Source organism: Stylophora pistillata, chromosome 2 (genome assembly GCF_964205215.1).
Source record: "Stylophora pistillata chromosome 2, jaStyPist1.2, whole genome shotgun sequence".
NCBI lineage: Eukaryota > Metazoa > Cnidaria > Anthozoa > Scleractinia > Pocilloporidae > Stylophora > Stylophora pistillata.
The window spans coordinates 16,852,702-16,973,214 of record NC_142520.1 but is presented as its reverse complement, the minus strand read 5'-3'; the positions used below and the strand labels follow the sequence as shown (position 1 = coordinate 16,973,214).

Here is a 120,513-nt window from a genome sequence, read left to right as displayed (position 1 = left end):
TAAAATTAACTGAGAAGAATATGCTTCCTTTCTTTAACATCAAGAAATGGTTAGATATTCTAGTCTTCTCGGATAGGGACGAATAAATGGAGGTCCCGTCTCCTGCAGGGTTAGGGGCAGGAGACGTTAATTTCCCACGCACGAGATTACTGTGTGATGGATGTCCTCCCCTGGGGTGGGTTGGGTGGGTAACAGCGCTTTGGACAATTAGTGGATTTTAGCGCTATATAAATAAAATTATTATTATTTATTATTATTCAAGAATTTCTTTACCAACCTTCTTTTCCAGTTTAGGGACAATTTCATAATATTGTGACAACATAAATCGTTTTCATTCAGTTCTCAAATGTGCTAAAATATAGTTCAGAGAAGTCCCCGTTAAAGCTTCAGTTCTGCACAGCAGTGTCTTCAAAAATTTATATAATACTTGACGATTATGATATGGCTACATTTTATCATTTTTAACTTCTTTGTGAGGAAGACAGACGCGGCATCTAAGACCTGTCGTGTATTACGAGATTCCACAAACATACAGTGCGCTTCACCTGGATAAAAATGCATTATCCATCACTTTACTTTGTTATCCAAATGTTCTTCGTGAGTACAAATGACACGCGAGACAAGTACAAATATCACGCGATATTTCTACTCCAGAAATACCCACGAAATTCGCTCGCACTGAAATGACAATTCGGCGTGTTGGATAGTAAATCTCTTATCAAACGTTTTGTTGTGTAGTATCGCGGAGTATTTTTACTCGCTGTTTGTATTTTGACTCGCCCTACAGCCTCGTTAAAATACGGCACAACTCGTTAAAATACTCAGCGATACCACACAACAAAACGTCTGATAAGATGTATTTATTATCCAAATGTACTTCATAGAGTACAAATAATGCGCGAGACGAGTACAAATATCACGCGATATTTGTACTCCAGAAATATCCGCGAAATTCGCCCGCACTGAAGTAATAATTTGGCGTGTTGGATAATAAATCTCTCGCCCTACGGGCTCGTCAAAACACGGCACAATTCCTAAAAACACTCAGCAATACTACACAACAAAACTTCTAATAAGATATATTTATTTGAGTATATTCTGAAACTCTACTCAATCTTCAAACTTCCCCTCAGCCCATCCGAAGAAAACAGAAAGATGGCGTCCAAAAGGACATTCTGGGCTTTCATTATTGCTTTCTGTAAGCACTGTTCTCTTTATCTAATGGAGTATCAAGTTAAGAGACTAAATGTGTTATTTAAACCTGTTCAATAGGATTGGAATTAGTTAATTTTTTAGACACTCAGTTTTTGTTCTCACGAAAATAGCCCGCATGTTAATTCCTTTAATATCCAGGCCTGCATTAAATAAGTCGCGAGAAAGTAAGTGACATACGCACGGGAGACACACTGTGGATAACCCCGGCTGGAGAGCATTAAGAAAATAGAGTTACTGCTCCTTGGGAAATTACGAGAAAACACAGCACTCAAGTTGATTTCTGCTTCTCTCTAGAGTCTGATTGGTTACATTAGCAGCAGATCACGACCATGTTTGTGTCGTAATTTATGCGGCGGCTGAAGTCAACAAAAAAAAATGCATTACTGGTTTTTTTTATTTCAATTTTTGCCTACATTATACTGAAAACGATCATTTCCAAAATTGTACAAAAAAGAAAAAGGGCCCCATTCACTGCGCTCAGAATCTTTAACTTTTCACTTTTGTTGTTTGGCATCAAACGCGCGCTCGCGTAGTCATGTCATTTACATTTTATACGAGAACAGTCTGCCCAAAAGGCGCTTAATTAAAAATTCCATTCATCAAATTTTGATAGCAACCTGAAACAACAGAAGAAAAAGAGTGTGTATCTTACAAATTGAATTATCGTAATAAAAATAGACAAGAGCTTCGGATGCCGGCTACGATGTCTTCTCGCTTTTAATTTAATTTAATTTTTTTTTGCACTCAGAAAGAATCTGCAATATGTTTTGGGTGCTTAATTTCAAAATCAGGTGGTTAAAGACATCTAGATTTATCTGAATATTTACCAGTTAGGTTTCAGTGAGTAATCCGTCTGAGTTACGTCGGCCGATTTCTCAATCGTTTAATGTAATGGTCTCCGAATGGCTGGTGATTATTTCCTTTATTCTCGTGACCTCCATGTTTGATTCAGGGGGGTGACAGTGTAGGGGGGAAAATTAGGGCTCATCAAACGTCATATTGAGCGTTCCCTGAAACGACTTTGAAAAGAGCTTCTAGTCGAGATGCTATTTTTTCATAGCTTTGGCGACATTGACATATTTCACGATCTCAGTTAGGAACCTTACTGACTGTCCTATCTTTTTCTCTTGATTTCATAAGCAGCTGGGCTAATGGCGGAAGTATGCCTTCACAGAGTTGTGCCACAGTTTCCCTTAAGCCAACTTTTACAAGCTCCAAAAGGACATTATGTGGAGCTGAATTTCACCTTGAAGATTTCAGATAGAAAGCCCTGCAGTGATGACATGTACCCTTGAGTTTCGTGATGGATACGTGTCGGCCAATCTCCTTGGCAGATTTTGTGGAAGAAACATTTCTGGTATCGTGCGATCTAGTGGACATAAAAGTAATCCTAAAAAATTCTTTACAACTTTAAGTTTTCATATTCACAACATTCTTGTAGTTTTCAGAGTGACTCTTCCTCATAAAAAGACCAGTCCTTGCTTATCCTGTGTGTCAAACTGACATGCTCTTTTTAATGTGTAAAGAACCTTAGAGACTACACTTATCATGAAACTATCTCTAAAGCTCTCCCTCCCATTGCCAATGTTCAAACAATTTCTTGCAATCAAAATACAACAGTACTACAGTTTACATCGCTAACTCTATGTATTCATTAATCAATTTTCAGCTCCCATTGACTACTGGCCATAACTTCCAGTTCCTGACTAGATCCTCAGAAATTGGTCCACTTCAAGTTCCAACAGTCCACTCCAGTCCTCTCCTCTGCTTCCCAGCTAACACATAACAAGTCAAGGTTGACTCATTCCAGATTGATTCTGAAGGAGAAAATACTGAAGATGTGGGGAATTGGACTGTTTGGGAAGATGAGACCACAAATCGAGTTTCTCTTCACTTCTTTCCAATGTCTGCTACATCTTGTTACATGCATTTACTCTGATGATCATCTGGGAATGAGTCAGTAAGAAGACACTGATGGAAGACAAACACAACAGGTCAGAGAATTCCTTGTGGGTTGGACGAGAGGGACAATAATATAAAGCACTGGTTGAACCTCATTTTAAATTTCAGACAGAAGTCTGGGGACTTCTCATTCGGCTTAATTTAATGTAGTTAGCTGAGTTAGTTGGGTCCCCTGGGGTTGGCTGGGCCTCCCTTTTTTCTTCACTTAATTTTAATAGGGTTCCTTTTCAGGTACTTTCGGCTTAGGTTAGGTTTCGGCTTAAGATTCTTCTTTAGACAATTTCGGCCTTGATTCTACATCACGACTACATCAACTGTGCACATATCCTCCAGGACTACAATGGCTCTTCAACCATGGACTTCAACATCCACTCTTCCGCGCTGGAGCTCCCTGCTTAGTAGCGCCTCAAATACCAATTTTATAATGTTTCACCCGATAGCAGCAATTCCATAGACTGCAATCTAGTGAAGCATTTTCAACCAAATTATATTGTAAAAATTATTGCGGCAACCCATTTTGGCCAAAGGTTCAACCAGACATCGATTTAGTTACTATATATTTAACTGGATAAATTAGGCCATTCAACTGGGAAGTGTGCTCATTTGCCACTTCTATCATGTTTAGTGGTTTAACTCCAGTTGAAGCCGCTTGTCAAGGCTTCATTTAGTGGGAAATAGGGAACTGCACACACCAGCTTAGGTCACAGAGAAAATAAACTAGGCTAAGTGTATGCTGTATTTTGACAGCATAATAGCTGTCAGTCCAAATTGCGGGCCAATTAATGTCCAAAATACAACACATCAACCAACATCATGGAGCAGAGAAGGAATCACACTGGAGAGGAGACAACATAATATAGTTTTAAGAAACGGCCCAGTATTAATATCTGCTTTTCAATCATACATTAAGCCAATTGTTTGACGAGTCAGCTTACAGGCTGTCATCAAATTTTGCAAAATCAACTCCTCACTCAACATCCCAGCCTCATGTGCACAGCAACTAACCCACAGAAAGGTAGGGCAAGGTCTGCCAGATGTCACCAGGTGGGTGGGTTTTATTTTATTCCGAGTTCGGCTTTCAGTTTCAAATTCACTTCGGCTATCACTCCGGCCTTCGATTTCAACACCTATTGGCATCCAATTTACCGTATCTAGGCTTGGTAACGACCTTGAATCGTTAGCTAGCTACCATCTGGGATACCATTAATGTTCTAATCGGGATGTCAACATTTACTGACACAAGAACACTTGAGGTTTCCACAGATGCTAAATTTTTCATATAGGAAAGCGCATCCTACCCTAGACGATTAACTAATAAAACGATTCATGTAACATTTTCAAAAATAAAAAATCGCAAAACTGTGTGTTTTTGTGTCTTACTCTGAAATAAATTGGCTACAAAGTACAATCAACATAACATTGACTAATACCACATTTTTTTTCCAGAAAGAAGGTAAGTGCTACTAACATCTTTTATTTCAGGATTTCTGGGCCCATTCGGAGGCAAAATTGCACTCAATTTTTCTTCTAGGGCAGCATGAAGAAGCCCATTTTCGGGGGCAAATGTGCTTTTTGGCAGTTGAATGACCGTCGCTCTGTTTGAGAAACCACTTTAAGTACACTTTCAGACACTAGCTCATTTTCGGGAGCTAACATTTCCACTTCGATAAAAGATGATATTACTAACCGTTACTAATTCCAGGAAAGATGATGCTGTAGCTGATCTCATGGACCACTTAAGATAAATATGAAGAAGGGAACACTATTCATCTCAAGCTCTTTCTGGAGATGGTAAGTTGCAGTTGACTGTAGCTTTGTGTGTGTACATAACAGCGTGCATGCTTTGGTTTTTTCAGGTCGTCTTTTTAGTGAGATCATCAACACAAGGCTATGGACAGGTAAAAAATAACAAAAGCATAAAGATATTTGTAACCATTTTACCTGCTAATAGAAAATTCAGATTTCAAACAGTTGAACACCTTTAAGGGGTGAATTATGCCACACGTTCATTAACAAAGCATTTAAAGGTAGTTTTTCAGAATAAATTGACGGAGTATTGGTCTCATTTTAAAAAAATGATTCAAGCTTTTTAGGGGGGCATTAAGCCACTAGAGAAAATTCAGTGACTAAGTTATTAACAGTTAGCTTAGAAAAAAAACAAATTATCCAACTAGTCAATCACGTGCAAAAAGTTCAAGTACACTTGGCATGCTGTAGAAGGAAATCTCTTATTAATCCTTTGCATAGTTTTAATCTTACTAGGTCCTCTGCAACTAGAGAGAAAATGGTTAACTTGAAATACAACAATACAGCTGCTTGCTACCCAGAATAAACCAGCCTACAGCCCTTAAAACACCATGTCCCCTCTCTGGATCAACTGCAACTATACGAGGTCCATCAAGCACCACCTAGTCCTTCACTTCAACCCTTGTGGGAGGCAACAAAATTAAGCCCAAGAGGCAAGAACTAGTATAAGAAGTCCTTCGTCGACCCTTTAGAAGACCAACAAGACTTAAGACTAGGAGGGGAACTGGAACCTTTATCCCTCCTTACAGCTTCTATGGAAGACAAAAACACTTAAAGCTACAAGGGAAGAACTGCAAATGTTAGACCTCTACTTCAGCTCCAATGCAGAATAACAAGACTTGGACGCTAGACATGGAATCTTGAGTCTTTCGTTTCAGCTCCTTCCGAAGACATCAACAGTTAAAGCTTCCACACAAGAAATGGAATATTTTAGTCCTCTACTTCATTTTCACTGAAGACAACAAGACATCAAGCAAAGCAGCAAGAAATGAAATAGTTAGTCCTTCAATTAAGCTCTTAAAAAAAGACAACATTACTTCAGCTCCTATAGACCACAGCAACACTTGAAGCTATTACGCAAGAAATGGAATACTTCAACTTCTATATAAAAAAACAAGACTTGAAGCAAAGAGGCAAGAACTGGAATGTTCAGAACTTCACTTTAGATCTTATAGAAGAAGACTCTTGAAGTTACAAGAAAAGAGTGCCTTGTTTACTCCTTTACTTCACCTCATAAATGGGAGGGAACAGATTTGAAGCTAGGAGGCAAAGCCTGGAATATTCAGTCTTTTACTACAACTCCTTTGGTAGACAGACAAGACTTAAAGATAACAAGCAAGAACTGGATAATGTAGTCCTTAACTTCAGCTCCTTGAGAAGACGAGAAGACAAGACTTGAAGCTAAGAAGCAAAAGCTGGAATGTCCAGTGGTTTCAATTGGCTCCTACAAAAAAGAATGCTGCCAAAGTATTACAAGGAAAATCTATGGACCCTATTGTGTTTTACCTCTACTTGTTATATCCCTACCTGAAATTCTTTCTCTAACAAGGTTGCTAGGGTCTGTAGTTATCTTCCTTAATGACCGCTATCTTACTGAAATAGACTCTATCCTGTTGTTCTATAAATATTGATTTCATCTCTGTCATTTCTCTCTTTATTACAGCCAACTAAATCTTTGCCAGTATGGAATACTATCCCATTGTTTAAAAGCTTTCTTTTACATTCTCATATGTGCAGCTCGCTTTCAAGGGGGCAACTGCTGACAGAAATTATTGCAGACCGATAACACTCTCACTGCCAAGGTTTCGTGGAATAATACTCTTCACTGTCTGACAGTTTTTATGATGTTAGCTTGGAGAATTTGGTTTTGGATCAACTAATAATTCCCTGGTTGATATGTTTCTTTATTCCTCATCACCTGTCTGCTTGATTTTGTGTTGATAATGTAAGGAAAATTCTGTCCTGGTCACTCATCAGAATTAAAAAGAGATAAATTAGCTTCTAGATAAGTATAGTGAGCTGTAGAAAACTACCTTACACGATGTACATGTACATCCCCAGCACTTTCTTCAAAGTGCTTACATGTTTTATCGCTATGAGCTAAAGATCTGCAATTCAAATTTGCACACATAACAATGAAGATCTGCATCAGGTTTCGTAGTGAGTCATCAAAAAAGCTCCAACAAAGTTTTCGGCAATCATTAATAATAATAATATAGATCAATTTCTATAGCGCATTTCCATGTAAATGCTCTAATACGCTTTACAACACTGTGCGGGGGACTTTTCCAGACTGCCGGCGGCAGTTTACAATTAATAAAGGAGAAATTTTTACAGATGCCCCCTCCCCCCCTTCCCAGTAAACAGGCCAGACCACATCACAGTAATCTCGTGATGTGGGTTCTTTAACGTCCCTTGCCGAAATTAACTAATTGATAGGTGCAGGAGACGGGACCTCCGGCTTTACGTCCTATCCGAGAAGACGAAGCAATGTGAGTGAAGCGTCTTGCTTAAGGACACAACGTCAAGCCCCAGCCAGGACTTGAACCCGGGCCATCTGACCTAGAGTCCGGCGCACTGACCACTGGACTACTTAAACCAGCTACTACATATCCCAACGTAATTATTCTCTCTATAAGCGCTAATTACAAAGTACTGACATGTAGTTCCAAGCATAGCCATGCTGATTTTCACCATACGAATCAAGCCGTCTTTTCCAGGAAGCAGTCTTTCAACTCTTCCCATCGGCCACTTTCCTCTCGACACCTTGTCTTCAGAAATCAGCATTACATCTCCAATCTTGAGGGCTGGTTGTTCATTCACCCACTTCTTTCTGACGGATAACTGATGCAAGTACTCTCCCCGCCACCGTTGCCAGAAATGGTTAATAAGCTTCTGCTGGTACAGATATCGCTGCCTCGTTGTGCTTTTGTTTGCTGAAAGTTCGTCTACGAAGTCAGGTAAGCTAAACAGGGATCTTCCAATAGCAAGATGAGCTGGTGTTATAGGCGTTAGATCTCTTATGTCGTCACCTACTGTGGTGAGCGGTCTCGAGTTAATAACGGCTTCAATCCTGGCAAGGATGGTGGTCAACTCTTGATAGGACAACAGCGCTTTGCCCAAGATCTTGCGAAGAGGTTCCTTCACTGAAAGCACCAGCCTTTCCCACCAGCCACCATGCCAAGGAGAGCGCTCGACGATGAACTTCCACTTGATTCCCTTGGAGGTCAATTTGGTCTGGAGCTCTTCCTGATCTATCCTGTCCCACAATCCTTTATTGTCAGATGACCCTTGTGTGAACAACTGTTGGATCTCATGGTCAGCGCATTTGAACGTCTTCGCATTGTCAGACCAGATGGTTCTACAGAGCCCTCGTCTACTGATCATACAAAGAAATGCCAGAAAGAACTCTTAAGTGGACAAGTCACCCGTAAGCTCTAGATGGGTCATGCGGGAGGAGGCACAAGTAAAGATGCATATGTAAGCCTTTTCTGGGGAGGCACTCCCTCGCATGAACAATGGCCCTGCAAAGTCTACACCAACGTGAGTGAAGGCTGGAGACAATGACACCCTCTCTGATGGCAATGGCGCCATTTTCTGTGAACATGGACCAACTCGTTGACGTCGACAAACAATACACTTTTCCAGGATTCTTTTACTTCACGACGTCCCTTGGTGAGCCAGATCTCTTGTTGTAGAACCAAAAGATTGCCCTCAGGTCTAGCATGAAGTAACTCCTTGTGCACACTTTGTATGATTTTCTCAACTACTACATGCCTATGTGGTAAGATTATTGGATGTTTGGTACCCTCTGGCAAGTCTGAGTGCTGTAATCTACCTCCTACCCGCAGCAAGCGATCTCTCTTATCGTAATAAGGGTCCAATTTTAATATAGCACTGGTGTTTGGTAAAGGAAGGTCCTCCTCCAGCCTTTCAGACTCTGCTTGGTACACCTCTTGTTGTATCTCCCGGTACCACCTCAACTTGGCATCTTGCAGCTCCTCGGCTGACAGCTCTTTGGAACCTGCACTTATTCCTGACTTAAAAGCTCGAACACCTCGAAGAACAAATGCTGTTACCTGGATTAGCGTCAGCCATTGCTCATATCGAGTTGGATCAATTACTGGTTCCATAGTAAACAACGCGCATGTTCTTGTCACCCTTTGTTTTCTTTCTTTCTCCACAGACTCGGTCAATTCGTTTGGCGACTCTCGTTGTTCGGGCAGGCATTGAGAAGATAACCAGCACGGTCCACTCCATCAGAACTTGCTATCAGCTTAGACCTTTACGGGCACTCCACGTGTAAGACAGCAGGATTGTCCTCCCATGAACAATGTTTCCAATTGTGGGGGTCCCATGTAGACTGAATCTCAGCAACGCGGTTTGCTACAAATGTCTTCCAGTGGCTACTTGCACCTCTGATCTACTGAAGAGTTACCGTGCTGTCAGTCCAGCACACTACCTGCTCTACTTTGAGTGTTAACGTTAGGGATTCTACAACAAACTTCAGCAATCTTGCGTTAACAACAGCTGCAAGTAACTCTAACCTCGGTAACGATACAGCCTTTGCGGGAGCCACCCTTGATTTGGACATGACAAGATGTGTTGACGCATGGCCGGTTTCATCCAAGCACTTGATATAGACTGCCGCACCGTATGCCTTAGGTAAAGCATCACTGAAGCCATGGAGCTCTATTCTAGAACTTGATCCAATGTTTTCTATGAAATAGCGGGGAATGGTGATACAACTTAACTGTGAAAGTTCCGATTTCCACAACCTCCACTGCTTAGCAATATCCTCACCTAACTGGTCCTCCCACTGTAAACCCTTCTGCCATAGTTCTTGGAACAACATTTTCGCTCTGATTGTAAATGGTGTGATTAGTCCCATAGGGTCAAAAACCCTCGACGCAATGCTCAACAGACTTCTCTTCGTTTCAGGGTCACGAACGGCCAGCGTACTTGGTGGCACGTTAAAGAGGAAGCAGTCAGTTAGTGTACTCCAACATATTCCCAGTGCCTTCAGTGGTTCCCTTGCATTGAAATCAACAGCACTGGACTGTGCCTGATCTTGCTCTGCAATGTGGCTAAGGACCTTCTCCGAATTACTGGCCCACTTTGTCAGATTAAATCCACCTCGCTCCATCATCGCACTTAAGGACTGCTGTAACTTCACTGTATCTTCAACATCATCAGCACCACTAAGGCAGTCATCCATGTACACGTTCGACAGGACTTTCCTTGATGCATCAGGGAACTCTTCACTGCATTTCTTCGCATGGCTTTGAACTGTGGCAATGGCCAGGAATGGACTACAATTAACACCAAATGCCAACCTTTGCAGCTTGTACACTCCCGGTGGTTTATCACTTTGTAGACCCCTCCAAAGATATCGTAGAGCGTCCTGGTCTCGTTCGTCAACCTTGATCTGGAGGAACATCTTTTCAACATTAGCCATAAGTGCAATCCTACGTGCTCGGAATCGAAGTAATACTGATACCAGGTTAGGTTGAAGTGCTGGCCCTGACAGAATACAGTCATTGAGAGATACCTCATGCTCGTCATATGCTGAAGCATCAAAAACAACATGGCATTTTGTAGTTTTCTTGTCCTCTCAAAAGACTGCGTGATGAGGTAAATACCTGACCTTCTCGTTATCATCAACAGCTTCCTTTACTTCTACAGCAAATCCCTTATCTACGTATTGGTTGATGGTATCTCTGTAAGCATTGGCTTTCGCTGGGTTTCTTCTAAGCTGTCTTTCGACACTCTCAAGTCTCTTGGCTGCCTGGAGGTAGTTTGACTTGAATGGCAGAGCATCGCTTTTCCATAACAGCAGTACTTCATAACGCTCACCATCAAACTTCAGTCCCTAGTTGAACTGTCTAACAGACTCTTCTTCCTCTAAGGACATGGGTGTATTCCTTTTATCTACAATTCCAAAAGATTCCAGCTCCCAAAACTGCTTAAGAATGTCTGTAACTGGATCAGTGCACACGGTAGACAGCATGGATTGAGTGTTCTTGGAAGGAAGACCCTCAATGGGTCCTCCTAAATCCATCCAAGTGTTGACTCTACTGCAGTGGGAGCATGAGTGATTTCCCCTTTATTGCATTTACCACTCATAAATGGAAAGTAAAAGTCTGCCCCTATCAACATATCGACGTTAACTGGTCCACGAGGGTACGAGTCGGCAAGTATCAAGTTCCGCAGATGGAGATAATCCTCTAGCCTGATCTCCACTGGTTCTAGTGGTGTGCAGATCTTGTCAATGGTGAGGGCCTCCATGCTAACTGGCGTTGAAACGTTTTCTTGAACAGAGGCAGGTGAGAGCCTGACTTTCTTCATTCTTTTCGTTTGACTGGTTTCTCCCCCTAACATGGATACACTAAGGACTTCAGAAGGTCCATCAAGGGCAAATGATTCCACAGCGTTCTTGGTGATATAAGACCTCTGGCTTCCTGAGTAAAACAAAACCCTTACAGGTGCTCTCTGGAAATCGTCTGAAACCAGCATGGCTGTCCCAGTCTGTAATAAGGTTTGTTGCATCTTGGAGTTGTACGAAGCCACGAATCCACTTAACGTTGTATGTCCCTTTTCTTCCATGCTAGGATCCCAGTCACCATGAAGTATATTGTGATGACGCCCGCCACATTCTTCAACTTTGCACTTGGGTTGGCGGCAGACTAAAGAATAGTGGAAAGTATTTGCAGGCTTTAAACAGTTAAAACACAGCCGGCTCTCCCTTACTAACTGCCAACGTTTGTCAACTGACTTTCGCTCAAGCTCTGGACATTTAAAGATTTCATGTCCCTGCTCCTTACACACATGGCAAGCTGCATAACTTCTCCGATTTGTCTCACTTGCTAGTAGAGCGGCTGCTGAAAACACTTTCTCCCGGGTGTTCCTTGCCCCAGCTCCATCCTGTCTCGTCCCCCACTTCCTCTAGCTGTCCCAACATTCTCACCAATCATACTAGCATTCCTTTTTCCGGCCTCCGTGGAAATCACTTGTTTATTCAGGAACTTGAAGAAAAGTTCAAGATCAACACTTTCCTCCTTGGTGTCAGTTAGTTCTAATTCCCATTTCTCGGATAACTCAAGTGGAAGTTTGGTTTCTAATATTGGAAGGAGGATACAAGAATGGGTCATTGGCTTTTCGCCTAGGGCCTCCAGTGCTCTAATCCGATTCTTTAGAGTATCATGGAGATCTCGCAAAGACTCTACTCCTTCGTTTGACCTTGGTAGCTGGACAATTGACTTGACTAGAGATGAAATAATTATTCTTTTCCTACCAAAGCGATGTTTCAGAGCATCAACAGCATGCTGATAATTAGCACTAGTGACTTCAAATCCTTCGATTGTATGATAAGCAATCCCTTCAAGCACTGAACGCAGGTATAGGTGAACTTTTGAACAGCTGGCACATTGTCATTATCATGAATGGCAACCTCGATTTGGTCCCAAAAAATTTTAAAACATCTCCATCAAACTTGGGTAACTCAAGTTTTGGTAATTTTAAATGTGACTGTTTGTGCTCCGCTGAACCCGAAACAGTTTGTTCGTCTACCTTGGAAACTTCCTGAATAGATGTATACTCTTGATCTATGTCTAAAGAATTATCAATCACTCGATAGTCAATCCACCTTTGAGCTTCTTCAGCTACTTCATCATCAGAAATAAGAGCAATAATTTCCTCTCTTACCTCACTGCAACTCTCCATGTAACCATTCAACTTTTGAACACGATTTTCCATTCTTATGACGTTGTTGCTGGGACTTTTGCTTGTCTCAAGTATTACTTGTATCACAGCATTAATGTCCATCTTGAGGATCATTTCTTTCCTTCTTAACTACTGAAAATTACTTAACTGATGATTAGGAGACTGTGACGACAAAAGTTCACCAGTTGATGCTGCAGGCACGTTGTCAGCTAGCAAGGCCTGTTTAGAGCCTACATGAGTCGATCCCTTACTTTTGTTTTGCAAAGATGGAGGATTAGATTCTTGTTGTTTTATAGCAACGATAAGTCGGGCCATGAGAGCTGTTTTCTTTCCTTTTGCCGGTAAGCCTCTCCTTTGTACCTCGGCTTTGACTTGGGAAAGAGACATTTCACTCACAATTTCCTCCTCTGACGATGCACAGTTGTCTGCCATATTCAATCCTGTAATCGTTTATCTCGATGTTTACTTTTCTGCTTAGTGCTTTGCTTCCCCAAAGGTTTCTCAGATCCGGCTCCGAAGGACCATAATATTTTGTTCAGACTACTAAATAACTTCAACTTTTGACAACGGTTTAAATCACTCCTTTTAATCCAACGAAAAGACTGCTAACTTCAAGCGAAAAGCACATGTTCCTATATCCCATAATACTAACAAAACAAAAATGTCCTTAGTAGGGTGGTGTCATCACAAGTCCAGTCTCACTGGGGGGCGTGATATCCTCCCACTGAGGGTCCGGGCCCGAACAACCACCAAATAAAGAAATATAAAAGATTTCAAGGCCTGATTAACAGCTTTACAATAGATCATCCAATTTAATACAAGACATGCTTTGCTGTAACGACAAAGGAAAGACTTAAAATCAACAGAGGTGAGTATCACTCAAAACTTTAGTGGGATTCAAACCCATAACAGTTGCAACAATAAAAACAAAAACAAAAAAAAGTTAAAGATCTTTTGGTCTCAGTGGGATTCAAACCCATTCAAGTAAGTGCTGAAAGCCTTTAGGCAAGACTGTGCACTAGTGCAACTGTAACTATGTCAGAACTAAATTAATGCTGCTGATGAAGACAGTCAACAGGCCAGACACATGTGATGAAGGGATCAATCAGCACAACATCCCAAAGTCAGCCACAAGGAAACTACACTGGACAAGCACATTTAAGGTGGGTAGAAGACTATAGCATTGCAACAACCTCGTATTCGAACAAAGAGCCTCTCAGGACAAAGGTCCCTTGTGCATAACAAGGAGTTTTGAAGATCCCAGTCAAGTTTCCATTTGTGTCCCAATGAAAGTATTCCCAAGGAATTCCTTACAACTGTAAGTTTTCACATTCACAACATTCTTGAAGTTTTCAGAGTGACTTTTACTCCTAAAAAGACCATTCCTTGCTTATCCTGTGTGACAAATTGACATGCTCTATTTAGTGTGTAAAGAAAACCTTAGAAACTACCCTAATCATGAATTTCTCTCTAATGCTCTCCCTCCCATTGCCAATGTTCAAACAATTTCTTGCAATCAAAATATAACAGTACTACAGTTTATATCACTAACTCAATATATTCATTAATCAATTCTCAGCTCTCATTGACTACTGGCCATATCATGCGGTTCCTGACTCAATCCTCACAAACTGGTCCACTTCCAGTTCCAACTGTCCACTCCACTCCACTCCAGTCCACCCCCGTCCAGTCTGATCTAGTCCGTTCCAGTCTCCTTTCCTTTTCCCACTGCTTCCCAGCTAACACATAGCAAGTCAAGGCTGACTCCTTCCAGATTGATTCTGATGGAGAAAATACAAAGATGTGGGGAATTGGACTGTTTGGGAAGATGAGACCACAAATCGAGTTTCTCTTCACTTCTTTCCAATGTCTGCTACATCTTGTTACATGCATTCACTCTGATGATCATCTGGGAATGAGTCAGTAAGAAGACACTGATGGAAGACAAACACAACAGGTCAGAGAATTCCTTGTGGGTTGGACGAGAGGGACTATAATATAAAGCACTGGTTGAACCTCATTTTAAATTTCAGACAGAAGTCTAGAACCTTCTCATTCGGCTTAACTTAATGTAGTTAGCTAAGTTAGTTGGGTCCCCTGGGGTTGGCTGGGCCTCCCTCTTTTCTTCCCTTAATTTTAATAGGGTTCCTTTTCAGGTACTTTCGGCTTAGCTTAGGTTTCGGCTTAAGATTCTTCTTTAGACAATTTCGGCCTTGATTCTACATCACGACTGCATCAACTGTGCACATATCCTCCAGGACTACAATGGCTCTTCAACCATGGACTTCAACATCCACTCTTCCACGCTGGAGCTCCCTGCTTAGTAGCGCCTCAAATACCAATTTTATAATGTTTCACCCGATAGCAGCAATTCTATAGACTGCAATCTAGTGAAGCATTTTCAACCAAATTATATTGTAAAAATTATTGCGGCAATCCATTTTGGCCAAAGGTTCAACCAGACATCGATTTAGTTACTATATATTTAACTGGATAAATTAGGCCATTCAACTGGGAAATGTGCTCATTTGCCACTTCTATCATGTTTAGGGGTTTAACTCCAGTTGAAGCCGCTTGTCAAGGCTTCATTTAGTGGGAAATAGGGAACTGCACACACCAGCTTAGGTCACAGAGAAAATAAACTAGGCTAAGTGTATGCTGTATTTTGACAGCATAATAGCTGTCAGTCCAAATTGCGGGCCAATTAATGTCGAAAATACAACACATCAACCAACATCATGGAGCAGAAAAGGAATCACAGTGGAGAGGAGACAACATAATATAGTTTGAAGAAATGGCCCATTATTAATATTTGCTTTTGAATCATACATTGAGCCAATTGTTTGACAAGTCAGCTTACAGGCTGTCACCAAATTTTGCAAAATCAACTCCTCACTCAACATCCCAGCCTCATGTGCACAGCAACCAACCCACAGAAAGGTAGGGCAAGGTCTGCCAGATGTCACCAGGTGAGTGGGTTTTATTTATTCCGAGTTCGGCTTTCAGCTTCAAAATCACTTCGGCTATCACTCCAGCCTTCGATTTCAACACATATTGGCATCCAATTTACCGTATCTAGGCTTGGTAACGACCTTGAATCGTTAGCTAGCTACCATCTGGGACACCATTAATGTTCTAATCGGGATGTCAACATTTGCTGACACAAGAACACTTGAGGTTTCCACAGATGCTAAATTTTTCATATAGGAAAGCGCATCCTAGCTACCCTAGACGATTAAATAATAAAACGATTCATGTAACATTTTCAAAAATAAAAAAATCGCAAAACTCTGTGTTTTTGTGTCTTACTCTGAAATAAATTGGCTACAAAGTACAATTAACATAACATTAACTAATACCACATTTTTTTCCAGAAAGAAGGTAAGTGCTACTAACATCTTTTATTTCAGGATTTCTGGGCCCATTTGGAGGCAAAATTACACTCAACTTTTCTTCTAGGGCAGCATGAAGAAGCCCATTTTCGGGGGCAAATGTGCTTTTTGGCAGTTCAATGACCCTCGCTCTGTTTGAGAAACCACTTTAAGAGACTAGCTCATTTTCGGGAGCTAACATTTCCACTTCGATAAAAGATATTACTAACCGTTACTAATTCCAGAAAGATGACGCTGTAGCTGATCTCATGGACCAGTTAAGATAGATATGAAGAAGAGAACTCTATTCATCTCAAGCTCTTTCTGCAGATGGTAAGTTGCAGTTGACTGTAACTTTGTGTGTGTACATAACAGCATGCATGCTTTGGTATTTTCAGGTGATCTTTTTAGTGAGATCATCAACACAAGGCTACGGAAAATCAGGTAAAAAATAACAAAAGCATGAAGATATTTGTAACCGTTTTACCTGCTAATAGACAATTTAGATTTCAAACAGTTGAATACCTTTAAGGGGTAAATTACTATAGAAGTTAGTTAACAAAGCATTTAAAGGCAGTTTTTCAGAATAAATTGACAGAGTATTGGTCTCATTTTAAAAAAATAATTCAAGGTTTTTTTGGGGGGGGGCATTAAGCCACTAGAGAAATTTCAGTGACTAAGTTATCAACAGTTAGCTTTAAAAAAAAAAACAAATTATCCAACTAGTCAATCACGTGCAAAAAGTTAAAGTACACTTGGCATGCTGTAGAAGGAAATCTCTTATTAAACTTTTGCATAGTTTTAATCTTACTGGGCCCTTTGCAACTAGAGAGAAAATGGTTAACTTGAAATACAACATTACAGCTGCTTACTACCAAGAATAAACCAGCCTACAGCCCTTAAAACACCATGTCCCTTCTCTGGATCAACTGCAACTATACGAAGTCCATCAAACACCACCTAGTCCTTCACTTCAACCCCAGTGGAAGGCAACAAAATTAAGCCCAAGAGGCAAGAACTAGTATAATAAGTCCTTCCGTCTCCCCTTTAGAAGACCAACAAGACTTAAGACTAGGAGGGGAACTGCATTACCTTTATCCCTCCTTACAGCTTCTATGGAAGACTAAAACAGTTAAAGCTACGAGGCAAGAACTGCAAAATTTAGACCTCTACATCAGCTCCAATGCAGAATAACAAGACTTGGACACAAGACTTCATTTAGTGGGAAATAGGGAACTGCACACACCAGCTTAGGTGACAGACAATAAACTACTTGTATAATTGTTTGATAGCATAACAGCTGTCAGTTCAAATTCTGGGCAAAAATAGAACACATCAACTAACATTATGGAGCAGATGAGGAGTCACAATGGAGAGGAAACCTCATATTAGTCTTAAGAAATGGCCCAGTTAAAATATTTGCTTTTTGTTCATACATTAAAGCAATTGTCTTAAAAACTCAGCTTTCAAGCTGTCTTCGTAATGTTGGGGAATAGAATACTCTTCTCTTGACAAATTGGATCACAGAGGCCTGATGTGTGCAGCAACCAACCCTTACAAAGGTAGGGCAAGGTCTCCAAGTTGTCACCAGGTGGGTGTGTTTTATTCTATTCCGAGTTCGGCTTTCGGTTTGAAATTCACTATGGCTATCATTCTGTCTTTCGATTTCAACATCAATTGGCATCAAATTTACTGTCTAAAAGCTTGATAACGACCCTTACTCGTTAACTAGCCAACCTCTTAAACCTGATCTGGGACACCCTGAGTGTTCCAATCGGGGTGTTGACATTTAACTGACACAGGAACACTTGAGGTTTCTGCAGATGCTTAATTTTTCATTTAGGAAATTTAAAGTGCATCCCACCCTTAGCAAGAATTTAACGAGCAACTGGTTGTAATATTTTCAAAAAGTAGAGAAAAACAACCTGTGTGTCTGTCATTCTTCTTCAGAAACCTAACTTTAGACTTCAACTACAAGATTACTAATTTATTTACTTTTCAGGGATTTAATTCTAGCAGCTCCGAGCCCATGTTTTGGAGCAGACCTGAAGATTGATGGTTCCATAACATAACAAAAAATTAATGTGTCACCAAAATATACACATGCAAATTCTTTGAAAACTTAAGAACGATGTTCATAGAAAAAAAAAATAAAAAAAGACTGTCTCTCTGTGTGTCACTTTCTTAGAAAGTCATAGTTACTAACAACTAAATTTTTTCAGGAACAAGGTAAGTGCTATTATTTGGGGCTGACACTTAATTTATTGCATTTTTTTTTTCAGGACAAGATAAGTGTACTAGCCTATTTTGGTTGCACCATCATTCTCTTACAAATACATACATCATTTTACTTGTTATTTATCACCATGTCAACAAACATTTCTTCAAACAGCAAAAAGGTGAGTGCTACTAATGCCTCCTACATGTACATGCAGATATCAGTGGATAATCATCAAGTTATTAGTCAGTATGTTCTCAAACATTTTTTTTAATAGCATTAAAGGTGAGTATCAATAATTCTTCTTATATCAGTCTATAACCCATCATGTTCCTAATCAGTATGTTCTCAAACATTTTTTTAAACATCAAATAAGGTGAGTATCAATAAATATATCTTATTAACCAAGTGCGAGGGCCGTACTGGGAGAATATCAGCCTGAGATCTTGACAGTATGGACCGAGTGCAGCGAGGTCCGTACAAAAAAGCTTGTGGGCCGATATTCTTCCAGTACAGTCCTGAGCAAGCTTGGTTGATACGAGATTTATTATAAGACTGAAGTTCAAAGGGACACAAGTGCGGCATCATTCAGGACCATTCGGGACAGTGCCCGGTCCAATACTTAGAGAATATTGACTGGCAATAGAGCATTTTGATTGGTTGATTTTAGTTATTGGCCCTCTGACTGCCCGAGTCGTGTAATAATACTTCTTACATCAGTCTATAACCCACCATGTTCCTAATCAGTATGTTCTCAAACATTTTTTTAAACAGCAAAAATGGTGAGTATCAATAATACTTCTTATATCAGTCTTAATAACCCATCATGTTCCAAATCAGTATGTTCTCAAACATCTTATTAAACAGCAAATAAGGTGAGTATCAATAATACTTCTTATATCAGTCTATAACCCATCATGTTCCTAATCAGTATGTTCTCAAACATTTTTTTAAACAGCAAATAAGGTGAGTATCAATAATACTTCTTATATCAGTCTATAACCCATCATGTTCCTAATCAGTATGTTCTCAAACATTTTTTTAAACAGCAAAAATGGTGAGTATCAATAATACCTCTTATATCAGTCTCTAACCCATCATGTTCCTAATCAGTATGTTCTCAAACATCTTATTAAACAGCAAATGAGGTGAGTATCAATAATACTTCTTATATCAGTCTATAACCCATCATGTTCCTAATCAGTATGTTCTCAAACATTTTTTAAACAGCAAATAAGGTGAGTATCAATAATACTTCTTATATCAGTCTATAACCCATCATGTTCCTAATCAGTATGTTCTCAAATATTTTTTTAAACAGCAAATAAGGTGAGTATCAATAATACTTCTTGTATCAGTCTATAACCCATCATGTTCCTAATCAGTATGTTCTCAAACATTTTTTTTAACAGCAAAAAAGTTGAGTATCAATAATACCTCTTATATATTCTTTAACTCATCATATTACTAACCATGCAGTATGTTCTCAAACATTTTTTTAACAGTAAAAAAGGTGAGTGCTACTTATGCCTCTTATTTCTGTCTATTTCTCATCAAAACAAGGTTAGTCTTGGTAACATTTTTATATTGGGAGCTTGAAGTCTTATTTCCAGGGCAAACAACTAGATTAATAATAGGAAAAGGAATTCAGACTACAGACAAACAAACAAACAAATTCTTATTATTTTTCCAGCTCAGACACTCATTCTCAGCCAATTCAAAAGGTAAGTAAGCTTAACTGTCACAAATACAGTATGCAGAACAGCCTGAAGGCTTTAAATAGTTTCCAGGAAATCTGATCATTTGAAAGCACCAAAATCAACCAGAAGGAATTCATAGATCCTATCCAGGTCAGCATTGAACCTCAAGGAAATTATCAACATATAACTCTCCCAAATAATATCACTACAATATCCAGCAAACAGGTAATGAGAGTACCCAAACTTGTCAGATAGAAGTTGTTAGGCAAAGGAACTTAAAAGAAAACTTATCACACTCTTAAAATATATAGAGACTGCACAAATCCCAAAATGGCATATAATTCTTGTTCTGGTCATACCCATTTGACAGCCTATCAGACCAGTCATGAGCAAACAGTCCTTAGCAGCTAAAAAGCCTCATGCTGGAAAAAAAAACTTAAAGGTTGGTCCTTTCTCTTTGAATTTTTAGGATGTAAGTTGCACTACAAGAACAAGGAAGAGACAATCACTATTCATAAGACAAAATAATTTCAGAGAAAGTATCCAGCAATCATACAGATTCATTGCTTAGGACTTAAACTTTCAAATCTCTTGTAACATCCTTTAACAAAAATCTACGTCTTCAAACAAAACAAATCATATATTCCTTACACTGCTGCTACGTTATTTTTAACGAAAAAATTAGATAATGTGATTTTAACATTTAAAAGAGTTTTGGCACAGTACCTTGAGGTATTGTTATCATTGGCATACACTTCACAGAGTGTTAGGGTGTTCTTCCACTTTGAATTCAAAGAATCTGCAGATGCTCTCAATACAGTACATCAACCCAAGCAGCAAATGTACATTAAAAGATATAACTGTGTGTGAAAATTTTGATTGTTGGCAAAATTAACATTCCAATTAAATAATTCAAAATAGGTCACAAAAATTTAGCACTTAACTAACACTACTGTCTTTACAACATTATTAAAATTATCTGCTGTTTTATTTTTATCTTTTCAGCCTCTACAAATGTAACTACTGGTGACTAAGAAGAAGATAAGGCATTTTTATAAAGGACACTAACAAACAAAGGCTGTGTAATTACAGTAGTAAAACATTTTAGGGTAAAACACTGTTAAGCAACCTTCAAACCCCAAAGTTTTAATCACCATAGCACAGGTTTGGGGAACATGGTCCCCATTTCTTCCCCATGCGGGTTTTTTTTGGGTTTACATGTCCAGCCATGGTGCAATCCCCTCTTACACCTTAAGATTAGTGTGCATATTCTCCATACTTTTTTCTTGAAATTTCCAAAGGCACTGACCAGGAGAATTTGAATAAAAACCAAAAGCTTCCTTGCCAAAATTTTTTATCCAAAATTGATACTGCAAGAACTAATTAGATGCTCTCAATATGTTGTACAATGTAACACACATTTCACCTAGCTGAATGACAATCAACAACTATCAAAAACTTTAACTTGGTGTAAAATAATTTTTTGTGTCCAAGAAAACATGCTTAGACTTGAATTAAAATCAGGGGTGTTGGAAATTAAAACATGACATTTCCAAAATTTGGGCATTTTGCACTTGGAACATTCTGAGCTCTCCATAATATTCTTTAAAGCTTAAAATCTAACAACTAACCTTTTAATCCACTAATTACTTCTAAAGAGAAATCTGAGTGTTTCAGGTCAGGGGATAAAATCCAAAATTAACAAGGTTTTTTTTGGGGGGGGGGAAATGATTCAAGTCATAGCACATTACAATTTTCTTGAAGTACTTAGCTGGGGTTAAAGTTCAGATTTCTCAATCAACATGTTATATAGATTAATTCAACTCTAAAAACTGCTGAAAAGGTTTAATAAATGACTTCTGTAGCAATTCTGCATGTAGTTAGATCCAAAAAAGCATATATTAAGTAAAGAACTTTATATTTGAATATATCATATCATATTACACCAATTTAGAGGTTGTCAGACATTCAGGAGGAAATTTAGAATGTTGTTCCCATATAACAGACTGATGTCAAAGCAAAGTAGGTTTGAGATAACTCAAATGTTTTGGGTGGAAGGTATGGGTGGTGGAGTGGTGGTGATGGTAAGGACTAAGAAACAGATTGGGACGGAGGGAGAGCTAGTATTGTGGGCGGGGGTTTACAAATGCGGCTATAACTGAAAAGGATCATGGCAGGTTGGGAAGGTAAAATGTTGGGATGGGTTGGGATTAAATGGGTTTGGGTTAGAGACAGGGAGGGTTACAGGCTAGGGTGAGGGTTTTAACTTGGGTAAAGAGGAATAGGGTGGTTGTTATGGTGTTTGGAGATGGTGCGTAAGTGTTTGGCTGGAGTTTTGGTGGGCAGGCAGGCAGGCAGGCATTGATTTGAGGCTGAGTTAAGGTTCCTATTTAGGAAAAAGGTGGAACGTTTGAGTTGTCTCAAATTCACTTCTGTGTTTTTCATCAATTTGACACTTTTTGAGTCATTACTTGTAAATCTTTCAATACTGTTTCCAATTCTTTAAAGGTAATTAGCACCTAAGTTCTGTTTAAGTTAAAATTTCATTCTTGCTGAGTTAAAATGTTGTGGTGTGTGTTTCCCTTCAATTCAATTAATTACAAAAGATTCCTGTGTTTTAATAAAGTAAGAATATCACAGTTTGATCAAAAGGTGTCTTTTTTGTTGTTTTCCTCCTAATCCCAAACTTCCTATTCTTAGTAATTTTTAATCCATGGAAACCTTACCATGGTCATTTTGTGGAGACTCAAATGTGCTCAAAGAGCCAGACAAGGTTCTAGACAGTAAATCCAAAATAACAGTTTTGGACAGTTGCATAATAAAAGTATGAAGTGTTATCATCTGAATAACGGTGGCTCTGGGATAGACTGTTCTGGGTGATGGCAACCAACCCCTTAAAGATTTGGGTGAAAGGAAGAGCCAGTTGACTCTTATTTCAAATGTCCTAAGCCACTGACTGCTATTTCCTGGTTCAAACCATTCACTGTAAATTCAGGTCAATTGAACACGAGTAAAAAGGTGCAAACATTAAAAGTTTTTAAAGCCATGCCGTATATAAGATTAATTGGTGGTCGCCATGAATAGATGTCGCACCCTTGAATTTCTTGATTGGGTTACTATTGCTTCACACGAAGTTAACTTGCACTCTGAAAGTCCTAGCGAGTAAAGTTAAATCTCTCATCTTAAGTAACGTCTACTTAATCGTTTTAATCGCATGGGGCTTTCTTTCAAATGCAAAAGATAGAGGCACTAGAGCGCGTTCACAAAAGAAGTAACGCATTGATCGATCTTTGGCACCTTTTGCTGTGATGTCAAGAGACATATACCTTTAGAAAACAACACTTTACCATTGCTGCGTATGTTACTTGAAGTGTGGTTAAAATACATGTTAAGAGCCTTACTTGTGATCGTAAGCTGTCTGCTTCCCGCATCAACACAAGCTGAATTTTTCCTAACAAGCGAGCGAAGCGCCAAGTAACCCCTCGTGTACGCTTCACGTTCTTTTGGAAGGACTTCGTAGACACTATCCCACTCGCTGCTTTCGACGCAAAGCAGCTTCAAAAAGTGAAGTGTCAGAAGATACTTAAGGGCTGTAATAGCCGAGATTATCAGTGTCTGGCTGTCACAGCGCGTACGTTCATGATTAGGCGCCATTTTGACTGACGCGCAAACGATCCCATAAGCACTACCAGATTGCCTCCTTTGATGGCCGGAAAAACTTAAACGGTTTAGGTGTTACGGCATGGTTTATTTACTTGAATTTTGCCGATTTCTTTTATATCGTGATAATTTTTTTCCCAAAAATTCCCTCTTTTGACGGAATATTACAAGCGCACCTCTTCACTTAACGATCAGAATCAGGGCTACCGCGCTTGCTAAAGATGACAAGGAAATGTGCATGAACACGGAATACGGAGCAAAAATTCCTTGCAGCCACATGATTGCCACAGGAGAAACCTTGCGCGAGACTTCTGTATAGTGGATTCATGCTGACGTCATTGTCTACATTTTTGCTCATTTGCATACGGCTTTGTGTAAAGAAGGAAGCATGTTAGATATAAATTGACTTCAGGCAGCTAAAGAGCTAGAAAACCTTAATACATGGTGAAATTTTTAGCTCTTTGGGTGTAATATTCAAGGAGAAATAGTCCATCAAAAACTGCAAAATTTCTGGGTGGCAAAAGCGCTAATAAGCTCATACATTCTATGTAAAATTTTGAGTTTTTAAGCCCGTGTTGCACAAAAAATATTCAATGCATCAGGCTCGTATTCATTGGCCGAGTTAATCGTACTTTGACCTTTCGATATTCAGAACTGATTTATTTTTAGCTCCATCAGAAACTGAATTGCTTATGCTAATAAGGCAAATATTGTAAACAAGGATTCCCCTATACCCATGTGAGAGCCATGGGCACCAAGTCATGTCCTAACATTCTGGGTCTTTCCTCCACCCTACACCTCTTCGCAAACATCTCGCAATTAATCTTTAAAAATCAGATCATACCAATAAGGAAAGCAAAATATTATTTAAATAATTCGTGTACAGATCGTTTACTTTTTGGGAAGTTATCAAAAGAGATCAAGCGATAACTAGTTCATAGAGGGCCAAACTACATCCCTGCGTAATGGAGCTTTGAAAATCAAATGGAACAAAGCACATCAACATTTGATCAAACGAATTTATATACGGCTCGCACAAATACGGTTCGGACGGAGGGAATTCGTTGAAAAACAAATAAGACAGAATTCCAACAACACTAGAAGCATTTGGAAAACAATCAGGTCATGTATTCCAAAACAGCCCATGAATGTCAAGAGTCTTACTACAGATGATCAAACCGTAGCAAACGAATTTAACAGGTTCTTTAGCTCGGTTGTGAAATCTACGATAGAAAAAAATCAACTTCTCGCTGACAAATTTAATTACGCGCCCGCTCCGGACACCTTCATTCCGAGAAACTATCCAACTTCAGAACAGTTCTCTTTACCTCGGTGGAATGCTCTCAGGTTATAGACATTGTTAATTCAATACCTAACAACAAAGCTCCAGGAATTGACAAAGTACCATATCGTGTAATTAAGGAGAGTTTGCCGCAGACCATCGCTCCTTGTGTCACCTCCATCATTATTGCCTCTCTTGAAAGTGGTGTTTTTCCAGCTTCTTGGAAAATTTCCGAAGTTTAGCCAATTCTCAAGAATGGAGATCACGAAGAAGCTAACAACTATAGACCAATACCGCGGCTCCCAATACTCTCTAAGATATGCGAAAGAGCGGCATTAAAATTAATCAGCTGTCTTCATATTTAACAACTAATCAAAGAATATCAGCGAAACAAAGGGGCAACAAAAGATGGTATTCAACTGAAACAGCACTGATCTCTACTACTGATTTTATTCCTCGCGCTATCGACCAGAAAAAAATCACTGCAATTGTATATCTTGATATAAGTAAAGCCTTTGACACTATCAACCACGTGATTCTTCTAAAGAAACTAAAGGACATTGGTTTATCATCTTCTGCACTTCAATGGTCGAATGCTGTCTTTCTCAAAGAAGACAAGCAGTCCGCATCAACTCTGTATTATCTGAAAGATTACCAGTGGTCAGTGGTGTACCGCAAGGGAGTGTACTAGGAGCATTATCATTTATCATTAGCCAAACATCTGTCAGGATTGTTCAACTGAGTGCTATGTGGATGACACAAAGCTTCTATTATCCTTTAGTGCGAATGATTCTACTCAAGCTATAGAAAGAGTGAACTCTGATCTGCAACGGATACGCCATTGGTGTTTCGACAATTGCTTAATGCTTAATGCTGAGAGGACTAAACTGATGGTCCTTGGCAGTCGAAGAATATCTCAAAGTACCAGACTTTAAATTTTCCCTGCTTGGAAAGGAAATCATTCCAGCTCAAACAGTCAGAGACCTTGGTGTCAGTTTCGATCCCACACTATCCTTTGACAATCATATCTCTGCGACTGTCTCATCCTGTATGTCGAAAGTATCCCAACTAAGCCGTATTAGATTCGCTTTTAACAAAGATCTGCTTGAAACTATAATTAACGCAGTTGATATTAGTAAGATGTACTACTGTTCGTCAGTATGGTTGTCCACATCAGCTTGTAATGTTCATAAGCTACAATATCTTCAAAACTTTGCCGACCGCATCATTTGCAATGTAAAGAAGTATGATCATATTTCTTCCACATTAAGGAATCTACGCTGGCTACCGGTAAAAACAATCCTGTACTATCGTGATGCTACCTTATCATTTAAATGTATAACGGGCCAAGCGCCTGAATATTTGACATCCGAGCTGGTAAATAGAGGCAGCGTATCTGGGCGTATAACAAGGAACTTTCAACAACTTAACATTCCCCTTTTTAAAACTACAAGAGGTCAGAGGATCTTTTATTATAGAAGCGTAGCCATCTAGAATAAACTTGACCCAAGATTGAAAATATATGAAAACCCAGCTTCTTTTAAGAGAGCTTTGAAAAGGTATCTCCTGAATGACTCTTTATTTAAAGAAGCATTCTATTTTTAAGTTATAAGTAATTTATGTTGTATATAACGGGTTATTAGTTAGTTTTGTATGTATAGTACCAAGTATGTCAATTATGTAATTGTTCACTAAAAAGCCCCAGACGGAGATGTGTTCAATAAAATGTATGTATGTATGTAATTTCGTAAGTACATCATCTTAGACTTTCTCGTAGAAACTAAGGGAGGAAATGGCGCACTAGCTGGACAGGGTAACTAACTAACAACTGATTTGTAGACCGGTCAAACAGCGGGTTGACTATGTAGCCTGCTGAATGATCACTTGGTTGAAAAGCTGAGTAAATGACTTGCTTACTGACTGAAGGGCTGACTGACTTTAAGACTGACTGACTGGCTTACTCACTGACTGATTGATTGACCGACTGGTTGACTGACTGACGGACTGATTGACCGACTGACTGACTGACAAACTGGCTGACTGACTGATTGACTGACTGACTGACCGACTGGTTGACTGACTGACTGACTGACTATGTTACTGACTGACTCACCGACCGACTGAAAACGAGATTTTGTTTGACCGATCTGTTAACTGATTGAATGACTGACTAACTGCTATCAGATGGAGATTGACTGACTGACTGACTGACCGAGCCGAATGAGTGGTTGAATAATGTAACAGTTATTATACTAACTTTATTGCACGCTGGCTCTTTTTTTTCGCTCATCTTCTTTAACGTTCGTGTTATTAAAGAAACGCGGATATAATCGAGACTCCATTAAGACAAGATTTACGAATGAACCCAGTTCAAGCCTCCGAGTGACTGCACCATTCCTCAGCGTGGAAAAATATGATATGTTAAGTTACAGAAATACAGGCAAGCTTACCTTCGAAAAATGATCTTGGGAACCGTCTTTGCCAGAATGGCAGTAAACAGTGTGAAAAATCCAGGAAACTCCCAAACACAAGATTGCGCCGACAATGAAGCAGCTAAAGACAAGTTTCTCGTGCCAGTCTCCAGGGAATGGATTAGCGACAGTGACGGGTCGCACAAGCATGTACGATGTAATACACACAAACACAATAAAACCAATCAAATGAGTCCAAATATTTATTACCCGTTTCACTGTGAAGTTTAAAGATACTCTTAAAGCAGTATCTAAAACATGCATCGGTGGTTTGTGGAAACTGGATGAAAATTAACTTCCGCAAGGCCAGTCTGGTAGTTCAGAATGGGACAGAAGGTGTTTTCACTATGATATACCAACTCTGACTCCTGGCGAAATGATTTCTTCCTCTGCAACACCATTCCTAGTCTCTTGTGAATTTTCTTTTGCAGCGTTTTGCTTTCTTTCGTGTCTTTGAGGAGTACCAGTCATATCTTTTCAACAATATAAGCCTCCTTTGAGCTCGTAAATGAGTACGATCCAACAGAGAAAACCTAATTCTGCCCAGTAGGCATACATCAAATGAATACCTACAACGCCGGTTTAAGAAATCTAAACAGTACTGACTATAGGTCATCGTATTCACCAGCTTCTCGCTTGCATTTATGCAGAATACGATTCTATGTGCTATTCTTTTACCCAGTAATTCAAACCTGTCCTTAATTCTAAAACAATGATTTCTTGAGTTAGTTTAGCAAACGGAAACGCACAGTTGAAATCACGTTATCTCAACAATGCTAATGATTGACTCCATAAAAAATATTTTCTCTAATGACGCTATAAAATTAACTTCGGCTTAAGGATGTAAACTTTTTTCTCTTAATTTAATGTATCAGCATTTGGCATAAAAGTAAAGTCTCAAGAGAAAGTGTAAGGTTCGGTTATTCGAACGACTCAGAGATGTGTTGCAAAACAATTCGATTTATAAGATACAATGAAATATACGAAGTTCATATAGTCGGAACTGCGGTATTTGATACAGTTGAAATCACGTTATCTCAACAATGCTAATGATTGACTCCATAGAATATATTGTCTCTAATGACGCTATAAAATTAACTAATCTGATTTTCGCTATTGCTTAAATAGCGCTATCTACTGCGAGGATCGTGCATCATACGTAATTCGATTTATAATACCATTCTTTGTTATGATGAAGATTATCCTCAAGCTGTCACTTAATTGACCAAACCATCAACCCGGATATAAAAAATCTCCCTATTATCTTTCCGTGTGTAGTTGAATTACCTTTAGTTAGCAGTTTGTCGCCTCAGTTCACTGATGCTTGTCTGTACTGCGGTTCATATTTATAAGGATTATATCGCTCCTTACGCTTTCATTGGAGCAACTGAAGGATAAAGATATTTTCCGAGCATTTAAGACCTTAAGTTTATGTTGATTTCCTTACTTGGTTCCATCGCTTCTAACTGTTAACCGACAACAGAAAGAGAGCCCGATCTCGCCCGAGTCTTAATCCGTTTTCAGGACCATAGACAATGTTTAATAAATCATTCAAGCGCATTACTAAGCGGTACGGATATTTTCATTGTTATGGTTTTCAAAGCTTTGAAAACAAAACTTACGCTTCAAATCCGGACAAATCTTTCACGGACTCTAACAACTTCAGAAAGGTAATAACTTTGAACGCACAATAGTCACGTGCACTATCCATTGGGCTAACTGGGCTAACTGATCTAGACTCTTTCACAGAAATTCACGAAAGTTAGTGATAGGAATTACACGATCCTCGACATCTGAATTTTTTCTACTTATTATATAAACACTGACGAAAAAACCTGACCATTTCGCTTTGGCTGCAAAAGGTGCAATTTATTATGGAACCTTAGTAACGGTGATATTTTCACTTGTGAAGATAACGTGTTACTTTCACGGTGCGCGAAAGCTCGCCAAGTATTTCATTAGTGTTTATATACCAAAATGTAATACCACACACTACTTCATTGACGCCTCCCCATGAGGCTATAAGCGATATATGATAATGATAATGATGTTCAAAATCGTAACAACGAAAAAAACAACGCGGTTAATCAAGTGGGTTAATTGTCAATTGGTTCATGCTTTAGCGTGCTCTATCGAGTTATGGAGCACGCGGGAAGTCTGGAGAGCACGAAAGAAGCGTAAGAGTTGCCCGAGGCGATAGCCGAGGGTAACTCTAGCTTCTTGAGTACTCTCCAAACTTCCCGCCTGCTCCATAACTCGATAGAGCACGCTTAAGCATGAACCAATTGTTTTAGAACATAGCCGGTGGAATTTTGCATCAAATCTGACACGAAAAACGGACAACAATATCAGAATTGATTGTTCGCGGTAAGCCGAAATATTAAGCAAAATAGGGAATAGTTTTTATTTCAAGTTTTCTGTTTAAGGCTCGAGCTTTATTTTACTGCGTTTAAATACTTAATTCTTTATTTTTAAAAAGGAAATCAAGCTCAAGAATGAAACTTTTATTTAACAATTATTTCCTGATTAAATATAAAATTCTCCTAACGACAGAGAAGAAACTTTGCGGTTTAATTGGTTAATTTACAACACGCCACATTTTCTGTTTCTCTGAGAAAACGAACACTTCGCGCAAGAGAAGAGTTAACGTAAGTCAAAATGCTTCTAAAAGTATATCGATTGCCGAGAATAGACCATTGCAAAACGGTCTAAGTAAACGCTGAGAACAGTATAACAGTAAATGTCCACGAGTGTGGCTAAAATTTGATCCAAGAGTGATGTGGACATTTTGAACGGTGCAGTTGTTAAAGAAAGATCCGAAGCCGCTTGTGGTTTTCTCAGTTGTAGTGAACACAACGAGGCCGTTTTCCTGCACTTCTTTCTGTATGTTTATGGCGGTTACAGTGGCAAGAGACTCGGATCTGTCAGAGGTCAAGCCTTTCGAAAGGACTTCGCTGCAGGTACAGAGCTGTGATGTCGAGGGCTGCGTGTTGCAATGTAAAACACTCTGTTCGCTACGGTGACCAGAAATTGCCATTATGTGGCGGTTCTCTACACCAGCATTCGACCGTAAGGTGATTGCGGTGGCTCTGACGCTGTGGTTGGTGTACATTTTGGAGAGTTTTGCTTCGTCACTGATGCTTTTCATCATGTCGTCGAGTTTGTTGCCACCAATTGGTCGGGCGTCGAACCAGACTTTATCGTCATAGTTCCACTTAGAATTCTTTCTCGGATACTGAAAGAAAGCATCGCACTGAGGATTGAGTTAGGCCATGTAAAACTTCAAAGCTTTGTATCCGTCGTTCTCTTCAGGTGTTTCAAACATTCTTGACAATTTGTCGTTGCTGGATACATCAGTCACTCCTCCGGGATCGTTTTCTGTCGCTTTATCAGCGCCATTGTGACAAATCTTCCCGACGCATCAACTTCAAACTTGAAGCTCGTTTTCTTCAGCTGCCTCTGACCTTCTCTTCCTCTCCGGCAAAAGAATAAAATAACGTGAAACACTACATTGAGGAGGAGGGTGAGTGGATTACTCAGTGCAATGGCTGGCGATGCTCTCAACTTCATCAAGTCTTCGCTCTCTATGGCTGGCTTGTGGGTGACATTTTCCTTGCCCTGGCTCTTCAAACGGACTATCTGAGCGTTTATCATTTCATTTAATCGTTTAAATCGAGGATCTGAACTCAGTTTGAGCCCTCTGCTTAGGGGTGGTGCATTCAGGTATCTCTCAATAGAGTGCCTGAAACCAAAGAGAGAGGATTTGCTATAGGACTCCCCGGACTTGTTCCTCGCCTCGGCATAGAACCTACGCAGGTTTGTGTCCAGTTGTCCCACCGTCATGTTTTCCATTGAAGTTTGTTTTGTTTCTCGTTACACCAAGCTAAAATAAAAAAAAAGTTTTCTTAGACTTTAAAAAGAAACCATTTGAAAGTTATTTTCATGAAGGAAAACCAGACAGAAAGACTGTTATTGCTACATCTGTAATTTGATGTAATTAAATGTGTTAATCCTTTCGCAAACAATTTTTCCGTGAGTTTTACTATTCCCGAGAACAACTGTAAATATATATTTAACAATTTTAAAACGGAAAAATTTAAGCTTGCCTTTGAAGGTTGAAACAGACCAGTTTGTCATTTGTTTGGTTTTACCAGTGTCTTTCTGTCAAAATTTGTTGCATTTCACCCTCGAACAGTGAAGCGAATCGTGACGGCGCTGATGCCGAGTCTCCTTTTCCGTTGTTTTTCTTTTTTTCTGCCACATTTAAGAACTCTAACCCAAGGGAAAAGGTCGGAAAATTGTCTTCGTTTTGGGACTGGTGGGCCGAGTCTCTGTTTGTATACATTATTGCCGCAAAATATATTATTTTTCCCCGCGCTAACAATGGCCGCTCGCGCGAAAAAAAAAATATTCTGGCGAAGCGATTTGCTCACGCTATCAGCGTGCGCTATCGGGATTTTGACCACGCTTACGTGTAATGAATTGGATTGCGCGGCTCTGCTAACTATGTTCTAAAATTAACTAGGCACCGCTAGTTTACATCGGCTTTAGTGTGTCATCTCTTGCAAATCGATTTTATTATTTTCTGTTCATGTCATATTTTAGATATTTCATAATTTCCACCGTGAGCTTTTACTTATCAATTACGTGATTACGTATTTCATACATTGCTAATTTTGATGGCCTCACTGAAAACCGCTATGGCGAACTGGGCTCCCTCTTTAAATATTTTTTAATCATAACTATAATGATGTACACCCCGAGTATATACCGTCGTTAAACCATTATAACCGGCGGTCAGAACAATCAGTGCAAGTGTGGTGTGATCAAAATGTTTCTCGTCCCGGTGAAAGCAGGCTAGCGATGCTTTTAATGAAGTTTTGGACAACTTTGATGAGCAGTGAAACAGTTTGCTGAAGAACAAGGCACGAATAATTTCAAGAAGAACGTTTATATGAGGTGAGTAAACTTATACCAATGATCTTAGCCAGACCCGACGATAAACGTTTCTAAGCCCAAGCAATTATTTAAAATTATCTTTACTGTCAAATAGTGATACAGTGCGTCTCGTGTATTTCATTTATCGCGTAGATACATGGAGAAAAACAGCCTCGTAACCCTGTCACCGGATCAGTTCCGAGGCTTGTCCAAATTGAAAGACGAGCTCACTAAGTAAACCCAACAATTTTATTTGAACGAGATGGCGGATTGAAACTATATCTAACTGCACCAGTAAAAATTCTTGACCTTTCGCGAGATATCTGATCATCTGTAATTCGGCAATGTTCATTAGCGGCTGTTGTATTATTTGGTTAATTTAAATTTTCTGTTAGGGGATGTGGGATTGCGAAAAAAATAAAGAACACATACTTGAGGAATAAGTAATTCTAAATTATAAGTTAAATTGTATCTGTGGCGTGACACAAAAAGTGAGCAGACTTATTCCTTCACCCTTGTTCTACATACGGTTCCGTTGAATTACTCAAACTAGTGTGCCTTGGCTGGCTTAGATTCAGACACCTTAAGCTTGGAAGTTACCAGAGTCACGTATGACATTGCTCGAGTTTGAAGTTGCTATTACATCCAAGATAGCAACTGCCAACTCTGATCTCATTGGCATGATGTCACCTGACAGAAAAAAAAAGACAATTATTAAAAGGACGTAGCGATTCTTTCCCATATATAAATCAGCGCGTACTCATACTCGGATGAAGCGAGGCAACCGTTAACTGCCATTACCTAATTTTTTAAGTAGTCCCAAGCAGTGAGGTATTTTTTATCTCCTTTTTGGTGTCACATAATTTATAAAGATATTTTTTTGTAATAAGACACAGAAGAGTTGATAAAGCTATTAGAAGTTTTTTTTGCAATGGAAGTTTGCTTCTAGAGTTTTCTGTACTTTAAGTAATAATGATCCGTCTTCTTTGTCGTTCAAGGGCTGTTTATAAGAACAATATTCAGTACCTACAGCGTGGAGTTTTTAAAGACTTAACAAACATGCAGCTCATGCAGCTCTCTGTTTCTCATTAGCATTTTTAATCGACGCTAATGAAGCACTGCAAAACTGGGGTCTTGTGAGAGTGCAGTCGTCGGCATGTTCTGCATCTCCGTCATTTGAGTAGGTTGTGTCAAAAGTTACACACGAGTGACCACGATTGACAGCAAATGACCATGAGTGAACATTAACAACCAAGGGTGACCAAGAAGTGACATGTTTGGCTGACATCATAATCTCATTATCATCAGGTGACTTCATCCAAAAACTTCTGATTTCAACGTAGATAAACCACTCACGGAGACTGACATTTGCAAACAATGTAGCACTTCCTTCATTGAAAGCGTCAAAAACTGTTGCCCAATTAGTCCGTTTCCGTCCAGAATCCCGGCAGACAGAAGAAATTAAGTTAGGGAAATGAATGGGAAGAAAACGAGCGATAAATACAAAAAAAAAATACCTTAAAATAGAAAATAAAAGATAAAAACAAAACAAACGAAAAAAAAAGCAAAGGTGCAAAGTTCACAGAGAAGACTCTTCTCTTCGTCACGGTGACGAGTGATTGAAACCGGATAAAAGGTTCGTGTGGTGGGAAGCAGGAAGATGACACCACTCTTTCCTTCCTCTAGTTACTGCTTACTGGTTACTCTTGATCACACGAGTCACTAATGGCAAGTAGTGGTCATTCGTGGTCGCTCATAGTAACTCGGAGTTACTCGTGGTTACTCGTGGTCACTCATGGCGACTCGTGGTCACCACGGTCACTTGTGGTTACTCATGGTAACTAGTGGTCAATCATGATCGTTCGGGGTTCCCTCGTGGTCATTTGTGGTCACTCGTGCTCATTCGGTGTTACTCGCGCTCTCTCACAATCACTTATATTGGCTTTTTTTTTAAATGTAACTTTATGTTCTAATGTTCGTCATTAACGAGTTACCCTTTCATTCTATCGTCGTTTACAGAAGCTTTTACCTCAACAAAATCCGCAAAGTGAGCAACGAGCAATTTAAAGATATCGCGCCAAGTATTCGATTCCTGTGAGTATGAACAAACTACTATTATTCAAGGCGTACGTGTGATTAAGCTTCACCGTGAGTGAATTCCAAATTCAAAGGAGACAATGCCCATAACTCTCGGATTAGCGTCCCTTCCCCCATCTTTACAGACAAGTAATGCAGTCAGCCTAATCATGCAAGTTGAGAATTGCACTATTCGCGCTGCCCATAGATACCTTTAAGAGTATAAAACCATAGTGGTTAAACTTAGGATGGGCTTTGTATATTAATGCACCGTTATACCGTTATCACGCACAAGTTTTCAGTATAATCCTAAAACCAATCAGATCTGGCCACCGAGAGCTTTTAGGAAAACTAAATTAGGGCTTCCTTTCAATGAAAAGTCCCCTCTCAAGTAGATTACAGTTGTAATATGGCATGTATACACATTTCGAGATATTAGGCATGTTTTACGTACTCAGTAACGAATTATTCTTATTCAGATAAGTGTGGCTATGTTGGGAAGGGGGTCTTGGTTACTTACTCTCTCGTCTTCTAAAATGCCCTTTTTTCCCATTACTTAGGGTCCTAACTGAATTGTTAACAACGAAATTGAGGCAACTTTGTTCATTGACAATGGTATACTATTCCGTTCCTTCATGCCCTCTAAATCCACCTTTTAAGAGCTACAAGTCAAAGGGAATTTGTTCGATTGCTCTCAAATTTTGACAGTAGCTGGTTTTACATACAAGCAATAAAAAATGTCTCCGAATTTTTTATCTCTAGATACTTTTTTTTCAAGAGCGATTATTGTACGATCACTCCACATTTTTTTTAATCCTATTTCAAAAATGTTCTGTAACCTGTCACTGAAATTGAATTTGGCACATCGCAGACATGTCTTTTGTAGCGCTTTGGCCCCGGTAACGGAGGAACACATTAAATTAGGGAAAAACAAAATTCGCTTTGACTTATAACGTTCAAAAGGTGATTCGGGCGCTCGTATTTAGAAGTCGTGGAAAATTCGATAATTCAATTTTTTTCAAATTTTTTGCTATTCTCTGATAGCCAGTCCTATAAGCTCTAATTTGATATGTGGTTTAGATATCTACAGTTTGAACCGGACGCGCTACTTCGCTGGCACGCGAGACACCCCTGAAGGTGCTCGGTAACCTTAAGCCGAAACGGAGCTGCTAAATTTGCGAAGCGAGTAAGCTGCGAAATACGATACGCTAAGTTCTTCAAAAGACTGATGAAACGGAGGAACTGAGAAACGATAGAACTGTGGATCGGCGGAGCTGCGGAATATGTTGGGACGCGGAATGACCGAATACATTTTACGCATGAAAAAAAAGAGCCAAAAGAAATGGAATTGCAATAAAATAGGAAAATTATTCATAATTCACAAGCGAAGTAAAACAAGCATAGGCATGTTGGAGCCCAGGGGATTGGAAACCATGAGTCTTTCGAGCTAGCCCCTTTGTTATATTAACATTGCTAGCATTATTATTATTATTGTTAATACTATTATTTGTTACCATTTTATTACTGGTTGAATGTCAATTCAGAGAATGTTTAGAAATACATTTGATGATAAAAATTAACGGTAAAAAACTACGACGTTTCGAAGTCTGCATGACCTCATTATCAAGTAAAATGTTAAAACTGATGTAAAATTGTAGCTCAGAGATTATATACAAATAAAATGTGATAACTTCATTAGAATAATGAGCGTTCATTGTTATTGGTGTCAGATCGTGCAGTATATGTTTAAATAAATACTTTTGCACGTATTGAGTCAGACTGCGTGTTTAACTTTGGTTTTTGTTCGCGAATGAATAACATTTCGTGGATTAGGCAGTCCATTTTCCCGCGGCATTTCTTGAGAACGGAAAACATTTTCCCCAGGCCAGCGGACGCTGAATGTCAATTGGACAGTATATTCCTGAATCATCTTACTCTTGTGGAACAGGGTAGTCATCATTATGTGGGATGCGGCAGGTTTTCTGTTTAGCCTGTGAGACAAATATTCTCCAACTCTACGTGATAGCGTCTAGCTTTTTTTTAATGCTATTAAAATTTTGCTTCACCAGTGGCCACATACAGTCTTTGACTGTTTATTTTTGTTCTTGATGCCTTGCATCTTGGTACGACGTATTCTGAGTCTTAAATTCCAGCAATTCTTGGGCTATTTGATGGAAAAGTGTGGACGAAATCAAAACAATGAAGGTAAGTTTATTGAAAACCATGTTTTTGGGAAATAAGGATTATCATTTTGTCGTGCATTGAAGACGCGGTTTCTCAAAACAAACCTGTTCTACTGAAGTTTACGTCAAAATATACCTAACGTTGACATTAGATCAAGTAATGGTTTGTACAACCTCAGTCTTTCGAACAACCACAGGCATGAGAAATTCATTTCTCACTTTGAGGAATGCTTAGTTCTTATCAACCGAGCGGGAGGTCTGGGTGGGAGAATCTTGACCAAGGTCACCAGTACAGATCTAATGCGACCTAGCTCGATTACTGAAGATGTTTATCATATGGCTGTGTCTAGAAAGTAACGGAATATTATATTCTTTGTACCTTTTTTCTCTAGACCGGTCTAGATGCCGGTCTAGATGGGAAAATCTAGACCGCTTTCAATATTGATTTCAGTCAATCAAATTCGTGAATTCAGTAGTTCCCAATCCTTGTGAGACACAGCCATATAATAACGAGAGGTAATTTTAATTAGTTTGATTTTCCTCGGTTGAGGGTACGTTAAGACAACCTGAAGGAAAGTCATCATCAGAGTCTTGCTGAGCGGATTTGCATATTTAAGAGTGGCCCTCTGTGATGTCAGCTTTCATTGATTCAGCTTAGCATTTGTCGTGCTAGGTTGTTTCACTAAATCTCATTAGTTCTTGAAATCTGATTAAGTTTCATTACCACGCGATAACCTTCTGGTGATTGTACCTCTGCATGATTATCTTACATGATTAGCATGGCTTATCTTGCATGATTAGCATGCCTTATCTTGAATGATTATCATGCCTTATGAACCAACTAACCCTTGAAGTCGGAGGCCAGGATGGGCGAAGGAAAAAAACACTTAAAATGACCGGAAATTAATAAATGGATAATTACTGAGGCATATGGCATTATGAGAAATATTGCAGCCAGCTGAGGCCTACGGCCTCGATCAGCTAGCTGCAATATTTCTCATAATGCCATGTGTCGAAGTAGTTATCTATTATAATTATTGATCCCCATGAAGTCCTATTGTTCTGTGTCTGTGTTGGATCTTCGATTTTAGTCACACCTATGTGTGATGATTGTGATGCTCATTGCTATTGTTCTTTGTTGTGATGAATATATCTTAGATTTTAATTGTGCCAAGGGTTGTTATTGTAGCTCGTTGTTATAGTTGTTCAAAACAATTCTAATGATGGAATTAATTCGTGCAAGGCGTGTAAGACTACTAAGTTGCATACTTTATAAGCCTGAGAATTGAGTCATTGTACTTAGTGCGAACCTGGGTTTAGAAAGAGGATGGATTCGTCGGAAGACGAAGGATTATTTATAACACAGAGCTCTACGAAGGCAGATATTTCATAAGAAATCGAAGATAATGTAGTGTAACGCTTGGACATTTCTGTCAGTGCTTTAATTCTTTATCGACTTCTAAAGGCCGCGTTTCTATTTTCTTTTTTTAAACAGAGCAAAGATTTAGAGCGCCAATTACAGGGTCAGAATGCGAGAAATTTGACAAAAGTTGGGTTTCAGACGTGTGGGTTTTGAAAGCCTATGAGGAGTGGAAGAAGCAATATTTTTAATAATTGTAACCTGCACACTGCAATATTTTTTATATTGCAGCAAGCTTATTTAGCGCGTTTAATTATATTACCCCTGATGATTTCCCTGCTAACAAAAAGGACCTCCTCCGCTTTCCTCATACAGTTGTTTTGTCATCTTAAAGACTACAATCGTTGATTTGATGCAGAGAGAGAACAATAGAATTTCATGGGGATCAGTAATTATAACCCGTTAATAGCCGTCGGACGTCTCATTTAACCGACAGGGTTACCCGGTAAAGTTCAAAAGAAATACCGCTGATGTTTATGGGAGAAACTACCTTATGAACACTGCTACCTGCTATCATAGCTGTTGTTTTAATAAATACTGTCAAGAGAAAGTGCATAGGAAGCTGCACTTATTGTACAGAGCACTTTTTATTTTCTAACGTTTCACTTTTCAGTTCTAATCGATCGAGAGGCAGAGAGCGATGACAGTGATGACAGTGTTAACGAATCGAAAGATCAAAGTGAGCATGAGCAAAACGCAGAGCAGACCGATCGTGAAGAGCCTGGAGAGAGAGATGAGACTGAACAGGATGAAAAACCAGAGGAATACCACGAAGGCCAATCTGAGCAGAAAAACGAACCTAAAAGAACCAGAAAAAGAATCTGAAGAAAAACATGAGAATGAAATGGAAGACGAGCCTGACAAACAAGAAGAAGAATCGGAAAACGACTGCATAGAATCCAATGGATAAGATGAAGATGACATTGAAGATGAGCCTAACAAACAAGACGAAGAACTTAAAAAGGACTACGAAGAATCTGAAAAGCAAGACGAAGATGGCATGGACGATATAGCTGGGGAAGACGAACAATTAATCGCGAGTAAGGGTATGTATACTAACCCTAGCCCCTGCTTTCTTTGAAAAAAGAAAATAAGAATTCTGATGTATTGAGATCTTTTTCATCAATTTGGAGGACTAATACTGAATAACATCTCCTCGCTATTCCTCAACCAAATTGTTTGTTTCTACAATTTCGTCACCTTTGTTACCCTGCTGAACACTACATTCAGCGGTTTACTGGAATAGTGAAAGAACTTTAAGCTCATTGGGAAGGCTTGGAACTGTTTTTCTTTCCGCAAAGCGACACGGTAGCGTTCTCGGGAAGCGCTTTTGCGAGGTTTGCGTTGTTCTACGGTGCCCCACTTTATATAACAAGCTCGCTATGAATTAGTCTAAGCAGAGTGTAAGTATTTAACACAGGGCAAGTTACTGAATGTCTTCTTTTTGCCTTGTGTCATGCTATTATGCCATAGATAGACACCAAGCAGATGCTAATCTCCCAGCAGTCTTAGGGCGAGAGTCTCCAAGAGCACCGCTGGCCACGTTTGACGATGACAGTGATGTTGATCAGTTTTACGAAGCGCTGGATGATATAAAAGAAACGAGTGTGTAATCCATAACACTGTATTCACAGATGAGTGCATTCTTCGTGTAACAAATTTCATTTGAAATGGATTAAGTAGTTACCTGTATTAGTTTTCGTAAATAGTGTCAAAATACAGTTGCCATAAGGTTATCAACTCAAGACTGGCAGATACAGTGACCCATAACATTAATATCTAAGGGTTTTTTCTTGATAAGTAGTTAACCTTTGAGTTTATATCATTTATAAAATTATTTCAGATGCAGATTGAATTTCAGTTTAAATAGTGCTAAGTGTAGAAAAAGTAACAGCATATGGAGTTGTTTAATATATAGGGTCTGATTAGAACAGCAGGAAAACTTAATAGACTGATAGAGAAAAGACTATTGTCAATCCTTATTTACTTGTCATTTGTTAAAACTGGTGAGATTTTAAGTAGATGGCTGTGTTGTTTGGCAATGCTAAGTCATAAATCGTATTTATTAGATCTAACGCTTATGTCAATACCTTACTTATGAATTGTTCAATTCAACCTAAACATCTGAGACACTCAGTAGATGGCTGTGTCGTATTGTAATGCTAGGTCATGAATCATTGAATCATAATAATTTCATTTACTTATGATTTTTGAAATTCAATATTAACGTCTTATGATATATTTTGTAGATGGCTGTTGTGTAGCAATGCTAAGCCATACTTTGCCTTTATTCAATTTGAAGTTACCATCAATATCATACCTATTGTAAGCATGCAGTAGCAGGCTGAGCAATGATCATATTTATTCAACCTGAAGTTATCTTACTCATGATTTTGTCATAACAGTGGTAACATCTGATATGTTGAGTAGATGGCTGTGTTGTATTACAATGCTTAAAGCCATGAATCATATTTATTCGGTCTAAATTCACTAATGATGTCTTACTCAGGATTTATTTCATCACAATCGTAACTTCCGCTATGTTTAGTAGAAGTTTGTGTGGTTTAACAATGCTAGGCCTTGAGTCGTATTTATCCAATTTTAAGTGGCTATTGATATCTTACTCATGCTTTGCTAAAAAAAACAATGCAAGATCTTAAGTGACTAGTAGATGGCTTCATTTCTTAACAGTGTTATGCCATAAATTTTATTTACCCCACGGCACGCATGTACTAAGTGCTCAAGTCAGATGAGGTATGTGTATCTGGCTCACATATTTATTCATTTGGATTTTTTGCTCTCTCTACTCCTGAGAAAATTTTGCAGAAGCTCGTACAAATTGAAAGAAAAAAATGTTACTGACGTAATACAGAAAGACAGGAAGACGAACATCAACTGAGTGATATATATCAGTCAAATCTGTGTTGGTAAACTGTCAACTATCCAGTGAAGTCACTGTATATTGTCAAGCATGTCTGCCTAAATAAATAAAATTTTAAAAAAAATCGTGGTTTGTTCTAGATAACTATCCATTAACCCATAAACCCATTGACCCCTAAGAGTTACTAGCATCTAGTTTCTCCTTACCCCCTCCCCCATGTTCCTCAACTCTTTGACCCCTAAGAGTTACTAGCATCTAATTTCTCCTTACCCCCTCCCCCCATGTTCCTCAACTCTTTGACCCCTAAGAGTTCCTAGCATCTAATTTCTCCTTACCATATCACCCCTGTATCTAACAGTAAGGTCACCAGAATAAAGGAAATAATCGTCACATTCAGAAGCCCTCAATTGTTAAACAAATTCTTCTCAAGACAGTTTCGAGAATATGCATATTGATGTTAGATGTACCTCTATCAGCTTAGAGGCCATGAGGGAATTTTTTTTAATGAAAATTTCCAGTGCCTCAACAAACTGCCATAATAATCCTAAATTTTCCTATTTGCTCTAATCACCTGCCCCGAATTCAGGATATAAATGTAGTCACGACGAAGTAGTATTCTGGCGGATTGTACGGAGCTGATGGTGGATGTAGAAGTGTTACAGTCTGATAAAGTTCTATTCATCCGACAGTGAATTCACGTGTGGGAGGATATAAGGAAACGTTTGACTTGATTTGAAGCGGATCACCAAAACCCACATTCACAAGTTACTAATGAAAAGCGTCCTGAAATGCCACAATGAAGAGATTATAAACTCTTTTATAATCACTTGGCCATGATAACATGCATGCTGGCAAACACTAAGTCTCTGTTAAATTTCCTCGTTTGCTGCGCTCATTCGTGAGATATTGAGTTGAACACAAGGAGAGAAATTAACAGACCACATCTACAAACAACCATGTGTTATTTTGTTTATTACATAAACGCCATAGGCTTTTACTGACAAGGAAATACTGCGAATGACCTTTGATTGAGAATGGTGAATGCATTTCCTTTCGTTCATCATCCTGACAGAGTGGTGTGAAAGGCGAGTGACATGTCAGCAGCTAATTGGAGGTATCAAACACATGTAAAAATTGTCATAGTTTTAGGAATATTATAAGGGCTTGAAATCCTTGCAAAACAATGCACTTTTGATAATGAATAATGTTACCGTAAGATGAATTGGAAATAGGTTTTCTGACTGAAAGACCAAGCATCAAACTTATTATCGGAGTGTAACTAGCGTTAACCGGTTGCTATGTAATTGCTTTACCCTTTACGCCCTGACCTGACATCAGAATGCATGTTCTCCTTACTATTCTCTATACATTTCCTATGTTGCCGATAGGGAGAATTTGTGTAACAATCAAGAGCTTCTTGAGTTGGTGATCATTTCCTTAATTCTCCTGACCTTGAGGTGTGATTTAGGGGTGATATTGTAGGGAGAAATTAGATACTGGTCACTCTTAGAGTTTAAAGGGTTAATGTTTGCCGAAGAGTCTGCAAACATTCACACTGAAACAATGCTAATGCTGGATTGTAAAGGGTTCATTGACAGTGACACTTCTCATAGTAAGTAGAGGGGGACTGGTTAGGAGACCCAGCGAACTTCCGAGGCCGGCCTTTTGTTTAGATTTTGATGTTGAAAGTTCACGCCTCGCTGAATGTGCACAACAAACTTTTTAATATAGCGTACAATGACGAAGAAATATGCTTGTTTGGAGACGACTTTCTTGCAGTTTTAGTATAACTAGAAGACTTTCAAGACATTGGAGGAAGAATTTGCACCTAATAAAACTTATGTGAGTGATAAAATGTCACATTTGGCTTGTTTTTGTAGTTTATTTAGTAAGATGTGCCTGAATCTCGCGTTAATCGTATCGTTAATCAATCTTATCGTTGGTTTCCAGTTCTTTTTATTGACTGTTTTTGTATATACATTCATTCCTTTGGTTCTATTCTCGTTATAATTGTTTTTAATCTGATTTGGCCGACCACTTTGATAAAATTGAGTAGAAACAAAGGCTTTGAGTACGGCAAACAGTCCAAAAAGATAAAATTATCATTTCAAATAGAGTTCTTGTTCTCGTTGAAATATAGTAGAGAAAATGACGGAGGCTTTAAAGGAAAACAATTTTTATTCACCTAAGTGAATGTCGTGAAAAGTTTGCACGTGCTCATAATAATGTTTTCCTGTTTCGGTATAATTAGTAGTTGATTAAGTGAGTTATTATTTCTTGTCGCCAACATTGATTGGTGGAATGTCAAAGGAAGTATTAACCGGCGTCGTATAATCGAGCCTTCAAAGCCAAAGATGTATTTAATCAAATAGTCGCTAGTAAAACTACATGCATAGATTAACACTATGATTGTCGAGCAAGCCGATGTAACAGGAAATTAGTGGCCACGAATCCTTGAAGAATGTGTAAAACAAAACTGGAACTTTGTCAATTTAGATTAAATTATCTTACCACTCCGGACTTACGTATCTGGGTGTGCATATCCGTAGCTTATAAAACATAGCATTTTTGTAACTCAAGGAAGATGGGATTGAGATAGCTCGTAGAAAAGAACGTGTAATGTTGGATTGGGAAGAATAAAGTCAAGTTAACCGAAAAGATACAGTCCAAGTCTGTAGAACCAGCGTGTGCAGAGTTTCCTTCTAACGTAAGTGAGAATTTCTGCGAAAGTGAAAGACAAATATAAAATGATCTTTATAAGTTACACAAAACATATCAAAATTTGTGGAAATAGGTTTTATGAATTTTGATTAGATTATCAATATTATACTCAGAGTGCAAAGTAGTTGTGTGCTTCACTTGATTTGAGAAACACCATGTTATTTCAAACAACAAAAATGTGCAAACATTTAAATATATCATTGAGAAAACTATTTTTCAAATTGCATTTTCTTCAGTTTTAGAATCAACTTACAAGCCTATTGCTATTAGGTAGTCTAAACAAATTTTATTACAAACAAAAATTATTTTAAAATTTGATTTACTTGACAGCATATTAAAAAATTTGTCTTATCAAGAAATATTCATTACATGATACTGCTATACAATACTATATTTCTACACAGTCCTTCTTTTCTTTTGGCATGCTAATTTAGTATCTACAACCTCCACCCATGCTCGTTTCTTGTCCTTTCTACCCCTTGTGTTGCCACTCTGGCAAGAAACTGACCTCTGGATTCTGATTGTGTTGTTGTTGTACCCAAACATGCGGATGTCTGGGTTATCACTGCGTCGGCCAATTTTGCGTTGCTTGCCAAACTATTCCTCAACAGGGTCTTGGAAAAAACGCTCCGTAAGAACAAACTGCATCCCCTCTTGTTTCCAGCACACACACTGCTTCCCAGAACAGTGACATTAGTTGAACAGATGTGACACCAGAGGTAGCATAATATGAAAAACAAAACTTAAGTTCTGTGCGCATTCCTCTGATGAAGAAAGCTAGAACATGTAGCAATCATGTTGGGTTTCTTTAGTGTGGCAAAGTTCAGTTCAGGATCTCCAAGGTCTACAAACCCAATGAGTTCTCCAGTGGTGTTATCAAAAACAAGGTTTGCCGTCACCTTCATTCGTCAAAGAGGAGAACTATGTATCGTTGAAAATCAATGTAATTATTTGTTTCATCCTTCAGTTCCTCGATCACCTCCCTCTGGATGCCCCTTTTTGGCTTTATGGCATTGCGATAGCCCCTTTAGCGTCCTTGGCTAGGAAGAACCAATACTCTACTGTTTCTCAATTCTTCGTAGCAAGAAGGGGACTTGGCTGCTAATGAAAAGCAAAATTTTATCATCATCGGGTGATATCGTACTCCTGTTGGTGTCTTAGAAAACAGTTTCTGCTGTTCTTGCCAAAATAAGTTCATAAAAAAAAATAAAAGTTTTTTTTAATCGTTTTCGGGATTTTCCGTGGTTAAAATATCTTTAAAACCGACGTTTCGATCAATTTTACTGGTCTTCTTCAGGTTGTTTAATGTTGTCAATATGGCGGTTTGTTTAGCCTTTTAGCTTGGTGACCGCACATGATGTTCTCTAATAATTATACGACTTTTAAACGATGTGAAATTGCGCGGGAAATGTAATCTGAGGTCTATCAAGTACTTCTACTTTTGCGATAATTCACTCACTACCTATTACAGTCTTTTTTCATGATCAAAGAATGAATTTAGGACTGGTTTCCATGCTTTAACGTGGTCAAAATTGTTATAAGGACTCTCATTCCGTGATGTTTTCCTCGCATGTAGCGACTCAATTCCTTGTAGAACTTTCCTTTGCTTTAATCCCCTCTTTCTGGGTGATTGGACCTTCTCTTCACATTTATGTTTGTGTGAGTCTTCTTGTTATAGACGGAGTACATTATCTTCTTGATCACCCAGAAAGTATGAAAAGAGCCATTATAAAAGGTTTTTCTGACAGAGCGGGGGCTTTATGTGATGAAGAACACCGAGAAGACGAACTACACAACTTCGAAGACGTGTTTGTAGCCAGCGGATACCCCAGAGAAACAGTGAGAAGATTTATGGAACAAAAACTTCAACAGGTAGACAAAAGAGAAAAGGAAGAACAAGAAAATCGTGGAGTCGTGACCATAACATATTTAAAAGGGTTATCTGAGCAGTTCAGAAGAACTGCTTACCGACACTCTTTTCGAGTTGCTTTCAAGCCTGGAAGAAAAGTAAAAGAGTTTAAACGCACATGTCGAGAGCCGCTTGGTGAAAAGCAGAAATGCTTTGTATATAGGATCCCTTGCAGTAACCTTGAGAGGTTACCCTTGTGGAAAGCTCGACTGGTGTAACGTAAATAGAGTCGGAGCTGAATTCGAACGCACGTATAATGCCAAAGTCCAAGTTTAATCCAGCAGACGTAAATACAATCAACGTATGACTACTATGCCGATAGCTTGAAATTATGATGGTAAAGCTTTGTGACTGCGTGATTTGAACTGTAAACGAAATAGGACAACTACCGAAGTCTAATGAGCTACAAGAACGTAACGCTAGGAACAAAGAAACGACTATGTAGAAAACTAAAAGCCCAAAATAAAATGGACTGTGTGACGAAACTAAGATAAAACAAACCTAAAATAAATGTACAGGAACTTACTTTGGTCTAGCTCCTAGAGGAGACAACAGCGTGCACGATAGCAAGAAAACCTTTGGTAGATAGCCGTTAAGCTCGTAGCCGATCGCAAGAAAATCACTGAATACACTCGCGAATGAAAACCTCAAACCTCAAACCTAACACGTGTCGGAAAACGGAAAGAGTCCTTACGTAGCGAGCTAAATTATGTAATGTATTGACCAGCGAACGAAACGTCCTATAAAACTTTTAGCAGGTACCATTAACACTAACGTAAACGAAATATACAAAAACCCGTTTGAACCTAACACTTGCAACTGCCAGAATACTGTGTACGTAGAAAAAACATGGCGCCGTTTCCAAACAAGAAAGAAAGAAAGAACACATGAACAAAGTGAGACTAACAAATGAGGACCTTTATAAAGGAAACACTCTATCGGCCGAAAAATGGATGGGCAAAGAAGATGGAGGCCTAGCACGACACACCGTGGAGTGCCAAAGTGCGTGGTGTTGACTGGGGAAACGCAGAGATCGTAGCAACAGAGAGAGGATTACGGCAAAGAAAAGTTCTTAAAGGAATGGAGTCACTACAACAAAAACATCGCGGAATGAGAGTCTTTAACAATTTTGACCCCGTTGTTTCGACGAGAGGAAATTGTGTTTTAAACGAAAAAAAGCGAGTCCACAACGAGAGAAAAACTCATAAGTCCGACATCTGCGAGCGCTTAACAAAAAAATAAAAATGACCCTACTTCTATCACGACCTATCTGAATATATTAGTAAAATCAAAAAAATAAAAAGCGTGCGGCATTGTTCGGCCTTTCCAATGGACAGCGCCACGCCAATCAACAGGCGTTCTTCGGAACATCCGTTGAAGCATGGAAACCAGTCCTAAACTCATTCCTTGATCATGAAAAAAGACTGTACTAGGCAATGAATTATCGAAAGAGTAGAAATACTTGAGAGACCTCAGACTACATTTCCCGCGCAATTTGACATCGTTTAAACGTCGTATAATGATGAAGAAACATCATGTGCGGCCACCAAGCTAAAAGACTAAACAATCCGCTATAATGACAACCTTTGAAAGAACCTGAAGAAGACCCTTAAAACTGGTCGAAACGTTGGCTTTAAAGATATTTTAACCTCGGAAAATCCCGAAAACGATTCAAAAAAAATTTTAGTTTTTACAAAGATGAGAGGTGAAAGTTTCAGGAATACGATAAGTTCATAAAAGGTGTAATTTTGGCTCTTGAAGAATCCATGATTTTAATCAAGTCATCATTTAATTTGCCATCAACCTCAATGTTTGATTTCAGTAGTTCTGTCCTCATTTCTTTAAGCTCATTTTCAAGCTGCGCACATTTTAATCTCTGGTTTTGCAATGTCAATTTTACTCTTTCAGGGTCTGTTTTGGATACAGGTTCTTTGACATGTGCAGGTGTCGCCTATTGTGTTTGGCCTTTATGGAATTATTTGCTGAAGTCTGGTATTTTGAGCAAGCAGTACTAACAGAGTCATCTATGTCGCATATTAAAAACGAACATCCATGGGATCTCCAACTTCCCTTCTGTGGAAACTGCTGTCCTCCCTCATCTTCCTTTGAAGAATCTATAGGTATAAATGGTGGTACAGTTTGATCGTAATTTCAGAAGCATGAACACCTTTACAGAAAGTGCAGTCGTTTAACTCTTTGACCAGGACTGACAAAGTTACGTTTCGTACGGTGCGACGAAATCTGAGGTACAGTGGATGGTCTTCAACCAAGTAACATCCCAACACTTTCACGGTGAAAACAAGGCTATAGTCCACAATCACTTCGAACTCAGGCGGAAGATAGGGCTCAATTTTGTTCTTGAATACCGCTTTATCGGGAAACATCTTAGAGGTCCACTCATTTAAAGATTTCAGACACGTATCCCGCTTACAAAATTCGGAAAATGTTTCATAGTAACTTGTGTTGATGTGTGCGTCAAGGTCTCTCATGATCGTTCTTGCTGGTCGCGGTGTCGGTGTCAACAATTTGTGACTTCTTTGAGGCATATTAAGAACAGGCAATGCACCAAATCTAGGCTTCTTTCTTGTCACTTTCGCCGATTGAACTATAAAAGAAGCAAAGATTATTATCAAAGACTCGAACATGAACGAATAAGACGCAGGACGCACGCGATCGAGCTGAACTTTTCGAATGTAGACAAACATTACTTAATTCAGCTGTTACTAAGGTAGATAACGCTTATACTCACATACTTGCACATCCTCGGGTTTGAAATGCTTCTCGCATGTATAAATCCTGTCGTACTTTGATTGTGCTCTGAAGGCTCTGATCCATTTCTCTCGCTTTAGTTATTTCGTAAAGCCAGGCTTCCCGCCATTTTCTGGACTCTTCGTCCTTTGCTGTAGGCAACTTCCATATGCTGATTCCTCTCGATCGTCTGGATAAACCGCATCCAAACACCGCACAGTTATCCCCTGGCATCACATGAAGTAAGCTGTCCTCAAAAATGACTTTTACGCCTTAAAAACTATAGAAACTTGCAAAGTATTCTGCAATGCTTCGAGTTTTTCAGTGAACGCTCTGTAGATGTTTCGATTCTGTGCACGTTCATCAGAGCGCGTGACTCGAATAAACTCTAACAAAGACATGCCCCTTTGAAGTTCGCTGGGTCTTCTACCCAGTCCCCTCTAATAACTATGAGCTTCTTGAATAATCACTTCAGATTCATCCAGAGCCCTGGGGTCACTTGTAAAGTTTATGGTTTTGTAAGTGACAACAGTTTGTTTGGTTTCTTTTAATTTCGCATCGAGGTCATGTAAACTTAATTATATATCGATTTTTGGGCGGTGGTTTGTTTTCATACTGGTAAGGCTATATTATTTATTTAACTTGCCTTTTTGTTTTGTTTTGCTTGTTTTGTTTGTTTGTTTGTTGGTTTTTTTTTGTCAAAAAAAGCGCTCTTGTTATTGTTTTTTGTCCAAAAAAAGCGCTCGTGTTCTTTTTTCAAGTTATTGCTCGTGTTCGTTGACAATTAAGAAATTATGGAACATGACTTTAAAGGCGAACCGCCACTTTGCGAATCATAGTACACTCGCTACTCGCGAGTAAAAATTATTCCCTGCAAGCTAGTGTAATGCAGTGCTACAATTATTTACGATAACCTGATTACGCAGTTTATTTCATTTGAAACCGAAAACACTGTATCTTACAGTGTATCTTTCTTATCCCCTACAGTTGGACTCAATGCTTGTAGAATGGATGCAAGCTGTTGTGGATACTTAAAAACAGCTGAGACGGCTCTAGCCTGCGAACAGGCTCCCGGCTTGGAGGTGCACAACGGCGCGAAGCAGGGGAAGGGGAGCCTGCACGCGTCTTGCTAAATCGCGTTTGCCTCCTACAAGAACCCCGCAGAGAACTCATCTTGTTAACTGTCAAATGTCAACCAATCAGCGCGCGCCGGAAGTCAAAATCCAAAACAGAAAACAAACAAACGAACAGGCTCCCGGCGAGCGAGCGCCATGTCTCACGGAGGCATTTTTAACAGTAACTGTTTAATAATGACATTTTAAGTTTTTTCATGTGCAGTCGCCGTTATTGCAAGTATTGGCGTCCCTTAAAAAGATAAAACGAATAAATTAAACGTAATCAAAGTAAAGAATGACTTCAGCGCCTTGGTCAGGAAATCAATTAATGCAATCGAAAGACTCCAAAAATAAGTAAACAGGCACGGCAACACAGACTTGAGCTTTTCGGTGAATGACTATAGAACTTGACTCTCCTTGTTTACAAAAGGATCTGATCTGCGACAATTTCCCAAACGGCTCACGGAAAGCAACATTTGCACCGAGTTTTGCCTCAGACCTGTGAACGATCACTGAACAAGTGAGAAACAATTTAGTTAGAAGTATCCCCAATAGGATTTGTTAGAAACATAATACCTTTTTCCAGTCCACATCTCAACAGTATGGGACTCATCCACCACAACTGCGGCCAACTTTCTGTCAAGAGAAGAGCAGTTATCTTTCATAATGTCGAGGAATCGTTTGTCCATAACTGTCACAGCCGAACCGAAGATTAGCTGAAATTTTGCGGCACGCAACTCGTCTTCCGAGACATCCTCTGTGGAAGCCGCCGGGATACCCATACTCCCAGCCTCAGCAAGTTGGTCTTGTATGATGCTTTTCAAAGGACAAATAATCAACACATTTGCCGCTCTTCCCCTTCAATCGATGCAGCAACAGCAAAGACTTGGAAAATAAGACTTTTGCCGTATCCTGTCGGAAGAACCGCGAGCACATCTTCTTTCTTAAGTAAATAGTCCACAGTATTACGCTGTTCGGGCTTCAATTGCAGCGTAAACTTCAAATTATTTGATAAACGGTCACAAGCCTCGCGAAGAACAGCATCGCTTCTTTCCGCCATTTTAATTTTTGTCTCTACCGGAACTGAAAACTAAGACTTACGTCATGAAAAATTAAAATCAACCAATCAGTGCTTTGCGTCCAAATTTTGGACGCAGACATTCGATATTCGGAGACTTGCGTGCAGGCTCTCCTTCCTGTGTCCCCACGTCTGATTGAACGGGGAGCCTGTGCGCAGGCTAAGACGGCTCGTGTGAGGGTAACATGCCTCTATATGTCCATTGAAGGGAGAATTGACTGTAAAACTGATTCAAACCAACTTCCTAAACGTTCCAGATCTTTGCTTCTTGCAGAAGACACAGTTGTTAATTACTGACGTAGGAGTTTCACTTGCTCATTGATTTATGAAGAATAAATTCCTCTCATATTACAGGTGCACTAGAAAAGTACAGGGAAAATTTCTCTATGAGGCTAGTCTCAGAGTTTAGGAAGAGTTTACATTATCGTTTACGTACACGATGACAGAGGCTTGAAAACGAGAAAGACAGTCATCAGTTAATTTAATGTACAAAGTGTGATCACTTTTACTCCATCAAACTATGTTCTTTTAAATAGTTGCAATAATCAAAGAGGTTTACACCAGGCAATATACGATTCGAGACTTTGATAGAACTCGGCTCCTTCAAGGGGAGTACGGACAATATGTGAAAATAAGAATTAGCATCTATAAGTCCTTTTTTTCGCCTGGAGCACCTTGTGCTGATGAGGAGTATCTTGAGATCCGTGATGGTTATAATCAGTCTGCCAATCTACTGGGTGTATTTTGTGGAAGGGACACTCCTTATTTTACTCGGTGATCCAGTGGACATAACAAGTGGTTAAGATTTTCACCTCAGCATAGATACTGGTTTAAATGGGACTTAGATATCAGGAAAAAGTAAGGAATGAAACAGGTAAGAATTTTCAAGTTTAATCTTTTTCGTTTTCTTATTTGTATAATTAATTACAGGAGGAGTAGTTTATAATTTGTATATTTGTTGATACATATCCTGTATAAATGTTGTTGTTATTACATGTAAATCACTTTTTTCTGTGTTTTATATTTTCTATGTGGTAATAAATTTCGCGCGATTAAATTCTGCGAGGATTTTCTATTCGCAGGTTTTTAACTCCGCAAATTTGAAAACTTTAATCCAGCTTCTAGATAAAAAATGATGTTTGGGTGCTTCTTCTCCTTCGTACAGAATAAGATATGTTACCCTAGTAACGATTTTGCGAGATGTACTTAACTTTAGACACCGAGTCTTATACTCGATTTTCGTTGTAGGAAGATGAAGATATATAATTTTCGGTGTACAGATTTCGATGTCTCATTAGTTTTGTGTTTGTGCTTAGTTCCTACAAGCCTAAAAGAAGTCGCAAAGACTCAGTTTGTCCTGCTCAACCATTCTTCATCTTTATGGTGGCCAGCGAAAGGTGGACCAGCTCCTCGTATTGTCTGGAGAATGAATGGTACTGTTGTACAAAACAGCACTAGTGTGCGACTCCGAATCAAAGTTACTGAACAAAAAATAATACAAACTACAGTTGCGAGGTGAACGAACATGGTCAGTTGAAGAGGATTAACATCATTCATGTTGTCGAGAGTAAGTTTCATGTTAGATATTTACTTTAAGAGGAGCTCAGCTGTTGTTTATGCTTATGGCAACCTTACGATATGTCTTGCGACTATTTTGGGTCTAATTTTGTTTTTGAGTGAAATTGTCTATGATTCCATGTGAGGGTAATCTCATAAATGATATTCATGAAGTAAGTCAATTTTAATTGCAGCAAAGTTTAATATCTCGAAAAAAGAGTAACTTGCTAGAATATTTTTGATGATTTTGCGTTTAATTACTGCCCAGTTTACAGGTTGCACAGAGCGTCGTTTATTCGTATCATTAACGAAAGAGAAGTAAATGTAAAATAAAACTATGTCCATAAGAGGCTTAGTGTGAAAAATGTGAAAAATTGCATTCCCTGTCGGCGCCCCAAAAGCGCTACTTTGTACTTCCGGCGGATGTTTTTCGCTTATTTAATGAGTTCTTCCGCTTCCGGGGCCCAAGCGCTAAAAAAACGTGTCTGCAATTTGCCACATTTAATTTCAGTGAAAAGTTACGGAACATTTTTGAAATAGGATTTAAAAAATGTGGTGATCGTACAAAAATCGCTCTTGAAGAAAAAAGTATGTAGAAATAAAATATTCAGAGGCACGTTTTGTTGTTTGTATGTAAAACTAGCTCCTGTCAAAATTTGAGAGCAATGAAACAAATTCCCTTTGACTTGTAGCTCTTAAAAAGTGATTCGGGCGCTCGCATTTAGAAGTCGTGAAAAATTCGACAATTCATTTTTTTTCAAAATTTTTGGTACAGTCTGATAGCCAGTCCTATAAGCTTTAATTTAATGTGGGGTTTAGATACCTGCAGTTTAAACCGGACGCGCTACATGCATCGCTTGCACGAGAGACACCCCTGAAGGAGCACGGTAACCTCAAGTGAAAAAATTCATAGTTGAGGGGGTTGGAAGATAGACTTTTTCTGTTTGCTTTTCCAGAACATTCTGAAACTTGCAACTATTTCATTTCAGGGTGTTCTATCGTGTGCCGTATTTTTCAGTCCATCAGGAGTAAACTTCACTTAAGATAATCTTTCTGGCATTAAAGGAGGGGATACAGTGAGAGTAAATAATTATTTTTTCATTTATAGCAATTCACATTCTCTCCTGCCCCCCAGTAACGAAATGGTGTCAACAAGGAACTTTCAACTATTAACCTTGTAATGGTTTTATTTTACAGCTCATTGCTATTGATAAAACGACAGCAGATGCAATGAAGAATAGAACTTGGAAAGTGTACGCAGTTTTTGAAGAACCCAATGTTCAACGTCAGGCAAAATGTGTGGCGCAAAGCATTGATGAAGATCAATAACCGTGAGCTGCTTAAATTACTTCAAGATATCTGCAGTTTTCCCAAAGTTAATCCTTTTAATAACAAGACAATGAAAGTGTGTTCCTTGGATTTTATTAAGCAATTTTTCAATTGTTTCATCTAACAAGGAGTGGGAAAGGTTCCGTTCAAGATCCCTGACCTGCAAATCAAGCCTGTAGAAGCAAATCAAGTTTGTAGAACTGAGATGCAGCTGATTACTTCACCCATGAATGCCAAGAGGTAATGAACATGCAACTTCTTCTTGCCACATTACCTCCACTACTATCAGAAAACAGGTAAAGGGAATAACTTAACTAATGGATGAAAACACTTTACAAGAATATTTGAAGCAGCTGAAGGGGAGAAGTTAAATCAGTCTCTGGAGTTTCAAAGTTAACATAGCAAAGACATTGAAAGCGATTGAAAGCTATGTACAGCAACAAGTTACAAATCAGCAACTAAAGGATTCAAGGAGCAGCTTTTATTTGGAGCTGCAAACTGTTTAACACGCTTGGATGGCCTGAGTCTTTGCCTGAATGTTACTGTTTCTATGTCGTTAGCTGAAAAAACTTCTGAGGAAAGATCTCAGGAAGCAAACAGAAGCATAATTATCTAGTTTTACTTTCAAGTTAGAAAGAACCAAATGCAGATGATGGCATGATTTTCTGAGCAATAAGGTTTTTTACAAGTTCTTTCTTTCACAAGGTTTTCTTTTTACTGAGGTTGTCCACAGTTCATTTGAAGTTTTATCTGTTCTTCTGTAACCTCTCTACAATCCTTTCCATGACACGCTTGGCTTCACACACGGTCATAGTACTGGGGTGTAATTTTCACCAACCTGTACAAAAATCAAGCAGGAAGCTTTCTTAAAATGTCTTACAATAGTCATTCAAGAGGTTCAGAGGTTCTCCTGAGGTTTCCAAAAGGTCTCTTATGCATTCTAGGCTTAATTGATTCTATCCACTGTTCTAATGCACTCCTGTGTCAAGCCTACTGCAATAATGCTACATCTTGTTGTTCATGTAGTAAGCTGAACTATGATTGGTCTATTGGAGGGCAGACACATTCACTACAGCATAATTGAAAGTTTTTTACTTCATTACTATACAAAAGAGACAGAATCCATGTTGCAGTGTGACTTTTCAATCATAGATCACAGAAGATGTGAAATTGTGGTAAGAACATTCAGTTACACTCAGCAGTGCCAAGTGCTCCTCTCTTTGTTCGTACCACTATTTTGACTTCATCTGTCACCTATAACAGAACAGATGCATGGCGATATGGAATCTAATTGTTAAACAGACTGACACCAAAGCAGAAGGTCTTCTTCATGGTGCAATAAGTGAGCCACCATAAAAAAAAAGCTTGATGCGTGATTAATAAAGTCATCTTGCTTGATACTGTTGTAACACGTCTTGTACCTTATACAAAAATGACACCTGACCTAAAAAATGGGCAAAAAAGAAACTAGATCCTCCTAGTAGGTCTTGATGAAAACAAAGATAACATCATCAATTGCCGGAGATCACAGTTGACCAAGATTCAGTTGAATTTGTTTTTGTTGCACTCGTGACAACATTTCACAGATCAGTCACAAAGGGTTATTGTGTAAACACCCCAAAACAATACACTCAAGAAACCCTTGAGTACCACTAACCTTACTGGTCAACCTTTCTGTCTGTACAGGTCCGAATGTAGCTCTTGGTGGTCAAAACAAACTAATTGTACTACACTCACTCAAGCTTGTGATCCAAACAAGTTGATAGATGGAGTTGTACAACCTAATGGTTGATAAAATAATAATTATAGTGAAGTAAATTTCAATTGACCTGCGGATAAAAATCAAGCAAGGGTATAATCCTTGCAGTTGTATTGGAGTTTTAAGAATTGCTGAAAAGAAGCCTGGAAAAACCTCAGACTGATGGGATTTAATCCTATGGCTCCCAGGTACTATTTGGCCCTACTGACAACTGAGCTATGAAGCCACACATTTGGAGGGTTCCTTCCCATGGAGTTATCTGCTTTCAGTATGATGCTTCGGTGATCCTACACATGACAAGTTCTTTTTTTGCTGTCAGTGATGTCAGTAGTTTAGCTTGTTACCAGTCCTCTAGTTGCTTAGCTTCAGTACCCCCCCATCACAAAGAAAAATGGCATACCCAAGAATCTGGCAAAGACATCCATCAATCTCCTAATAATTATATTTGCAAAATCTGGGACAGTTGGGAAACAGTGAAATTGCTGATTGGCTTGGATTTTCCCAGCATAATTATGAAAACAGGGCTTAATCAACGTTGTGCTATTACTATATAACCTATAGATACGAAAATTTTGTGCTGTAAGTAGAGAATAGGTAGGTAATGTCTCACCTGGTTGTCTTTGACAGTCAGGTAGTGTCCAGACCTCTCCAAATGAGCCACCTACTCATCAGAACAGTAACATGGGAGGGATGGGTGGGTGGGTAGGTAGGATTTACAGATTTAATGGTCAGTGTCTGAAGTACTTCAAATTAGATCACTGCATTAGTTTGGGGAAAAAATGCCATTCTCACCACTCTTCATTTTGGTAGGACATTCTGTACTTAAAGTACTTGTACACGAGTTGGCAGCATCAAAAGAGAACCTGCTTGTGGCCAAACATAATTTTACACTGTCCAAATTGCTGATGTAATTTTCAAACACACATGAATCTATTGAAGTCAGTGCTACGTCGTGCAAAGTTGAACCTGTCCATGATCCTGGTAAGTTGCTGTCTCACATTATCAGCCGATTTGAGAGAACGATGTTGGATAAAATTATCATAACCCCACTGTGTATCTTCATGGTCTAAAAATAAGGATAAAAAAGTTTTGTTTGAAATAGCTTGGGACATCTTTGGGCTTTGACTGTGTCAAGCCAGCCCCCAGAATAGCAAAGTACCCTTCCCAAGGCTGGCAAATCTCACCACCAAAAATGAGCCCACTGGCCCTGTTTTATATTTAATACTATACAAAAATGAGTCCCCTTTCTTGGTCCTTGTAAACCCTGATTAGATCATCAGGAGGAAAAGAAGAGATTGTAGCTAAACTTGTCTAAGACTACCACAAAATCCCTGGAGACTGCAGAAAGAAAACTGCTCCAACTTCTGCACTAGAACTCAAACAAAGAGTTACCGGTACATTATACTGGTAAATGCAATGTTACTCATGAACCTGAATTGTCAGATTATCTGCAAATAAGTTTAATCCTTTGACTCCCACGAGTGACCAAGACAGAATTTCTCGACTTACAACTTCAATACAATACCAAGCAGACAAGTGATGAGAATAGAGAATCTAATGAGTTGATCCAATACCCAATTCTCCAAACTAACATTACAAGAATTGTGTGGCAGAAAAATTGTGTGGCAGACAAATTGTGTGGCAGAAATCTTCCCCAAGGAGAAATAAAACAAGGTTCCATAATGTTCAGAAAGGACTAAGAGGACAAGATTAGTAGGTGGTTTTTTTAGTTAACAATGCACACACAATAACATCAGAAAGCTTGGCATACAATATAAGTACAGGTTACAAGTCAAACTCACTTTGTTTGTATGCATGGTAAACATTGGGTAAGGTCAGGTGATCTCCATCAATGTGAGCAAACTTCATCTTAGCTTCATCAGCTGCCTTTTTAGCTTCATTTGGTCTCATAAACACCTGAGGAACTAACAGACAGAGGCAGGATCATTAATAAATTATAATGATAAAAATTTATCAAAAGGTATTTTTAAGTAAATCAACAGGTTGACTTGATATCTGTATACCTGATAACATGGCAGTAACGGAGAGAATTTCATTCGAGCAGTTATGGTCACAACTGGCATTATCACCATCTTCAGTTAGCAAGTTGAGGGTAGAGTGGAAACTCTGCCATCATGGAGCCCAGTGATGTGAGGTCTCCATTGTCATCAAGGGCACCAAGATGGTTCAGCAGTTCAAGTGCTCTCATCAAAGTTTCTGGTGCTATCAAACTGACAAAAAAAGAATGAAATCTTAGCTTTCTTTGTTTGGTTTGTACGCAACCTTTTACTTGTAAGACTTTGAGCCATTCCTTAGGAAATGACACTTCTGGGAATCACCACAAATCAAGGGCTAATACACATTTAACAGCTCCCTCACAAGCACTGAACCTACCAGGAGGATCCATGAAGTCAAAATGCACGAAGTCGTCGATGCCCAACTTTTTCAGCTGTAGCACCACAGTACCAAGGTTGGACCTCAGGATTTCAGGGTAGGTATTGTCTTGCATTTCAGTTTCAGTTGATAAGCTTTCTCTGCGTACAATCTGAAACACTTGGCAGGACGTGTACGACCAGCACGGCCAGCTCTCGGCTGTGAACTGGCTTTTGATATGGCAGAAACTAACAGTGACTCTACACGGAAATGGGGAATGTACACCTATTATAGACAAACCAAAGACAAAATGACTTTACACTCAGTCAACCTTGATAAGGAACAATATAATATATGCAGAATTAGAAAGATGTAGATTTTTGAGCTTTGTAAGAAAAAGCAGGTAAGTTTAAGTTTAAGGTCAGTTTAAGTGTAAGTTTAAGGTCATAACTTTTACCTACTTAATGATTAAGGATAAGGCTGATCATATTTGTAAGATCAATGCTTAGTTCTTCATTAGGGTTCTTGTCATTATTGTAGGCCATTGTTTTTCATGTTAATATTCTTATATACTCATATATTGCTGGTCACCGATTATTACCAGTCCATCAACCTTTGTTGACTGACTGACCGGTTTTTTTCTACCAGGATAAATAAAGTTGTTGTTGTTGTTATTATTATTATTATTAAATTATTATTATTATATATTTTTTGATCTTGTCACAAACATGGGACAGAGAAAAAGTTCTGAGACCCCATGAGGAACTGAACCTGCACACTGAATCCAATGGTCTGGGGTTGGATTCCTTAAGGAAACTCAGAAGGTTTACTTTGTCCCATGCTTGTTAAGAGACAAGAAAAATGGTAAAATACTTTGTGAAAAGTAGACAGTGATCAAATGCTGAAGTAAGACAGACCTTCTGCTTGGAAAATCCAGGATCTATAACAAACACCACACCATCAATGATAAGAGATGTTTCAGCAATGTTGGTGGACACCACGCGCTTGCGCCCAATGGCACCATTAGGGCGTTTTGCTGGAGGAGCATCAAAGATGCGCTGCTGCTGCTGCGGAGGAAGAGTTGAATACAGAGGGATGCAGCAGAGCTCGCCTACTTCAGGTCCCAGGTTATCAATTTCCTTCTTCAGTCTCTTACATGCTTCTTCAATTTCCTGAATGGAGAGAATAAAGTATAATGTTGAAAGGCTACTTTTAACTTAGTTTAACTTTGTTTAAAATATATACAAACTGCAAAAAATTAATACAATACTCGTATTTGTTGCAAAATGTCATTCAGGAATGAATGGTCCTTCGAAGCTAGGGTTAAATAGCACTTTAAGTTCTAGTTTAAAATAGTGGCAACTAAAAGTCATCTACTTGCACCACTTTTGCCAATTACACACCAAAAGCTGATAAAGGATTTTTTTTCTTTATTTCAGGCCTAATATTAATCAACTCTGCAGTCATTCTAATCAGAGAATTTTTGAAAGTAAATGCAATTTAGATGTTGAAATTTGAGCACCTTTAACCCACTACCTCCTTACAACAGCATTGTTTTTCTCTTATACATTTCCTAAGGTGATGACATGGAGAATTTTTTCTGAACAATCAAGAGCTTTCTAAGTTGTGGTCATTTTAAATATTCTCGTGATCTTAAATGTTTGATTCAGGGGTGACGCTGTTGGGAGAATTGGATGCTTATCACTCTTAGGAGTTTAATTAACTCTTTAACTCCCACGAGTGACCAAGACAGAATTTATCCTTACAATGACAAAACAATATCAAGAACACAAGTGATGAGAATAAAGAAAATATATCAATCAGGGGATTATTACCATAATTTCCTGACGCTTACCCGCGGGTAATCTGTTGATTTTTTCTTTAACACATGCCACTGCAGGTAATGAGGAGGTGCGGGTTATGTGATAATTTTGAAATCTACTAGCGGTTGAATTGAAGAAAATTCTCACCTACCTGCATTTCCACCTCTCAGGTGAATTTTATTGTATTAAAAGTGCCACAAAGCAGCATGAAAATATGATGCCCAATCAAGTTTATTTCACGCACAATTACATTAGTTGCGTGACGAACAAGTTACTATCTGCATGCGTGTAAACAAAACCTTGATGGTGACAAAAACAAACCAAGGATAACCGGCGCATCAGTGACAAATTTCCAGTCAACACTAGCTTGAGCTGAAGAGAATTTTCCTGCTTTAGGGACTTGTTAAGCCCAGTAGAACCAGAGATATCGATTTTTTTGAGAAATCAACAAATCAACATGGCGCTGAATGATTGTTCACACAAAATGTGTCCATGAATTTGCATTCTGTCAAGTAGTTTTGTACAAATTTCCTTAGCTTTTAAGGTGTAGGTTATTCACCAGTGCGGGTAATCTGTTGACTTTTGTTTTCATTGTATGCAATAATTGGCCATGCAGGTAAACGGCTGGAAATTACGGTAATTGATCAGATACCAAATTCTCCTAAATGACATCATAAGAATTGTATGACAGACAGTAGAGAGAGTTACCAATGATATCTTGGGAGTCAAAGGGTTTTTAAGGATTAAACAAAACATGCCAATTTAAACTCAACAGTGCATCAAGAACTTTGAACACACACCTCTTGCCCAGTAAGAAACAACAAAATGTCACCCTCCACTTCCTCACACATGTGAGTCTGTACCACTGTTCTAATGGTTGCCTCCTAGTAGTCTCGTTCAGGTTCAGGAGTGTAAAAGATCTCTACAGGATGTGTTCGTCCAGGGATTGTCATGAGTGGACATTCATCAAAATATTCCTGAAATTTCCCAGCATCCAAGGTGGCACTCATGATTATGATCTTCAGGTCATGTCTCTGTCGCACAACCTGTGGAAAACCAACGCATTTTATACAACTCCTGTAAGTTACAGGTGTAAAAGCGGACCAATGCACTGTCACCTGCACGTGTACAATCAGCATCATTATTACAAGGCACAACGGTCTGATTATTTAACCCATTAATGGCCGCAGCTTTTCTGGAAAACTGTGTTTTGAAGCTAGTCCAGCAGATTTCGGGTCACTGTTGGGGTTTTAAAAGCTCTAACTTACCAAAAACCACTTGAGAGCTCGTGCACTCGACGGCCTTTCGATCCAAATGCAAAATGGCGGCCTGAAAATCTCGGGCACGCGCAGAGAGCAAAATTTCGACATGGGTTGAAAAGTCATGCCCCACTTACGACTTCTACTTTTCTCTCTTTCTCCTGCCCTTTTTTTCCCCTCTCCTTGCCTAAAGTTTCTCCTCACTTGCTGGAAATTGAGTAGGCTTCATTTTGGTGTAGAGATTTTTCAGAAACTACTCATTATTTTCAAAGCACATGCTCGGAAAGGTAGGTGGGTAGTGAAACACGATCTTCGTGCAGATTTTCCAGTCAAAGTGACACGGTTTTTTGGCTATTTCTCCAATCTCCTCCCCTCAATTGCGCTCATTCTGGTATCGTCTGCAAGATATTTTCAACCCGTTTAAGTAGATGCTCGAATTCGTGCTCCAGGGTTAAAATTGATGACGTCACAGGGCGTAGAAAGGGTGTGGGTCCCCATGGGCGCATACGGGCGCATTGGACGTTAATGGGTTAAACAAATTTTAGCCATTGTTGAACAAAACTCCTTTCTACATTATCTTCAATTTAGCATCAAACCATTTATCTGAACAAAGGGGGTAAGTTTCTAAAGAAACTATGTTGCCGCATTGGTGTGGGTAATAAGGTAATTTGGTAATATCAACTAAGTTGAAATGTAAATTGGCCGCCGCAAAGAGTTAAAAAGTTGACATTTCAAGTGTTAGCCCTTTGTCAGAGTGAATGACAAAGGGCTAACCCTTGAAACATCAGTTTTCTAACTCTTTAGGGTGGCCAATTTACATTTCAACTTAGTTGATATTGCCAAAATTAATTACCTATTTGTCTGAACATGTATTTTTGTGAACAGTGTCAAGAGGGTCAAAAGCTGACAGTGGAAAGAACATTTACATGTATTTAGTTCACTTGATCCATTTGAAGGGAAACCTAAGGCCCACTTGATTGACTAAAACCATGTTTTTGGTAGGACCTTGTACAAATAACCGACCCTTTGTCTTTAAACAGTTCACTTATGTGTAAAGTAACACCACTATCTGTACCACACTGCAAATCACTGAAAGCACCCCTTCCCTAATTCAAAGTTGCCTACTTGGAGCAAAAATATCACTGACAATAGCAAGATCAGGGCTTGACACCAACTTTTCAATTTACTAGCCAAGTTGCTAGTGACATCTTTGATTTTATGTAAGGCCCACTGATTGACTAAAACCATGTTTTTGGTAGGACCTTGTACAAATAACCGACCCCTTGTGTTTAAACAGTTCTCTTATGTGTAAAGTAACACCACTATCTGTACCACACTGCAAATCACTGAAAGCACCCCTTCCCTAATTCAAAGTTGCCTATTTGTAGCAAAAATATCACTGACAATAGTAAGATCAGGGCTTGACACCAACTTTTCAACTTACTAGCCAAGTTGCTAGTGACATCTTTGATGTTACGACAACTTCAGCTTGCTTACCAGTTAAATTGGCAGGTGGAAATAAAAAAACCACTAGCCAAAACAGAATTTCTACTAGTCTGTGGCTGGTGGGCTACCATTAGTGTTGAGCCCTGATGATGAAAAATGATTTGGGGGAAAGCGATTACCACGTAACTTACAGTTAGGACAAAATAGATTGACAATGAAGTAACAGGCGGGTTCAATAGGTCAATGTGTCAACAGTTTTGTTGCCTGTAGTTCTTGTAAGAAGAATATGAAATCTCCAGATGCATGCACACACTGTACCTCTTTCAGTAGACCCATGAGCATATCAGTAGCAAGAGTTCTCTCGTGCGCCTCATCAAGAAGAATGACTGCATAACGATCTAGTAGAGGATCAGTCATAGCCTCACGCAACAACATACCATCTGTCATGTACCTGGAAACAAATTAAAATGAGCTTTAAATTACAGTCAGGAATGATTACCGGTATCTCATTTGTTCAGACATCTGAGACAGAGCTAAAGGCCAAACTTAAACCTTAAATTGCATTTTCTCACACCCTTTTCCTTCCTGTTTTTTAACGCTCTATCTCCCACTAGTGATTTTCATTTTGACCTAACCAAATTCTTCTAACTACTTAATTGCTGTATTTATTTGGTTATAATGAGGCTAAATGAAATTTAGGCAAGGTTAAAATCAAGGCATGATGGTCAGCGGAGGGCATGCTGCGGGGCGCCCCCTTTGCAATTGCAGGGTCACGAGGTTTTCAGTACGTTTTGAGATCGTCGCGGATCCTAACGTGAGCCGCCTCTTGTGCTGAAATATTTACCGTATTCTCCGCTTTCGCCCCGTTTGGAATAATGGAAGGGCGTCAGACTAGAAATAGCCTTTCCGCTGCCTGCTTTAGCGTCAATGACGGCCATCCAACATCGACTGTTGCGTCCACGGTAGTTCCGTCTTCGTCGGCATGTAACACGCCACCTCTCGTAAACTCGCCAAGCATGCCGTCGGATATGCTTGAAATGGTTAGGCTGGTGGCTTCTCAAGCAGCTTTAGCGGCAGTAAATTCATTACAGGGCTGTTCATTACCATCCAGCACGACGGCAACTACGACGACTGGGAATTCGCTCGCTACGGCAACTCCACCCTCGTCAGTGTTGAATCCATCGTTGGCCAACCACGTGGAAAGTTTCCTGGCGGCAGGTTCTAGCGTGGGATTCTCTGAAACGACTTCGCCCATCTCGGCTACAGGTACGTCTGTTTCTTATTCTGTACCGGAATTTTTGAGCACGTTCTCTATGCCTACGACAAATTCTACTTCGGTTAGAATGGCGACGCCAATGACGGTCAGTAGTCTCCCCTCGCTTTCATCGAGTTTGTTCGACCAGCACTTCGTTGTTGGCCCGGGGTTTTCTCCGATCCCTCCAAAGATCGTCAATCAAATTCTGGCGGGCAAATTTACCGACCTGAGCGAGCTGCTCACGCCAAATCTCCTCCAGGCGCAAACCGAGCCACAGTTGTTGTTTGATGGAAGAGTAGTTCTAACGTCGAGCGGCAAAAAGCCTCGCCGTCGGATCGAAGACGTCGTCAGTTGGGTCGAAGCGTTTACAATTTTCATGCTGGTCATTGCATCGTCATTCCCGCATCGGTGGCGTGACCTAACGGCATATAAGCTCTTAATCCTACGCACGTACCGTCAATTTGGTAGCCAAGTGTGGCTAAACTATGACCTAGCGTTTAGGCAGCATGCCGCCGCGACAAAACTGACTGACTGGTCAGCGATGAACGTGCAGTTATTTAATTTCCATGCGGCAGGGACAACTAACCACTCTTACCCTGGCCGTGTGATCGCCCAGGGGGAAGCGACTGGATCGCTTTGCTCTGACATCATTTGCAGATCCTGGAATCGTGGCCAGTGTTCATCTCCTTATAAGTCCTGCAAATTCGCTCACAAGTGTAGCTCCTGCAATGGAGATCATCGCGCCGCAGACTGCCAGAGCTCAGCCTCCAGACGAAGGTCACGCTCCCCAAGCTATTCTAGGGATAATGGGAGAAGCAAGAAACGCTAAGCACGGGCCTTGAAGGGCCCAATCGCCCATAGACATTGTTCTTGTTGTTAGTTCTAATTTGTAGCATTAGTTATTGTTCTTTAGCCTACCTCCTGTCACCAGGCTCTGTTACTCAAGAAGAAGGCGAATAAATAGCATGTGTTTTGGCTATCCCGTGACTAGCCCTACTGAATTTTTGTGTCTTTCACCCACAGTCAGCCTCCCCCCAGTCTCTGCAGTGTCTCCTCTGAAACCAGATCGGTTCGAACATGAGCTCAGGGGTCATCCAGATAGAGGGCAAGTCCGGTATGTCCTCGAAGGACTGCGTACTGGCTTCAGACTCGGCTTTACTCCTGTGGGCAATCTTAAATCGGCAAAACGAAATAAGCCTACAGCATATAAACACGGAGGAGTAATCGATTCCTACCTAGCTGATGAGGTCAGATTAGGGAGAGTAGCGGGCCCATTCCTATCCCCCCCGTTACCCAAGTTGCATATCAGCAGCTTCAGCGTGATTCCAAAAAAGGGTCAAACAGGCAAATGGCGCCTTATAGTAGACTTATCCTCCCCCAAGGGGCTTAGTGTTAACGATGGCATAGACCCGGAAGAATTCTCGATGCACTACATACGGCTGGATGAAATTATCAGGATGATAGCCGCACACGGGATAGGGGCCCTGATGGCAAAGTTTGATGTGGAATCAGCCTATCGTAACGTCCCTGTGCACCCAGAGGACCGTTACCTGCTTGGACATAAGTGGAGAGGCCAGTACTACGTTGACTTAGCACTCCCCTTTGGTTTGCGGTCCGCTCCCTATATTTTTAACTCACTTGCGAATATGGTTCAATGGATCCTGGTACACAACTATAAAATCTCAGACCTGGTTCATTACCTCGATGATTTCATATTAGTGGCCCCCCCTGGCTCCCAGGTGTGTCATCATAACTTAGCTACAGCCCTCACAGTCTGCCAACAATTAGGCCTCCCGTTGCATCCTAAGAAGTGTGTGGGCCCATCAACTGCTCTTACTATTCTCGGCATTCACCTAGATTCGGTTCGACAATCAGCAGAACTTCCGCAGGACAAGTTGGCAGCGCTTAGGGAGTTAATCGCAGCATGGACTGCGAAGCGCTGGTGCACCAAGAAAGAGCTGGAATCCCTGATAGGTCACCTTCACCATGCAGCCAAAGTCGTCTGGCCAGGTCGGGCCTTCATTCGGAGGATGATCGATCTCCTGAACTGCTTCCGCAGGCAGGATCACCCTATTCGGTTGAGCCAGGAATTTAGACTCGACCTCGCGTGGTGGCACCAGTTCCTGTCACATTGGCACGGTGTTGGTTTCTGGCTATTCCCGGGGTTGTCCCCTTCCCCAGACTTGGAAATTCTGACTGACGCATCAGGGGCTATAGGATTCGGGGCCATCTGGGGTTCAGCGTGGTTTAACGGTTCGTGGCTACATCAGCAAGTTGATAAGTCCATTGCCTATAAAGAGCTATTTCCCATTGCAATTGCCGCCGCAGTCTGGGGCCATAGGTGGCCAAGGTTGCACATAAGGTTTCGATCTGACAATGAGGCAGTGGTCGCCATCCTCAATTCGAGAACGTCAAAGGTGCCAGCCATCATGCACCTAGTGCGGCATCTTTTGCACTCAGCCGCAAAGTTCCAGTTTTCCTTCTCAGCACTGCATATCCCCGGACTCTGTAATTCAGTTGCTGACGCCCTTTCCCGTTTTCATTGGCAGGACTTCAGACGTCTGGCCCCAACGGCACTGGCAGCCCCCACCTCAATCCCCCCAGAGGTGATATGCGACTTGACGTCAGCTCTCTAGAATCCAAGTGCATGCATTTCTTCCAAGAAGGCCTAGCTCCATCCACACGACGTTCCTACGCTTCTAGTCAAAAAAGGTTCATAGAGTTCTGCCAGCAACTGGGTAAGCTCCAACCCTCTGGGTCTCCCTGCCCAGTTGACGAGTGGACCTTGTGTCTGTTTGTCTCCCACCTGGCCGGATCCATTCAGTACTCTTCAATCACCGTTTATTTGTCTGCTGTGCGTGCCCTTCAGATTGAGCAGGGCTTCAATGACCCTTTGTTAAATTGCCTGCGCCTACAGCGAGTTCTTCGGGGGATCAAGCGATCCCAGGGCATAGTCAAACGTGAACGTCTGCCAATCACAGACCAGCTCATGATGGTGATTGTCAAATCGTTGGACCTACACAATTTTGACCATTGCATGTTCTGGACGGCCTGTTCCTTGGCATACTTCGGTTTCCTAAGAGCCTCGGAATTCACAGTTCCCTCCTCGTCCAAGTTTTCCCCCTCGGTGCACCTACAGGTGAAGGATCTGGCCGTAGACGCATCCCTAGACCCAACATGCCTACAAGTCTTCATTAAAGCCTCAAAAACAGACCCTTTCAGAAATGGGGCAACCCTTCACATTGGCAAGGGATCTCCGCCCTTGTGCGCGTTACAGGCAGTGTTATCGTACTTGTCCCGTAGGGGAAACGCACCTGGCCCTCTGTTCAGGCTCCAATCGGGAGAACCATTGTCTCGACCCCTACTCAACAAGTGGTTGAGCACCATTATGGAGGCGGCGGGCATCCCCGGGAAGTTTTCGAGCCACAGCTTCAGGATTGGGGCAGCCACGGTGGCAGCTCGCAATGGGATTCCAGACCATCTGATTCAGACACTTGGTAGATGGTCGAGTAATGCATATCAGATGTCCATACGGACCCCGGCAGATGTCTTGGCTAGCTTGTCACAGCAGTTGTCGTGACTACCGGTATGTGCCATATCAGTGAATAAGCAAAGGTAGGGGGAATGGTGCTTGGTGGAGCCTTGGGTTGGAGGTACCATGGCTCAACCCCGGTCCCTCTTGTTTCAAGCACCATTGTGGGGGTGGACCGAGGTTGTGTCGCCATGGTAACCTCCCTGCTGTGGGTAGTCAGCGCGACTGCCACAGTGCTACGGCACCTTCCTCCAAGCTCATCAGTGCCGATGAGTTTAAATAAGGCTAAATGAAATTTAGGCAAGGTTAAAATCAAGGCATGATGGTCAGCGGAGGGCATGCTGCGGGGCGCCCCCTTTGCAATTGCAGGGTCACGAGGTTTTCAGTACGTTTTGAGATCGTCGCGGATCCTAACGTGAGCCGCCTCTTGTGCTCCCACCCTCCCTCCTCTATGGCGGGCCAAGAGCAGGTAAGTATAAAACAATTCCACTGACTTGTCAGTGTGACAGGTGTCAGGGGGGTGGACCGAGGTTGTGTCGCCATGGTAACCTCCCTGCTGTGGGTAGTCAGCGCGACTGCCACAGTGCTACGGCACCTTCCTCCAAGCTCATCAGTGCCGATGAGTTTAAAGATGCACTCGGTTATAAGACACACCCCAAACTTGGCAACTTAATCAAGCCAAGTTCCCAAATGTCAAAATTGTTTTTCTTTTCTCACTACAAACTGCACTTACAGTAATGCAAAACAATGCAACATACAAGACAATACACAGCCTAGGAATACTTAGTCTTGGGTGTATTATCTGCCTGTAATCGTGAGAAACAAGTTGATCCTAATGATTACCATTTCATAGTATTAAAATAAAGTGTCTGTTACACTGCCAAGGCAGGGCTGGACACTAATGGTAGCCCACTAGCCACAGACTAGTAGAAATTCAGTTTTGGGTGGTGGTTTTCGGTTTCCACTCGCCAGTTTGGCTAGTAAACGAACTGACATTGTCGTAACATCTAAGATGTCACCAGCCACTCGGCTAGTAAGTTGAAAAGTTGGTGTTGAGCCCTGCAAAGAGAGAGTGGAACTGTATAGAATAAAAAAAAAAAAAAAAAAAATTGCCTGAGAGGAAATGGTGATCGAGTGCTCTTCAATCCAAAAACCTGAACAGACTTACTATGTTTGCATGCATGGTAAACACTTAGTTTACACCAACAACAGTTGAGACCCTACTATATTTACAAGGAACAAGGAAAAAATATCTGTTAAAATGTACCTCACTTCCCTTAATTAGCTTCACACAGCAGCTCAGCTGGAATTTGTACCAACACTAACTAGTATCTACATGTAGTAGGCATCCCTTACGCCTAACTGAAGCCTGAATTCTTCCAAATATTTACAGTCTCTAATTCCTCAAATTTCCCCAACCACAGTTCATCTGATAAGGAGTACAATTTAACCCAACTTCTAATAAACTACTAAGATAATTTAGTGTTATTACATTGGTTGATAATGCAAAATGTTCACTGTAAAGGGTTTCAAGTGTTTGCCCTTTGTCAAAGCAAATAAATACTACATGTAACTATTACCTGGGTTGTTTTACCAGATCCAGTCTCGCCAACAAGAACAAAAGCTTGTTTTTCCTTCATGGTTTCCATGAATTTTTCTCCGTACTCCCATACTGGTAGCTCGATTCTCTTCTTGAGAATGTCAAAATATTTGTCTGAGAATAGCTTCCCATTGAAAGGATTGATCTTTCCACCAAGATTGCTTGGATTACTACCAACGGAAAAGAGACCAAAATGCATCAGGAGGTATAGTGTACATAAATTGTGACCGGGCACAGGATTTCGTACACAACGCTTTACCGTTTAACGAATCAATCCGTTTACTATCCGTTTACCATCCGTCTAAAACGGATCATTAAAGCGTTTAAACGCTTTCTTCATCCGTTTAAACGCTTTGCTCATCTGTTGAACGTTTTCGACAAAACGTTTAAACGGTTAACCTATCCGTTTAAAATGAAATACATCTGTTTAATGGTTACTTGCATCCGTTTAACAAGGAGAGCGAGATTTGTTTTCATGATTATGCAAATTTATTTCAATTGACGTGTAGGGCAAAATTTACAAAATCTGTGGCTATTGAGTTTCTCATCTGTTATTTCCATCGATTGAAAGGAAACAGAAATTGCTTTATAAAAGCTGTAATTACACATTACTTTACGAAATCGAATGCTAGATGAAACACGACCGAAAGAAAGTTGAGTTTTGTTACATGCGTATGCAAAATTGTTTCGATTAACCGACGGTGAAATCTACAAAATCAGCGGCATTTCTTAACGTTTTTCACTTGATGGTGCGTTTTCATTTCAGTCAATACCTAGAAGAAACAATGTAGGAACATGAAAAAAAAACGACTTTGCTTCTCAATTCTATGTTCTTTCTGTCGAGAATGTTCAGTCCACATGGTATGATTGACAGATTGCTTCCTCTGCTTATGCAAATTTTCAAACGCACTGCGAGCTCTCCAGGGCGAGACTCGCTCTCTGCTCGCTTCACTTGCCAGTGGATAGCTTAATTGCAGGCTAGTAATTTAATTTTACTTAGTTTTCTATTGTTGTCAGTCGAATATTATTAGCATGAAACGTCAGTGTTCCGCATGAACAATTCGTATCATTGTTCGCAACGCTTTCTGATCGATATGTGCATGGCTTCCCGCTGTTCTGTAGCCCTCCTCATCCGTTCAAGGTTTTTGTCCATCCATTTAATGTTTTGAGCTATCCATAAAATAATTATAGATGTTGTTCAACCGTTTAACGTTTTAAGCCATCCGTTTATTTTTTTTTTATCTCGGCCTTTTAACGGTTTACAGAATCCGTTTTTGGACTTTGCTCTACCGTTTAACGCTTTGGACTATTCGTTTAAATGGACATGCAAACCGTTTAAATGCTCTTACTACCCGTTTACTATCCGTTTACAAACTGTTTATTTTTACCCGTTTAACGGAAAAGCGTTAGTGTACGAAATCCTGTGCCCGGTCACAATTATACTTCTGACAATAGGTCAGAGAGAATTTTCTTTTGAATTATTTTAGATTTAAGGGGTGGGAAGGTTTATGGTATCGAAACATTTCTCCCTGGCAGGGCTTGCATTTTTGACACTAACTTTTCAACTTTCTGGCCAAGTGACTAGTGACATCTTAGATGTTTTTATAATTTCAGTTTGTTTACTGCCAAACTGGCATGTGGAAATCAAAAACCACTTTTCAAAACTGAATTTCTACTGTAGTCTGTGGCTAGTGGGCTACCATTAGTATCAAGCCCTGTCCTGGTACCAACTCGCCTGCACCAACCTTTGCACTTATAAATTCACTTCAATAAGCTCATTTTTAAGTTTAGGTTTGATGTTTTATGGAACGACAATGACATTATTAAAGATTCTACAATTTTTTGTTAGCCTTACACCATTGCAATACAATAACAAAATCACTAAGATGCTATGGACAGTTTACAACACCTTTTTGACACTTACATACACGTATTATGAGTCAGCAATGTGGATTTCTTTAGTAAGAAACTTTTATTTTGTGTATATAATTTATTATAGTTTCTTGTGTATTTTATATATTAAGCCAGAGAATCAAAGCAATTGTTCAGGGATTTGGATCTCAGCATCTAAGTGTTCCTATGTTTAACGCAGTATGCTGGTTGCCTAACACTTTGGTTTGTAAATAACTATGAATAAATGAAAATCATACATATGAACTAAGGAATAATTTAAGGATAAGAGAAGGAACTTCACAGTGATGAACACTACTTATAGGGCAATAGAAAAGTAAATTTAAGCAAACGTAATTCCAGGCTACCAGATGCAGCAAGTGACTGTGAAAACCAAATGAGTGACATCCACCTCTACAACATCCTACCAATAAAACAGCTGAAGACCAAGTAAATTGACACAAAACGATTGCCACAAGAAGAAAGGGAAGGGTAGCAGCAACTTACAAGTATGTGTTACACAAAGCCACAGAGACAATTACCCATCCAAGGCAAGTAAAAAGCTCCAACAGCACTTGCATAGGCATGTAATTTCTCCGTGTCTCACCTAACTATCGCCTGAATTACTGGAAGTTTCTTGTGACATTCTGACTGTAAAATAATTCCTTATCTACATGTGTTGATTTTTTTTTTTTTATAATTTTTGTTTTTGTCCTTATCATTATTTGTTTGTCTTAAAGCAAAGAATCTTATCCTGTTAATCCAGTGAAAGACGTTTAAATTTAATCGACCTAACGTGAGTTTTCAGACTAGAGTTAATAAAACCACGAGAGGGGAATTCGATGTCTTAGGTGTTCTCTATCGCGCGAATAGTAATCAATTCGGAAACAAATTTAGACAGCAATTCAAGAAAATCGTTTCCAATATTTCCTAGCCTTAAGTATATATAACACAAGGGAACCTTCTGCGAAATCAATTATGATTTCGAGATTTGGAAAATACCGTCTTGCATAATAATTTCACAGCCGTGCAGATTCGAGATACGGCCACAATTAAACCAGATAAGCTGTGATTCAAATATTTCCAGAGCACTGCCTTCCTGAGGAAGATTGTGATCGAAGAGATAGATTTATTTAAGTCTCTGTACCAAAACCAGCTGCAGATTAATTTAAGCTCGGCGATATTCAAACCTGAAAAGCTGTCCTTTACATATGTATCACAGCCTACCTCAACTCCTCCTTAATCCTTTTCGCGGTAGTTAACGAGTTGGATGAGTTCTTATCGACATCTAACCTCCTTTTCGACATCTTGCATGGACATCAAAGTCAAATATTCCAATAAACGTTCTCTAACTGTTATATTACTACAAGCGCCACTGAGATTTCCATCGAATTTTACCGGCTAAGGAAATACAAAAGACACGCGTTTTGATCTCTTTATCCCACAAGTCTCCGGGATCATAAAAGAGACTAAATATGGTAAAATTTCCCATAAATTCTGGCGAGCGGTATACCGCGCGAAATATTGAAAAACATGGCAGACGAGAGGCAGACGACAATTCAAGTTTGGTTCGCGTTTTCGTGTGGTAGATTGATAGTTTTAGCATCTATGAGTAGAAACACGATCGTGATGGATACATACTTATAAGATGGCAGAAAGTACAGTCACAACGAGGGCATTTTATGGGGACAATTCAAAGAGGTACCTGCACGTCACTTCATCAGCTGTTGTGTTGATTTTCATTTACAACTACTACTAGTTTGTTTAATTTTCTGGCTGTAGAACGAATGAAGCTTGGCAACAAAAGATGAGTAAATTGGAGAGATGTGCCAGGGAATTCGGAGATCACCCGATTTTACTTAAACGTCAAAGGTACGCCCAACTTTTTAGTATAATTATTTGACAGAAATCATTACCACGTTTGAAATTATGCAAATGTTATTCATCGGTAAGAATCAAACATCTTGGGGAATGAAAATTTTAACCCCCCCTTCAAATTTTGCATGCGTCTAGGCTCTCAGTGGGGATGCACAAAATGCCCTTGTTAAAGGTTACAGCACTCCTGTTGCCATGGTAACAATGGCTGCTTGTTCGAGGCCTGGAGCCTCATTTTCATATAAAAAATATCGCAAAAGAAGTGTAAAATGTTTATTTGTCTATCTCAAGCGACATGCAACTTTACAGATTGGTACTTCTACCATACATAGTGACATCATTCATTTTTACTTTAATGCATTCTATTTTCCCTTGGAGTGGATGTGAACACACCAATAGACTATTTATTTTGGTACAGTTTTGGTCACTTCTGCTGTAGGGTAAAAGAGGGAAAACGTTTGTCTAAATTTCTCCAAAAGTACATCAATTCTGGAACTGAAACTATGCAGGTAGTTCATGGTTATGATATTCTAATTTTAAAATGTGTAAAAATCTCTGCGGGCCAGCCTCTACTTTTCATAGTGGCAATTTGCAAACGAAGCTCAAAAATCAGATATTGCATAAAATTAACTGGCAATGTTTACATCTAATGTTCTCAACAACAAATGTTTCACACAAATAAAAAGTGCAAGACTTTAAAAGAATGTTATCTTCTGAGCAGTATCCTGAAGAGAGATCTTGCCTCTATTTTTAATATTTAAAAACAGTTGATCAACCCTCATGGAGGACTACCCGATGTAACGACAATCATGTGCGTATCATCCAGATTCCGAGTATTGTATCTTCTTTCATGGGAATTTGTGCAATCCAAAATCCTCTGATGATACACTGATATACTTGTCTGTCATTTGAAACATGTTAAAGTTGGTTGATCTACAGGAAACTATCTAAAGACCAATCATTTAACATAAACATGTACATTATCATGATGGCGTGATGCTGGATTTCTCCATAAAGTTTCCAGTTTCCATCAGGTCGCTCCAAGAAAGACAAGAAATGGACATTAATTGTTTCGATATTTCAGCAGATTTCCACGCATTCTGAAGTAAAAACAACCAAAAAAAAAAAAGAGAATAAAACCTTATTTAACGTTCGTAAATGCTGAGAGTGAGAGTATAAATCACAACTTGTCAGTGGTAGTAATGCATGTAAAATCAAAATCAACCACTCATGCCAAAACTATCACAAAGTGGAGATTTTGAAGTAAGTAAGTAAAACTTTATTTACACAGGGTAGCCCATTCAGCACAAGGCTGGTTTCCATAGGGGCCCTGTTTCTTAAAAATAAATTACATCAAAATTCTCAATTATTTATATATATGACAAGGATTTTAAAACTACATTAACAGCCTAAGACCACAAAGCCAAAACTCCGTTAGGACCTAAAATAGTCGATAAAATATCAAGTTAAGATAAAAAGAAATGTCTTGCTCGGCGGCAGAATGTTTAAATGTTTTCACACTGCACAATGTTTAAAGGAAGTTCATTAAAAATTTCTGTGCCAGTAAAAAGAAAGGTCCTTTTCCCAAAATTTTGTTTTACTTTTGGTAGGTATAGCCTCATTTTTTGCCTTGTGGAATAGTTGTGAATATTCGAAAATCTGGTGAAATATGATGAAAAGTAACTAGGAACTAATGAGTGAAGACAGAGAAAAACGAGTTTAGCCTTGTGGTAATAGCGTCTACTGGAAAGATTCGGCCATTGCAGCTGCTCTATTGCTTAAGATGAGCGAGAGCAATGTGTAATAATCCATGCAGATCTATTTTGTAAGCGCTGTAGTCGATCTATAATTATCTTGCTGTAGAAAGTTACTCCAGGCAATGTCACAGTAATCAAATAAGGGAAGAATTAAAGCATTATGAACAAGTGTTGCTGCCTCCTTTGTGACGAAACTTCTAATACGGCCCAGAATACTAACCCTTGATGCCACCTTTTTACACACATAGTCCACGTGAGCCTTGAACAACTCAGTATCGCCTTATTACAACAAATGGAACAGGGATTTCATCACAATAATTTTCTACAAATTTAGCTTTGCGTGTGGATAGTGAGTAGTTTGAAAGGTGGAATTATGACATGATTTCATTGAATCTTTCATTTTGAACTTTGTTTTGATTTTTTATTGATCAAGACATGGAAGGAAACATTGTCTGACTCAATTGCACTGCGGCGGTGACAAGTCTCTCGTTATCATATCTTGTGCAAATTTTCTGACAGTTTTCTAACAGTTTTCACATGATTCGAAATGTCTCAGATTCGAAACATCTCAGTTCCTGTCACCCGGAAATGACATCTGCTTGAACCTGCTGTTTGTAAAAAGAAGCAATATGTTGTAGAAATTGATATTGTGGCAACTGGGTTTTATGTGTAGTACTACCACTGACAAGTTGCAATTTACATGTATACTCTCACTCTCAGTGTTTATGAAAGTTCAATCAAGGTTTTCCTCCCTTTTCTTTTTTTGGTTGTTTTACTTCAGAATGCATGGCAATCTGCTGAAATATTAAAAAATGTCAATTTTTCTTCTTCTTTGGAGCGACCTGATATAAACTTCATGGAGAAAGTCATTTTCACGCCATTGTGATAATGTACATGTTTATGACAAATGACGGGTGTTACGATAGTTTCGTGTAGATCAGCCAGCTTCAACATGACTTTGTTTCAAATGACAGACAAGTATATTGATGTATCAGCAATGGATTTCGGATTGCTCAAATTCACATGAAAGAAGGTACGTTACTTAGAATCTGGATGATATGTACACAATTTAAGTTACATGATTGTAGTTACATTGGTTAGTCCTCCATGTAATATTTTTTTAAAATATTACAGCTAGAGGTGAGATTTCTCTTTGGGATATTGCTCAGAAGATAACATTCTTTCAAAGTTTTGCACTTTTCATTTGTGTGAAATGCTTATTGTTGACAACATTAGATGTAAACATTGCCAATTAAGGCAATATCTGATTTTTGAGCTTCGTTTGCGAAATGCTACTATGAAAAGTAGAGGCCGGCCCGCAGAGATTTTTACACATTTAAAAACTAGAATATTATAACCAACTAAGTGCAAAGTTACGTATGATGCAGAGCGCTATTTATGCAATAGCGAAAATCAGACCTGAAAAAAATCAGGCCTGTATGGGATTCGAACCACTGACCTCTGCGATACTAGTGCAGCGCTCTACCAATTGAGCTAACAAGCCAAGTGGGAGCAGGCCATTAAGTTCATTCTTAATAAACCCGTGATGATAAATCAGATACAAATATGAACTTTCATATATTCAAATATGAACTTTCATATATTCATTGTATCTAAGTGCATTGTTTCAGTTTCAGAATCAGTGTACTTTTGTTTAGCTTTAGTTATTTATTTTTTTGTCAAATGTTTCAACCACTTTTAGTATCTAATCGCTGAATAATTTTGACTGGATAATGACGTTACTGCCATGTCCAAACTGTCCCTGTCTAGCATGTCAAACGTATTCTAACGTTTTAATAAAAAATGTTTTATTGCAATTTTCTATTAGTTTAAAAACGTTTTCCTGAAGGCAATTTGCTTTTTCTTCATTGTTTTTTTTTTTATCCATAAACTGTGTACATAATACGAAATACATAAGTGTGGGGCTGTGCAGTGCGGAAATCCTACCCTCGTGTCATCTTTAGTTACAAATGGTCCCTACACAATTCCAATTTACACTTTTGGCTTCAATAAATTTAATACATCACCAAATTAAGATGTACGATTATGCTATAATTAATCAGTGAACCAAACAATTTAGATAAAGATAAAGATGAAAATGATCATATAAAGCAGGAGTTTAATGGGAAATTTTATCAACGTAATTCATTAGGAAAGGGATAATAATGATTAGAAAACAACCTAGCTTGCTCCGAATCTCACTAAAATGCCAGCATGGACTTCTATATTTTCCTTCCTATTTACTTCTCCTCAAAACACAGCACTCCAAGATCCATGAGGTTGTGTGCAGGTAGAACCAATGTTGCATTGGGGTATTGGGGTCTATTAAAGACCGCAAAAAAAAAAAAAAAAGAAAAAAAAGCAGATCAAAGCTGAAAACCATGTGTAAAACCATCAAAATGATTTAAATTTCCACATCCCTGTTATCAAAACCCTAATGCAGTGAGACAAGAGAAATGGAAACCTAATAGGAAAAACCAAAAACCATATCTGATACCAAATGCAAAACCCTTTGGAATTTTTTGATAAAAACCCAAAACCATTTTGAAAGAAATGGAAAATCTGCAAACTGGAATGAGCACCAAAACCGAAAAGCAGATTTTTTTTCGGCTAAAAGCTGAAAACCAGTCTAAAAAATAGCCAAAACTGCAAGACCAGAAATCCCAATGCCCCTCCTTATTGTGATCTGAACTTTTTAAATCTCTTAGTTGCTGTTGAAGTCAGGCCTTTCCTCTGAGGTTTAATAGCTGCTGAATGTTTAATGTGTCTCTAGTGGGTGTAATGGGTGCTTTAGAAAAGACTTACTCTGTCACTTCCACTACGCTGCATGTTCAGCTTTACTCTTATCTTTGCTGGTAATTAAAATTACAACTCAGTTGTGAAGTTACGTCCCTAACATTGATGATGTTTTTTAGGATAGAGGACCCTCCACCTATCTTTGAAACTTTCCCACGACAACAGATGGCCTTTGATTACCTCGAGACTTGTCAAGAGGTAGGTGAGCTAAAGGTTTAAAAGTTTCTTTTAATTTCTTCTCATTTCTGGGAGTTAAGGCATACTTTTTAGCAAACGTAATATTATATATATATTTTTTTGTCACCTCAAAATTATCATTTTCTTAAAGCTTCCTTCAACTATTTAATTCACTGTGATTGGCTGGTCTAGGCCTAGTATCACTCAGAAAGGCAATTCTAATCCTCAAAGAAAAACGTACCTGCAGTTTATGGAATCTCAATAGTTAACAAAACATCAGCTTCTCAAGATTTTAGAATAAGAATTCTCCTTTGACAAATTTGACGTAGCTGTTCCTAACACACACCAAGGCAGACAATTATTAGTGAAGGTTTACAGTTTACCTCTCATCTTAGAACATTAATTTCTTTGTGCCTCAACCATTCCATAATTTATTCAGCAGAGTTACTTCACCTAAATTTTTATTTGTTTCTGAAAGAATGTCTTGCAATGCAAGTGAAGTAACTGGATTTTTACCTTTTAATTAGGAATAGCAGTTTTTGGATTTGTTTTTCTCTTTCTACAATCACTGTACTTTTGGGTTCATTCTCACCATAAAGCAAAACTAGTATAAGGATAGGAAGTAATGAAATACTGTAACTAATAGCACATTTTATGGTGAAATTTAATTTTTTTACTGGATAGGATGTTCATGTGTTTGCCAAAGAGAAAGTCTGTGATGGAAAACGTGGCTATATTGTTGCAACTTTACCATATTTTTGGCACAAATACACAAGGTCAGGATCCCATTTATTTTACTGCAGTTCTTAGCAATCTTCAAAAAAATTGCACAAATGGGTGGATCCAGGGTTTTTCTCAAGACACAGTGGGACCATTAACAAATGACCCAGCTGATGTCTGCACTGACAAAAAGAAGGGCTACTGCTTGAAACAGCCATGCTAAACTACCATTCTCAAGGCATCAGACAGACATTTTTCAATCCTGTCTCATGTTTTTCTCCAACACAAACAAACTGCTGAGTTTTCTTATACAGGTGTAAGAAAACTGCAGGTCATCTCAGAGGGATGGGGTGCACATCTCCTGCATCCCTGCCCTGGATCTCTCCCCTACAAGGCATGGTATATTTAAAACTTCTGGCAGTGCAAAAGCTTGGTGGGAAGGGTAGGTGAAGGTGACCAAAGAAGAGTTCAACTGACCTTTACACAGATCCTAAATTCAAAATGACCAAATAGCTCGAAATGAAGACAGTTGATGCAAGTGCAAAAAAACAAAACACACAAATGAACAGACAAACAAAAACCTTATTCTTTCCTTGTCATTCCTGATATTTCTTTTTTTAACTTGGTAGGATATGTTCACCAGAGGACAGAAATTATTATGAAGTTATACCAGAAGGTACTCTTAAATCTGTGTATAATATAATTGTTTAATACATATTTTTAAAATAGTCATTCATAGACTTTGTGCTTTCACTCCCAAGATCTTATTAGTAAGCCTCCTAACTGTACTCTTTACAATTCTTGTGATGTTAGTTTGGAGAATTTGTTGTTGGATTGACTATTCTCATCAGTTGTCTGCTTGATATTGAATTGATGTTGTAGAGAGGTATTCTGTTATGGTCACTCAGTTGGGAGTTAAGGAGTTAATTGGGAGTGAAACTGTTGAAAACTGAGACGGCAAATTATTCTAGATTGGTAAAATAGTGTTGAGATGAAGGAGGTGGCCATTGTAGTTGTTGATAATAAAATAGAGGTCTGGGCCCAGTTGTTCAAAGGCTGATTAGCGCTAACCCAGGGTTAAATTTTAATCAAGATTCTTTGTTCCTTTGTTCAAAAGCCTTTCTCACAACAGATAATTTTCTCTATTCTTTGAAGGATGTTCAGTCATCAAATTGTAGACAAAAAGAATTGTACTGAAGTTTTTTTTAAAAGCTTTCAGATCTTAAATCTGATTTGATTCACACTAACCCTGGGTTATCTTAACCCAGTTTTGAACAACCTGGCCCTGATGGAGTGAATGAGTGTTGTCTTTAAAATGAGGAAGTCTGGTAGCAACTATATTGTTAAGTTGGTTTGATATCTTACACTTAAGATTCTGTTGCAATATCATGGACCTTTGAATAATCATAGGGGCTGCTTGTCGACTGTATTTTGACCTGGAATTCAAAACCAAATTTAATCCACAAAAGGATGGAGCCAGTACGGTAGACATTTTCATCAAGGTGAGTAAAAGACAGTTCATTAAAGACAAGAGAATAAGTGCAGACAAACATGAGAATATTTTGCATTGCTGAGTAAATGTGTGTGGGAGGAGGTCTGCATAATAAAGGGAAAAACTGTGTTGGAGGTCTAGAGCACCACCCAAGGCTAAAGGCCTCAGCTCATACTCAAGACTTATGGTACAGTTTTTCTCCTATGGACTGATCTATGCCAGTAAATAACTTGATATCTATTTTTCCTGCTGGCTTGCTTTTTTCTGCTATAGAGCAAATTAGATAACATAGAACAAATACTGGACTGTTGTCTGTCTTGTAAAAAGCTGTACTGGAAAATTCTATGAGTTGTTTGCTCAGTGAAAACCTCCAAGCCTGAGCTGTCATTCCTGGGGAGCATTAAACCATAGCCTGATCTGTCATTCCTGGAGAGCATTAAACCCTAGCCTGATCTGTCATTCCTGAGAAGCATTAAACTCTAGCCTGATCTGTCATTCCTGTGGAGTATTAAACCCTAGCCTCATCTGTCATTCCTGGGGAGCATTAAACCCTAGCCTGATCTGTCATTCCTGAGGAGCATTAAACCCTAGCCTGATCTGTCATTCCTGAGAAGCATTAAACTCTAGCCTGATCTGTCATTCCTGTGGAGTATTAAACCCTAGCCTGATCTGTCATTCCTGAGGGGCATTAAACCCTAGCCTGATCTGTCATTCCTGGGGAGCATTAAACCCTAGCCTGATCTGTCATTCCTGTGGAGTATTAAACCCTAGCCTGATCTGTCATTCCTGAGGGGCATTAAACCCTAGCCTGATCTGTCATTCCTGGGGAGCATTAAACCCTAGCCTGATCTGTCATTCCTGGGGAGCATTAAACCCTAGCCTGATCTATCTGTCCTGGGGAGCATTAAACCCTAGCCTGCTCTGTCATTCCTGTGGAGTATTAAACCCTAGCCTGATCTATCATTCCTGGGGAGCATCAAAAGGAGGACATATTATGGAATGAATATGAATGATTTTTTCTTCTTCAGTATGTTTGTCACCACCTGAAAAACATTTATGGTGTTGATTGTAACAGGAAATATATTATAGATTTGGATTCAAGGTTAGTGTCTAGTAATGAATGGTTATTTCCATGCAAATGCATGATTCAGATAAGATTTCTTATTATCCTTGTGAAGTACTATTACTATTTTCTATGATATACTGGTGATTAAAAAATGGTAATTGATCAACTTAGTTGCTCTCTTCAGTGCAAGTGAAAGTATTCCTGAGGTCTAACAACTTGGGATTCCAACAATTTTAATGATAATCATCACTTTAAAAATATAGAGATACTTTATTCCAGAGCCTGGTTTGGTCTTTTCAGATGTTTCAAAGAGAAATGCTCCTCTTTCATTCAGTGCGTCATGCTGAAGTACAACCATGTTGTTCATGTATCAACAGTTTTTTCCTCTTTGTTTTAAGGTTTTGGCCTCCTTTTGTTGTTTCAATAGCTTCTCTCATTTTCCTCTTTGACTTTGGCCACTGCTGTTGTTCAGCTAAGATGATAAAGTAACATTGTCAGAGGAAATTTAGGTCACAATGACCCAACCAAACCCTGACCTTAACATGGTATCTGTTTACCTATAATTTATTCACATTGCCAAAATCGCAAGAGAACTTCATTTCTAAATAATAATTTTGATCTGTTGATCTATATAATTACTCTGTAATCCCCTGAGTTATTAACAAGTAAATTGTTGTTGATTTGTTTGCAGTACTTCCTCTAAGTTTTCGAGACATCTGATCTTCCACTTACCTGGTGCTGTATTTAAAGATAACATTCATGCTGGTAAAATGGTGTTGTTTGTGGCACAGAAAATATTTACTCTATTATGCTACTTTAAATAACTCAGAGTCTGCAATTCTGCAGATAATTTGAAGGATTGAGGATTTCTTGCTGTTGTCTTGTTTTGTAGTGGAACAATTTGAAGGTCTTCATTAGCCTTCAGTAAATAGATTTGCTCTGACTGCCTAATTCTTCTGCTTAATTTTTGTGGCCTTAGCTATGTTTAATCCAGACATGAAGTTGTTGTGTATAATACTGTATTACTCAATTGAGACAATTTTTGATTTCGATCAAGAACTCTGATTTTCAGGAGACTTTGTCCTACACATTTGTAAATTACTGGAAAGGAAGCTCAGAGTTGGTTCTGAGTTTTCTGCAAACAAAGATGTGGGTTCTGACTCCTATCAACCAACATGGCCAAAGAGTGAGGTCTTGACTGGAAATGGCTGTGTCCACACATCTGAAATTAATGCAAAAATACAAGAAGAGACACAACATGAAACCTTTACCTCAGGTGCAGTTTTGGACTGATTGTGTAGTGTTTGCAAAGTCAGCTTTTTTATATTATTGATGTTCGGTATAAAGTATGGTTTAAATTCATTACACTGAAACAGAGAATTTGCATTGTGACCATTATGGCCCCTCATTACCAGAGCTTTTCCAGGTTTCTGTAGCTAGTCCTTGGAAGGTAAAGCACTGCTGTCAAATGGCAAGTGTGTGCACTGGGATTAATTTTTCGCTGCTTGATCACCAATTTTCTGCCCAAACTTCAAAGGAAAATATAGGAAACAGCTAGTGTCTCCCAAAATAAGCAAATGGAATTTAAAGCATTTTCAGAAATTTTTTAAAGGAAACAAAAGTAAGGAAAAGAAAACACTTTCAAGAGACTTTTTCAAACACAAAGATTAGTTAGGTGAGGGTTTTCTTTACATTTAATATCCTATTTTGAGGTTTACCGAACAAAAAAATTATTCATTAAATTTTGTAAAATACAGTGACTTATTGGCTTTTGTGGTTTTTTCTAATTAGTGCTGTGAGATAACTTGGCTCTGATTAAGCCTTAAAGTATGTCACCTGGTCATTACAATGTTGGTATAGATATTTGACTCATGTGTTAGCAGGTAACCTTCATCACTTGGCTGAGTTTCCTGATGACCTCTTCTACCCTAAAGTGGAGAGAGTCGCTGTTCTCGTCTGGAGCATATGCACAAAAAAAATCAATTTTGTTGTGAAGCTATATTCACAAAGTAATTGTAGCACTTTCATTAACCTTTGTAGTTAACCTGCAAGAACTAAGAGAACTTATTGTGAAGGATGGAAAAGGTGAATTGGGGATTTTCTGTGACCAAGGTGTGTTTAATAATAAGAAAGTAAAATCAGACACCAATACATGTAAATGTTGCATTGATCTTGTGCAGACGAGAAAATTGTCACTTGCTGTCTTCACTAGTTTTAACTTTCAGGGGTTTATACAAGAAATAGAAACTTTCGAATTTTCAAGTCAACAAAGATAGGAAAAGATTCTCATCTGGTTCTCTCCAGACAGAACACCTATAAGGTATTTAATGAAGGAATTCTCTGTTGTGCCTTTATTATTAACACATGTCAGATGGAGAGAGTTTGACCACATTTTTCCTGTCTTGTTTGTCACGTAACAGCCTAGCTTCAAAAATGTGAAAGGAAGTTTCTCCAAAGATTCTGAGTACTTGCTATTTCTTGATTCACTAGTATCCAATGTCAGGTGAGCACAGAACTTGTTTGACAAGTGTGATGACAAATTTGAGTCCTCAACCGGTGTAACTTTTTTAAAAATTAATTCAATCTATAATTAATGCTTCTTTCTGTTTTGTAATCCTATTCAAACAGTATGCAAGTGGGAGGAAAAGATGTCAGAGTATTAACATGTGGCAGCTGTGAGAAATCTTGCAAAAGATCCTCTCGAATGGATGCACGCGATTCAAGTATGTTTTGTAGTTACTTGCCTATCAAGAATATTTGTAAAGACGTAGCGTTGAGTAAATACGGCCCTGTAGTAATTTTCTGGCCATGGGAAGATTTAAGACAAGTCAGGGAGAGGTTTGCCAGGGTTCTGGCTCTCAGTATTGGTGCTTAACCCCCTCACAGACCGATCGCTATCTCGCGTTGCTCAAGTCCTTATTTTCCTGCAGGCAAAGAAACCCTGGCACTGAGGCGTTTGACAAAGGCTTTCTTGCAGGTCATTTAGCCCATTTGGACTGACAGTTCGGTGACGATCAAAGGACATTTAGCCGAAAGTGATCAGACTGTTAGCCGACAATCAAAGAACAGTTAGCTGAAAGTTGACGGACTGTTAGCCCATTGTTGACCTATGTGTTAGTTGGAGCAGATTCTATACCTCTCCTGTGGTCTCTTTTTTTCAGTGATGTTAAAGAAAGTTGATCACAAGAAGGAAGTTTGTCTTTACTTAAATTCTTCTCCTTGTTACTAGGTTTGCTTTCTCAGCATGGATACGAATACTCCCCTTATCCTGAAATTGACAACTTTATCTCAAGTGTTCTCACCAAGGGTGGAGTACAGGGTCAAATCAGGAGATGGGTTTATTTTCCACAAGGTACCGTCTTAGACAAAAGCTTTTACACATAAAAAATATTTATATATAGATATGATTATACGTTTACAGGTAAAAACGAGCGATATAATGTCCTGACGTTTCTACATTTTGTCTAAACTGAGCCTTCAAAAAAGCCTCTAAGTCTCAGAGACAGTTCCTCTCTTTCATTTTTTTCTTTTTGTCTTTAAGTATTGACAGGTACTGTTTATTTTTAGCTTGATATGAGATGATGCTACTGGATCACGGATCTCTAAAGCATTAGAACATATAGGAACATTATATGAATATTTATGTTGTGCATACATTCAGTTCAGTCTGAGGCGTGCCTCTGGACAAGGAATGTAATGAACAGGAGATCAGATGTTCCTTCAAATTCAGTGAATCAGGCTGTGGTGAGTGCAGAGAATTTCTAGAGATAAGGTCTAAACAAACAAATTTCTTTTTATTCAACAGGAAAGTTAATCACTTATGATGTTATTAATAACTGTTGGTGTGAAAACATCGGAAGAGCGCACAAGAGTAATAACGTGATGTAAGCCATTAAGTCACTCCTTCAGTAATGATTAACAGGCAGATTCTGTTTCCGTGCATCTGTTCAGTAATAGATCACAGGTAACGTCAAAATGTGGTAAGAACATAGAGTCTTTCCACATTTGAACGTCTTCTGTGATCTATAACTGTACAGACCTTCTGCAACACGAAATATATTTGTTTTATATTGTTAGAGAGCAAATAATGTAAATGGTGACGTCATCTATGCGTCTGTCCTCTAATAGATCATAAGTAAGAACCAATCAGAGTGCACGTGTTATTCAGCTTATCATATAAAGTGCATGTATTTTCTTTGCCTTACTATGTGTTTACTTCGGGTTTGGATCACGACGATTCTACTGCATGGTGCTTATGTTGTTCTATCCAAACTCCCTTGAAAGAAAATGAGGTTAATAAACAAAATATCGTCCATGAATTGTTAGAAAGGTGAATCAATGATTATGGAAAATACACCAACACGCAGTTAATATTTTTATACTAGGATTGTGGCAGACTTGAGACTTGGTGTTTACTACCAGAAATGCCATGACCCCGACTGTAGAGGGATTGACTATCGTTCCCCTGGTATGTTCTGGCTGCCGAAAACACATCATTTTTTAGGATTTGTCGGGGAGCAGACTTAAAAATCGAGAATGCGGATGAACGATTCATGGAGAGTTCTCGCGCAGATTCCAATTGAAATGCAAAGTATGACAGGGTTTTTTCCAGGAACTGGAGAAGTAACCTTCAGTTTCTATCTACCTACCTATCTAATCTATCTAATCTATCTATCTATCTATCTATCTAATCTATCTAATCTATCTACCTACCTATCTAATCTATCTACCTACCTATCTAATCTATCTCATATATCTATCTATGTATCTATTTTCAAATCTTTACCAGCATCATTCTAGCTTTTTACAGTCCTTCAAAAAGATAGTCAAGAGACGCTCACTCTTAAAATTATAAGAAAGGTGTGTATTTTTGCGAAAAATTTTCCAGACTTCGCAAAAGTATGGAAATAAAGATGCAGCCTTAAAATATAATCGGGGAGAAGTCTGGAGTCTATTCCTAACGGCGAGAAGGGCCTAGCTAAATTTCACATTCATCCATTAATTACCCAAACATTGGGAAAGCTTTATCGGTTGCGCTATTTGTGGAAGCATTGAGGGGATTAAAGACTTTTTACCATATAAACTAGTCATAGCCTATTGTCGTATGTTCAAAAAAAGCAATTTGCAAACCATTATCGTGTGGTTACTTTCAGAAAAGCCTATACCACAGGAAATCAATCCGTTGTCAAGTTTTGAGGTAATTGAATAATTACTCTCCTGTGTAAAAAATTTGAATACGATTCATGAAGTGTAGTTTACGCTGATTAAGCTCGTAGCTCTTTTGTTAATTAATTTAAAAATTTTTCTAAACCGTTTATTTTCATTTTTCAGTTTTACGAGTTTTCAAGTAATGATTTTGATGACCAAGAGCTTTGTAAGTTGTTATCTGAATGCGAGCAGAGGCTAAATGATTCTAGGAATGATGAAATGGAAGAAATGCTAAATACAAACGAGAACAACATGAACGAAGATGATGTCCCAAGAAATAAACAAGATGTAATGCAATTTGACAATAGTGGTTGTGTTACGCAACCTAAAGTTGGTGATTGTGACTTCGGTAATGACTTGGACGATGCATTACTGCTTGAGCTTCAGATTCCACACCACAGTTGGGATAGCGAGGGTGCAGTTTCACATACAAGAAGCCTTAGGGATCACAACAACCATACGTTACAATCTTGTCATGATAATGAGAATTACACGAACGAAATATGGAAGTTATCAGACGAGAGAAGCAACAAAACCAAAATAAATAAAACGGCTCGAATTGACCTCCCACCAAACTATGCGATTTGTAAGGATGAAACAGAAGCCAGGATGAGTGGAAAATATGTGTGTGGTGGGGTATTCCTTGAGGATTATTGCGTTGATGATGCGAGGGAAAAATTTTTATCAAAAGAGGAAGTTTCTGAGTGGTTGGATGAAGAATCTCTTGGTGATTTAGAGTTGTCCATGGCTGCGGATGAGGCCGAAAGTACGGCTTTACCTAAGTTAACCTACTAGTTTAGCACACTTTTTTTTTTATGTGATAACTCTCTTTACCAGGAAAAGCTTCAAAGATAGTGTAAGTTATTTGTTAAGTTCAATTCGATGTTGTCCTGTAGAGCCCTGATTTCAAAGACAGTTTCGAGAAGTGTTTTCTAACTACATAAATGAGTGGTAAACGATGTAGCGCTGAGATATCTCAGTTCTCAAATATGTGATCAGCTGGTTTTAACGGAAAAGAAAGCTTTGTAAAAGAGAGGCTTTCAAAAGAAGCTGTAAGAACCCAAATAAAAAACTTTAAAAAAGAAGTTTAAAAATCACTCGCCTTCGTCTCTTCTCACATTCCCAGTTATTTGATCATGTTTTAGAGCCCGGAAAAAGGTTTTTCATTGCTCTTATGACATAACTAGTTGTCACCGATCAAATGCGGGCCTCTTTAAAAAAGCATCCGCTTGGAAACTGAATTGACCAATCAGAAGATGCGTACTATGTTCATTTATTTTAGAAAGCCTTAAATAAAAAATATGGCCGGTTCAAGGTCTTCAGTTGGTAAAAGGAAACGTGATATTAAACTGTGCGACAGCAGTAGGGGAGTACAAAAACAAGGGAGGATTGGGTTGCTGTCGCTGATCTTACCTTTAGTAGTTGGAAATATGCCGGTTGGTCTTTATTTTGAAATATTCACGTCATATTATCGTGATTATACATTAATTTGGTACTTTCCGGCAGCTCGGCCCTGCACATTCACGTCAAATTATTGCGCATATGGTATAATTTTGACGGCGCGACATTTGTCTTTAAGTGTGTTCTCTGCAATGCCCTATTGCATACGTGTGTATTTTGTCTGGTAAAATGATTCGTTTGTCATCATCTGCAGATAATGCAACCTTATTGATCTCTTCCATATACATCTCATGTTTTCGGCTCCGAAGTGTGTTCATCTTTCGAAGTTGTTTTTCACCACCAAACAGACATCTCTTGTAGTCATCAAAGCCAATCGTACGTTCTACCACTCCCTGCTTCACCCCCTTGCACTTCTTCTTTTCCTCCCCATCATCAAACATTTTGTAGCTGTACAGCTTAGCCCTCAGACCAACAAACTCCTCAATAATCTTTCCACCTGCCTCATCTTTGAACATTCCAATCACCTTTTTGTTTACACCGGTCGGTACCCCAGAACAGTGACCCTCTCGAATGTTGCTCGTGTCAAACAGACTGTCTACATCGTTAGTTATATCTCTGTAAAAATCTTCTGTCTGAATCTCATAACAGAGACTGTCTGTATCGGTGAAAAGAAGCTTTGATTTGTCATTTGGGTACTTAGGTTTGATGTAGTTGTAATGAAAGTCGTACATCAATGTCTTACTGATATCGAGGATGCTCATCCCGAGATAGAGAGGTTTATTGAAGAGAATTTGCGTCTTCCTCATGTGCATTGCGCATAGATCTTCGGAGAAGATGGTACAATGTTCGAAGTTGACCTTATTTGCCAACTTCTTTGCCTTTTCCTCTGAGTTGACAAGTCTCACATCAACGCGTTTTCGAATGTTCTCCATGGTTTTACCAAAGACAGCGTTGTTCATCAGCTTGTAGAAGTCCTTCTCAAATTCGTTTTTTGCTTTGGCTCTCAAAGATGTGTTCAAATCGATGTACTTCTTCATCCAAGGACTCTCATTGAACCTAATGACGCGGTGAATCTTTCCGATCTCTATTCCAAGACTCATGTAATGTTTTAGTGTCTCATGATGAACGATGTACTTTTTCTTTTCGTTTAACGTACAGACCAGCTTATGTACTTTACCAATCAATAGATTTTCAGGAGCGGGTGGGTAGTCGTTGAAGTGATCGTGAAGCTCAGAAGTGACACCTTTTAGGTCGACTTCAAGAATGCAAGCGAAGCTTTTCCACTCTGTAAAGTCTTTTTCATCCACCCATTTAAAACCTCCTGTTGGCAGAGACTTACTCATCGCCCAACCGTAAAGGTTGTTTGCATCTAGATACATGATAAACTTTGAAGGTTGGGTAGGGTCAAAGCTTTCTTCCATGTATTTGTTATTGGCTTTTGAATGCCTTGTTGGAATCATCGAAATCCCACCGCGAATACCGGCCTCAAACATGTGCAACATATTTATATCACTCAACAACTCAAGTTTTACCCCAGTCAACTTGAGACAAGCATCCCAAGCCAAACCCGGCGCGGTGAAGTACCAACAAGGATCGAGATCGTAATTCTCTTTGCAAAGCTCGCGAAAGTTTTCAAACACATCGGCTAGTAAAAGCACATCGCTTCGATTGTAGAGATTGTGATAATCTCGCATCGTTTTCATTCCAAAGGTTTTCCACACCCTCTGTGCATGATTATAGTCTTCATCCGAGATACCTTTACCACTTAACACGGAGAAGAAAGCTTCTTTCGGTGGAAGTTGTGGTTTATCAGGCTTGTGTATCGAATCCACCCATTCATAAGGATAAACACCCTTTCGCATCAACAGTTTAAGCTTCTCTCCAGAATAATACTTTCTTGTATTCTGGAAGAAAGACTCACCCTTTTCAGCAAGGTTCTTAACGAGCTTGTCAAGACTGGAGGCCATGAATTTAAAGCTGTCAATAAACCTCAACTCTCTCTTTACCTCGACGTCTTTTTCTTCCTTTTTTATTAAAAAACTTATCAACCACAACATGTTTTGTAAAGCTAATGTATTTTTCTTCGTTGTTTGGTATGCAGTCAATGTCTCCTTCTGAAACACCAAGATTTCTAACGAAGAGGTGAGCGTCATAGTTTGCCAAGTTATGCAGCACGACAGGTGTAAACTTTGACCGTCGGAATTTTAGGTTGCAGCTGTTATGCGCAGCCCCTCGAAATTTACCGGTGTAATGACAGTGATCGCGCACTTTGTCCTCCCCCTCTTTGAAATCTTCTCTACATAACCAACAACACATCGCATTTTCAAACTTTTCAACATCACTGTCTGTGAAGATCATCTTTTTAGGAGGATGATTTTTGTATATGTCCTTAACCTCCGCTTCAAGCATTTCAACGAATTTTTGCGCCACATCTTCATCTTCAGACTTTGCTGTATACTCAACCCGTTTTGAGTATCTATCATCAAATGAACACTTAACATAATAACAAAAACTTATCGGTTTATGTTGTTGCTTTCTCTCAGTGTAACACTCTTTCGGATCTGCTTGAACAGTGTCTAAAGGTTTGATTAACGACTCAAAGTCTGCATAGATAACGAATGCCATGTTCATCTTCTTCTGGTGATTCTTAAAAGGGAGATAAGTCCCAGAAGGTGGCATCTTTTCTCTCACAGCCTCATGATCTCGACACAACTCGCTGTGTGTATTAAGAACCCTCTGAGAACCGAAATAATTAAGGCATCTCCTACAGATAAATTTCTTATGCGCATGTTTTGATAGGCTACTCGATACGAGTCGACTCAAATTCTTGATGAGGCAGTAATGCTTTTTGTCACCTTCACTAATAAGAAGAAGATCTACAACTTTAGTTGTACTCAGATGTTTGCTGCTCACTCTCAAGGGATTGAGCCCATCTTTATACATATAAACGTTGACTCCTATCTCTGGATTCAACTTTTCAAAGCGGCCAATGCTCTTTACCTCCATTGGAAACTCAATGCCATCCCACACGAGTTTTTCTACCTGTTTTTTCAAAATCTTTGTAATACGCTCAGGGTTATTTCGAACAGGGTACAAAGCTCTCGTAACACACCATTTGAAGCACTCTTCATCCTTGTTCTTCATGTTTATGATGGCCATCTTTCTCTCAAGATGTTTTGGCAGTTTAATGTAAGAAGAGCCTTTCAAAGGGGTGTATTTCACCGTATGTAAATCTAAACCTTTAATGGAATGGAGATCCCATCCACTCCCCTCTCTCATAAACTTAGCCATACTCTTTCTCATTTTGTCAACACTTTTCTCATAGATCTCTTTTCTATCAGTCTCTTCAATTACAGTCTCTACGAAAGATTTAAAATATGCAAGCTTTACCGTAGTCTCACCTGTCGCAATATTTGTCTTTGACATGTTACATCTCAGAACGAATTTTATCTTGATATTCTTCTGTGTTTGCAGAAAGTTGATAACAATCGGTTTCACAGCCTGAAGAAATTCCAACACCCCATAACCTTTCACCCCATCAATAATCGTATACATTTTTGCAAACTGTTTCAATGAAGACTTTTTCGGAAAAATTTTGAAACGGGGCTGGTCACTTGTCTTGTAGAGTTCATTGATATGCTCTTTGAAATCTTTCAGATTGTTAGCTACAAAGACACCAGTGTGTCTTGCTTGCGGTGTGTTTGCTACCCCCTTCAACCACTGACCCCAATCTTCTACCTTCTTTTTTCCCCAATCAACAGCCTTCTCGATCTTTTTTTTCACCCCTTGAGGTTTCGTTGGTTTTAAGATTTTTTGCCCATGTTCAGGAACCAAATCATCAAGCAGGTTGCTAGATCTAGGGGGTAGTAAATCAGCGTTGTTTTGTCTTTGTTGAGGAATTGGAAGGTCGAGAAGAGGCCCATCAACTCTCTTCAAAACCCCTTTCTTAGTATCAACCTTTTTAAGTTTCTCAACCTTTTCAGTTTGCTTATTTAACCATTTTTCCCACTCTTCTTTTCCTATCCCACTCCAATCAGTCTCACGCTTCTCGCGTTTTGCTCTCTTTGAATCTCCTTTCTTACTGCTTGCAGCACTGCTTGTACTTGGTCTTGACTGAATGAGTCTTATGAGCTCATCTTTTCGAAGTCTTGAATAGCCATGAAGGCCTCTATCCTTTGCAATTCGACGAAGTTGCACAACGGTGTTTTTCTCCATTATGCAGTTATGTATTCTGTAAAGATAGTTTTGATCTCGAAAAAAAATTCTTTCTTATTTTTTCTTTCTATATTTTGTTTAAGCCATTTTTCTCACTTGATTCGAGTGAGAAAAAAACGTAAGTCTTCTATTTTTTTTCTGATTTGTAACTCTCAAATGAGAGAGAGTATCGTATTCCATGAATAACTATCTCATCTTTTTTTGTGTATGCCTTCAAACAGAGCCTTGAGGGGGTTATATTGAAGTGTTTTGAAGCCTTATATATCGTTGGAAAAACAAGCGTTTTTAGATCATTATGAGGTGATATAGGTGTTAATGTCACCCTTTTTTTCACACCGGTGTATCTTACAAGAGGTTGTTGTGGTGGATTTTTAATCGCTTCAATCAAGTCTTTTTTATTGAGTCTGTAGAGACTTCGCAGACCCATCTCCTTTGCTTTTGCTAAAAGTTCAGGCTTGGAATATGTTTCAAGTTCATCCATATTAAAAATCCTTTCTGATATTTTCTTTCTGATATTTTGTTTAAGATATTTTTTTTCTCATTTTTTCATAACTTTTGAAGATCTTTTACATCAACCCATGAGTTGAATTTTTCTGGGTAACCGCTCCACTTTACGAGAGCTTGTTTACCCTTCTTTCGTATAACCTTTTCAATGCGGAAGAGACCCGAAAGGCTCTGCTTCGCCTTCAACATCTCTTGTTCGTAGAAAGTGCCTTTAATCTCTTCCCCAAGCAGATCCTTCAACTTGTAAGTGATGGGCTGTGTGTATTGCACCTCATCAACAACAAAGATCTCTTCAGACCAATTTGGGGTGTAGCCCTTGTCGAATAGCTTTCGCTTGAATTTGGAGATTCGAACGTTGTCACCAACCGCAAACTTTGGTTTTTCCCACCCCCTTTGAACATCTACACCCTTTAGGTGTTCGCCATACAGTTTCAAATAGACAGCATTCTCATTCTTTTTCTTGGAGGCCTCTACAGGTGTCATACCGATCGATCTGTGTTTTGTGTTGTTGTACTTCTCGAGAATCTTTGGCAAAATGTCAACATACACCGTGTTGTTTTGGATGGTAAACTGCTTCCACATCTTTGTCTTGATCGTACGATTCCATCTCTCACACACAGACGATTTCTCTTCATTCTCTGTCGAGTACAGCTCAACACCTTTTGCTTTGAATAGATCTTTGACACTTTGATTGTAGTACTCCTTTCCTTTATCAGTCCACATCTTCTTCGGCACCCGCCCCTCGGCAAATATCTGTTTGAACCCAGCTGCCACACTCTCACCCTTCTTATTCTTTAGGGGTACGATCCAACCATACTTGCTGAAAATGTCCAACACCATCAACAGATACCTGTAACCCTTATTCCACTTTGCAAACTTTTGCATCTCCACCAAGTCAGAACACCAAATCTCATCAATGCCATTCACAATAACGCGTCGCTTTGTAAAGTTTCGTCTGATGGGTTTATGAAGCTCATCTGCTAGACTCGTTAACGAGTCCCTTTGGGACTCGGCTTTGACTTTTTTTTTTACCTAGGCCTAGGCCTAGCTTCTGTTTGGTGTTGATGATGTTTCTCGCAGCCCAATGCCCCCACTGCCTCTGATTGTACGGTATCGCATCAAGCGCTTTCACCATCTTGCGATCAGCCTCATTCTTACACGCTTTTGGGTTTGCCTTGTTTGCACAGACGCTGTAATCAACGTCGTGTTGCATTGCGACTGCGTCACTCGGACCTGCTGGCGGGTCATAGATCTCAAGAATTTCTCCTGTGGTTGGATCAAAACGCAGTTGACTATCAAGGTCGTTGTAGGGACCGGTATATTTGTGACCCGGTATCGTCCAACCACCTTTCGGTTTCGGTAGTTTGCCGATCGCTTTGTGAATATCAAAAGCTCCACCTTCGTAAAGAGGGTTTGTTGGATCATTTACTCCACCAGGTGAATACATCGACATCGGCAAAATCTGATTTACATCGTATGCATTGTACATCGTAGATTTAGTTCGTCCTACATCATCAAAGAGCGTCCCGCCTTTTTTTTTTTCCCACCTCCTGTAAAAGAAACTTTGGTAATGCCACACTCAGCACATTTCGATTTGATCATCGGTCGACCATTTTTTGCAACCTCATGCCTTTCAGATCCGGGCACGCTATCAGTCTTTATCTTTTGCTTTACGCAGTAAGTTTTCATTTTCGAGTTTTGTCTTTCGAGTTTTGTCTTTAGTACTATGTACTATAATTTTTTCATCAAAATTTCGTGCACAGGTTCCCTTTATCTTATCACAAAACAAGAAATCATAGGGTCTCAACGCTGAAAAAGCGCTGACATCGAAGCAGTTCTCATCAGCGATTAGCTTACGGTGTCTCTGTGTCGGTGGTAAATATGTGATCATGTGAGAGCAATTAAGCCTGATATCCATAGGTGTCTTATGATACGACTGAGAGAGGTACACCGGTGAGATTTGATGATGTCGTCCATCGATAAAGTGCTTGAGGATCTTGCTTTGGGTTTCAAGTGGAGCTGTGATCAAGTCATCGAAAATCACAACCTTTGGACCCTCTGAAGGGTATTCGTTTGTGTCGAGGATCTGAGCCGGATCCATCAGATGTAAAATCTGATAACCCAGTCTTTGCGAATGCTTATGCATAACATTTGCAAGGTCTTGTATCAACTCTTGGTGGAAGTTGGGTGTATAGATATATATTTTATCATATGGAACAAGCGGCTCTCTCAACATATAAGATAACAGATTTGTCTTTCCACTACCGCTAGGACCTGCTATCAACATTCTATAGTCTTCGTCGAGATAGTCAACTCCTGGAATCCTTCTTTTTTGAGTACCTCTACCAAGAGTTTTTGTCATTTTTGGTATGTTAACCATGATGAACTTTGTTCTAGTCTTTGTTCTAGTCTTTGTTCTAGTCTTTGTAATACTATCGTAGAAAATATTTGTTGATTTTTTTGGTTGCTATGACTTTGATTTTTTTTGATTTTTTTTTCTCTTGGGGTAGTACTAAAGTACGTTACAGATTTACAAAACATGCAACTCTCAAGTCTCAAAAGTATTACACGTGATAATGTTATCTTTGAAGAGGCGGTCACTAACCAACACGGTCACGAACGTATCAACATCAAGATCAAACACGGCAGTCTGACATTGGCGTCGGCAGCATTGATGTCCATTGGTGCCGTCCCATTGGTGCCGATGACAGCCGAACCGTTGGTGATAGCTTCACCTTTTCGATTCTCGTTTGGTGTACAGCCAAGCTTGAATAAGAATGGAGATGTTACAGGCTACACACTTCCCACTCCTCTGTGGAATCACCAAGAGGGTGAGCCAACGCAGAAAGAATTTGCCTTCTATGAAGCATTGAAAGAGTTGAAGCATATTTGCTATGAATATCTAGACGAAACTTATGGCACAGACGTGGCAGAAAGCATAAAGTTCCCACTGGTTGAAAAAGAGGGAAAAGCACCAATACTATACCCAAGGCTTATGTACAGCCAAAAGTCTGGTAAGATACGCACCCTCTTTCACTCAAAAGAAGAATCAAAAGTGAACCCGCTCGAATGTCTTGATTACTGTAAGGTAAAGATGAGCATTGTGGTTGATAGTATCTATCTGGGTGATGATTACGCATCGGTACAGCTGAAAGTAAACGATGTATACATGCATCGTTTGCCACACACACAGGTACAGCCATTGGTCGTTCTTGAAGAAGATGAACTCGAAGATGAAGAGCTAGACATTGAAGACTAGACCTCGAAGGTCTTTTTTTCCTTTTTCGTTTCAAAAAAGGAAAAAACAAAAAAATTTCACTTAAGTGATAAGTTAAGTGGGGTAAGTGTCAACTATGTAAAAAACAAAAAAATTTCACTTATCTCACCACTTAAGTGAAATTTTTTTGTTTTTTACTTTTTTTTGATTTTTTTCTCTTGAGTAGTACTAAAGCAAAATCATTACAAGTATTACAAACATGGTGAAACTCACAAGTGTCAAAGATATCAACAAGGACAACGTCATATTCGAAAAACCGTTCACTGACCATGAATGTTTTCGTATAAACATCAAAGCAAAAAACGGATTGATGACACAGCCGCTAGTTATAGAAACCCCTACTCGAAAATTTAGTGGACTACGAGTTGCCTCTACTGTAAAAAAAATCAGTGAGAAGAAGAAGAGCTGTGAACATATTGGTTATCAATTGCCTTTTCCTTTGTATCCTTCTTATTCGAATTGTGAAGTGCGAAAAGAGACTAACTTTTTGAACGCCTTGAAAGAGTTGAAGAGTCTTTGTCGTAAACATATAGAAAAAGAATTTGGCACAGGGATGGCAAAAAGGATGAAGTTTCCCATGAGTAAAGATCACTTTGAAAAACATCCAATCCGATATTTATATCCAACGCTTATGTACAACAAAGATACCAAAGAGATATGCACCCCTTTTTACACAAAAGATGACATGGAATATAAAGACCTACTATTCTACCTTGGAAAGGACGTCAAATTCAAAATGGTAATAGTCGTCGATTGCATCCTCGTCGAGAAGGAATCAGATACTGAAGATGGTGAGGTTGCATCGGTACAGATAAAGGTGTATGAAGTGTACCTTGAAAATCCAACGGGCTACATGATGAATCGGTTTACTAACTTGTCTGAAGTCGAAGACAAATATGACATTGAAGCAACCAAAGAATACTGCCGCAATTCACCACCACCATCCCGTCATCCAGAGTGGGGTCATAAAGTGGGGAAGAGTCTGCTTTGTGAAGTCCTCAAAAAAGAGGTTGAGGAAGAAGAGGTTGAGGAAGAAGAGGTTGAGGAAGAAGATGTTGAAGTAGAGGTTGAAGAAGAGCTCTCAGACATATATTTATCAGTGCGATACGAAAACATTCATAAGCTCATAACTTACGAAATAGCGCCTCAAGTAACAAATTTCGCCATAAAAGCTCTACCCGGACTTGCGACAGATGCGCTAACAAGTCTAGGTAATTTTCCAACAATCAAACTCTTAGGTGGAGGTCCCGTACAAAACTCGAAAATTAATCAACTCGTCGCATTCAAACATCTTCTGACAGATAAACAAAAGAAGGACATTCTCACCGCGCTTGTATCTGGCACTGATTTGGAAATATATCTGACTAAGAGCCAGTGCTTCAACGGTTTTTTAAGTACGCTCCCCTCTAATTTCTGTTCTTTGAGGTATGATTTGTGAAACAGACAACCTTTTTTCCTTTTTCGAAAACGAAAAAGGAAAGCACCGGAGAAACTCTTCGGGGGAAGCTTTACTTCGGCGTAAAGCTTCACCTCAAAGAGGTTCACCAAAACGTTTTTCATACTGCTTGAGGATTTTGTTCGACTGAAATATCGGGCAAAGATCTGTGATGGTGTCATCGATAAGCTTCACCTCATCGAGGAACGAAGCGCTGTTAAAGGTCCTTCCTCTCAAATAGCTTCTCAGATCGGTCAAGATCTTCTCATAGGTAGTGAAAGCGAATTTGCTCATATCTATCTTTCTGTCAAACTTTTTCACTTCTGTAAACGTTTTGAGAAGGAGGCCGGCGCCAGATATTGTAGCGAGTGGTATCGGATTTAGGGTTACTCCACCGGCTATCCCACCAACAATGATGAGCGTGGTACTCCCCAGTTTGCAGAAAAGACTCTTTCGTTTGAAGATGGTAAATATCTTGCGCGAGCACCACCACTTTTTGTGGTAGTGTTTGTATAGAGCTTTGAGTTCATCGATCTTTTCCTCTCCGATAGAGTAGTCGATGTGATTAAAGTTAAAAATCTTTGATTCTGCGTCAGACATTTATTATGAGTCGCTCATAATAAAATTAGCTTTTTTTTCGCAGTGCTTTGCAAGTCTAATCCTGCTTCGCAATCATAAGATAGCTGAAACCTAATCCATCGAGTATTGTATTATTGTTGTCTGTTTCTATTGCAAGGGATGTGTTTGCTTGAAAATATAATAACGCATTGTAAATATGTGTCTGCCAATTACCATTAGTATTAGGTAAATGTAATTGCAAACCGCCAGTGACGTTAACAAACGTGTTACTCAAGACAAACTTTAGGTGAGTATTTGATGCTGAAGACTTGACCCCATCAACAAGTGTGACCAGATATAGACCTGCATGTTTGATCACCAACTTTTTGGTGTCTGAGCTGCTGACCGTAAAATCATCGTTGGCACTCTGAGAAACGTTTGTGTTATGGTTTGCTGTTCCATTTGTGTAAAAACTTACCTCTGAGTTATTGTTATGAGCACATTTTCCTCGATACCAGATCTTTCTCATCAAAGCGTTTTTATCATCGACATACTTTTTCGTCACAGCTGAAGAGGCTACGGTCGGTTCGAATTCGAGAGTTAGTTTTGAATTGATGTGCGTACCTCCGTTCGCGAAGCTATACCAACTCGTCCACACATCTTTTGGCAAGCTGTTGTGATAACCCTTTGATCCATAGATTATCACATAGATGGGAAGTTTATCATCATATGCCTGACCAGCCTTGTTTTTGATCACGACGTCAAACATGACGTAGTTTGGCGTCGTATTTGTCCATTTCGTCATATGAATGAGGGTGATGAGGTGATTTTCAAATCGATTGCTACGCTGAGTAGAGATTGTTTCATGACTGCTTGTCACCGTTACAGTCACACTGTTTGGATCGACTTTACCCGATAGCCAACACATCTCGCACACGACTGTATATGCAGATTCGTCTGCTTGATACATATCTACGCCAAAACGAGATGAATAGTAACCCTTGGCTTTATCCTTGATTAAATCAAACGGTTTGGTTCGGGGATTAGTGGGATACAGCACAACTTGGTCTGTTATCGGTTTACCTATGATGTCGTCCTCGGCGGAAAACTGACCACTTTGACTCATGATGTAAGAGAGGTCGTTAGCCAGCTGAGGTCCTGATATGCTATCCGCGAATCTATCTTCGACAAATTTCTTGTTTACCAGTTCATCATCGGCTGAAGGTGTATGAGAAGATGTTACTTTCTTTGAACCCATTACAATATCACCCGTCATAGTACCACTGGTCTTGCTAAGCTTGGTATCCGCATATTTCTTGTTTACCAGTTCATCATCGGCTGAAGGTGTATGAGAAGATGTTACTTTCTTTGAACCCATCACAATATTACCCCTCATAGTACCACCGGCCTTGCTGAGCTTGGTATCTGCGTATTTCTTTGACACAGCCTCGTCGTTATCTGAAAATGTATCTGGGAGGTTTGAGATTTTACGCTTACGCGCGTCTAAAATTTGCTTGTCGTTGTGACCGCGAAAGCTTGGTACAGTCTTTTTCAAGTTATCAACATATACCTGGGTAGCGTTACTAAGACAATTCATACTGAGAAGACCTCGGAGATGTGTCTTCATTGCACCCGCCTCGTATCGATTGACGAGTGTGTTTGAGTTTTCAAAAGTAGATTGTTGTTGTTCCGTCATGCGCAAGTAATTTTCGCGTTTGGTGTTGATTACATCTTTACCATTCATATCGAGGTTGGCCGTCATCTTCTGTGTACCATCCAATAGCATAACGGCCGATATATCTGCTTTACCGCTTAACCCGTTCAAAACAGTTGATGTATCGGCTTTCTTCGCGAGTTCGGTGTTTAGTTTGTTTTCGTTTATAGCTGCGGTGCCATTGAGTGGTTGATCGCTTAGACCTGTAACCTGTCGGTCTGCTCCATGCGTGCTTGTGAAAGTTATTTTCTTCTTCAAATCTGTGAGATCGATGTTTGATCCGGAACCTGAACCTGCGGGGCCTTGAGGACCCTGCGGACCGGTATCACCTTTAGGACCTTGCGAGCCGGTGTCGCCTTTCACTCCTTTGTCACCTTTGTCGCCTTTGTCGCCTTTAGGACCTTGCGAACCTGTAGCACCAGCAGCTCCGCGTGGACCTTGCGGGCCTCGCACACCTTTAGAACCTTGCGGTCCGGTGTCACCTTTAGGACCTTGCGGGCCGGTGTCACCTTTTACACCTTGTGGACCAGTGTCACCTTTAGGACCTTGCGGACCTCGCACACCTTGCGAGCCGGTGTCGCCTTTAGGACCTTGCAAGCCGGTGTCTCCCTTTACACCTCTCGGGCCAGTAGCGCCGGTGTCGCCTTTGGGGCCTGGCGGTCCTTGTGCGCCAGTAGCGCCAGTGTCACCTTTGGGGCCTGGCGGTCCTTCAGGACCTTCTTTCGATGCTCCATCCGCTCTTGGATCAATTTTGTGATATCCGTCTGAGAAACCCATATTTTATGTCTTTGTAATCTCTTCAGATAATTTGAAGAGATTTTTTTTTGAATTATACACCTCAGTTTATAATTTTTTACTTTCAATGACTGTGATGTGTTTAGATCTTTCAAGTCTTCTTTTCATTTCTTGATACTCTTTTTGCAAATTTTGATAGTGTTGCGATTTAGAATTATCTTTATGCAATTCGAGATATTCACTCAACATTTTTAACCATGTTTCCATATTAATTGAACCATCATAACAACCCATGCTTTCTCTTTTGTAATCTCTTCAGATATTTTTATTAAGTTTTTTTGAATTATACTTCGGTAAAGTATTTCACGATAAAGCGCTCGTTTGACGAGGTGTTGCTGTGTGATAGAGGTTTTACCACATCGTTGAAGACAGTGTACAAACTCTTTTCACTTGTTTCACTCGTTTTGAGCCTTTTCACCTTGCGAGTAGCCTTGTGAGTTACCTCGTTCAAAAACCATAGGCAATAATAGCCGCACAACACACTCAACATAGCTTGATATTGCACGTTGTTGTAGGCAAAATTTATTCCGAAGGTGTTGGAAAGTGTTACAACTTCCTCGGGTGGGTGTAGCCCGAATGAGTCAAAATATAATATGAGACCAGAGCCAAAAAACATCGCTACCCAGTGCGAACCGCTTTCAAGTGACTCGTTAAGGTTCATCACATAGCAATGCTTTGGTTTGCAGTGCTCAGCACTTATATGATCTCTTGATATTACACCACCAAAGTTTGGAATTTTGAGGTATTTTACCCACACTTCGATATCGAGGTTTGTTATGGGTCTGTTTTCAAAAGGGGGTTTCAGAAGATGGCTCCGAGTATTGGTATATCGTTGAAGGGTGAGTTTTTCCCCAGTAGAATCCCCTTTCCCTGTTGCTTTTTTTTACCTCTCCCTCGCCCGACGGTCGTTACAGGTCCATCAAACTGTGGAAAAAATGGTGGTTGTGGCATTCCCTCCCAATACGGTCTGTTTTGCAAAGCACCACCGTTAACACCTCTGGTGCCTCCGGTACCACCAGGTCATCTGTTTTGCAATCCTTTGCCTTTTTTTGCACCACTTCCAGTCAACGCTTTGATAAGTATCGGAGCAGCGATACTTGCGAGAAGTGTGCCGAGAAAACCACCAGATTGTTGTCTCCTCGTCATCATTATTTTCACATTACTACCGCTTTGTAATGCTTTGAGAATGTCTCTCTTTTGTTTCTCAGTCAAAAGATCTTTGTACTCGATGAGTTCATTGATTTTCGAGTTTGGTACAATACCCCCACCAAGAATTTTGTCTGTTGCAAAACTGCTTGCACTTGCGAGCGCACCTTTTGCAACTTCAGGTGCAGCCTTTCCCACAAGTTTTGTTAGAGTCGGTATTACCTTGGGCAATATTTTTGAACCGAGCGCTAAAAGTGATGAGAAGAGGCTACCACCTTGTTGTGCAACCTTTCGAATCTGTGTTTTGCTGATTTTGAGATCTACACCCTTTCCTCCGGATGCAGCTTTTTTAATTCGATTTATTTGAGTCTTTGTCAGCATCATCTCGTCAGGACCACTCAGAGCTTCATTATGTGAGAGGCGAAGAGTGATAGGTGATTTTGAAGCGTAAGCTTTTGCAAGCTTTTGTCGTTGACCATCTGAGAGGCTTACTCCGTGTGGGTAGTATGTCGTCATGTTTTTTATTATATGAAACATATAATAAATTCGAAAAAAACGGCGTGATCTACCTAAGTTTTAATTACAGCCTTTCCAGACATAGTTTCTATACTTACATCTTCTTTATTCAAAACAAGGGCATAGATGTGGAAGTCAGCGTTCGTAGCACCGTCGAGAGAATACTCAAAATTTAAGGCTGTCATTCTTGTCAGTAGCTCGGGTTCCTGTTTTGTGAGATTAAAGTACAGAATGCCGTACAGATCTTGAAACTCTTTCAGATCGATGGTTGGACCTAAGAGGTCATTGCGGGTAAATTTTGTGTACTCTTGCAGAGCTAACCATGCGCGAGTCTTTTCGCTATTTGGATCTAGTTGTTGATCTGGATAACGATCTCCATTCTCAACTTTGAGTTGAGCCTTTGTCAGGTATTTTTGATTTGCAATGTTATAGGTGTTGAAAATAAGGGGGTTCTGCTCCTGGTCTGAAAACTTGGCTACGTTGACAATCCAGACAAATACGTGTTTCGGTTGTTTTACATTGTTTGTTATTCTGAAACTACCGTTTGCTTGTCGAAGTGGGTCAGATACAACGATCTCCTCACGCAAGTAGCTCCATGTATGAGGTTTAAGATACTCTTTCATGTACTTCTCGAGACCTTGAGTGTTAAATTTGAAGAAAGGCACCCATAATTTGAATTTAGTTATGATGTAACGTCCTGCAGCTGCCGCGTTAGATCGAAATATGACATTATTATCGTCTTCAAGCCTAACTTCGATAGTAACCCTTCCATTGGGTGCTAATTGTTCCTCCATCGATTTGAAAAAACCAAAACGGTTGAGCGGTAGGTGTATATTATTCTCAGCACCTGCAGAGAGAAGAGTCTTTCGTGTGGTAAAACCTTTGTTGTAATTGGTGTTTCTGGTTGGAATTCTATTCACATCTTGACCAGCAGCGATCGGAATGGCAAGTGTTGTATACTCCTGGATGGTAGCTCCTGTAGCCGTATCCTTGTAGAAAAACTGTCGGGGGCCCATCTTTTCCTCGTTTAGACCAGTCATCTCTGTGAGATTCTTTACATTTACCGCGTGGTTGGCTTCAGGGAGACTGAGGACACGAGTGCCATCAAATTCAATAGTGATATTATTGATTAGACTAAAACCTCCGTTGATAATAGCTGCAGCATCTGCAGCACCGTATGTTGTATTGTCCATCTTTGTGATCTTGAAATCTATTTCGAAGTATGCGTTGTACCAGTCGGGGGCAGATCCAGAGGCTGTAGTGGTGTCTACAGTGAACTTGTAACCATCTTTCTTTTGATTGGCATTGTTGGCCGGTGCTGATTGCAATGCTGTGGTGAGTTCGTATGGATAAAACTCATACGCCTTGGCGTATATTGAGGTATCTCTTATCTGAGACATGATGATATGTTTTTGTTGAGGGGTGTTCTTATTGAGAGTCAAGACTTTTTTATTGCAAAAAAAGTTTATCAAAAAGACTAAAAATTTCTGAGGGTTCTTTTTTACGCTTAGCACCTTTAGCACTAACACCTTTGGTGGTACTAGCAGTAGTGCTAGCAGTAGCACTCGGTGTACTTGTTGGCTTTTGAGTTCTCCACGATTTATCTTGTTGGAGCAGCTTTGCAAGCTTATCTCCTTTGTTTTTCTCTGCCGCATCCTTCGTGACTGGTGTGAATTGCGTTGCTGGCGTGACTTGTGGTGTGACTTGTGGCGTGACTTGCGGTGGGTGACTTGCATCCCCTTGCGGTCGTTTTGAAAATTTATCATAGACCGTTTCACCGACTAATTGCCCCATCTTATCACCGATTTGCTCAGCACCCTTCTCAATCGCTTTCGTCGCCGCTTTCGTTGCAAGCTCTTTTGCAGCTTTACCTGTAACCTTGGCAGCTACCTTTGAGGCTACATTTTTAACAACGTCAAAAATCCCTTCACCTTCTTGAGGTGAAGTGTTACTCACTTCGTGAGTGCTAATCACTTCGTGAGTGTCGTCAATATTTTGTATTATGAGTTTGCCATCAGCACTCCATCTCATATGTTTAACCATAGCTTTTTATTTCATGTGTATGAAATAAATAAATACTTTTATGCGATTCACTTTATCAAAAGTGTTAGTGAGACGGTCGTGCCGTTGAGGTCTAACGGTCTCTCCAGGGAATCGGTTATGTATATTCGCAAGTTCCTAATAGCATCCATGTTTATTTTGCTATATTTCTTTTGCTTCGGTTCGAGATGAAAGGGAAAACTAAGGGTTAAATTATCAACCGAAAAGCGGAAGAGAACATCCGATTGTTTCCCACCAACAACCGAGTCTGAGATAATATTTGTTCTGATGTAGATATCATCCACAGAGCGAGTGATATCCGGAATCTTGTCACCATAACTAGTCGCTGTCACGATTTTCTTTGTGAAACCGATAAGATCTCCAAAGTTACCGGTTTGCAGGTCAACTTGATAACCATCTTCGAGACCGATCAGGCATTTGAAAAGGGCCGGCACAAATTTCAGCTCGATGCCTGTTTTAGAATGCTTTGAAGAAACCAGCTCTCGCTTAATATAAGCGTCTAGTTCTAAATAAGAAAAATTCCCATCAGGGAATTCGATCTCGTGCCACGTGTTACCAGAATCGTGACTATACTTCAATTTGTTGTTATTGTAGGTGTTGCTAACGTTGTACCATGCGTAGTTCATCGATATGTCGTCGAGGGCAACATAGTATGTAGTGTTTTTATCAAACTTCATTACAGGGTTGAAAGTGGTAGTAAAATCGTGGCTCACACCGCTTGAACATTTTAGAGAGCTGATAGCGATGGGAATTGGAGGTTTATGATATGACTCAAGAAGTGATGACACTTGCAACAAATCCTTGTTGGTTTGCAACAAATCCTTGTTGATTGCGATTAATTCTGTAAGCTCGCTCATGCTTTTAGATATCTTTGTATGTATGCATCATATTGTTTCTTCGAAATTTCGTTTTTCGATTATTTCGTTACGAAGGCGAATAGACGTGTTACCCGCTCTTCTAGTGGCTGTCAACATCTCTAATTTTTCTATGATTTCTTTGATATCGGTAAATATGAGCCCTCCAGTCATTTTTGCTTTTCCAGACGATTTGTGCATTGGAAGGCTGGCGAGTTTTGAGAGTTGTTTAAACATTTCGATTGATTTTTGTGAATAATTTTCTTTGGGGTTGTGTCTCTTTGTTAAGAGATTAATGAGAGATTTGTCACCTTGTTTTTCATAAACCGGCTGACCGGTTGAAAGATCGCTCGCTTCAACCACCATTTCATTAAATAGACGAGGAATGTTAATGAGTAGACCACCAAATTGCCCGTAGCCATCAACTTTGTAGGCATTTCGTTTTTTCTGTGTATATTTACGCTTTTTGCGACCTTTGAGACCTTGACCTTTCGTGACAAGTATTTCATCACCACCCACGAGTAAATTAATTCGGTCTGCATATTTTTTCAGCGTGTTGACTTGTCGCACAATATTTTCGATTTGGTCTCTGTTTTTCTCTTTATTTTTCGAGAGTCCGGCCTTTGTATGGTTTGCTCGACTGATTTTATCAAGGACATCAAACAGGAGTCCTTCGTGATCAAATTCCTCCTCTAGTATTTGTTTGAATGCGACTTTAGGACTCGGGTAACCGATTTTTTGAATATATTCAAGCTCGTCTTGGCTGAAATCCTTGTCTGGGTCTGGGACTTTTGTTTTCGGTTTAGGTGGTGGTTCAAGAGCTGATGGGCTTTGTGGTGGGCTTTCGAATGTGTCTAGCTCTTTGAGAAACGAAAGATCTTGAGTAAGAGCTTTTTGATTCTCATCTAATTTCGCAATGATTTTGTCTTGTTTGTCGTCTATTGTTTGTTTGACCTTGGACAATTCGTCTGTGATCGGTTTGAATTCCTTCTCGCGTTGGATAGCGATACCTTGTTGTACATCTTTGTAGTCTTCTACAGTCTGTCTGATTTTTCTTCTCGTGCGATCGTTTTCGAGTTTGAGAGCCATATCTTTCGAAAAACTGGCAATATCCATGTTTTGTTAGTGGTCAAGATAATTTTTTTAATGAGAAACGTGATCACATTACATGCACCACGCATGTGTGACGTGTACGTGTTACGTAAGCTCCCACAAGGACGAGATTTCGCAATCGATTGGATATAAATACACATCGCGATGTATATGATAAGCGGTGATGCATGTGTGTAGTGCAGCATTGAAAGAATGCAGGGAGGCTTTTAGTGTTGTGCTTCATGCTACGTATCACCCCTCATGGATGGGTGAAAATCCTCCCTGCCGCTGATCCATGGGGTTAATGTAGTGGCATATCGCTACATTATTAATAGATATTATTAACCTTATTATTAACCTAAACCTTTGATGGTGTTGCTTTGTTCTGGTTCGTGCCGGCTCATAGACTTGACACTTTGACAAGGTAAAAAATAAACCTTTGATGGTGTTGCTTTGTTCCGGTTCATGCCGGCTCATAGACTTGACACTTTGACAAGGTAAAAAAATAAACCTTTGATGGTGTTGTTTCATGCCGGCTCATAGACTTGACACTTTGACAAGGACCTAGGACGCTAACCTAGTAAAAATAAAGAGTTCAAACGATGGGCGCTCAGAGTTAAACCTAGGACGCTAACCTAGTAAAAATAAAGAGTTCAAACGATGGGCGCTCAGAGTTAAAATAAAAAAAAACATCACAAAAACAAAGCAAAAACCTCCCGGAGGAACATTGCACAAAGTAAAAACTAAGTTCCTTCGGGAGGTTCTGGCGCCACCAGTTTTGTTTTTTTTGTTTGTGATGTTTTTTTTTCGTAAAAATTCTAAGTCTAAGTCTTGATAGAAATTTGCATAAAACCTAGACACCACAAAAAACCCGGTCACACAACACACTTAAAGACAAATGTCGCGCCGTCAAAATTATACCATATGCGCAATAATTTGACGTGAATGTGCAGGGCCGAGCTGCCGGAAAGTACCAAATTAATGTATAATCACGATAATATGACGTGAATATTTCAAAATGAAGACCAACCGGCATATTTCCAACTACTACCTTTAATCTCCCTTCCCTCCCCCCCCTCCCGAAAAAAAAAATGACCATGATATCCGGCAGTTGGGTCGGGCATTAGTACATATTTTGGCCCACAAGAGGCGATGTTGAAGCTTTGAATTGATCGAGGCATAACATCTGTTGTCCAAGTGTGATTTCAAAGACCTTTTAAGTGCAAATCATGTTTTTGTTATTGTAGTTGTTAGCAATGAGATGTAAACTGTGTTATCATTTTCTCTTTCGTGATCACTGTGTCGCATCTTGCCTAATAATGGTAATGGAAGTGGAGTGCAAATTGGTCCCAAATCATACATGGGATTTCAAAATCTGTGTTAAATATGTTTGGACGTAAGGCAAGAAAACTGGGTCTATTTAGAATAAAAGACTTAAAGTCTATCTCCATGGCGACATCATACCTCAAAATGATCAATTCAATTTTCCTAAGTTTGCTGGTTTTACTGTATCGTCTCTATTGATATGTTTTCTAAATTACTGTAAAAACCCTTAAGAAGCCTCTCTTGGATAAATGTTAATGGTTTTTTTTTCGTTGTCAAACTGTAATAAGCTGGTGACTCACACCATGTAAAATTGACAAAACCTTTTATATTTATAGAAATGCAAAACTAGCTAAAGGCACAATTGCTGACGTTATGACAGATGTTTGAGGATGTCGTCCATAGTGACTTCAAATGAATGGAAAACTCACTCATAAGACTGTATTTTTAAGATAATGATCTGGAAAAGCCTTATGCAGCCTGCTTTTAGTGTATGACGTCATTGCTGTTTTAAAGCACTCCATCTGAATCGAAGTGAGGGAGCAGCGAAAATATATCTCAGGTATTCATTTCTCTTTGATATTTAAAATGTACAAAGAAAGATAAGATTAAATGACAGTGAATTATGATATCTAAAAAACCAAGTGAAGGATGATATTTCAATTCCACAGGAGAAAAAAACATTTTTTGCGTCCTTGGAATTCAAACATGGCAATTATTTATTCAGAATACCTCTCCAATTTTTCGTTTAAAGGGCTGATAGAGATATTCGTAGTTATTCAGGCCTGTCATCAAAAACTTCGCCCAATCCTCAGAAAAGGAATCGAAGTTCAGAAATTTTAAAACTTATTAACGCTGTTTCCCATACTACGTTTTTGGTGGTTATTTAGAATTTGTTCGCAGGAATGATGACAACAATATGTCCACATTTTTTATACAGTGAACTGTTTACCGTGACACATTCTTTCTGGCGCTCGAACAAAGCAGAAATACCGTAGAAGAATAAGATAACTTTGAAGATTTCATCACTGGAGAAAATGTAATTGCAAGGTAGGGGAGAAATCACTGTTTTCAAGAATTTCTTTACCAACCTTCTTTTCCGGTTTAGGGACAATTTCATAATATTGTGACGATATAAATCGTTCTTATTCAGTTGTCAAATGTACTGAAATATGGTTCAGAGAAGTTCCCGTTAAAGCTTCAGTTATGCACAGCAGTGTCTTGAAAAATTTTTATAATAAAGGACGATTATGATATGGCTACATTTTATCATTTTTAACTTCTTTGTGAGGAAGACAGACTCGGCATCTGAGACCTGTCGTGTATTATGAGATTCCACAAACATACAGTGCGCTTCACCTGGATAAAAATGCATTATCCATTACTTTACTGTATTATCCAAAAGTTCTTCTTGAGTACAAATAACACACGAGACGAGTACAAATATCACGCGATATTTGTACTCCAGAAGTACAGGCGAAATTCGCTCGCACTGAAATAACAATTTGGCGTGTTGGATAGTAACTCTCTTATCAAACGTTTTGTTGTGTAGTGTCGTTGAGTATTTGTACTCGTTGTACGGCACAATTCGTAAAAACACTCATCAATACTACACAACAAAACTTCTAATAAGATATATTTATTTGAGTATATTCTGAAACTCTACTCGATCTTCAAACTTTCCCTCAGCCCATCAGCAGAAAACAGGAAGATGTTGTCCAAAAGGACCTTCTGGGCTTTCATTATTGCTTTCTGTAAGCACTGTTCTCTTCATCTAATGGAGTAATTAAGTTAAGAGACTAAATGTGTATTTAAACCTATTCAATAGGATTGGAAATAGTTAATTTCAGACACTCGGTTTTTGTTCTTACGAAAATAGCCCGCATTTTAATTCCTTAAATATCCAGGCCTGCATTAAATAACTCGCGAGAAAGTAAGTGACATGCGCACGGGAGACACACTGTGGATAATCCCGGCTGGAGAACATTAAGAAAATAGAGTTACTGCTCCTTGGGAAATTACGAGAAAACACAGCACTCAAGTTGATATCCACTTCTCTCTCGAGTCTGTTTGGTTATATTAGCAGCAGATCACGACCATGTCTGTGTCGTAATTTATGCGACGCCTGAAGTCAACAAAAAAAAAAATGCATCAGCGGTTTTTTTTGTTTCAATTTTTGACTGCATTGTACTGAAAAACGATCAGTTCCAAAATTGTACAAAAAAGAAAAAGGGCCCCAATCACTGCGCTCAGAATCTTTTGACTTTTGTTGTTTGGCATCAAACGCGCGCTCGCGTAGTTATGTCATCTACATTTTATACGAGAACAGTCTGTCCAAAAGGCGCTGAGTTAAAAATTTCCTTAATCAAATTTTGATAGCAAACTGAAACAATAAAAGAAATAAAGTGTGTATCTTATGAATTGAAATATCTTAAATATCTTAATAACGATAGACAAGAGCTTCGGATGCCGGCTACGATATCTTCTCGCTTTTAATTTTTTTCTTTTTTTTGTGAACTCAGCAAGAATCTGAAATATACTTTGGGTGCTTAATTTCAAAACCAGGTGGTTTAAGACATCTAGATTTATCTGAATATTTACCAGTTAGATTTCAGTGAGTAGTCCGTCTGAGTTACGTTGGTCAATTTCTCAATCGTTTAATGTAATTGTCTCCGAATGTTGACCGTGGACTTCTCCAAAGCCATTTAAAATTATTTTCTAACCGCAGCAAAGTTCGAAATTTCGAAATTTGCGAAGATTACTTTAAAATCTGAGCAGGCAAACTCCTAATTTGTGGAGAACAACAAAAAGGAAGTATTTGTGCGGTCAGCAGTCTTTTCGAGGAAGGAGAGCAGTTGATAATCGACCCACGCATTGCGTCAGTGCCGGTCTAAGTCACGCGTCCCTTTAAGTTAAGTCACGGTGACTGCAATGCAAATGAAAAATTTTTGGTCGAGCAAGACTTAATGCTTCCTGAGAGCTCCACATCAATGCGACCAAAGTTCTCTCGTATGTGATGTCATTTCCCTATGTTTTTCTCAGTAGTGTTCATAGACATAACCAAACATATATAGCTTAGCTTTTAATAACCCCTCACATCAGTATACATATCCTCAATGTTCTTCTCCATACAGTTCTTAAGGTGGTGACAGGGAGAATTTGTTTAACAATCAAAGGTGTACATGTCTTCAGCTGGTGATCATTTCCTTTATTCTCGTGACCTTCATGTTTGATTCAGGGCTGACAGTGTAGGGAGAAATTAGGGTTCATCAAAAAGTCGTATTGAGCATTCCCTGAAACGACTCTAACAAAAGCTTCCTCCCTCATTTTTCTATCTTTTTCTCTTGATTTTATAAGCAGCTGGGTTAATGGCGGAAGTATGCCTTCAGAGAGTCGTCCCACGGTTTCGCTCAAGCCTACTTTTGCAAGCTCCAAAAGGGCATTATGTAGAACTGAATTTCACCTTGAAGACTTCAAATGAAATAACGTGCTTTGATGATAATATGTACCTTGAGTTTCGTGATGGATACGACGAGTCTGCCAATCTTCTTGGAAGATTTTGTGGAAGAAACATTTCCGGTATTGTGCGATCTAGCGGACAGAACTTGTGGTTGAGAAAATCAGATAACTCCAATTATCTTTTCAGAGGTTTATACAGAAACAAGACTACTAATACAAAAGGCAAGTATTGAGATACTGAAATCAGCCCCTGACAGCGATTTTACATATATTGAGAGTGGTCATTGCCTATGCTCCTCAGACTCAAATACTTCTGTGATGGCTCAGTATTACTTTTTCTTATCCTTCAGTGAAACCCAACTTGGATAAAGTGCTCAAGACTCAGTATGTGCTTTTCAACCGCCATCAATCCCTCTGGTGTCCAACACAGGGTGCACCGGCTCCATTCATTGTTTGGAGAAAGAACGGCACAGTGGTACAGAACAGTACACGTGTACTGTATCGGATGACCATCACGGGAGAAAACAGCGACACGTACAGCTGTGAAGTGAACACACAGGATGGTTTGGACAAAAAAGAAATCCGTCTTGTCATCGAAAGTAAGTTTTAATAATGAAAATTTGATTCTTAACTGAATCAGGTCAGGGGAAAATATAGTGAACATTTGCAAGTTTCTATACCTCTAACCTTTAAGACTGTAACCATAGTTTTATTGACCAATCAAAATTTTTTCTTGCCTTGCTCTGGATTAATATTGAGTTTCCGCGAGATGACTTGAGGGTACCAACCTTATTAAAGGAATCAAATACACTCTTTAGCAACTCCAACCAAATAAACTAAAATCCCTTCGATAACTTGCATCAAACAATACGATAGTGAGAGTATATCTTATTTTTTATATTCTAGGGTGCCCAGATCGCTGCCAATGTACCACTGCCGTTGGCATTATGCGCTCAGTTACACGCGTTGAATGTAGGGGAGAATATTTACAGTCAGTTCCACAGCACTTGCCCTTTTCTACAGCGAAAGTGTAAGCATTTCAACTCTTCGTTTTACGAGGAGGTGATGAAGGAGGGGTGGGGGTTGGGGGGCGGACAGAGAGGAAATGTACAACAGGACAAGATGTGAAACACTCGACCTTACTCAATGATACATCCTCCTTTCAGGGACTTGAGTTACAACCAGATAGAGGAGCTACCACCTGGAGTCTTCAATAACAACCCAGAATTGACCATATTGTACGTAAATGATAGTTATGCATACCTGTATGTTGATATTGACGCGCAGTGAGTTACGAATTATCTAATTTCTCACGCGTTGTGGGCGTAGTCAGCTATGAGCTAAGGCAATGGAACAAGGTGCGGTGGTTAATTGATTGGTAGTGATAAACAGATGGGAGTAACCTCGCCTCATTAAATTATCTGAAAATTTTTAAAAACAAGGCTACCACCGGATGTTGGTGGCCTTCGCTCTAACAATTTCATTTTCTATCTGTACCTAGTTCTTTGTTTTCGTTTTTGTTTTATTTTCATGTGTCAGATACCCTGCGCAGATATTGTGATAGAATAAGAGAGGAAACAAACGAAAGTTGATCGTCCTTGCAGGCTTTCTCTCTATAACTGTTTGCTTTGCTCCCCCCCCCCCTTCCCCCTCCCACTCTACTTATTCTAAGTAGATGATAGTTATGCATACCTGTATGTTGATATTGACAAGCAGTGAGTCACGAATTACCTAATTTCTCACGCGTTGAGGGTGAAGTCAGCTAGGAGCTAAGGCAATGGAACAAGATGCGATGGTTAAATGATTGGTAGTGATAAACAGATGGGGGTAAACTGGCCTCATTAAATCACCTGAACATTTGTAAGAAAAAGGCTACCACCGGACTTTGGTGGCCTTGGCTCTAAAAATTTCATTTTCTATCTACCTAGTTCTTTTGCGTTCGTATTTGTTTTATTTTCATGCGTCAGATACCCTGCGCAGATAAATGTGATAAAATAAGAGAAGGAAAAAACGAGAGTTGATCGTCTTTGCAGGCTTTCTCTTTAACTGTTTGCTTTGCTAGTAAAACTTCCAACGGATGACTGACAGAATACAAGCAAGCTGCAAGGATCACAGCAAATATGTTGATGTGAACAATTACATTTAACAATTATTCCACAAGCGCGCGTTGGATATGAGATGATAGATAGCCAACGAGGCGCGTAGCGCCGAGTTGGCTATAATCATCTCATATCCAACAAGCGAGAGTGGAATAACTGTTTTATTAAAAAAACGCCCCCAAGATATAAGACAAATCTTCTCGACTTTATTTTGTGAGAAGAAACCGGATTTAACACTGTACAGAAATTAGATTATGGTATATTTGCTCATATACCATAATGGCTGAGCCAATAAAAAGTCTTGAATTGCATTATCCAATGATCCAGTTTTTAATAATAGTAATTATCTCATCCCCGCATAGAACACACTATTGATTGAGTTTCTATTGCATGACTAACCTAGAGCACCTTCTCAGTATTTTCAACACAAGTTGACTCTGATTGGTTCACAAACTTAGGTAAAACCTATAACTCTTGGTATATTCTTTAAATAGGTACTTATATGAGAATCAGATAGCACAGCTTCCTCCCCTCTTTGACTCTTAAATATCTGCGTGGCACACAAAATCCAATGGAACCGTCGCAAAATCTGATGACTTGAACCTGTAGAGTGAGTGCAAACCCCCGCGCGGACAAAACCGTTATGCAATACCATTAGCCAGTGTTTTGCTTATAAAGACGGCTTGGAACTAGTAGCCTGATACAACTGATCACAACTAATGGCAAAAAATCAAAATAGTCATGGTGCTGTAAACATCACACAAATTGCTAAACATTGATTGGCGCTGGAAATGTATCGAGTGTCCAAAACGTTTTTACAGAAAATTGTCGCAAAAATGGACATTTTCTTTGGCCAGATAGAAAATGAGACAACAAAAGACATGAATGATAAAATGCTTCACCTAAATCCAGGATATGCCCTCGATCTACAGACTTCAGACAACCATATACAGGAGTTACCATCTGAAGTCTTCCAAAACACAGCGATTATCGTTCATGTATCGTAATTATATGTACAATAGCTTCCGTCTGGCCTGAAGAATGCTCGGATATTTGTCTGTTAAAAAACAAAAAAACAAAAAAACAAAAAAAACCAAAAGAGAGCGACGCTCGAGGGAAACTACGAGCTTCAAGGAACAACTTATGTTAATAAAAAAAGACAAATATCCAGGCATATTGTTTGGTCAAAGGGGAATATTGTGTTCATCATCCTTCAAATATTTTTAGAAGTACGGATAATAAATCATTTAAAAACAGTTCATCGTCGAAAAAGCGGGTTAATTTTTCTGCACGACATTAATCTGTGAATTCCTAATGAAATATTTTCTTTTGATCTGCGATTGAAAATCAAATTTAACAAATGGTAAACACCATAGCGCACACTATCGAGTTTTGGATACACGCGGGAGGTTGCTAAGCACAAAACTGAGAAGCGTAGGAGTCGCGCAAGGCGATAGCCGAGAGTAACGCTAGCTTCTTGAGTGCCTTGCAAACCACTCAATGACATTGACTGGCTCTCGAAATATTTTGGGGATCCAAAACATTTTTCGGAAAGTTATTGCGAAATTTAAATCTACGTTTGCCAAAAGAAAATATGACACAATAAAAATATACAATACGGATAAAATGTTTAACCGTAATAATGTTTAGTCCAGGATATGTCCTCCATCAACAGACTTTAGTAACCTGATAGAGAAGCTATTACAGCAATTATCAGTCATTTATCATTATTACATGAAGAACAATTTTTATTCGGCTTGAAAGAAACGCTTTGATATTTGTTCATTATCTTAAACACGAAGGCTGGGAAGACCTAGGCTCATTTGTCACTCATCGTTAACGTGTGCGGGTCAAATTCAAATGCTGGTAGACGAACAGAAGGAACAAATGAGATATCTATTGTTTACATCCACCAGCATGGTGGCATGAGGTAACGTGCGAACCACCTATTTCAATCTCACATTTACCGCCACAAATAAAGACAGAAAGGATATACAAATCTCAAAAATTCTTGTATTGTGATGAAGGCATAAAACGATTTTGAGGAATGCGCCCGCTGTTCACTGCTTTGGAGTAGCTGTAGCTCAAGCTGACTTGACTCTAAGAGTTCTACATCACGCGACGGTTGATTGACAAATGGTCCAGTGGGAGCTAAGGCTCCTTTTATAGCCCACCTTTCGTATTTAAGCCTGGATGAACTCAGGCTTGAACGGGACTCGAACCTATGCCTCCTACATACTAATTCAGCCCTTCTAAGGGCTATAAAGCAAAGGGCTGTAAAGCAGTTGAAACGACTTGACAACATCGTCGTCACAAAGCCAGAAAAAGGTACTGGTGTAGTCATCATGAACAAATCTGATTATATTAACCTGCTGAGCCAGGCATCTATCAATGATACATCGAACTCCACACCTTTCAGCCTGCAGAGACCAAAAACGAGAGGCCGCCCAGTAAAGCATTACCACCCCCTATTGGAGAAGGAGAAGCACCTTGCATCTGTTGTGCGGAAGATCTTACCAAAGCAGATTGCCGACTGTGTTTGCCAGGCTGGCTCACGCCTTGCCCATCTTTATGGACTTTCTAAGACACACAAAGAGAATCTATCGATGAGACCTATCCTGTCTGCCACCGGCACTTACAACTATGCCCTCGCCAAGTGGCTTGATGACAAACTGAAGCCCCTGTCAAGCAATCGCTACACAATATCAGATACCTTCTCCTTTGCCGATGAGATTTAAAACCTAGTCATCGACGAGAATGACATTCTGGTATCCTATGACGTCACGTCACTATTCACTAATGTGCCGCTCCATAAAACGATCGAAATCATCGCTAAGAAGGCGTTCGCTGACAACTGGTTTAATGCTACACACGACCTCAGCATTACAAAGCCTGAACTGGTTCAACTTCTGGAAATTGCAACTATGAATCAACTATTCCAGTTTGATGGCAATCTTTACAAGCAGATCGACGGTGTGGCCATGGGTTCTCCATTGGGCCCACTTATGGCAAACGCATTTCTCTGTTCTATCAAAGAGAAACTAGATGAAGACAACAAGCTCCCTGAATTTTACAGAAGGTACGTGGATGACCCGTTTGCTATTGTCACAAGTGTACCAGCAGCAGAAGATTTATTATCAACGCTAAATAACCGCCATCAGTCCATACACTTTACCATGGAGCTAGCAAGTTACCTTTTGTAAAACAAGTTACCTTTTGTCGGTATGGAAGTGCTCAAGAAAGGCTGTAAACTAGAACTAGTATTTATCGGAAACCAAGAAACACAGGCCTACTGCTTCATCACCAGAGCCACGTCGATAAAAGGTACAAGAAATCACTACTCAAGACCATGTTGAATCGTGCATTCCGCCTGTCGTCCACATGGGAGTCCTTCAAATCTGAATGTGATCATCTAAAGATGATGTTTACAAACCTCAAGTATCCCGACCACCTCATCAACTCCACCATTTCTCACTTTGTCACCTCAGTTAGGTTGGAAAACCCTGGAGTGCAAGCTCAATTATCCATCAACGAAAATGCTGTTCACCGAGTGGTTTTGCCTTTTAAAGATCAAAAGTCAGCTGACGCAGTGAAAAGGCAATTATCAGATCTAAGCCACAAAATCGATCACACCCTTCAACACGTGTTAGAGAGTCGCAAAATCTGTGAAGATCTCAGAATGCGTGAGCCTAAACCTCCTATAGTTAGCCAACAATGCGTTGTATATAATTATAAATGTGATCTGTGCGATGCAGAGTACGTCGGGTACACCAGCCGGCATTTACATCAACGTATTGATAAGCACCGTAGTTCGGCCATCGACAAACATCTAAAGAACGACCACGGCCTACAAACCATCGGCGACCTGACCAAGCATTTCAACGTACTTAAAAAGTGCACCGGGAAACTGGACTGTTTAGTTCATGAGATGCTTTTCAGAAAGAAGATGAAGCCCTCTTTGAACAAACAATCGGATTCCATACGCGCGAAACTATTTATTTAATAGTTTACATTTATGAACTCAACACGCGCAATTATTTATTTGAATTTTTAAAAATTTTTAACTTTTTACGTTTGTCACCTTCGTACGGTATAAATTAATTATTCATTTTTATTCTCTTCTCACTTGAGAACGATGACATGGAGTCATCGAAACGTTGTGTGTTTTTCTCGCTAATGTTCATTCTTAAATGTCTAACAAAATCTTATGTCATTCAAATAGTAATTGACACAAAGAAATACACGAATGATAAACTGTTAAACCGAAATCCAGGATATTCCCTCCAACTACAGACTTGAGACAACCATATGCAGGAGTTACCATCTGAAGTCTGGTTCTGTCCTCGTGTACCGGTTAACAAGAGCCGATACAAAAGACCGAACAATACACAACAGCTAACCAATGACTCCTAAACAAAGAAAGAACAATGGTAATTCCTTTGTGAACCGGTACACCAGGACAGAACCTGAAGTCTTCCAAAGCACAGCGACCATCAGTCATATATTATAGTTATATGTACAATAACTTCCATTAGGCCCGAAAAATGCTCCGGTATTTGTGTGTTTAAAAAAAAGAAAAAAAATCAACAGAGAGCAATGCTCGAAGAGAACTGCGAGCTTCAAGGAACAACTTATGTTATTAAAAAAGACAAATTTCCAGGCATATTGTCAAGTCAAACGGGAATATTGTGTCCATCATCCTTGGAATATTTTTAAAAGTGCAGACAATAAATAATTAACACAGGTTATCGTCGAAAAAACGGGTTAATTTTTCTGCACGTCATTAATCTATGAATTCGCAATGAAATATTTTCTTTTAACCCGCAGATTGAAAATCAAATTTAACAAATGGTGAACACCATAACGGACACTATTGAGTTTTGGATACACGCGGGAGGTTGTTAAGCACAAAACTGAGAAGCTTTGGAGTCGCGCAAGGCGATAGCCGAGAGTAACGCTAGCTTCTTGAGTGCCTTGCAAACCACTCAAGAACATTGACTGGCTCTCGAAATATGTTGGCTGTCCAAAACATTTTACGGAAAATCATCGAAAAATTGAAATTTACGATGTCCGGAATATGTCCTCCATACACAGACTTTAGCAACCTGATAGAGAAGCTATTATAGTAATTATCAGTCATTTCTCATAATTACATAAAGAATAGATTTTATTCAGCTTGAAAGAATTGCTCTGATATTTGTCCCTTATCTGAGGCCTGGATATACTTAAGGCTTAAACGGGATTCGAACTCGTGCCTCCCAGCGCTACTATCAACTGAGCTATAGAGCCACACGTTGAAAGCGAGATACAGTTGAGGAGGTTCTTCTTTCTCGTGGAGTGGATTCATATAATTTGTAATTAGGTAAAATTTCATTTGATGGGCGATATTGACAATCAAATGAAGGTTTATGACCAGCAGGTGAGCTAAAAATTTTAGCAATTGCCGAAATAAGCCTGAAAAGAGGAAATTCATTCTTCAACCCGCACATATACCAAAGCCTGGTTCCAAATTTTAATAAAAACTCCATTCTCTTAGTTATCAATTGCACTACTTTCAGCCCTTATTTCACCCAGTTCAAGGTAACAGTGTCAATCCAGGAGTTTATAACCAATAAGCTGTTTATATCCTCTTGATCAAAAGAACATATTTAACTTTATATTCAAATTACGGTTCTTTCTTTTTATGAGAGTCTGATTTCAGTCATTATTAATCTCTGTAGGTTTCAAAACAGGTCCGAGGAACATCCTTCATGGGCCTTTTTCCCCTAACGCAAGCAATGTAAAAAAATTATCGAATTGGACCTCTTACATTCGGAAACTCGGCCATTCTAAAAGATGGTGTCAGAATTATACTTCTCTGAACTTAAGCTCCATCTAGACCTCAGTTGCTCTAAAGGACTTAAAATATTTTTTTTTCACGATGCTTAGACTTATTACACTACTCTTTTGTCGGTTCCACACCAGGAACTAACTCTGTTCTCTTGTTTTGTGACGGGTTTCTTACTTTTTTGCCGTGCAAAAGTATACTGTTTATATAATAAAACTCAACTCTCCCGCCCCCTAGCCTAATAAGTCTCGTAGCCCTTAAATATTTACTTAGCATAAAACCGATTACGACGCAACATAATTTTATGACTTGAACCATTCCAGCTAATACAAATCAAGCTTTAGAAAAAACTGGTTTACAATATCACATGTTCAATCGTCATACTTTATTCAAAAGCATCACAAGAGTATGTTGATGTGAACAATCACGTTAGTGGTTATCGTCCGCGTATAGAAAAAGCTATTGATTGAGTCTCTACTTCATGAGTAACCGAGAGCACTTTGTCAGTATTTTCAACACAAGTTGAATCGGATAGCCGAGAGAAACTTTAGATTCTCGAGTGTTTAGCAAACCATCCAAAAACATTGACTGGCTCTCGAAATATGTCAAGTGTCCAAAACAATTTACGGAAAATTATTGCAATATTTAAATTTACGTTAGCCAGAAGAAAATGACAGGAAAAAAATGTACGATGTGTAAAATGTTTAACCTAAATCCAGGATATGTCCTCCATCAACAGATTTAAGGAGCCTGGTAGAGGAGATATCACAGCAATTATCAGCCACTTACCATAATTAAATGAAGAATAGCTTTTATTCGGCTTTAAAGAAATGCCCTGATATATGTCCATTATCTGAAGCCTGGATATACTTCAGGCTCTAACAGGACTTGAACCCATGCCTCCCACATACTAATTCAGCGATACTACCAACCGGGCTACAGAGCCACACGTTGAAAACGAAATACAGTTGAGAGGGTTTTTCTTTCTAGTGGAGGGGAGTCATGAAATTTTTTAATTAGGTAAATTTCATTTGATCGGTGTCATCGAATCAAATAAAGCTTTATTACAATCAGGTGAGCGAAATTCTATCAATTGCCGAAAATAAGCCTGAAGAGAGAAGAATCATCCTTCAACCCTCTAAAGTTTGCCTCCTTTCAAACTGGTTTACAACATCACGTGGTCAATCCTCTTACTTTATTCAAAAGGATCATAAGAGATATGTTGATGTGAACAATCACGTTAGTAGTTATCATTCACGTATAGAAATTGCTGATGACTGAGTCTCTATTTCATGACTAACCAGGAGCGCCTTCTCAGTATTTTCCACACAAGTTGACTCTGATAGCCGAGAGAAACTTTAGATTCTTGAGTGCTTAGCAAACCATCGAAAAACATTGACTGGCTCTCGAAATATATCGGGTGTCCCAAACATTTAAGGGAAAATTAATGCAAAATTTCAATTTACGTTGGGCGGAAGAAAATGCCAAAACAAAAATATACGACTAGCTTCCCATGCTATTTGCGGGCGTGAACGGTCTTTATGAACATGAAAGTTTGCTTGAGAACCGATTAATGCTGATATCTTGTAAAACGCGTAGATTAGATTAATAATAATTAGATTAATAATAATAATAATAATAAGACGACCCTGATGGAGCAAATATCAAAGAAAATTATTCAAGCTAAGAAACCACTCAGGTTGTGACACGAGCAATCAACCCATAATTAATAAACCTCATTATTAAACGTTCTCAAAAATGTACCAATGCCAACGTGAATATCACGTCCCTTAGCACACTCTAACGTTGTTCGAGCTGTAAAACTTCAATCTCTCACGCACGATTTTTTTAAAAAACTGAAAACATAAAATCGAAGCATTGTTTCTTTATCTTACTAATTCATTAACGTATCTACATTGCTCATGTCCACATCTTCTTGAGAGTGCCTCCTCAGTGATACTCTCAGGCCTTGTCATATTTACCAAGTGATCTGCACAATGTTCTTAGGTTTCCGTCTCTTGTTGCTTCTCCTTCTTTATCGCTTATAGTTTAGACGAAATACGAACACGTACTATGTTCAGGAGAGGGTTGTTCACGGGTTGAAACAGTTCGTGTGGATTTGTGATTTGTTGGGTTGTGGTTTTATTGAGGTATTCCCCAAACTTGCCCCAGAAGGAGTTTAACATGAATAAAGCCACCGTTTTACGACCTGGGTTCTTCTGAATCTGCTCAGAAACTAACTTGATTTTCTCTCGTTCCTTATACTCTCGCACATACCAGGCCTTGAGTTCTCGCATTGTCACCCACGATGGTCAACGGCTAGCCTCTTGATTAATCATTGGCCAGGTGTTGACACAATTGGCAAAACGTCTCTTGGCTTTTTGTTCTTTGGGAAAGTTCCCAAAGTTCTCCTATGGTGCGATCGGGATGTTCACAGACTTGACCGCGATCTGGAAAGCACCTAGGACATCCCTGCCAAACGCAACCATAAAACTCGCGAATGGTACTTGTACAAGTATCATATCTATCGATGTAAATAACGAGCTGAACTCAAGTTTTATTCAGAAAATGCTATGCCATTCCTCCCCCCCCCCCTTTTACAGGAAGTCAATTACCATAACTTATCCAGTGCTTCCCAATAGAGATAATGGCGTAATCTATCATTCTTGTAAGCTTTTTAGTGGAATTGCTGAACTGCAGAAACTCGGCCGTTCGAAAAGATAATTTAAGAGCTCTACTCCTAAGAACTCCAGGTCCAGCCATTCCTATTTAAATTTTTTCTGACCAAATTAAAAAATGATGCTCAAAAGAACACAGTGACAGAAACCACACTCTGAGAATTATGAT

The 120,513-nt window shown here is 39.3% G+C and overlaps 8 protein-coding genes, 1 long non-coding RNA gene and 2 pseudogenes across 15 annotated transcripts; 6 read left to right on the top strand and 5 right to left on the bottom strand.

Moving 5' to 3' along the window:
- Positions 1-7,572: 7,572 nt before the first annotated feature.
- On the bottom strand, positions 7,573-9,116 carry LOC148737430 (uncharacterized). Its single transcript, XM_088749299.1, has 2 exons — positions 8,599-9,116; positions 7,573-8,359 (listed from the first exon to the last, which is right to left on the bottom strand). Exons 1-2 carry the CDS (start codon positions 9,114-9,116, stop codon positions 7,573-7,575), a joined length of 1,305 nt encoding a protein of 434 aa, XP_088605425.1.
- A 290-nt stretch (positions 9,117-9,406) lies between these two features.
- LOC148737429 (uncharacterized) lies at positions 9,407-12,134 on the bottom strand. The gene is made up of 3 exons (XM_088749298.1): positions 11,951-12,134; positions 11,103-11,669; positions 9,407-10,551 (listed from the first exon to the last, which is right to left on the bottom strand). The coding sequence occupies exons 1-3, from the start codon at positions 12,132-12,134 to the stop codon at positions 9,407-9,409; spliced, it is 1,896 nt and encodes a 631-aa protein (XP_088605424.1).
- Positions 12,135-18,851: 6,717 nt separating this feature from the next.
- Positions 18,852-22,645, top strand: LOC148737428 (uncharacterized). Its single transcript, XR_015996474.1, has 3 exons — positions 18,852-20,018; positions 20,365-20,436; positions 21,000-22,645. It is a non-coding gene; the product is annotated as an uncharacterized LOC148737428 (long non-coding RNA).
- A 12,322-nt stretch (positions 22,646-34,967) lies between these two features.
- LOC148737427 (uncharacterized) lies at positions 34,968-40,066 on the top strand. Its single transcript, XM_088748310.1, has 4 exons — positions 34,968-35,036; positions 36,491-36,626; positions 38,638-39,070; positions 39,498-40,066. The coding sequence occupies exons 1-3, from the start codon at positions 35,034-35,036 to the stop codon at positions 38,847-38,849; spliced, it is 351 nt and encodes a 116-aa protein (XP_088604436.1). The 5' UTR covers positions 34,968-35,033; the 3' UTR covers positions 38,850-39,070; positions 39,498-40,066.
- Positions 40,067-49,635: 9,569 nt separating this feature from the next.
- LOC148737426 (uncharacterized) lies at positions 49,636-50,180 on the bottom strand. The gene is made up of 2 exons (XM_088749297.1): positions 49,975-50,180; positions 49,636-49,897 (listed from the first exon to the last, which is right to left on the bottom strand). The coding sequence occupies exons 1-2, from the start codon at positions 50,178-50,180 to the stop codon at positions 49,720-49,722; spliced, it is 384 nt and encodes a 127-aa protein (XP_088605423.1). The 3' UTR covers positions 49,636-49,719.
- A 3,259-nt stretch (positions 50,181-53,439) lies between these two features.
- LOC148737423 (putative pre-mRNA-splicing factor ATP-dependent RNA helicase PRP1) lies at positions 53,440-71,713 on the bottom strand (annotated as a pseudogene). Its single transcript, XR_015996782.1, has 12 exons — positions 71,527-71,713; positions 68,390-68,579; positions 67,568-67,641; positions 62,341-62,473; positions 60,118-60,363; positions 58,412-58,666; positions 57,516-57,779; positions 57,146-57,344; positions 56,924-57,046; positions 55,914-56,187; positions 55,020-55,143; positions 53,440-54,200 (listed from the first exon to the last, which is right to left on the bottom strand). The product of XR_015996782.1 is annotated as a putative pre-mRNA-splicing factor ATP-dependent RNA helicase PRP1 (transcript).
- LOC148737425 (uncharacterized) lies at positions 62,707-64,264 on the top strand. Its single transcript, XM_088748306.1, has one exon. The coding sequence runs from the start codon at positions 62,898-62,900 to the stop codon at positions 64,104-64,106; it is 1,209 nt and encodes a 402-aa protein (XP_088604432.1). The 5' UTR covers positions 62,707-62,897; the 3' UTR covers positions 64,107-64,264.
- LOC148737424 (uncharacterized) lies at positions 65,889-67,442 on the top strand. Its single transcript, XM_088748308.1, has one exon. The coding sequence runs from the start codon at positions 65,889-65,891 to the stop codon at positions 66,855-66,857; it is 969 nt and encodes a 322-aa protein (XP_088604434.1). The 3' UTR covers positions 66,858-67,442.
- Positions 71,714-71,785: 72 nt separating the features above from the next.
- Positions 71,786-86,487, top strand: LOC148737422 (DNA-directed primase/polymerase protein-like). Of its 6 annotated transcripts, none has more exons than XM_088748298.1 (18): positions 71,788-72,000; positions 72,082-72,171; positions 76,847-76,925; positions 77,589-77,680; positions 77,939-78,066; positions 78,254-78,300; positions 80,145-80,218; positions 80,874-80,947; positions 81,255-81,458; positions 82,223-82,294; positions 82,408-82,502; positions 82,603-82,685; positions 82,811-82,905; positions 83,412-83,534; positions 83,988-84,066; positions 84,568-84,650; positions 85,336-85,379; positions 85,514-86,487. In XM_088748298.1, exons 1-18 carry the CDS (start codon positions 71,948-71,950, stop codon positions 86,183-86,185), a joined length of 2,187 nt encoding a protein of 728 aa, XP_088604424.1. In that variant the 5' UTR covers positions 71,788-71,947; the 3' UTR covers positions 86,186-86,487. The 6 variants fall into 6 exon arrangements, with proteins under 6 accessions (XP_088604430.1, XP_088604424.1, XP_088604427.1 ...); XM_088748299.1 differs by lacking the exon at positions 77,939-78,066 and adding an exon at positions 79,035-79,126 and having other exon boundaries at positions 71,789-72,000; XM_088748304.1 differs by lacking the exon at positions 85,336-85,379 and having other exon boundaries at positions 71,786-72,000; positions 85,514-85,679.
- Positions 86,488-86,964: 477 nt separating this feature from the next.
- On the bottom strand, positions 86,965-88,758 carry LOC111319852 (uncharacterized). Its single transcript, XM_022922584.2, has one exon. It carries the CDS (start codon positions 88,756-88,758, stop codon positions 86,965-86,967), a length of 1,794 nt encoding a protein of 597 aa, XP_022778319.2.
- Positions 88,759-114,184: 25,426 nt separating this feature from the next.
- Positions 114,185-116,004, top strand: LOC148737421 (uncharacterized; annotated as a pseudogene).
- The last annotated feature ends 4,509 nt before the right edge of the window (positions 116,005-120,513 follow it).

Excerpts from the sequence above, each read along its gene's own strand:
- LOC148737430 (XM_088749299.1), bottom strand. The coding sequence starts at position 9,116 with ATGGAACCAGTAATTGATCCAACTCGATATGAGCAATGGCTGACGCTA. Across the intron at positions 8,360-8,598 it reads TTGTTTGTCGACGTCAACGA|ACGAGGGCTCTGTAGAACCA; the intron begins GTTGGTCCATGT and ends TATGATCAGTAG.
- LOC148737429 (XM_088749298.1), bottom strand. The coding sequence starts at position 12,134 with ATGACCCATTCTTGTATCCTCCTTCCAATATTAGAAACCAAACTTCCA. Across the intron at positions 11,670-11,950 it reads AAGGAATGCTAGTATGATTG|TCTGCCGCCAACCCAAGTGC; the intron begins GTGAGAATGTTG and ends ACTATTCTTTAG. Across the intron at positions 10,552-11,102 it reads TTACTTTCCATTTATGAGTG|CATATGACGAGCATGAGGTA; the intron begins GTAAATGCAATA and ends TTGATGCTTCAG.
- LOC148737427 (XM_088748310.1), top strand. Across the intron at positions 36,627-38,637 it reads ACGAAATCAAAACAATGAAG|TTCTAATCGATCGAGAGGCA; the intron begins GTAAGTTTATTG and ends TTCACTTTTCAG.
- LOC148737426 (XM_088749297.1), bottom strand. The coding sequence starts at position 50,180 with ATGGGTATCCCGGCGGCTTCCACAGAGGATGTCTCGGAAGACGAGTTG. Across the intron at positions 49,898-49,974 it reads GAGATGTGGACTGGAAAAAG|GTCTGAGGCAAAACTCGGTG; the intron begins GTATTATGTTTC and ends GATCGTTCACAG.
- LOC148737425 (XM_088748306.1), top strand. The coding sequence starts at position 62,898 with ATGGAAGGGCGTCAGACTAGAAATAGCCTTTCCGCTGCCTGCTTTAGC.
- LOC148737424 (XM_088748308.1), top strand. The coding sequence starts at position 65,889 with ATGCGACTTGACGTCAGCTCTCTAGAATCCAAGTGCATGCATTTCTTC.
- LOC148737422 (XM_088748298.1), top strand. The coding sequence starts at position 71,948 with ATGGCAGAAAGTACAGTCACAACGAGGGCATTTTATGGGGACAATTCA. Across the intron at positions 72,001-72,081 it reads TATGGGGACAATTCAAAGAG|AACGAATGAAGCTTGGCAAC; the intron begins GTACCTGCACGT and ends TTCTGGCTGTAG. Across the intron at positions 78,301-80,144 it reads TTATGAAGTTATACCAGAAG|TATGTTTGTCACCACCTGAA; the intron begins GTACTCTTAAAT and ends TTTCTTCTTCAG.
- LOC111319852 (XM_022922584.2), bottom strand. The coding sequence starts at position 88,758 with ATGGCCTCCAGTCTTGACAAGCTCGTTAAGAACCTTGCTGAAAAGGGT.